Source organism: Anomaloglossus baeobatrachus, unplaced genomic scaffold (genome assembly GCF_048569485.1).
Source record: "Anomaloglossus baeobatrachus isolate aAnoBae1 unplaced genomic scaffold, aAnoBae1.hap1 Scaffold_317, whole genome shotgun sequence".
NCBI classification, from domain to species: Eukaryota; Metazoa; Chordata; class Amphibia; order Anura; family Aromobatidae; genus Anomaloglossus; species Anomaloglossus baeobatrachus.
The window spans coordinates 186,735-330,913 of NW_027442570.1; the positions used below are offsets into that span (position 1 = coordinate 186,735).

At 49.1% G+C, this 144,179-nt stretch overlaps 2 long non-coding RNA genes across 4 annotated transcripts; both read right to left on the reverse strand.

Moving 5' to 3' along the window:
- Window positions 1-21,243: 21,243 nt before the first annotated feature.
- On the reverse strand, window positions 21,244-35,440 carry LOC142269290 (uncharacterized). Its single transcript, XR_012734807.1, has 3 exons — window positions 35,364-35,440; window positions 21,712-21,794; window positions 21,244-21,613 (listed from the first exon to the last, which is right to left on the reverse strand). It is a non-coding gene; the product is annotated as an uncharacterized LOC142269290 (long non-coding RNA).
- A 42-nt stretch (window positions 35,441-35,482) lies between these two features.
- Window positions 35,483-102,658, reverse strand: LOC142269289 (uncharacterized). Of its 3 annotated transcripts, XR_012734804.1 has the most exons (4): window positions 102,587-102,658; window positions 84,662-85,372; window positions 36,608-36,692; window positions 35,483-36,332 (listed from the first exon to the last, which is right to left on the reverse strand). It is a non-coding gene; the product is annotated as an uncharacterized LOC142269289 (long non-coding RNA). The 3 variants fall into 3 exon arrangements; XR_012734805.1 differs by lacking the exons at window positions 35,483-36,332; window positions 36,608-36,692 and adding an exon at window positions 78,160-79,395; XR_012734806.1 differs by lacking the exons at window positions 35,483-36,332; window positions 36,608-36,692 and adding an exon at window positions 78,160-79,408.
- Window positions 102,659-144,179: the final 41,521 nt, after the last annotated feature.

Below are 144,179 nucleotides of genomic sequence, written 5' to 3' on the forward strand. Positions count from 1 at the left end.
ATGGTGTCAGAGAGGGGTCTCCCATCTACTGAGGCAATCACGAGGGGTTTGTCGAGTGGAGTAACAGGCACCTGGTACTTGTCCACCGTGGCCTGCTGGATGAAATTGCCTGCTGCCCCAGAATCGAGGTACGCCTCGGCCGTGAACCGCGTCTCTCCCGTTGTCACTTGAACAGTCCACGTAACCGGGTCTGAGAGAGTCCCAGCACCTAGGGTGGCCTCTCCTACCAGCCCTAGGCTTTGGAGTTTCCCGGCCTCTCTGGACAGGAGCGTAGAAGGTGTGTGCCCTCTCCGCAGTAGAAGCAGAGACCCTTGGCGAGACGTTCTGCTCAGCGTTGTTCGGACTGCCGCAAACGGTCGATCTGCATGGGCTCGTGGACGGAGACACCAGACGACGTTGACTGAAGTACGGCGGGCTTCTGCGGAGGAGAGGAATGCCGAATCGGACGTCTCTCACGGGACACCTCTTTGGATCGTTCCTGAAAGCGAAGATCCACTCGAGTCGCTAGGGCAATCAGGGCATCCAGGGTGGACGGCACGTCACGACCAGCCAGCTCATCTTTAATACGACCCGAAAGACCTTCCCAGAAGGCGGCGGTTAGAGCCTCATTGTTCCACCCGAGTTCCGAAGCCAAGGTGCGAAAACGGATGGCATATTGGCCCACCGTCAGAGTCCCCTGACGTAGCCGGAGGAGAGATGAGGCAGACGCGGAGGCGCGTCCGGGCTCGTCAAAGGTACCACGAAATGCCTGCAGGAACTCCTGGATGTTGGTGGTCACCGGATCCTCCTTCTCCCACAAGGGGTTCATCCAGGCCAGTGCCTCACCCTCTAGATGGGACATCATGAACGCGACCTTGGCTTGGTCGGAGGCAAACAAGTGCGGCAGCTGCTTGAAATGAAGGGAGCACTGATTGATGAATCCCCTGCAGGTCTTGGGATTTCTGGCGTACCGGGGTGGTGAGGCCAAACGAAGTCTGGAAGCATCCGAGGAGGCTGCCACGGGAGCTGTGGCCGTGGATTGTACAGTGGAAGCTCGAGATGCCGAAGACGTGACCGACGCTTGTAGCGTGTTCAGGCGGGCGTCCACAGAAGACATGAAGTTCAGCATGCGGGTCTGGGTTTCACGCTGGCGTGTGAGTTCCTCCTGCAAGGCCGCTAGTGCTTCGGCGGGATCCATGGCCTGTTCTTACTGTTAGGGCCAGGTGGAAGTGCCACTGGGCCGAACACCTTACTGAAGGCAAGGGGTCCGGTAGCCGGAGCACTACAGGTAGCAGGACAGTCCGTTCAAAAGAGTGGAATGGAGAAGTCCCTGGGACCACGGAGTCACTGATGGTAGTCCGGGTGACGGAGCTCAGGTTCGGAGGCCGAGATGTTGTCGGGCAGAGTCCGGAACCGATGGAGCGAGAGGACGGATCACCACAGGGATCAGAGATGGTACGGACTGACGGGATGGCAGATAGTCAGCGTTCGGGGTTCGGGAATCGGCAGGACCGGATGGCGAGGCAGGAGCGGCTCTAGAAGAGAGATAGGTAAGTATCACAGACACAAGGAGACCTGACTCCTAGCTTAGGAAACACGAAGAACAGGCCCCGCCCACTTGGACATTAAACCCCTTTATACCCTGTACCTGTGTGTTCAATATCCTGTCAGTGGACGCTGGCCCTTTAAGAGAGGGTCAATGACCGCGCGCGCGCCCTAATGCGCATGCGCGAGGCCCGGGTGCCAGAAGCCAGGGCAGGGAGCGGTGGATAGGAAGCAGGGGAGCCGGCCTGGAGCAAAGCTGCCGACGGGCGCCGGGAGCGGGGACCGGGCCGCCTGGGGACCGCAGGTGATGGGGGCTGGAGGCTGTGGAGCGGAGGACGCCTAGCAGAGGAGCCGGGGAGCGAAGCAGGGAAGCCGGGGAGTGTGGCAAGTGAGCCGGGGAGCAGGGCAGGGGACCCGGGGAGCGTGACACCACAGCGACGTCGCAGGGAAGGTAAGTCCGTGTGACGGGTACGAGCGATGTTGTGCGCCACGGGCAGCGATTTGCCCGTGACGAAAAACTGACGGGGGCGGGTGCTATCACCAGCGACATCGCTAGCGAGATCGCAGCGTGTAAAGCCCGCTTAAGGAGGAGTAAACTTACATAAGCAGAATATTAGTAGTCAATGGCCTGAACTTACTGAGATTGTATGTAAACGCTGGAAAATGCTACCCACTGACTTTGTTCTGAAGAATATACTACGAGAAAGACCCAGTATTACTGCCAGAAGTTTTCACCACACAGTGTTTTGTATTTAGCAAAAAAATATTCCAGATTGGTCTTATCTGAGTAGAGCTCCTTCTTCCACATGCCACGTAGGGCACACAACCAGCGAGTGGATAAGTTCACGGGGCGTCAATCTGAGGGATTTAAGGGTGCTCTACACGCTGCAACATCGCTACTAGAGATGAGCGATGTTTGAGGTTCGCCAATTTCATGTTCGAGTGATTTTGGGGGGGGTGTTCTAGTCGTTCGACGAACTTGAACGATTTGCTAAAAGTTCGGCAGTTCGTGTTACGTTCGAGAACGGTTCGATCACCAAAACCATGGCTTTTTACAGCTAAGTGTGCAGAGAGCCATCACTGGCAGCCTGCGGTAAGATGGTAACCAGGGTAAATATCGAGTATCCAAGTAAAGCGTTTTGCTTAGTAACCTGATGTTTACCCTGGCTACGTGTGCAAAAATCCCCAAAAGCCACACAGAAGCACTTCCGTGTGATTTCCGTCGGATGCCGCTGCAGTCTGTGTCCCGCTCCAGCCTCAGCCCCAGCACCGCGGCTGCCCGCTCAGCGGTGTCCACAGGTCATTGAACTCAGTGACAGCTCTGCTATCAGGAGTGCAGCGATCACCGCAGGTAATGTACCTCGCTAACCTCCTGACAGCAGCGCTCGTCATGCCCTGCAGTTACCTTGGCTGACCTATTGATGGTAGCTCAAGTCACTGCATTACTGTCCCAGCCAATGGGGAACATTCTGTTCTTCATTGACTGGGACAGTGACTATGGTATGGATCGTCATGGGACCCCCTTGGATTACACCAGACCTGGATTTGTTTTTCTTTATATTAAATTGGTGAAAAAGGGAATGTTTTGGGGAGTGTTTTTCAAATAAAAATGTGTTTGTCATCTATTTTTTTTATTACTGACTGGGTTGGTGATGTCGGGTATCTGATAGACGCCTGACATCACAAACCCCAGGGCTTGATGCCAGGTGACATTACACATCTGGTATTAACCCCATATATTACCCCGTTTGGCACCGCACCAGGGCAACGGGATGAGCTGGAGCGAAGCACCAGGATTGGCACATTCAATGGATGCGCCACTTCTGGGGCGGCTGCGGCCTGCTATTTTTAGGCTGTGAAGTGCCAATAACTATGGACCTTCAAACCCTGAGAATACCAGACTACAGCTGTCCGCTTTACCTTGGCTGGTGATCCAATTTGGGGGGGACCCTACTTTTTTTTTGTAATTATTAATATTTATTAAATAATTATAAAAAAAGAGCCTGGGGTAACCTCCACATTGGATCCCCAACCACGGTAAAGCTGCCAGCTGTGGTTTTCAGGCTACAGCCGTCTGCTTTACCCTAGCTGGCTATCAAAAATGGGGGGACTCCACGTCATTTTTTTTAAACTATTTTTTTAAATAAAAAAAATTAATGGGCTTCCCTGTATTTTGATTGCCAGCCAAGGTAACGCCAGGCAGATGGGGGTGGCAACCCATAGCTGTCTGCTTTCTCTACGCTGAGAATCAAAAATACCGCGGAGCGCTACGTCATTTTTTTTAATGATTTATTTTCACAGCACTGTGATGTCCAGCAATCAAAATACAGGGAAGCCCTTTTTTTTTTAGTTATTTAAATAAATAATTAAAAAAACATATATATGGGCTCCCACTGCATTTTATGTATTGCTAGCTAAGGGTAATCCGAGCAGCTACTGGCTGCAAACCCCCACTGCTTGGTGTTACCTTCACTGGCAATGGAAAATCCAGGGAAGCATTTTTTATTTCTTTTGCCAAAAAACTAAAAAAAAAAAATGACGTGCGCTTCGCCATTTTTTGTATGCTAGCCAGGTACAGCAGGCAGGTACGGGCTGCCCCCAACCCCCGGCTGCCTATTTGTACCCGGCTGGGAACTAAAAATATAGGGAAGCCCTTTTTTTAATTATTTCATGAATTTCATGAAATAATTAAAAAAAAACCAAAACGACGTGGTCTTCGCCCCATTTTTGTGTCCAGCCGGGTACAACTAGGCAGCTGGGGATTGGAATCCGAAGCACAGGTTAGCCCAAGGTTTCTGGGCCCCTCTGCTGCGAATTGTAGTTCGCAGACGCCCCAGAAGCTGCATGCTGAGAGCGGTGACGTCACCGCTGACAGACGGGTTACCATAGCAACGGTGCTCCGATCACGTGTTTCCCGATGCTGCTATTTACCGGCTGTGACAGCTAGTACCTGCATGTGGGCTGACTCTGTAAAGAGCGCCCATATGCAGGAATGGGGAGTCGACCATGTGCCAGAGCATTTCGCCGGCACATGGAGATGCTTGAACGATCACCGCGTACTGGAGAGATGCACTGACAGGACCTAGCAATGACGTCTAGCCATGTGACCAGTCTGTAGCCAATGAGATAATAGACACGTGACTGGTCACATGCTATTTTGACGTCACGATAGGTCCTGCATCACTGCTGGTTACCGGGAGGACGCAGCGATTATCGGAAGGAAAAGCGGCGGGAGACAGAGTCTGCAGGACGCATCGCGGGCACCGGTAAGTGTTATGGCAAAGTTTATTAAATGTATGTGTACATTTATAATGTGTTTTTATGCGTTTGTGTTTGCCTCCCATTGTTTTCAATGGGGTTCGAGTGGTTCGTCGAACGTTTGTCGAATGGAGCCTCCTCTGTTGGGCGAACTGAGCCAAACTCGAATGCTAGGGGGGTGGCTCATCTCTAATCGCTACATCGTCGGGGTCACGTCGTTAGTGGCGCACATTCGACGCCGATAGCGACATCGCAGCGTGTGACACCAAGGAGCGACAATCAATGATCGCAAAATCGTTCAAAAACGGTAATCATTGACATGTCGCTCCTTTCCTTAATATCGCTGCTGCCACAGGTACGATGTTGTTGCCCATTCCTGCGGCAGCACTATTGGCCGGCTGCTTAAGCCTGCTTTACATGTTGCAATTTTGCATACGATATCGTATGCGATTTGCAACACCCCCATCGTATGTGCGGCACGTTCAATTTGTTGAATGTGTCGCACAAACGATTAACCCCCGTCACACATACTTACCCGTCCACACGACCTCGATGTGGGCGGCGAACGTCCACTTCCTGGAGTAGGAGGGACGTTCGCCGTCACATCGACGTCACGCGGCAGGCGGCCAATAGATGTGGAGGGGCGGAGCTGAGCGGGACGTAAACATCCCGCCCACCCTCTTCCTTCCGCATTGTGGGCCGGGAGCCGCAGGACGCTGGTAAGATCTTTTCATCGTTCCCGGGGTGTCACACACTGCGATGTGCGCTACCCCGGGTACGATGAACAATCTGACGTTCACTTCATGAGGAATGAACGTCGTGCGTGCGATGAACGTTTTACCGTTCAATCGCAAGCGCATGTAGCTGTTACACACTGCAATGTACTTACGATGCCGGATGTGCGTCACTTACGTCGTGACCCCGCCGACACATCGTAAGATACATTGCAGCGTGTAAAGCCAACTTAAGTGACGCCGCAGTGATGTCACTATGACGCCAAACGCCCCTCCCCCTTGAGGGAGGGATTGTTCGGCGGTCACAGCGACGTCGCTGACAAGGTATGTGTGTCTGATGCTGTCGTAACGATAAAGTTCGCTACGGCAGCGAGCACCAAATGTCAGGTGCTATCGTGCTCGACATCGCCAGAAAACGCTAACGATGTCGCAGCGTGTAAAGCACCCTTAACTCATAAAAAGTTATTACCAACATGAGTATAAAACTGCCTCGGTTTCTAATATCCATGGAGTTTTACCCCTGCGGATCATGTAAAGACCGCTCCAATATGTCAAAATGGAAGGAATTTACCAAGTGGGATAATTCTCGAACGTTCAAAATACTCCACTATCTCACTTGCTCTTGGAAAGGGATCATATATCATGCCACCTGCCATTTTGGGAACATTTATATTGGCACATATTGCATATTGGAACACATAGAGATATCATTAAAGCTAAAATAGCCAAAGCGAAAGAGAAACTGAAAACCCTCGCAAGACACTCAACAAATGCACAACTGTGATCCCAGCCAACGGGCACGGAAGGCAATGGATGCAGCCACCTCGGGAGCCGGGCGCGGTGACCTCGGCAAGGTCTGTCCCAGTTATCAATGCATTGGCAGGCTTAATATGTAGTCACCAAGAGGCTGAAGGGAAATTTGGGGTTTTCATCATTTTTGCAGGTATAAAAATCACATAATCTAGCTAGCAGTATTTTGGACTTATTTTATTGTGTGTGTGTGTGGGGGGGCATAATAATAATAATAATAATAATAATAATACAAAAATATATTACATTTTTAATGTTGTTATTGATTGTTTGATGTATATTATATTAATTTGTCTTTTTTCTGTGACTTCTGTGATTGCTTGATCTGGTGTCCTCCGAATTTTCCTTCGGAATAAGCTGCAGAATTTTGTGTCTTTGTACCTCCTGAACTGATGATGATATTTGAGAAAATATACATGTCATATATATTTATATATGCTTATGTTTATTTTTCACTTTTATCCCAATTTATTTACACTGATATTAATGTTATATGTATATTTATATAATCTTTAGTGATGAGTGAGCATGCTTGTAACTACTCGGTACTCGCACGAGTATCACTGTACTCGGGCTGCTCGGCGGGGACCGAGTAATCTCGCGATACTCGTGCTGTACTCGTGGTCTTCATTTCTGCATGTTGGCGCTCTTTTGAGAGCCAGCCCTCATGCAGGGATTGGCTGGCAGACCACTGCAATGCCACAGCCCTGTTAGTTGTGGAATTGCAGTGATTGGCCGGCCTGCACAGCGTGACCGAGCCTTTATATCGGCGGGCGCGCTGTGCTCTGCTCACAGCTATCCAGACTGTCAGTGCAGGGAGAGTGTCGCTGATTCAGGGAAAGCTTTGCGGCCCTTTATAGCTTTTTCAGTTGCAGGGCTGCAAACAGTGTGACCAAAAGTCCTTCTCAGGACTATTCTAGTTGTATACAGGCAGGCAGGGTATAGCCAGGTCGGAGTACAGTAGCAGAGTCCTTCTCAGGACTATTGTTGCTATATACAGGCAGGGTATAGCCAGGTCTGAATACAGGCTAGTGACCAAAAGAGTCCTTGTCAGGACTATTGTACCAGTATACAGGCAGGCAGGCAGGGTAGTGGTGACCGTATACCAGCCTTCATCATATCTGGGGCTGGTGTACACAGTGTAAAACAGTCCAGATAGTGTCTGACTTGTCTGTAATTGTCGCTCCCCAAAAAAACCTGTTAGGTTCTTATTGCGTCCGTGCTTGGTTTTTAAAACCGCACGTGTGTGCCTGTTGGTGGCAGCGTACAGGTGCACTTGTGTGCAATTTCCAGAAACTTTGATATAACGCACAAGTAGTGAATATACACGTCAGCAGTGCACAGCATTGCAAAATGCGCAAGGGCATTGGCAAGGAACAAGGAAGTGGACGTGATGGTGGTGCAGGCAGAGGCCGAGGTCGTGGGCAAGCTCTAATTTCGCCACAACAAAGGGCCACATCTAGTCGCTCGCACGTCCTGTCCCAAATTCTTGGGGACCGCAGCAGTACACCGCTCTTGAACCAAGACCAGTGTCAACAGGTTGTTAGTTGGATAGCAGATAATGCTTCCAGTCAGATTGGCACCACCACAAACACTCTGTCTTCCACACGGTCAAGTGTCAGTAGCCGTGATACTGCACCGCACATTTCTGAACCTGATCCTCCTTCCTACCACCAGGCTGAGTACACGCCCTCCTCGGACATTAATGATCCCACACTTGGACACTCGGAAGAGCTGTTCACGTTTCCATTCACACATTCTGGCCTCTCGCCAGCTCATATTGAAGTGGGTCATGAGGAGATCGTCTGTACAGATGGCCAAATATTTGAGCAGCCACGTTCTCACGAAGTTGGCAACGTGTCTCAACAAGTGGTGGACGATGATGAGACACAATTGTCAGGAAGTCAGGAGGAGGAGCAGGGTGCGGAAGAGGAAGACGACGTGGTGGATGATCCAGTAACTGACCCAACCTGGCAGGAGGATATGCAGAGCGAGGACAGCAGTGCACAGGGGGAGGGAGGCGTAGCATCACAACAGGCAGTAAGAAGCAGGGTGGTGGCCCCAGGCAGAAGTCAGGCAACCGTTCCCAGGAACAACACGACGACACAAGGTGCCTGTACAAATGTTAGGTCTTCCCGAGTCTGGCAGTTTTTTAAGTTGGATCCAGATGATTCAAAAAAGGCCATTTGCAACACCTGCCGTGCCAGCATCAGCAGGGGTACCAAAACTAGCAGCCTGACCACCACCAGCATGATCAGGCACATGTCAGCCAAGCACCCGACTTTGTGGGAAGTACAACAGAGTCGAGGAGCAGTGCTTGCTGATGTCACTGCTACGTCTTCGCTGGTTGTGCATGCGAGCCAATCCCCTGTCCATGCTGCCTGCGAACAAGCCTCCTCCACTCCTGCACCTGCAGTTGCCTACGCAGAAAGAACACCATCATCAAGCACGTCCTTGTCCCAGCGCAGCGTTCAGTTATCCATTCAGCAAACCTTTGAACGCAGGCGCAAATACACTGCCAACACCCCACATGCCACAGTTCTAAATGCTAACATTTCGCGACTGCTTGCGCTGGAAATGTTGCCTTTTAGGCTGGTGGAGACAGAAGCATTCCGTGACCTGATGGCGGCAGCTGTCCCACGTTACTCGGTCCCCAGCCGCCACTATTTCTCCCGGTGTGCCGTCCCCGCGTTGCATAACCACGTGTCACAAAACATCACACGTGACCTGAACAACGCTGTTTCACCCAAGGTCCACCTAACCACAGACACGTGGACAAGTGCTTGTGGGCAAGGCCGCTACATCTCGTTGACGGCACACTGGGTTAATATTGTGGAAGCTGGGACCCAGTCTGAGCGAGGGACGGAACACGTCCTTCCCACACCAAGGTTTGCAGGCCCTACCTCAGTCAGTGTTTCACCCACACTCTACAGCTCCGGAATGTCATGCTCTTCAGCCTCCTCCGCCTCCTGCGCATCCTCATCCACTGTACCCTCCACACCAGTCCCAAGCTGGAAGCACTGCAGCACTGCCTCGGCGAAGCGGCAACAGGCTGTGCTGAAGCTAATCTGCATAGGTGACAAACCCCACAATGCAGAAGAGGTGTGGACAGCTCTGAAACAGCAGGCAGATCACTGGCTCACACCTCTGAACCTAAAGCCAGGAAAGGTCGTGTGTGACAATGGCCGGAACCTGGTGGCGGCTTTGAGGCGAGGCCAGCTGACACATGTTCCATGCGTGGCCCATGTGCTCAACCTCGTGGTTCAGCGGTTTCTAAAGTCATACCCAGAGCTGTCTGATCTGCTGGTAAAAGTTCGCCGCCTGTCTGCACATTTTCAAAAGTCACCTACTGCTTCAGCCGGCCTTGCCGGCTTTCAGCGCCGTTTGCATCTTCCGGCTCACAGACTGGTGTGTGATGTCCCCACGCGTTGGAATTCAACTCTGCACATGTTGGTCAGGATATGTGAGCAGAAGAGGGCAGTTGTTGAGTACCTGCATCACCTAAGCCGTCGGGAAATGGGTCAAACTCCACACATAACACCTGAGGAGTGGAGATGGATGTCAGACCTATGTACCATCCTCCAAAACTTTGAGGACTCCACCAAGATGGTGAGTGGTGATGACGCCATTATTAGCGTCACCATACCGCTACTCTGCCTTCTAAAACGGTCTCTGCTGAAAAACAAACATGATGCATTGCAGGCGGAGCGCGATGAGTTGCAGCAAGAAACAGTAGTGGGTGTGGGTGATAACGCACAGCCCAGCCTCGTCTCATCACAACGTGCAGTGGAGGACTATGACGAGGAGGAGGATGAAGACATGGAGCAACTCTCCGGCCAAATTGAGGATATGACATGCACACCAGTCATATCCTCGGTTCAGCGTGGCTGGCCAGAGGACAGGGTAGATGAGGAGGAGGAGGAGGAGGAGGAGGAGGAGGACAGCATGTTCAGTCATCTTGTTGGTCAGGCTACTGAAGTCCTGGCTGTTAAGAGTCTGGCGCACATGGCTGACTTTATGGTAAGCTGCCTGTCTCGTGACCCTCGCGTTAAGAACATCTTGGCCGACAATCATTACTGGTTGGTAACACTGTTAGACCCACGCTACAAGGAGAACTTTTTGTCTCTTATTCCCGTGGAGGAGAGGTCAACCAAAATGCAGCAGTTCCGGAAGGCCATAGTCACGGAAGTAGGCAAAGCATTCCCCTCACAAAACGCTAGCGGCATAGGTCAGGAATCAGTGGACAACCGAGGCGTACAGCCGAGAGAGGCACAAGTCCAATCCGCCAGAGGTAGGGGAACAGTCTTTAAGATGTGGGACAGTTTTCTCAGCCCCTCACGTACCACAGCCCCTGAGGTGCGGGGTAGTGCCACAAGAAATCCTAAGTTTGCCCAGATGCTGAAGGAGTACCTTGCAGATCGAACAACTGTACTCCGACATTCCTCTGTGCCTTACAATTATTGGGTATCCAAGCTGGACACGTGGCATGAATTGGCTCTCTACGCCTTGGAAGTCCTGGCCTGCCCTGCTGCTAGCGTTTTGTCAGAGCGTGTTTTTAGTGCCGCAGGTGGAATCATTACAGATAAACGCACCCGCCTGTCAACTGAAAATGCTGACAGGCTGACTCTGATCAAGATGAACAAGGGTTGGATTGGGCCAGACTTCACCACACCACCAGCAAATGAGAGCGGAATTTAAAGTTTGCCATGTACCTCCACTCACCCATGGGTACACACTTCTGGACTTTGGATAATCGCTGGACTGCTCCTCCTTCTCCTCATGCGCCACCATGATGATGACCGTTACAAATTGCAATACTTAGGCCTTTGTTTCAGGTATACCCCCAGTGGTAAATTTTTTCGCCCATTCTTTGCAGAATGGACATTACAACGACAGGAGACCCGCTCCTTTGCAATGGGAACAATGTTTTGAGGCCCTCATGCACGTCTCTACCCAGGGACAACGTGGAGCCTCCCAATTTTTGGCTGCCCTGCCTAAGGGCTATACTATAATACACCCACTTCCTGACAATGGACACTTAATGTTTTGAGGCCCTCATGCACGTCTCTACCCAGGGACAACGTGGAGCCTCCCAATTTTTGGCTGCCCTGCCTAAGGGCTATACTATAATACACCCACTTCCTGACAATGGACACTTAATGTTTTGAGGCCCTCATGCACGTCTCTACCCAGGGACAACGTGGAGCCTCCCAATTTTTGGCTGCCCTGCCTAAGGGCTATACTATAATACACCCACTTCCTGACAATGGACACTTAATGTTTTGAGGCCCTCATGCACGTCTCTACCCAGGGACAACGTGGAGCCTCCCAATTTTTGGCTGCCCTGCCTAAGGGCTATACTATAATACACCCACTTCCTGACAATGGACACTTAATGTTTTGAGGCCCTCATGCACGTCTCTACCCAGGGACAACGTGGAGCCTCCCAATTTTTGGCTGCCCTGCCTAAGGGCTATACTACAATAGACCCACTTCCTTACAATGGGCACTTCAGGTTTACAGGCCATCATGCACGTCTCTATCCAGGGACAACGTGGAGCCTCCCAATTTTTGGCTGCCCTGGCAAAGGGCTATACTAAAATAGACCCACTTCCTTACAATGGGCACTTCAGGTTTACAGGCCATCATGCACGTCTCTATCCAGGGACAACGTGGAGCCTCCCAATTTTTGGCTGCCCTGGCAAAGGGCTATACTAAAATAGACCCACTTCCTTACAATGGGCACTTCAGGTTTACAGGCCATCATGCACGTCTCTATCCAGGGACAATGTGGAGCCTCCCAATTTTTGGCTGCCCTGCCTAAGGGCTATACTAAAATAGACCCACTTCCTTACAATGGGCACTTCAGGTTTACAGGCCATCATGCACGTCTCTATCCAGGGACAACGTGGAGCCTCCCAATTTTTGGCTGCCCTGCCTAAGGGCTATACTACAATAGACCCACTTCCTTACAATGGGCACTTCAGGTTTACAGGCCATCATGCACGTCTCTATCCAGGGACAACGTGGAGCCTCCCAATTTTTGGCTGCCCTGGCAAAGGGCTATACTAAAATAGACCCACTTCCTTACAATGGGCACTTCAGGTTTACAGGCCATCATGCACGTCTCTATCCAGGGACAATGTGGAGCCTCCCAATTTTTGGCTGCCCTGCCTAAGGGCTATACTAAAATAGACCCACTTCCTTACAATGGGCACTTCAGGTTTACAGGCCATCATGCACGTCTCTATCCAGGGACAATGTGGAGCCTCCCAATTTTTGGCTGCCCTGCCTAAGGGCTATACTACAATAGACCCACTTCCTTACAATGGGCACTTCAGGTTTACAGGCCATCATGCACGTCTATATCCAGGGACAACGTGGAGCCTCCCAATTTTTGGCTGCCCTGGCAAAGGGCTATACTAAAATAGACCCACTTCCTTACAATGGGCACTTCAGGTTTACAGGCCATCATGCACGTCTCTATCCAGGGACAATGTGGAGCCTCCCAATTTTTGGCTGCCCTGCCTAAGGGCTATACTAAAATAGACCCACTTCCTTACAATGGGCACTTCAGGTTTACAGGCCATCATGCACGTCTCTATCCAGGGACAACGTGGAGCCTCCCAATTTTTGGCTGCCCTGGCAAAGGGCTATACTAAAATAGACCCACTTCCTTACAATGGGCACTTCAGGTTTACAGGCCATCATGCACGTCTCTATCCAGGGACAATGTGGAGCCTCCCAATTTTTGGCTGCCCTGGCAAAGGGCTATACTAAAATAGACCCACTTCCTTACAATGGGCACTTCAGGTTTACAGGCCATCATGCACGTCTCTATCCAGGGACAATGTGGAGCCTCCCAATTTTTGGCTGCCCTGCTTAAGGGCTATACTACAATAGACCCACTTCCTTACAATGGGCACTTCAGGTTTACAGGCCATCATGCACGTCTCTATCCAGGGACAATGTGGAGCCTCCCAATTTTTGGCTGCCCTGCCTAAGGGCTATACTAAAATAGACCCACTTCCTTACAATGGGCACTTCAGGTTTACAGGCCCTCATGCACGTCTGTATGCAGGGGCATTGGTGAACCTCACAATTTTGGACTGCCCTGGCAAAGGAAAATACTACAAAGACTCACTTCCTCAAAATGGGCACATTAGACTCAAGAGGCCTTCATGTACGTCTCTTCTCAGGGACATCGGAGTGCCACACAATGTTTTCACGTAAAATCTTTCATGTATTAATCTCAAAAAGTAACATACACCAGCTCTATCTCACTATTGCGTATGTGGCCTTAACATTTCTGCCATGAAAAATCATTTTGGGGTCATTTTGGAAGGTTTTCTGGTGAGTCCGTAAAAATGGCGTGAAACGCGGACAAAATTGTTCACAGCTGTGACTTTTCAGTGATAAATGCTTCAAGGGGTCTTCCCCATGCTGTTGCCATGTCATTTGAGCACTCTTCTGAGACTTTTGTGACATTTTTAGGGTTTCTCCATGCTGCCGGGGGGTCATTTCACAAAAATACTCGGGTCTCCCATAGGATAACATTGGGCTCGTTGCTCGGGCCGAGTACACGAGTATCTTGGGAGGCTCGGCCCGAGCTTCGAGCACCCGAGCTTTTTAGTACTCGCTCATCACTAATAATCTTATGTTTTAGTTTATTATGCATAGTCATTTCATACACCGTGTGCAGAATTATTAGGCAAGTTGTATTTTAGAGGATTTTTTTTATTATTGATCAACAACTATGTTCTCAATCATCATCAGAGCTTAATATTTTGGCAGTTGGAGGGGTTTTTAGATTTGGCTTCTTAGGAGGATCTGTTTGTGCAGGAAACTATTACTGTGCAGAATTATTAGGCAACTTCATAAAAACCAAATCTATTCACAGCTCACTTGTTTATTGTCACCAGGTAAACCAATTTTGCACAACATTTAGAAATAAACATTTCTTACATGCAAAAACAAAACCCAAAAAAATGAGTGCCCAATATCGCCCCCTTTCTTTCTGATGACACTCAGCAGCCACCATCCATAGATTCTGTCATTGCTTGATCTGTTTACCATCAACATTGCGTGCAGCAGCCACCGCAGCCTCCAGACACCACAGCCTCCAGCCACCCCAGCCTCCAGACTCCACAGCCTCCACAGCCTCCAGCCACTGCTCCCAGAGGTGGACTGTTCTCCCTCCCTGTAGATCTCACATTTTATGAGGGGCCACAGGTTCTCTATGGGGTTCAGATCAGGTGAACAAGGGGGCCAGGTCATTATTTTTCATCTTTTAGATCTTTACTGGCCAGCCACGCTGTGGAGTAGAGTTGAGCGATGTTCGAGTCAAATGGTTCGCCAATTTCAAGTTTGATTTTGGGGGTGTTCGAGTCGTTCGACAAACTCAAACGATTTGCTGAAAGCTCGGCAGTTCGAGTTACCGTTCGAGAACGGTTCGATCACCAAAAGCGTGGCTTTTCACAGTAAGTATGTGCACACGTTGCGTATCTGCATGCGTCCTGCGTAGAGTTGAGCGATGTTCGAGGCTCGAGGTTCGCCAATTTCATGTTCGAGTGATTTTGGGGGGTGTTCGAGAGGATCGCCGAACTCGAGCTTTTTGCTAAAAGCTCGACAGTTCGAGTTACATTCGAGAACGGTTCGAGCACCAAAAAGCCAAGCTAGTTACTAGCTGGCTTTTCCCTGTAATAGTGTGAGTCACTGTGAATCACGCTATTATCAAAATTCAGCGTATAGTGTGCGGGGGGGGGCGGGGTTTAGATCAGTGCTGCTGAGTGCTGAAAGAATGCCGATCGCCATTTTTTTTTTCCCTAACTGCGCGTCCAGTGAGGCGGGCCAGGCTGTCAGCAAATCACAGACACACACAGCTAAGTGGATTTTTGCCAGAAAAGCAAGGGCATGTGTCATAGGCTGTGCATGTCACATGCCTTTGCCTTATAAGACACGGCCATTTTCCCCATCGCCACCATTATATCTCTGCTGCATGTGGGTGACAGTCACCTCTCCCGCTGCTACTGCTGCTGTGTGCGCTATAGAGATACAGTGCAATCTACACAGCGCTTTAGGGATTAGGGACCACTAGTTATTTCAGCCCTTTTCAGGGCTGATTTACCGGCGTTCATAGCCATAGCTGCTAGGCAGGTCCGTGCAAACGCTGTGCTGGGCTTTGCTGTCCTGCTACCTACAGCACCCGTGCATTCTATCCACCTGGCCATTTTTTGCCACGCTATTTTATTACCCCAAAGAGCTGACACTTTTTGTGGCATCCTAAAAGTGTCTGGAATACTAAGTTAGTGTTCCTTTGCTGTTCACTGACCCACAGCACCTGTGCATGCTACACACCTGTCTATTTTTGCTACGCAATTCTAATTGCAAACTGTGCTGCCACTGTTAGGGGCATACTAAAATTGACTGGGATACTCAGTGTTGGTTCTTCAGCTGTCAATAAAGCTAGACCACCTCTGCTATCTACACCGCCTCTCCATTTTTGCTACCACATTTTAAGCGGCCAACCTTGTTGCTAACAAAAAAATGAGTGGCAAAATGACAGATGCTGGTGGAAAGGGGAAGAGGCGTGTTGGAAAAGGAAAAAAGTTTGTGTCTGTGGGGAAGGTGGCAAAGCTACATTAACATCTGCTGAAAATAGGCCATCTTCCAGCAAAAGTAAGATGTCTACTACTTTCCGTGGACAATCCGATGTGCTCCTTTTTTTACCGAACTGAACAATTGTAAAAAAGGTAGATGATGCACCAAAAAAAGAACATGCTTGAATGGATCTCAAGTGGTCCAACAAGTGCCCTCTCCTCCACCTCAACTTCAACATCCAAAAAACAACAGTCCTCTGAGTTGTCACCCCACTCGCACTTGCTTTCTACCAGCTCTCAAGTCTCCACCCGCCCTGCATAGTATGGTGGAACAGAGATGGCTGAGTCTGCAGAGCTGTTCAGTCACACTATAGCCTGGGAATTAGAGGTCTGCTCCCAAGCTACAGTGAGTACAGACCAGGAAATGGTCTGTAGTGATGCCCAGAACCTTTGTGACTGAGATTCAGGCTGTGATGACCAAGTTTCTGAGCATAATGTTGACCCTTACTCACAAACTGTAACACCTGTTGGTGGAGACAATGAGGAACATACTGACGACGATGAGACGCAGATACCAGATTGGGATGACAACTTAAATATTCGGTCAGGGCAGGAAGAGGCTAGGTCTGAGGGTGAGGGGAGTGCAAACACAACGCTTGATGATGAAGTTCTAGATCCCACTTACTGTCAACCCACATTCACGCACTCGAGGAGGTCAGCAGATGCGGTGGAGGAGGATGTGTGGCGCCCCAGGACCTGGTCGCCACAACAGCATTGCCCTTCCAAAGGGTTAATGCTGAGCCTGGAGGTAATGGGGAGGTCCATTGGCCAGCAAGTTTAACATCCACCGCAGTTCTCCCTCCGGCCAGCAGGGGGAGCTCTGAACCTAGAATTCCAGGGAGCCTTCCTCAAGTCTGACCTGAGGGAGGAAGTAGAGTCAGTCTGTAGAGAGGAGTGACAGTGAGCAGACGCAGAGTGTGCTGTCCTGTGGATCTGGGGCCTAGAGCTGGAGTAACTTGGCCCAGGGAAGCAGGAGTAGCAGAGAGGCAGCGAAGAGACTCGGACATCGGAGTCTGTGGCCACCAGGGCTTAAAATACTCCCTGGTAGCCGAATCCGAAGGGCAGGAGAGCTGCAAGCACCTGGCCCATAAACAGCCCGAAGGTACAGCTGCAGCATCAGGGCCCGGTGTGGACTCCAGCAGAGAAGCACCAGAGAGGGCCTGCGCAACCTACTATAGAGGGAAAGGGACGTACCATCAGTCCCAGCAGCAAAGAGGGCCATTGCTGGATTCAGAGAAGCAGGGTCCTATCATAACAAAGAAAAGCACAGGAGTAGGCCTCATACTCAGCTGGCCAGAAAGATCACCCCAAGTACTTCCAGGCCGACCGGATCCCCATCACCACCTGTAACGGTCTCCCAGGACTGGACTGTTCCCAAAGTAAAAGAGGAAAAGGTAAAGAGACTGTTGTTTGTGCCTGGTTCTTTCATTGCCTGTCGGCCCTGCACCGTGTTAGCCACACAACACCATAGACTTTCACAAGCACTAACAGAGTTCCCGGGGTTCCGCTCCACCTGTGGGGAGCAGTACCACCATTGCTGCCATAACATCACCCCGGAGGCCTCACACAGCAGCGGCGGCTTAATAGCCGCAGACCACAGGTGGCGTCACGAACACAAACTTTAATTCAAGCCACATATTTTACTGACACCCACCAGGGCCACGGAGCCGGGCCCAGCCACCACTGACTACCACCGGACTAGTCCGGCCCGACACCGGGTGTCCCACAGCCCTAGGGTGGGCGAGTCAGATGCGACTGACGACGAAGTTACCTTGCGCCTTCCTGGACGGAGTTGGTGTACTGGAAGCACATCAACAACTGCATCCTCAGCCACAACTCTGCCTCTGAGCACAAGTCGGGGTGGCTCTGCAGGTCGCATGGGCTCTAAGTCTTGCCTAGCCTGGTCCTTTTTTGACCTCGCAAAGGATCTCCCAAATCATGTGATATGTAAGATTTGTCGCCAATCTATAAGTAGAGGCCAAAAGCTCACTAGTTTGACAACTTCTTCCATGAATCGTCACATGAATAACAAGCATAAGTCCCAGTGGGAAGTTCACTGTGCTACAATGCGGCCTAGCGGAGCGGGTCAAACACCGTCTGCCCCTTCCAGTGCATCCGCGCGCTCTTCATCTTCTAGGACTGTGGGGACAGCTGTCACACATGCTTTTCCACGGACACCTTCCACCTCTTTAACAGCAACAGGCAGTTTGCTTGGTAGGTCGTCAGTTGTTTTTGAAGGGGAAACAAGTGCGTGTGTACAGCTCTCTCAGACATCAAGAGCGCCAACTTTGGATGAAGGCAATATCATGTCTCCGCCTGCACTTTCCTCACAGACTTGCATTTTTCCAGGGACACCCTACTCACCACCGTCTACACACAGCAGCCAGATCTCTGTCCCTCAGATGTGGACAAATAAAAGGCTATTTCCTCCGAGCCATGACAAAGCTAAGAGGTTGACTTTCACCATCTGTAAGCTCATGGCTACCGAAATGCTGCCTTTCCGCCTGGTGGACACACAGGATTTTAGAGACCTTATGTCAGTCGCAGTGCCCCAGTACCAGATGCCCAGTCGCCACTACTTCTCTAAGAAAGGTGTGCCCGCGCTACACCAGCATGTCGCACACAACATCACCGCTTCCTTGAGAAACTTTGTGTGTGACAGGGTGCATTTCTCCACCGATACTTGGACCAGTAAGCATGGACAGGGACGTTACATGTCGCTGACTGGGCACTGGGTAACTATGTTGAGAGATGGAGAAGGGTCTGCTGAACAAGTCTTGCCGTCCCCAACGACTTGTGTGTCAATCCTCTGTCTGTCCAAGTTCCTCCACTGCTTCTGCCTCCTCCACCTCGTCTGGCTCCTCCACCTCCGCCCCAAGCCTGCCTGGTCAGGCAACCCGCGTTGTAACTGCGCGGAAGGAATCACGCACGCCTCCTTACTATGCTGGCAGCAGAGCGCAACGGCATCAGGCGGTCTTTACGTTAAAATATCTGGGAAATAAGAGTCACACAGCTGAGGAGTTGTGGTCAGCTCTGCGGTCGGAGTTTCGGAAATGGTTGTCTCCACTCAACCTGCAGCCAGGTAAGGCCGTGTGCGAAAATGCTGCAAACCTGGGTGCGGTCCTTCGCCTGGGCAAGGTGAGACACGTGCCTTGTATGGTTCACGTGTTAAACCTTGTTGTCCAGCAATTTTTAACACACTATCCTGGCCTAGATGGCCTTCTGACCAGGGCACGAAAACTGTCTGCTCACTTCCGCCGTTCAACCATCGCAGCTGAGCGACTTGCATCGCTCCAGAAGTCTTTCGGCCTGCCGGTTCATCGCCTGAAATGCGATGTGGCGACACGCTGGAATTCAACTCTCCACATGTTACAGCGACTGTGGCAGCACCGCCGAGCCCTGGTGCAATACGTCATGACGTATAGCCTGGGCCAACGAGATGCAGAGGTGGGGCAGATCACCCTGATGGAGTGGTCTCAGATCAAGGACCTATGCACCCTTCTGCACAGTTTCTATGAGGAATGGAGGCTTTTCTTGATAGTAACAGTATAGAAGGATATGAATAATATTACAGGTAGATAGGTGACCCAGATTAGGAGGCGGGAAATCATTTTTTTCCCTATGAAGAAAATTGTCTTGTACTCTGTGGGTTTTACCTTCCCCTGGTTCAACCCTGCAGAACAGCGGCACTAAAAATAGGCTGAACTAGATGGACATAAGGTCTTCCTTCCGCCTTATAAACTATGGTACTATGTTACTATATTACTAGAAGCAGTAGTCATGGGCGAGGGTTCAAGTCCTCAGTCTACCCTGGGATGCTACAGACACGGGGGGCAGAGACCCCAAAATGTGTTTCCAAATGTTGTGGAGAGGTTACTGCCAGTGTTATTGGAAACAGAGGCCTACATCTGCCACTGGCCCACTAATGTATGTCTTGATTTAAAAAATAAATAAATAATCGGCCTCAGCCTATGTGTTTGGTGGATCGTAACTCCCTGGTGGGGAGGGGGCAATTGATGCTGCTATACTGATCTGCTGTCTGCCTGAAACGTTGTATCTCGAGGCGCCAAGATGAGTGTCTAAGTTGGGTCTTGTCTGCAGTGTCATTGGTATGGGAGCACCAGCCCTACTCCTGTCTGTCATCCACCTCAATATTACCTTCTGTATCTGCCAACACTGTGAAAAACAACTCAGTAGAGTCACAAATTCAATAAATGTTACTACTACACGGCTGAACCGGCACATGTGCAAACAACATGCACTACTGTGGTAATGTGACTGCATTAAAATGCAGACTACCACGCCAACCCAACCACCGGCCACCAAGTCAACCGCGTCTGCTGCTTCTTCCTCCTCCTGTGATCAACACCTCAGCCCAATAGTTGGGTGTCCCTCTCAAAGTTGTCATTAATGAGGTTTCGCCAAGAATTTAGGACTACCAAGAAGCTGTCCTCTTTACACAGCATTCTTCATTAGTGGACAATAGTGGAATGCATTGTGTCTTCACTGTTTTACGAAAAGCAAAACCCCCACAGCCTGGGTTGCATGGACCATAACTCCTTGGTGTTTTCAAACCCTATGGGGAGGGGGTAATTCATGAGCTGCTGTTTATAAAGGCAGAATACACTAGAAAATGGGTCTCCAAGTGTTGTGGAGAGGTCACTGCCAGTGTTCATCTGCCACAGGCCCAATAATGCATGTCTTGATTTAAAATAAAAAAACAAACCACAGCCTATGTGTTTAGTGGACCGTAACTCCCTGGTGTTTTAAAGCCATATGGGGAGGGGGGAGTTGATGATTTTAAACAGTTTTTTGTTTGGGAAGGCAGAGAGTAAAGATGGCGGAGCCTGACAATGATTGTTGCTTTGTTCAGCAATACCCTGCAGGTTATGTGACAGAAAACACAGCTTGTTCCTCAGCTGTGGCATACCCACGTCTCCCCCCACAGGGATCTGCTGCCCATAGGTGGCAGCCATTGTTCTACCATAGCCTTCTCCCTTTCCACATCTACAATAGACTGAAGGTCATCTGGTATGTCCCGCGGCTCCTCTCTGATAAATGTAATTGAGGTAGACCTGGCTCACTCAACGTGGGGGTGCTCTGGAATAATAAGTCCAGTAATACAAAAAATATATCCGGCACACCACAATGTAATAGAGGAATCTTTGGTTTGGTTTGAAAAAAAATGTTGATTTATTGTGTATATACAGACAAGTCCGTCCAACGTTTCGATCCAGAAGGATCTTTTACAGGGACAATTGGACTAGTGAAAAACAAAAAAAGAAAAGACATACATAAAGTTAAAAACAGTATCAGTGATACACTGTTGTGATTACATGATCAGATAAATCATAATTATACAGAAAATGGCAGAAACTGCGCAAGCAGAAGCAACAAGAACACTTAAATCCATTAATTTCATAGGCACCAATGGATGAAGTATGGAAATCTCCATTAAGATATAAGTTAACAGATAAGACAATCTGTTGAGACATGAAAGAGACCATTAGAGGAGTGACCATACATGATAATAAGACACGTACCTAGAAGCATAAAAAGGATTGTCAAATCGTATCGGTACGGGTAATGATGTTCATCAAAAGTATATCAGAAGAATGCGTCAGCAGTCTATGAAAAGGTAAACAAGGAGATCAAGTTATACTTGAAAAAAAGAAGAGCAAAAAAAGGGTCTGGTTACACAGGTCAAAAGGAAAAGGGGGACATACCTACGAATTATACTCAATGATATAGTGCTAAGGGAGTGTCCATCAAGGACGTGTTGTGATGTCGTGCACAACAGGGAGGAGTCCTAAAGGGAATAAAACGAGGAAGAAAAGAGAGATGAAGGATAGTACTATGTCCCTAATTTGTATGAGACACCAAATGTCAATATTATAGAGTATAAAAGGAACAAAAAAGGAACCTGTATGTGTCAACCTACCGGGTCAGTGGTACCGTATAATGTTTAAGTAGCACAATATCGGGTGGGAGACCCAAGTATGTCGTAGAGAAGTGACTCTAATGCAGTTCTCGATGTAGCGTGATCTGTACAGGTAATGAAATGTAGAATGTAAGTAATGGAAAGATAGAGAAGGGAGAAATGAAAGTAAGTAGGTGAACATAGCAGAGAAGGAGGAATCTCACTAGTAGAAAGCATTAATTATTAGACGTAGGGTGAGTCTCTGAGGGTCACTAAGATTTAGAGAAAAAAAGGGGCAAGATATGAAACATGACTATGTACGCCAACAAAAATTACAAGTGAGAACCATCAGGGGTAGGTAATTCCATATGTACCTGTTTTATACGTATTGTTGAGTGTATGTCTATAGATTAGGGTTTTTTTGGAAAAAAGTATAGGTGCTCCCTGCAGAGAAGAGGTCCAGTTTGTCTAAGAGAAATTCCCCTATAGCGAACAGTGCAGGGTTTCTAGATTAAAGAAAAACGAACTATAATCACTATACACATGCCGCACATGGTACATATAGGTCTGTCACATAGCAGGGTCACATAAAAGAGGAATATATAGATGAGGGATATGTAATAGTGTACCTTCCAGGGAGGAGAAATGGCCGTGCTGCCAGCTGAGGTTAGGTAAAAGGAAGCCTGCAACTAGAGGTAATTGTAAATCATTCACATGGCAGCAAAAGGGTATAGAATAGTATGAATGGATTATAAGGTACCATTCATGTCATGCCTGCGTTGGTGGGATTGTGGGTCTCCAATAATGGCGTCAGCACGGTGTGTGTATCGCCGGGGACTCTTTATATGCGCCTCTGATAAATGCTGCGTCCACTTCCTGTATCGGAGTGGAACGCAGTGAGATGAGTGGAGCGCACGCCAGCGCATGCGCATAGGTCTCACAACCCGCGCATGCGCAGAGCGGGTATGGAGCTGTGTTTATTTCTGAATGTAGGAAGTGTAGCGTTAGAGAGGTGTGATTGGTGCACGTGATCGGCTGACAGGAAGAGTGAATGCAAGTGAAGGACAACAGGGGCTGTGTGGACAGTATAACGTGTGTGTGTGTGAGGCAAGGATCGTGACAACCAGATAATATAAAACATGAAAGTACAATGGGAGAGTAACGTTAGGTTAATGCAGGGATACATGAAGTGGCAGGCCACCTAGTGTTATAGTATAACGGTAGTGTGAATATGAGAAAAATATGAAAGAAAAAAATAGAAAAAAAGGGAAGGAAAAAGGAGGGAAAAAAGGAGAAGAACGCGATGTGCATAACAGAAAGATATCCAGGGAAATTATGCGATTGTGTAGTATGTGTAAAACAATATACTAATAGCTGTGCAGTGGTGGTGTATAGTGGCTATATGTGAGGGAAGAAACATGGTGGAACATATATGATAAGGAGTAGAATAAATGAAAAATACATAAAATACATATGGAAAGGTGAATAGCTCAATTGAATGAACAAAAGGGAAAAAAAGAGGGGAAAAAAAACCTAAAAAAAGGAAAATAAAAAAATATAAAAATAAAAATAAAAAATATATATAAAATATATAAAAAATATAAAAATGATAATAAAAAGTGGATACCTAATACAAACCTATTGTTACGGGGGGCTGTCTGATAATAACCGAAAGGAGTATCAGACAGTCAGGGTCCACCGTGCAAAGACTTTGCTGCAGACTATGGCAGAGTGCAATACCTCTGTTAACTCACAGAAGGATATAATAAGAAAGTAAAGCAATTCCTCCCTTACTTGGAGGGTGTGTGGAATGATCTCTGTTAATAATCACAGAGACAAAGGCAATGTGTGCGAAATGGCACCTACCTAGGTCCGCTCTTCTAGTGGTGCAAAAGAGACGAACAGCAGCGTAAGCCGCACAAAGCTCCTACCTGCGTTCGCTCCACTAGTGTGCGAGGACACGAACCACTAGATATGGCACCTGCCTAGGTCCCCTCTTCTAGTGGTGCAAAAGAGACGAACAGCAGCGTAAGCCGCACAAAGCTCCTACCTCTGTTCGCTCCCCTAGTGTGCGAGGATACGAACAACTGCCAGACGCAGTATAAGGAACGTTACCCTAGCGGCAACGTCCACCTACGAGTACAATCACAAGGCCCAGCCAGACCATGTGCCTCAGGCACCTGCCTATGTCCGCTCCCCTAAGAGGTAAGGATACGGACAGCAGCCGAAGCTGTAAGGTATAAGAACGCTACCCTGCCGGTAGCGCTCACCTAGCATAGACAGAGGAATGCCTAGAGGAACGCGCACAGAGCGTCTACTCATATGCATGAACCAAGAGGACTGAGCACCATGCGGCGTGTGTCAGGGTCTTATATAGACTCTGTGCCTCATCCTTAGATGGAGGACACCAGAGCCAATCCGCTTCCAGAACGACAGGAGTGACGTCATGCTGGCCTATCACCGAGCAAGACGTCACAAGCACATGACCAGCGACCAATCGGCATAGAAGGTGTCAGAGACATGTGACCTCGTGTCAGCGATGATGTCACCCGCACATGTGCAATGGCTCCAAGATTGGACTTAGTCTCTGGCGCTCGCACATGTGCAGTAGCAAGAAATCTGGACTTAGTCTCCAGCGCTCGCACATGTGCAGTAGCAAGAAATCTGGACTTAGTCTCCAGCGCTCGCACATGTGCAGTAGCAAGAAATCTGGACTTAGTCTCCAGCGCTCGCACATGTGCAGTAGCAAGAAATCTGGACATAGTCTCCAGTGCTCGCAGCAACCGTAACACCTATATAGTGCTGACAGGTGAAAGTGAGGTACGTGACTACTATGGTGAAAAGTGAGTCATAATGAAGTGCATTAGGGAGTTCACGTGGCTAAGGGAACCTGGAAGGTAAAAAACACAATTAGACAAGGCAACCAGACTACAAGAATTTAAAATTAAGAAAAATGAAAAATAAAAATAAAAAATAAAAAATAAAAATACAATATAAAATATAAAAGATGAAAAAGGGGGCAAAAAGGGGGGTAAAGAAACAGGACTCCTTGCATATTGAGGAGACGTAAAATGCACTCATGAGGTACAGGAGTCAAGCCTGCACCTCGTATTCCCGATTAAGGCCCTTTGGTTCTAATGTACCCAGAGTGTAAATCCAAAAAGACTCCCTTTCCTTAAGTTTCTTTATTCTGTCGCCACCTCTACGTATTGGTGGAACATGTTCAATGACTTGGAATCTGAGTTGAGCCACTGTATGGTTGTGTGTCACAAAATGATGTGGAACAGGTAATAAGGTTTGTTGACACCGTATGGTGGACTTATGTTTACTAATGCGGTCTCGGATATGTTGGGTAGTCTCCCCAACATATCCGAGACCGCAAGGACATTTAATAAGGTAGACAACATAAGACGAGTCGCATGTGAAGAAACCTCTGATGGGATAATTTCTACCTGTATGTGGATGTGTGAACATGTTACCACGAGTGAGGTTGTTGCATTGAAAACAATGTAAACATGGAAAATTTCCATCTTTTGGAGTCCCAAGGAAGGTCTGCCGTGATTCGGCTTGTGCAGACCCTATGTCGGCTCTAACGAGGTTGTCCCTCAGATTCTTAGGTCTTTTGTGACAGAATAAAGGTAAGGCTGAAAATTCAGAAATGGAGGGGTAAGCTGTTTGAAGGAGGGACCAATGTTTGGAGATTATGCCTTTAAAAAGAGGTGAGAAAGGATGATATGTTTGGACACAGGTGATACGTGGGTTATTGTCCTGACTGGATCATGGTTTCTGTACAAGATTGTGGGCAATTCTACTTGGGTAACCTCTTGATGTAAACTTGTCTCCCATTTCTTGCAGTCGGGTTTGGCGCTGCAAGGGATCGGAGACAATGCGTTCGATTCTCTTAAATTGGGAGAATGGCAATGCTTTCTTTGTATGAGAAGGGTGGCAGCTTGAAAAATGCAGAAGACTGTTCCTATCTGTCAGCTTCACGAAAAGATCTGTGCTAATTATACCATCTGGAGATAGAAGGACCATGGTATCTAAGAAATTAATTTCTTTTGAATCACTGTGGATCGTGAACGTAAGCCCTGGTCTATACGAATTGATGTCCTGGTAGAATTCATTCAGGGAGTCTAGGTTACCATGCCATACGACAAATATGTCGTCTATATATCTTTTCCACATTAAAGTGTGCTGTACCCACTGAGGATGATCATAGATGTATAGCGCCTCGAAATGCGCCATGTAAATATTGGCGTACGGTGGCGCCATATTTGATCCCATGGCTGTACCCCTTTGTTGTAAACAGAATTGATCTTCAAACAAAAAGTAATTATGGCCCAGGACCAGATGTAACAAGTCCATGCAGAAAGATTGCTGTGATTGTGTTAGTGTCTTATGTAAATCGAGAAACCAGTCCACGGCACGGATACCGTCACTGTGCTCGATACTCGTGTATAAACTGTTTACATCAAAAGTGACGAGTAGACAATCAGATGGAAGCGTGCCCAATTGTGTCACTTGCGTCAGAAAGTCAGAAGTGTCCTTTAGGTATGACGGAATTCTGGGTATAAGCGGCGTTAGAATCTTATCAATGGTAATTGCAAGTGGAGAGAGTATTGACTCTGTGGAAGCTACTATAGGTCGCCCTGGGGGAGATTGGAGATTCTTGTGAATTTTTGGTAGGATATAGAAGACCGGTGTGACGGGGTTTGGTTTAACAAGAAATTCTGCCAATTTAGTGTCAATAGTGCCAAGATGTAAATGGTAATCGACTTTGTCCTTAATTAAATTTTGGATCTGAGGTGTGGGGTCCCGGGAAATGGGTAAGTATGTGGATCTATCTCCCAATTGTCTGTGTATCTCAGCCAAATAGTAAGTCTTGTCAAGTACTACGATGGAACCTCCTTTGTCGGCCGGTTTGATTACAATTTTTTTATTATTTTTGAGATCATGAATGGCCCTGTTTTCCTCAGCTGTCGTATTGTGTTTAATTTTATATTCACCACTCTCGATACTTCTAAGTGTCTTATTAATATCATGAGTGACCAGTGAAATATAAGTTTCAACCGGGTGGTAGGTCTTAGGAGGATTGAAAGTGCTGGATAGCCTTAGATTAAGGTCACGCAAGGTAAATCCGGAGATATGACGATAAATCATGACATTCAAGTCATGTCAGGAAGCCCTCTCCTGGTGTCACTACCCCCTTCCCTTCACACAACTGGTTTAGCAACAAATCCATGGCCATGTCCTGTGATATGGAAATTAGGTGGCTTTGGGACAATGGACACAGGATGGCTCCCTGCCGTCACCCTGTAGTAGGAGCTGCTATCTAATTAGCAAGGCTCTGGAAATAGCCAGACAGAACGACTCCAGTAAAAAATGGTTCATATCTCGCAAGCCATATTTCCGATAAATATGGCAACCATAAAAATGGTGTCTCCGCATGTGGACGATGCCGGCACCCCCTTTTTATGGGAACAGGACATTGGGAAATGCCCCAGGCGTGATATCAGCCAATGGGGAACTGGCAGACAGGTCATGAGTCCCCTCGTTCTGTAGCTAAATTCATAACTGTCACAATGAGAGCATTGGCGTCTGCCTACGACGCTCCCAGGCAAAGTTATAGCCAAAATCCCCTTTGCTGGATAATTCTGATCCATGCAGGGGGAGTGGCAGTGCTTCCCTGTGAGGTCACTAAGGTAGGAGGGGACCTGGATCTGCCCAGGTTGATAACCCTACTTCGGCCATTTTCCAGCGTTCTTCTCGCTGGGGGCACGTGTAGGAAACATCTGTGGGAGTTCCTGGAAACCTGGTCTACAGCGCCCCCCTGTGGCCAGACGCAACAAGGTAACTGATTGAACTGTGTATGCCTGTTTGTAACCCATGCTTTGATTGTAACTGTACTCTGACATATGTATATTCTGTAGATTCCCTATTGTATATATTGTAGTTTCTAGTGTGCTTTAGGCGATTAAATTATATAATTAATCTTGGGCTGTTCTGTTATCTCGATCTTGAATCCCACGTCTGTGTGTTCGGCTAATAGTTACCGTGAAGCGGTTGGTGGCAGCGAGTTGTGCCAAGGATTATTGTGGGGAGGCCAGTGAGATTCGGGAAGATATTATATATTCCGCCCGCGGAGGTCGGGGGAATATATACCTTACTCTCACCGGGGACCCTTCAATAATCGGCATAAGTAGTATAGCGGCCTCCTTGCTTATTGTCGGGCAATTCCATAATTGGCCTGACTATAAGAGGGGCGCTAGAGAGCGCGTCACGTGCTCTGTCTGTCGGTCGGGAGGTATAAAGTAGGGGTGACCCCCACTTGTTACCCCCCGATTGTGACGTACTGGTAGCCAGCGCGGGGGATTTCTGAGTGACCCCCCCGGTGGTTTGTGACATATTGGTGGCAAGCGGTGGGATCGAGATAATAGTGTGTGTGAGTGTGAGACCCATACTCCCAGACACTAAAGACTGCCTGCAGCAGCTGTGGCTGCTGGGGTCTTCAGACTAGCTCAACACTAGAGTGTCAGAGTGCAGATACTGTAAGGTGTGTGGAGGCATCAGGTGTCAGTTCTGTGTCAGTGACCAAAGTCTGCAACAATGGCTGATAGCACCAGGAGCAAAGCCAAAGGAATGGCCGATGCTCAGGCCAGAGACGATGAGGAGGTTGTCCACGAGTCCTCCAGGAGCCCGACGCCAGAGAACAGCTCTGCAGAGGACATCGCACAACCTTGCACTGCTGGACAAGATGAGGAGGAGCTCGCCCAAGGTTCCTCAACGAGCCAGATGCCAGCCCTCCGCTCTGCAATGGACAGTGAAGCACCAGGCTCCGCAGCGGGCCGCAGATCACCACGTGCCATTCCACCGAGCCTGGGAGGCTCGGATAGCCTTCTTCAAATGGCTATGGCCCTTCTCCAGGCTGGAGACCGGGATACCTACGAGATACTCATGGCAGAGCGCAGGGCAGAGCGGCAGGCAGCGCGTGAAGAGCGCCAGGCAGAGCGTGACTACCAGCTGCAGCTAGCTCAGCTCCGGCCCTCATCAGCCACACGTGACCTTCAAGACACCAAACTTCCAAAGGTCCGTGTTGAGGACTTCCCAGTGCTGGAGAAGGATGGAGACTTGGACTCTTTCTTGACTGCTTTTGAGCGGACTTGCTTGCAGCACCATCTGAACAAGGACCAGTGGGCCAAATACCTGACCCCCCGTTTAAGGGGTAAGGCCCTGGATATCCTTGGGGACTTGCCTGCTGAGGCAGATCAGGGCTACGACACCATCAAGCGGGCCCTGATCCAACAGTACAACCTCACCCCGGAGTCCTACCGCAAGAAGTTCCGGACGCTGCAGAAGGGACCAAAGGACTCCTGGGCTGACCACCGGCGGGCACTTGCCCGAGCTGCCGACCACTGGACCCAAGGCCTGCAGCTTTCCACCGGACCGGAGATCCTGGACTTGTTCATCACGGAGCAACTCTTGTGGAACTGCCCTGAGGATCTCCGCCAGTTCATCCGAGACCAGAAGCCAAAGGGGTCCACGGCTACAGCTGCCCTTGCCGATGACTACACCAACAACCGGGCCCCTGAGGCCAGGAGAGCGGCCACCAGCAGCACCTGGAGAGGGGGTAAGATGAATTCTGCGACTGCCCCACCTGCCCCTAGACTGCAGGGGGTGTCCCCCTCAACTCCCCTCTCCAGGCCCGTGGCAGAACCAAGACGGTGCCACCAGTGCAACCTACCTGGACACTTCAAGGCCATGTGCCCTCAGCGTCCCAAGGCCCCGGCTCCGTCCCCGTCCCAAGGGCCGCCCAAGGTGTATTGTGTGGGTGGGGGTGGTGGTAGGTCCCTGGACAGCTTCCAACCTGTCACCGTCGGCCAGTCTGTGACCATAGGACTGCGAGACAGCGCCTCGGAGGTGACTCTGGTGCGGCCTGAGATGGTGTCCCCCCAAGACTTGATCCCTGGAAAAACCCTCGCTGTCTCCGGGATTGGAGGCATTGACCCGGCGCTGCCTGTTGCTGACATTTATGTGGACTGGGGCGCAGGGCGAGGGGTGAGGGAGGTGGGGGTAACTGATCGGATCCCTGCAAACGTGCTACTTGGGACAGATTTGGGGCAAATAACCTCCCAGTTTGGCCCCGCCCCAAAGGCTGAACCTTCAGCCAGTGCTGACGTGCCTCCGGACAATGTTAATGTGTTATCTATGAATGATGTAAGGGAGGAGGGAGTGAACTCTGATATTTCTGCTTGCACAGACACCATAGACACACACGCAGCTGCAGCTGTGACAGGGGAGGGGGTCAGAGAAAGGTGTGACAATGCCTCTACAAGTAACCAGCCTGTGAGCTGGGATCTGCTGCCCTCTGCAGGGATAAGCAGAGAGCAGGGTGCTGCAGGGGGAGGACCAGTGTGTGGGGTGGGGGCTACCACAGCAAATGTGGGGTCCCCAGAGATTTCACAGCGGGGTTCTGTTGCTGCAGGAGGGGAACAGGCAGGTGAGATTGGGGCCGGTCCAGGAGCGGAAGTGCTCCCAGGTAAGATCTCGGTGCATGGTTCCCCCACAACCGGGGTGTCAGGAAGCCAGGTAGGTCTGCCTGAACCGGCGACTTGGTCAGGAACGGAGGAGGAGCAGGCACGACCCACGGTCGCAGCGGCTGTGGCCGCTGTCACCCGCAGTGGGAGTGCTGGAAGCCAAGGGGCCTCCCGGAGGTCCGATAGCTCTTCCCCTTCTGACCAAGTGGCAGCCGAGTCAGGTGGAGGCCAGGACACAGGTCCCGGGGTACTGACTGAGGATGTGACAGTCTCGTCGATTCTGGCCACATCTAGTCAGGAGTTTCAGGCAGCGTTAGAAGCTGACGACAGCCTGAAAGCTCTAAAGGAGCAGGCGGCACAGCCTCCCTCGGACTCGGACCCGGAGCGAGTGGTCTGGGACCAAGGACGGCTGTACCGGGCCACGGTCCAGCAGGGTTCACCGGAGGCGTGGCCCAGGGACCGACAGTTGGTGGTACCCTATCCGTTCCGGACGGAGTTGTTGCGGATCGCACATGAGATTCCGATGGCCGGACACCTAGGGATCGCTAAGACCAAGGCCAGGTTAAACCAGCATTTCTACTGGCCCAAAATGGGGGCCGATGTGGCTGCCTACTGCCGTTCGTGTGAAACCTGTCAGAGAGTGGGGAAGGCGGGGCCACGCCCCAAAGCCCCACTAGTATCTCTGCCAATCATCGATGAGCCTTTCAGGAGGGTGGCTGTGGATCTGGTCGGCCCGCTGGCCATCCCCAGCAGCTCCGGGAAACGCTTCATACTGACGGTAGTGGACTATGCCACCCGGTACCCAGAAGCAGTGGCCTTGTCGTCCATTCGGGCTGACAAGGTGGCCACCGCATTGCTGGAGATTTTCTCCCGAGTGGGTTTTCCCCAGGAAATGCTCACTGACCGGGGGACCCAATTCATGTCCCAGCTGATGGAGACCCTCTGTAAGCAAGTCCAGGTGCGACATCTGGTGGCCAGCCCGTACCATCCACAGACTAATGGCCTGTGCGAGCGGTTCAATGGCACCTTAAAGCAGATGCTTAAGATGTTGGTCGACTCCCATGGGCGTGACTGGGAGCGGTATCTCCCACACCTGTTATTTGCTTACCGGGAGGTTCCACAGGCCTCAACAGGATTCTCACCGTTTGAGCTCCTGTACGGGCGACGTGTGCGGGGCCCCCTGGCTCTGGTGAAAGAGGCTTGGGAAGGGGATTTGGCCACCCCTGGAGTGTCGGTTATCGAGTATGTCATGCGCTTCCGGGACAAAATGCAGGCCTTGACGCAACTGGTACACGACAATATGGCTCAAGCCCAGGCTGATCAGAAGCGTTGGTACGACCAGAACGCTTGTGAGAGGACCTACCAAGTGGGTCAAAAGGTGTGGGTACTGGTCCCCGTACCACAGGACAAGCTTCAGGCAGCCTGGGAAGGCCCATACCTCGTGTACCAGCAGCTCAACCCTGTGACGTACCTGGTCACCCTGGACCCTGCCCGTGGAAGGCGGAAGCCCTTCCATGTGAACATGATGAAGGCACATCATGAGCGGGAGGCATGTGCGCTCCCCGTGTGCAACCTGCCCGAGGAGGGAGAAGCGGAAACCCTCTTGGATATGCTAGCCCAGGTTAGGGCAGGCGGATCCATTGAGGATGTGGAGGTTGGCCACCAGCTCTTGGAGGACCAACGGTCCCAGCTGTGGGCCACCCTACACCCCTTCCGGGGGTTGTTTACCAACCAGCCCGGAAGGACTGACTTGGCTGTCCATCACGTGGACACTGGGGATCATCCCCCGATCCGGCGTTCAGCATATCGGGTCTCCCTGGAGGTGCAGCAACACATGCGCCAGGAGATTGACGAGATGCTGGAGCTGGGGGTGATCCAGGCATCCAACAGCGCTTGGGCCTCGCCTGTAGTCCTCGTCCCTAAGAAGGACCGAACCACTCGGTTCTGCGTGGACTACAGGGGGCTCAATGCTGTCACGGTCGCCGATGCGTACCCAATGCCACGCATCGATGACCTGCTCGATCAGTTGGCCGGGGCTCAGTACCTGACCATCATGGACCTGAGCCGGGGATATTGGCAGATCCCCCTGACTCGCAAGGCCAGGGAACGCTCTGCCTTTATTACCCCATTTGGACTGTACGAGTCCACGGTGATGCCATTCGGGATGAGGAATGCCCCTGCCACTTTCCAGCGGATGGTCAACACCCTGCTCAAGGGACTTGAAGGGTACGCGGCCGCGTACCTGGATGACATTGCCGTCTTCAGTCCCACCTGGGAGGACCACCTAGAGCATCTAGCACAGGTGCTCAGGCGGATCCACCGGGCAGGTTTGACCATCAAGCCGGGAAAGTGTCAGCTGGCCATGAGCGAGGTCCAGTACCTCGGTCACCGGGTAGGTGGGGGAACGCTGAAGCCCGAGCCTGAGAAAGTGGAGGCCATCGCATCCTGGCCCACCCCCAGGACCAAGAAGCAGGTAATGTCCTTCTTGGGGACCGCTGGGTACTATAGGAGGTTTGTTCCATGCTATAGTAGCCTGGCAAAGCCCTTGACGGACCTCACCAAGAAGAAGCTGCCCTCTGCAGTCGATTGGACAATGGACTGCGAGACAGCCTTCCGGGCCCTAAAGGACGCCCTGTCCAGCCCGCCCGTGCTACAGGCAGCCGACTTCACGCGGCCGTTTGTAGTACAGACCGACGCCAGTGACTTCGGCCTCGGTGCGGTGCTCAGCCAGGTGGACTCTGCGAGCCAAGAGCACCCAGTCTTGTACCTGAGCAGGAAGCTGTTACCAAGGGAAGTTGCCTATTCCACGATGGAGAAGGAGTGCCTGGCCATAGTGTGGGCCCTGCAGCGTCTGCAACCCTATCTATACGGGCGCCACTTCATCGTGGAGACGGACCACAATCCCCTCAGCTGGTTGCACACCGTCTCTGGGACGAATGGGCGATTGTTGCGATGGAGCCTTGCGCTCCAGCAATACAACTTCACCATTCGCCACAAAAGGGGCCGTGACCACGGTAACGCAGACGGGCTGTCCCGACAAGGAGAGGTCGCGGACGGGCGCACGGGGGAACACCGGAGTGTGCTGCCCCCTAGCGCCCTCAAAAGGGGGGAGGTGTGAGGTAAATCCGGAGATATGACGATAAATCATGACATTCAAGTCATGTCAGGAAGCCCTCTCCTGGTGTCACTACCCCCTTCCCTTCACACAACTGGTTTAGCAACAAATCCATGGCCATGTCCTGTGATATGGAAATTAGGTGGCTTTGGGACAATGGACACAGGATGGCTCCCTGCCGTCACCCTGTAGTAGGAGCTGCTATCTAATTAGCAAGGCTCTGGAAATAGCCAGACAGAACGACTCCAGTAAAAAATGGTTCATATCTCGCAAGCCATATTTCCGATAAATATGGCAACCATAAAAATGGTGTCTCCGCATGTGGACGATGCCGGCACCCCCTTTTTATGGGAACAGGACATTGGGAAATGCCCCAGGCGTGATATCAGCCAATGGGGAACTGGCAGACAGGTCATGAGTCCCCTCGTTCTGTAGCTAAATTCATAACTGTCACAATGAGAGCATTGGCGTCTGCCTACGACGCTCCCAGGCAAAGTTATAGCCAAAATCCCCTTTGCTGGATAATTCTGATCCATGCAGGGGGAGTGGCAGTGCTTCCCTGTGAGGTCACTAAGGTAGGAGGGGACCTGGATCTGCCCAGGTTGATAACCCTACTTCGGCCATTTTCCAGCGTTCTTCTCGCTGGGGGCACGTGTAGGAAACATCTGTGGGAGTTCCTGGAAACCTGGTCTACAGCGCCCCCCTGTGGCCAGACGCAACAAGGTAACTGATTGAACTGTGTATGCCTGTTTGTAACCCATGCTTTGATTGTAACTGTACTCTGACATATGTATATTCTGTAGATTCCCTATTGTATATATTGTAGTTTCTAGTGTGCTTTAGGCGATTAAATTATATAATTAATCTTGGGCTGTTCTGTTATCTCGATCTTGAATCCCACGTCTGTGTGTTCGGCTAATAGTTACCGTGAAGCGGTTGGTGGCAGCGAGTTGTGCCAAGGATTATTGTGGGGAGGCCAGTGAGATTCGGGAAGATATTATATATTCCGCCCGCGGAGGTCGGGGGAATATATACCTTACTCTCACCGGGGACCCTTCAACAATCGGCATAAGTAGTATAGCGGCCTCCTTGCTTATTGTCGGGCAATTCCATAATTGGCCTGACTATAAGAGGGGCGCTAGAGAGCGCGTCACGTGCTCTGTCTGTCGGTCGGGAGGTATAAAGTAGGGGTGACCCCCACTTGTTACCCCCCGATTGTGACGTACTGGTAGCCAGCGCGGGGGATTTCTGAGTGACCCCCCCGGTGGTTTGTGACAGGTAAGTATGTGGATCTATCTCCCAATTGTCTGTGTATCTCAGCCAAATAGTAAGTCTTGTCAAGTACTACGATGGAACCTCCTTTGTCGGCCGGTTTGATTACAATTTTTTTATTATTTTTGAGATCATGAATGGCCCTGTTTTCCTCAGCTGTCGTATTGTGTTTAATTTTATATTCACCACTCTCGATACTTCTAAGTGTCTTATTAATATCATGAGTGACCAGTGAAATATAAGTTTCAACCGGGTGGTAGGTCTTAGGAGGATTGAAAGTGCTGGATAGCCTTAGATTAAGGTCACGCAAGGATAGGGTGCCAGAGTTGTCATCCTCTCTGGTGCGTGAGCTAGAGTCATCCTGGGCTGAGAAATGGGCCTTGAGTCTCAATGTTCTGAAAAAACGTCTCATCTCTTGATCTAACTGAAATGGGTTAAAGGCTGGAGTAGGACAGAACGACAAGCCTTTCTGTAGAATTTGGGATTCTAAGTGTGTCAAATTGTGGGACGAAATATTATAAACTAAATTGGTCCTACCTGGGATCTCGTTTGTATGCGATAGGATGGGTTGGGCCTTCCTCTTACTCCTCCTTGTCTTCCGCCTGGATGTTGCCGTGTATCTAAAAAACGAGAAGAGTTGGAAGAATAGGACTCGCTATCAGAGCTAGATGAAGCTGAATATCTGTTGTAATTGGGGCGACGCGTGGAATTAAAGTCCATAAAGCGCCAGCGGTAAACTCGATGTCTGGCGTAGTCTTCTTGATCTCTTATAAACTTCAGTCTTTTCCTGTCCTGCAGAGTCTTCTGGAATCCTGCAATTGTTTCCTTCGTCTTCAATTTCAGCTTATCCCATTCTGTGGTAGACAGGGTATTGGAAAGTTGATCTTCTATGGAGTGAATTTTGGGTGTCAGCTCGGTGATTTCTTTTTGAAGATATTCAATGGTGAGAACAATAATGTCCATTGAACATTTATTTAAAATACTTTCGTATTTTGTGCAGTACTCTGGGTTATCTGAAAAAACCGTAGGGCGTAATTGAACTCGTAGGCCTCTGGGAATTCTTTGGGCTTTGTGGTATTCTGCAAGGGTTCCGCAATGTAGCTCTAGGGCTGTTTGTTTTCTCAGCTCTTTTTCATAGTCCCGACTGCGCAATTCCTCTGATGGTACTGTTAAAAAGGAGACTGGTACTGTTACCCTGGAGAGGATGTTGGTCACTTGATCTTGATCATAGGAGAAGGTCGGGAGAGACATTCGTACAAAAAGTTATATATGGAGTACAGGAGCTCAGGAAAAAAATAATCAATGTAATTGAGGTAGACCTGGCTCACTCAACGTGGGGGTGCTCTGGAATAATAAGTCCAGTAATACAAAAAATATATCCGGCACACCACAATGTAATAGAGGAATCTTTGGTTTGGTTTGAAAAAAATGTTGATTTATTGTGTATATACAGACAAGTCCGTCCAACGTTTCGATCCAGAAGGATCTTTTACAGGGACAATTGGACTAGTGAAAAACAAAAAAAGAAAAGACATACATAAAGTTAAAAACAGTATCAGTGATACACTGTTGTGATTACATGATCAAATAAATCATAATTATACAGAAAATGGCAGAAACTGCGCAAGCAGAAGCAACAAGAACACTTAAATCCATTAATTTCATAGGCACCAATGGATGAAGTATGGAAATCTCCATTAAGATATAAGTTAAATGACAATCTGTTGAGACATGAAAGAGACCATTAGAGGAGTGACCATACATGATAATAAGACACGTACCTAGAAGCATAAAAAGGATTGTCAAATCGTATCGGTACGGGTAATGATGTTCATCAAAAGTATATCAGAAGAATGCGTCAGCAGTCTATGAAAAGGTAAACAAGGAGATCAAGTTAGTATCACTGATACTGTTTTTAACTTTATGTATGTCTTTTCTTTTTTTGTTTTTCACTAGTCCAATTGTCCCTGTAAAACATCCTTCTGGATCGAAACGTTGGACGGACTTGTCTGTATATACACAATAAATCAACATTTTTTTCAAACCAAACCAAAGATTCCTCTCCTACATTGTGGTATGCCTCTCTGATAAATGGCCGGCTCCACTCAACAAGGAGCTGGAGAAGGCCATGACCGAGGGTGGAAACCTAGTGGTGGCACCACGGCTGGGCAACATGTCTGTGCAACATGACAGATGCACTGCATGGATCCACCTGGCTGTCCAGCAATTTCTAGAGCAGGATTATGTGCTAGATGCGCTACTGCAGAAGGCATGGGGGGTATGGGATCGGTTTTTAAAATTAAAATGCCGGCCCCCAGCCCTTGCATGGACCATAACTCCCTGCTGTTTTAAAACCCTCTGGGGACAACTGATGTTACTATACCGCTATGTCTGTGGCAGGATTATGAATGTCCAGACTACTACATAGGTCTCTGGGTTGTGTCTTGTCTGTTCTGGCTGGGGTATGGGAGCAGCAGCCCTACGCCTGTCACTCATCCACCTCTATATTTCTTCTGTCTATAGCTTAGGATTAGAAGCTAATGGCGAGGCCAAAACAGTGGAGCTGCACTATAAAATGTATTGTTTTGGAAGCCTTTCAACCCCTTAAAGGTGTTTTCTGCACCTTATGTTTGTGATAATAGCTGGGTAATATTAAAATATGCACTGTTTTCATAATGAATTCTGGCCCAGACCAATCTAAAGAGACATTTTTCTCACTTATTGAGACTCCGAAAAATATTTTTTCTCCTTGTGTATTCCCACTTATTTCGGGGTTTTCTTCTGTCAGTAGATTACATGGCAAAAAATACCTTTAAGCATTATTTTTGGGTCCAATGCTACTTGCTCCTGCTACAAAGCGGCAATATTCTACTACTTGGCTGCTGATTATCCTGATTGTAGCGTTACTGCGCTTTTGTCATTTTATATGTTATTTCAGGGTTAACTCTATGACTAATAATTGATCACTGAATGCCACGTCTTGTGATCTGTGATCAGTATTGATAGGTATTTGCTCCATTCACACTGGGGTCTCACTATCACACTCACACTGGGGTCTCACTATCACACACTGGGGTCTCACTATCACACTCACACTGGAGTCTCACTATCACACTCACACTGGAGTCTCACTATCACAATCACACTGGGGTCTCACTATCACAATCACACTGGGGTCTCACTATCACAATCACACTGGGGTCTCACTATCACACACTGGGGTCTCACTATCACACTCACACTGGAGTCTCACTATCACACTCACACTGGGGTCTCACTATCACACTCACAATGGGGTCTCACTATCACACTCACACTGGGGTCTCACTATCACACTCACACTGGGGTCTCACTATCACACTCACACTGGGGTCTCACTATCACACTCACACTGGGGTCTCACTATCACAATCACACTGGAGTCTCACTATCACACTCAAACTGGGGTCTCACTATCACAATCACACTGGGATCTCAGTATCACACTCACACTGGGGTCTCACTATCACAGTCACACTGGGGTCTCACTATCACACTCACACTGGAGTCTCACTATCACACTCACACTGGGGTCTCACTATCACACTCACAATGGGGTCTCACTATCACACTCACACTGGGGTCTCACTATCACACTCACACTGGGGTCTCACTATCACACTAACACTGGGGTCTCACTATCACAATCACACTGGAGTCTCACTATCACACTCAAACTGGGGTCTCACTATCACAATCACACTGGGATCTCAGTATCACACTCACACTGGGGTCTCACTATCACAATCACACTGGGGTCTCACTATCACACTCAAACTGGGGTCTCACTATCACAATCACACTGGGGTCTCAGTATCACAATCACACTGGGGTCTCACTATCACAATCACACTGGGGTCTCACTATCACAATCACACTGGGGTCTCACTATCACAATCACACTGGGGTCTCACTATCACAATCACACTGGAGTCTCACTATCACACTCAAACTGGGGTCTCACTATCACAATCACACTGGGATCTCAGTATCACACTCACACTGGGGTCTCACTATCACAATCACACTGGGGTCTCACTATCACACTCAAACTGGGGTCTCACTATCACATTCACACTGGGGTCTCACTATTGCAATCACACTGGGGTCTCACTATCACAATCACACTGGGGTCTCACTATCACAATCACACTGGGGTCTCACTATCGCAATCACACTGGGGTCTCACTATCACAATCACACTGGGGTCTCACTATCACAATCACACTGGGGTCTCACTATAACAATCACACTAGATTCTCAGTATCACAATCACACTGGGGTCTCACTATCACAATCACACTGGGGTCTCACTATCACAATCACACTGGGGTCTCACTATCACAATCACACTGGGGTCTCACTATCACAATCACACTGGGGTCTCACTATCACAATCACACTGGGGTCTCACTATCACAATCACACTGGGGTCTCACTATCACACTGGGGTCTCACTATCACACTGGGGTCTCACTATCACACTGGGGTCTCACTATCACACTGGGGTCTCACTATCACACTCACACTGGGGTCTCACTATCACACTCACACTGGGGTCTCACTATCACACTCACACTGGGGTCTCAGTATCACAATCACACTGGGGTCTCAGTATCACTATCACACTGGGGTCTCACTATCACTATCACACTGGGGTCTCACTATCACACTGGGGTCTCACTATCACACTCACACTGGGGTCTCACTATCACACTCACACTGGGGTCTCACTATCACACTCACACTGGGGTCTCACTATCACACTCACACTGGGGTCTCAGTATCACAATCACACTGGGGTCTCAGTATCACAATCACACTGGGGTCTCAGTATCACAATCACACTGGGGTCTCAGTATCACAATCACACTGGGGTCTCACTATCACACTCACAATGGGGTCTCACTATCACACTCACACTGGGGTCTCACTATCACACTCACACTGGGGTCTCACTATCACACTCACACTGGGGTCTCACTATCACACTCACACTGGGGTCTCACTATCACAATCACACTGGGGTCTCACTATCACAATCACACTGGAGTCTCACTATCACACTCAAACTGGGGTCTCACTATCACAATCACACTGGGATCTCAGTATCACACTCACACTGGGGTCTCACTATCACAATCACACTGGGGTCTCACTATCACACTCACACTGGAGTCTCACTATCACACTCACACTGGGGTCTCACTATCACACTCACAATGGGGTCTCACTATCACACTCACAATGGGGTCTCACTATCACACTCACACTGGGGTCTCACTATCACACTCACACTGGGGTCTCACTATCACACTCACACTGGGGTCTCACTATCACACTCACACTGGGGTCTCACTATCACAATCACACTGGAGTCTCACTATCACACTCAAACTGGGGTCTCACTATCACAATCACACTGGGATCTCAGTATCACACTCACACTGGGGTCTCACTATCACAATCACACTGGGGTCTCACTATCACACTCAAACTGGGGTCTCACTATCACAATCACACTGGGGTCTCACTATCACAATCACACTGGGGTCTCACTATCACAATCACACTGGGGTCTCACTATCACAATCACACTGGGGTCTCAGTATCACAATCACACTGGGGTCTCAGTATCACAATCACACTGGGGTCTCACTATCACAATCACACTGGGGTCTCACTATCACAATCACACTGGGGTCTCACTATCACAATCACACTGGGGTCTCACTATCACAATCAAACTGGGGTCTCACTATCACATTCACACTGGGGTCTCACTATCACATTCACACTGGGGTCTCACTATTGCAATCACACTGGGGTCTCACTATCACAATCACACTGGGGTCTCACTATCGCAATCACACTGGGGTCTCACTATTGCAATCACACTGGGGTCTCACTATCACAATCACACTGGGGTCTCAATATCACAATCACACTGGGGTCTCACTATAACAATCACACTAGATTCTCAGTATCACAATCACACTGGGGTCTCACTATCACAATCACACTGGGGTCTCACTATCACAATCACACTGGGGTCTCACTATCACAATCACACTGGGGTCTCACTATCACAATCACACTGGGGTCTCACTATCACACTGGGGTATCACTATCACACTGGGGTCTCACTATCACACTCACACTGGGGTCTCACTATCACACTCACACTGGGGTCTCACTATCACACTCAAACTGGGGTCTCACTATCACATTCACACTGGGGTCTCACTATTGCAATCACACTGGGGTCTCACTATCACAATCACACTGGGGTCTCACTATCACACTCACACTGGGGTCTCGCTATCACAATCACACTGGGGTCTCGCTATCACAATCACACTGGGGTCTCACTATCACACTGGGGTCTCGCTATCACATTCACACTGGGGTCACGCTATCACAATCACACTGGAGTCTCGCTATCACATTCACACTGGAGTCTCACTATCACATTCACACTGGAGTCTCGCTATCACAATCACACTGGGGTCTCACTATCACACTGGGGTCTCACTATCACAATCACACTGGGGTCTCACTATCACAATCACACTGGGGTCTCACTATCACACTGGGGTCTCACTATCACAATCTCACTGGGGTCTCACTATCACATTCACACTGGAGTCTCACTATCACATTCACACTGGAGTCTCACTATCACACTGGGGTCTCACTATCACAATCTCACTGGGGTCTCACTATCACACTCACACTGGAGTCTCACTATCACATTCACACTGGAGTCTCGCTATCACAATCACACTGGGGTCTCGCTATCACACTGGGGTCTCACTATCACAATCACACTGGGGTCTCACTATCACAATCACACTGGGGTCTCACTATCACACTGGGGTCTCACTATCACAATCTCACTGGGGTCTCACTATCACAATCTCACTGGGGTCTCACTATCACAATCACACTGGGGTCTCACTATCACAATCACACTGGGGTCTCACTATCACATTCACACTGAGGTGTCACTATCGCATTCACACTGGGGTCTCACTATCACAATCACACTGGGGTCTCACTATCACAATCACACTGGGGTCTCACTATCACAATCACACTGGAGTCTCACTATCACACTCAAACTGGGGTCTCACTATCACAATCACACTGGGATCTCAGTATCACACTCACACTGGGGTCTCACTATCACAATCACACTGGGGTCTCACTATCACACTCACACTGGAGTCTCACTATCACACTCACACTGGGGTCTCACTATCACACTCACAATGGGGTCTCACTATCACACTCACAATGGGGTCTCACTATCACACTCACACTGGGGTCTCACTATCACACTCACACTGGGGTCTCACTATCACACTCACACTGGGGTCTCACTATCACACTCACACTGGGGTCTCACTATCACACTCACACTGGAGTCTCACTATCACACTCAAACTGGGGTCTCACTATCACAATCACACTGGGATCTCAGTATCACACTCACACTGGGGTCTCACTATCACAATCACACTGGGGTCTCACTATCACACTCAAACTGGGGTCTCACTATCACAATCACACTGGGGTCTCACTATCACAATCACACTGGGGTCTCACTATCACAATCACACTGGGGTCTCACTATCACAATCACACTGGGGTCTCAGTATCACAATCACACTGGGGTCTCAGTATCACAATCACACTGGGGTCTCACTATCACAATCACACTGGGGTCTCACTATCACAATCACACTGGGGTCTCACTATCACAATCACACTGGGGTCTCACTATCACAATCAAACTGGGGTCTCACTATCACATTCACACTGGGGTCTCACTATCACATTCACACTGGGGTCTCACTATTGCAATCACACTGGGGTCTCACTATCACAATCACACTGGGGTCTCACTATCGCAATCACACTGGGGTCTCACTATTGCAATCACACTGGGGTCTCACTATCACAATCACACTGGGGTCTCAATATCACAATCACACTGGGGTCTCACTATAACAATCACACTAGATTCTCAGTATCACAATCACACTGGGGTCTCACTATCACAATCACACTGGGGTCTCACTATCACAATCACACTGGGGTCTCACTATCACAATCACACTGGGGTCTCACTATCACAATCACACTGGGGTCTCACTATCACACTGGGGTATCACTATCACACTGGGGTCTCACTATCACACTCACACTGGGGTCTCACTATCACACTCACACTGGGGTCTCACTATCACACTCAAACTGGGGTCTCACTATCACATTCACACTGGGGTCTCACTATTGCAATCACACTGGGGTCTCACTATCACAATCACACTGGGGTCTCACTATCACACTCACACTGGGGTCTCGCTATCACAATCACACTGGGGTCTCGCTATCACAATCACACTGGGGTCTCACTATCACACTGGGGTCTCGCTATCACATTCACACTGGGGTCACGCTATCACAATCACACTGGAGTCTCGCTATCACATTCACACTGGAGTCTCACTATCACATTCACACTGGAGTCTCGCTATCACAATCACACTGGGGTCTCACTATCACACTGGGGTCTCACTATCACAATCACACTGGGGTCTCACTATCACAATCACACTGGGGTCTCACTATCACACTGGGGTCTCACTATCACAATCTCACTGGGGTCTCACTATCACATTCACACTGGAGTCTCACTATCACATTCACACTGGAGTCTCACTATCACACTGGGGTCTCACTATCACAATCTCACTGGGGTCTCACTATCACACTCACACTGGAGTCTCACTATCACATTCACACTGGAGTCTCGCTATCACAATCACACTGGGGTCTCGCTATCACACTGGGGTCTCACTATCACAATCACACTGGGGTCTCACTATCACAATCACACTGGGGTCTCACTATCACACTGGGGTCTCACTATCACAATCTCACTGGGGTCTCACTATCACAATCTCACTGGGGTCTCACTATCACAATCACACTGGGGTCTCACTATCACAATCACACTGGGGTCTCACTATCACATTCACACTGAGGTGTCACTATCGCATTCACACTGGGGTCTCACTATCACAATCACACTGGGGTCTCACTATCACAATCACACTGGGGTCTCACTATCACATTCACACTGGGGTCTCACTATCACAATCACACTGGAGTCTCAGTATCACATTCACACTGGGGTCTCACTATCACAATCACACTGGGGTCTCACTATCACAATCACACTGGAGTCTCAGTATCACATTCACACTGGGGTCTCACTATCACAATCACACTGGGGTCTCGCTATCACACTGGGGTCTCACTATCACAATCACACTGGGGTCTCACTATCACAATCACACTGGGGTCTCACTATCACACTGGGGTCTCACTATCACACTCACACTGGGGTCTCACTATCACACTCACACTGGGGTCTCACTATCACACTCACACTGGGGTCTCACTATCACACTCACACAGGGGTCTCACTATCACACTCACACTGGGGTCTCACTATCACACTCACACTGGGGTCTCACTATCACACTCACACTGGGGTCTCACTATCACACTCACACTGGGGTCTCACTATCACACTCACACTGGGGTCTCACTATCACATTCACACTGGGGTCTCACTATCACATTCACACTGGGGTCTCACTATCACATTCACACTGGGGTCTCACTATCACAATCACACTGGGGTCTCACTATCACAATCACACTGGGGTCTCACTATCACAATCACACTGGGGTCTCACTATCACAATCACACTGGGGTCTCACTATCACAATCACACTGGGGTCTCACTATCACAATCACACTGGGGTCTCACTATCACATTCACACTGGGGTCTCACTATCACATTCACACTGGGGTCTCACTATCACAATCACACTGGGGTCTCACTATCACAATCACACTGGGGTCTCTGTTACGAGGGGGACCCGGGGAAGCGTGCCAAGATGGGAAATGGACAGCTTCCGCTGGTCAAGGTCCACTTTGCGATGTAAGGGACCGCTGCTATGGTCAGGAAAGAGTGAGCGGGTTGCTACTAGTGATCATCTGGAATGTCACAGACGATCTATGTACACCGGTCCGCCCTAACCCTTGAAGGTTGTATGGCTCGGGGCTTCTCGATCGGTGTACCTGTTGCACGGGGACGCACAGAGGTGCCTACGCACGTGTGCCAGCGGGAGTCACAGGATATGGCACGAGGGTAGCACAGAGGTGCCCACGCACATGTGCTTTCAATAACCAGGTGAGTCCGGTGGAGACTCGAGGAGCTCACCTGGGACAGGAACACGGCCTGTTGAAGGAGATACTGCCGGAGCAGCAAGGGCAAAGCCCACAAAAGTCAATGACATCTGTACAGTGGCATGGCAGCACGCTGCCAGACATCCAAACATAGAAGGACAGTCGCACACCGCCATGAAGGCAAGGGGAGCTTTTAAGGAGGCGTAGCTCCACCCAAGGGCGGGCGCGAGATGGGCGTGACCCAATCAGGATTCGTGACGTCTTGGCCCGGCCAGTCAGGATTCAGCATTTCACCAGCCTCGTTATCGGGCCGTGTGATATCTGTGAGCGAATCAGAAGACGTCACATGGGGCACATGCTCATCTTCCTGCCTCTGGGTCATAAAGGCGGGATCTTCGGTTTCACAATGTGCAGAGATAAGGGAAGTCTTGCTGCTTCCCTGACCATCAATCCTTTGCACACTGCGCAATCTCCCAGACCCTCCGCGATGCTGAGCAGGAGGGCTCGTGGCAGGCAAGGCATGGGAGACAGCTCCATTCCTTGCCAGAGGAGAACCACTAGGTGTCACCCTTCTGCTGCGTCTCTGAGGAGGCAACTCCTGCAGACTGCGCTGTCTCCCAGACCTTTGGTGCTGCTGAGCAGGAGGGCTCGTGGCAGACAAGGAATGGGGGACCACCTCATTCCTTGCAACAGGAGAGCCACGAGGTGTAACAGGTCTCACTATCACATTCACACTGGGGTCTCACTATCACAATCACACTGGGGTCTCACTATCACACTCACACTGGGGTCTCACTATCACACTCACACTGGGGTCTCAGTATCACAATAACAGTGGGGTCTCACTATCACATTCACACTGGGGTCTCACTATCACACTCACACTGGGGTCTCAGTATCACACTCACACTGGGGTCTCAGTATCACAATCACAGTGGGGTCTCACTATCACATTCACACTGGGGTCTCACTATCACAATCATACTGGGGTCTCACTATCACACTGGGGTCTCAGTATCACAATCACCCTGGGGTCTCAGTATCACAATCACCCTGGGGTCTCACTATCACAATCACACTGGGGTCTCAGTATCACAATCACACTGGGGTCTCACTATCACAATCACACTGGGGTCTGACTATCACAATCACACTGGGGTCTCACTATCACTTTCACACTGGGGTCTCACTATCACATTCACACTGGGGTCTCACTATCACACTCACACTGGGGTCTCACTATTACAATCACACTGGGGTCTCACTATCACTATCACACTGGGGTCTCACTATCACACTCACACTGGGGTCTCACTATCACAATCACACTGGGGTCTGACTATCACAATCACACTGGGGTCTCACTATCACACTCACACTGGGGTCTCACTATCACACTCACACTGCGGTCTCACTATCACAATCTCACTGGGGTCTCACTATCACATTCACACTGGAGTCTCACTATCACATTCACACTGGAGTCTCACTATCACACTGGGGTCTCACTATCACAATCTCACTGGGGTCTCACTATCACACTCACACTGGAGTCTCACTATCACATTCACACTGGAGTCTCGCTATCACAATCACACTGGGGTCTCGCTATCACACTGGGGTCATACTATCACAATCACACTGGGGTCTCACTATCACAATCACATTGGGGTCTCAGTATCACACTGGGGTCTCACTATCACAATCTCACTGGGGTCTCACTATCACAATCTCACTGGGGTCTCACTATCACAATCACACTGGGGTCTCACTATCACATTCACACTGAGGTCTCACTATCGCATTCACACTGGGGTCTCACTATCACAATCACACTGGAGTCTCAGTATCACATTCACACTGGGGTCTCACTATCACAATCACACTGGGGTCTCACTATCACAATCACACTGGAGTCTCAGTATCACATTCACACTGGGGTCTCACTATCACAATCACACTGGGGTCTCGCTATCACAATCACACTGGGGTCTCGCTATCACACTGGGGTCTCACTATCACAATCACACTGGGGTCTCACTATCACAATCACACTGGGGTCTCACTATCACACTGGGGTCTCACTATCACACTCACACTGGGGTCTCACTATCACACTCACACTGGGGTCTCACTATCACACTCACACTGGGGTCTCACTATCACACTCACACTGGGGTCTCACTATCACACTCACACTGGGGTCTCACTATCACACTCACACTGGGGTCTCACTATCACACTCACACTGGGGTCTCACTATCACACTCACACTGGGGTCTCACTATCACACTCACACTGGGGTCTCACTATCACACTCACACTGGGGTCTCACTATCACACTCACACTGGGGTCTCACTATCACATTCACACTGGGGTCTCACTATCACATTCACACTGGGGTCTCACTATCACAATCACACTGGGGTCTCACTATCACAATCACACTGGGGTCTCACTATCACAATCACACTGGGGTCTCACTATCACAATCACACTGGGGTCTCACTATCACAATCACACTGGGGTCTCACTATCACAATCACACTGGGGTCTCACTATCACAATCACACTGGGGTCTCACTATCACATTCACACTGGGGTCTCACTATCACAATCACACTGGGGTCTCACTATCACAATCACACTGGGGTCTCTGTTACGAGGGGGACCCGGGGAAGCGTGCCAAGATGGGAAATGGACAGCTTCCGCTGGTCAAGGTCCACTGTGCGGTGTAAGGGACCGCTGCTATGGTCAGGAAAGAGTGAGCGGGTTGCTACTAGTGATCATCTGGAATGTCACAGACGATCTATGTACACCGGTCCGCCCTAACCCTTGAAGGTTGTATGGCTCGGGGCTTCTCGATCGGTGTACCTGTTGCACGGGGACGCACAGAGGTGCCTACGCACGTGTGCCAGCGGGAGTCACAGGATATGGCACGAGGGTAGCACAGAGGTGCCCACGCACATGTGCTTTCAATAACCAGGTGAGTCCGGTGGAGACTCGAGGAGCTCACCTGGGACAGGAACACGGCCTGTAGAAGGAGATACTGCCGGAGCAGCAAGGGCAAAGCCCACAAAAGTCAATGACATCTGTACAGTGGCATGGCAGCACGCTGCCAGACATCCAAACATAGAAGGACAGTCGCACACCACCATGAAGGCAAGGGGAGCTTTTAAGGAGGCGTAGCTCCACCCAAGGGCGGGCGCGAGATGGGCGTGACCCAATCAGGATTCGTGACGTCTTGGCCCGGCCAGTCAGGATTCAGCATTTCACCAGCCTCGTTATCGGGCCGTGTGATATCTGTGAGCGAATCAGAAGACGTCACATGGGGCACATGCTCATCTTCCTGCCTCTGGGTCATAAAGGCGGGATCTTCGGTTTCACAATGTGCAGAGATAAGGGAAGTCTTGCTGCTTCCCTGACCATCAATCCTTTGCACACTGCGCAATCTCCCAGACCCTCCGCGATGCTGAGCAGGAGGGCTCGTGGCAGGCAAGGCATGGGAGACAGCTCCATTCCTTGCCAGAGGAGAACCACTAGGTGTCACCCTTCTGCTGCGTCTCTGAGGAGGCAACTCCTGCAGACTGCGCTGTCTCCCAGACCTTTGGTGCTGCTGAGCAGGAGGGCTCGTGGCAGACAAGGAATGGGGGACCACCTCATTCCTTGCAACAGGAGAGCCACGAGGTGTAACAGGTCTCACTATCACATTCACACTGGGGTCTCACTATCACAATCACACTGGGGTCTCACTATCACACTCACACTGGGGTCTCAGTATCACAATAACAGTGGGGTCTCACTATCACATTCACACTGGGGTCTCACTATCACACTCACACTGGGGTCTCACTATCACACTCACACTGGGGTCTCAGTATCAAAATCACAGTGGGGTCTCACATCACATTCACACTGGGGTCTCACTATCACAATCATACTGGGGTCTCACTATCACACTGGGGTCTCAGTATCACAATCACCCTGGGGTCTCACTATCACAATCACACTGGGGTCTCAGTATCACAATCATACTGGGGTCTCAGTATCACAATCACACTGGGGTCTCACTATCACTATCACACTGGGGTCTCACTATCACATTCACACTGGGGTCTCACTATCACACTCACACTGGGGTCTCACTATTACAATCACACTGGGGTCTCACTATCACTATCACACTGGGGTCTCACTATCACACTCACACTGGGGTCTCACTATCACAATCACACTGGGGTCTGACTATCACAATCACACTGGGGTCTCACTGTCACACTCACACTGGGGTCTCACTATCACACTCACACTGCGGTCTCACTATCACAATCACACTGGGGTCTCACTATCACACTCACACTGGAGTCTCACTATCACAATCACACTGGGGTCTCACTATCACAATCACACTGGGGTCTCACTATCACAATCACACTGGGGTCTCACTATCACACTCACACTGGGGTCTCACTATCACACTCACACTGGGGTCTCACTATCACACTCACACTGGGGTCTCACTATCACAATCACACTGGGGTCTCACTATCACAATCACACTGGGGTCTCAGTATCACAATCACACTGGGGTGTCACTATCACATTCACACTGGGGTCTCACTATCACTATCACACTGGGGTCTCACTATCACATTCACACTGGGGTCTCACTATCACACTCACACTGGGGTCTCACTATTACAATCACACTGGGGTCTCACTATCACTATCACACTGGGGTCTCACTATCACACTCACACTGGGGTCTCACTATCACAATCACACTGGGGTCTGACTATCACAATCACACTGGGGTCTCACTATCACACTCACACTGGGGTCTCACTATCACACTCACACTGCGGTCTCACTATCACAATCACACTGGGGTCTCACTATCACGCTCACACTGGAGTCTCACTATCACAATCACACTGGGGTCTCACTATCACAATCACACTGGGGTCTCACTATCACAATCACACTGGGGTCTCACTATCACACTCACACTGGGGTCTCAGTATCACAATCACACTGGGGTCTCAATATCACAATCACACTGGGGTCTCACTATCACAATCACACTGGGGTCTCAATATCACAATCACACTGGGGTCTCACTATCACAATCACACTGGGGTCTCAGTATCACAATCAGACTGGGGTGTCACTATCACATTCACACTGGGGTGTCACTATCACATTCACACTGGAGTCTCACTATCACAATCACACTGGGGTCTCACTATCACAATCACACTGGGGTCTCAGTATCACAATCACACTGGGGTCTCAGTATCACAATCAAACTGGGGTCTCACTATCACAATCACACTGGGGTCTCACTGTCACAATCACACTGGGGTCTGACTATCACAATCACACTGGGGTCTCACTATCACTATCACACTGGGTTCTCACTATCACATTCACACTGGGGTCTCACTATCACACTCACACTGGGGTCTCAGTATCACAATCACAGTGGGGTCTCACTATCACACTGGGGTCTCACTATCACAATCACACTGGGGTCTCACTATCACAATCACACTGGGGTCTCACTATCACAATCACACTGGGGTCTCACTATCACACTCACACTGGGGTCTCACTATCACAATCACACTGGGGTCTCACTATCACACTCACACTGGGGTCTCACTATCACAATCACACTGGGGTCTCACTATCACAGTCACACTGGGGTCTCAGTATCACAATCACACTGGGGTCTCAATATCACAATCACACTGGGGTCTCTCTATCACAATCACACTGGGGTCTCAATATCACAATCACACTGGGGTCTCACTATCACAATCACACTGGGCTCTCAGTATCACAATCACACTGGGGTGTCACTATCACATTCACACTGGAGTCTCACTATCACAATCACACTGGGGTCTCACTATCACAATCACACTGGGATCTCACTATCACAATCACACTGGGGTCTCACTATCACAATCACACTGGGGTCTCAGTATCACAATCACACGGGGGTCTCAGTATCACAATCAAACTGGGGTCTCACTATCACAATCACACTGGGGTCTCACTGTCACAATCACACTGGGGTCTGACTATCACAATCACACTGGGGTCTCACTATCACTATCACACTGGGTTCTCACTATCACATTCACACTGGGGTCTCACTATCACACTCACACTGGGGTCTCAGTATCACAATCACAGTGGGGTCTCAATATCACACTGGGGTCTCACTATCACAATCACACTGGGGTCTCACTATCACAATCACACTGGGGTCTCACTATCACAATCACACTGGGGTCTCACTATCACAATCACACTGGGGTCTCACTATCACAATCACACTGGGGTCTCACTATCACTATCACACTGGGGTCTCACTATCACAATCACACTGGGGTCTCAGTATCACAATCACACTGGGGTCTCAGTATCACAATCACACTGGGGTCTCACTATCACACTCACACTGGGGTCTCACTATCACATTCACACTGGGGTCTGACTATCACAATCACACTGGGGTCTGACTATCACTATCACACTGGGGTCTCACTATCACATTCACACTGGGGTCTCACTATCACACTCACACTGGGGTCTCACTATCACAATCACACTGGGGTCTCACTATCACATTCACACTGGAGTCTCACTATCACAATCACACTGGGATCTCACTATCACAATCACACTGGGGTCTCACTATCACACTCACACTGGGGTCTCACTATCACAATCACACTGGGGTCTCAGTATCACATTCACATTGGGGTCTCACTATCACACTCACACTGGGGTCTCACTATCACAATCACACTGGGGTCTCAGTATCACATTCACACTGGGGTCTCATATCACAATCACACTGGGGTCTCACTATCACAATCACACTGGGGTCTCACTATCACAATCACACTGGGGTCTCACTATCACACTCACACTGGGGTCTCACTATCACAATCACACTGGGGTCTCACTATCACACTCACACTGGGGTCTCAATATCACAATCACACTGGGGTCTCACTATCACATTCACACTGGGGTCTCACTATCACAATCACTCTGGGGTCTCACTATCACAATCACTCTGGGGTATCACTATCACACTGGGGTCTCACTATCACAATCACACTGGGGTCTCACTATCACAATCACACTGGGGTCTCACTATCACAATCACACTGGGGTCTCACTATCACAATCACACTGGGTTCTCACTATCACACTCACAGTGGGGTCTCACTATCACATTCACACTGGGGTCTCACTATCACAATCACACTGGGTTGTCACTATCACACTCACAGTGGGGTCTCACTATCACATTTACACTGGGGTCTCACTATCACACTGGGGTCTCACTATCACATTCACACTGGGGTCTCACTATCACATTCACAGTGGGGTCTCACTATCACAATCACACTGGGGTCTCACTATCACAATCACACTGGGGTCTCACTATCACAATCACACTGGGGTCTCACTATCACACTTATACTGGGGTCTCACTATCACAATCACACTGCGGTCTCACTATCACAATCACACTGGGGTCTCACTATCACAATCACACTGGGGTCTCACTATCACACTGGGGTCTCACTATCGCAATCACACTGGGGTCTCACTATCACAATCACACTGGGGTCTCACTATCACATTCACACTGGAGTCTCACTATCACAATCACACTGGGATCTCACTATCACAATCACACTGGGGTCTCACTATCACAATCACACTGGGGTCTCACTATCACAATCACACTGGGGTCTCACTATCACACTCACACTGGGGTCTCAGTATCACAATCACACTGGGGTCTCAATATCACAATCACACTGGGGTCTCACTATCACAATCACACTGGGGTCTCAATATCACAATCACACTGGGGTCTCACTATCACAATCACACTGGGGTCTCAGTATCACAATCAGACTGGGGTGTCACTATCACATTCACACTGGGGTGTCACTATCACATTCACACTGGAGTCTCACTATCACAATCACACTGGGGTCTCACTATCACAATCACACTGGGGTCTCAGTATCACAATCACACTGGGGTCTCAGTATCACAATCAAACTGGGGTCTCACTATCACAATCACACTGGGGTCTCACTGTCACAATCACACTGGGGTCTGACTATCACAATCACACTGGGGTCTCACTATCACTATCACAATGGGTTCTCACTATCACATTCACACTGGGGTCTCACTATCACACTCACACTGGGGTCTCAGTATCACAATCACAGTGGGGTCTCACTATCACACTGGGGTCTCACTATCACAATCACACTGGGGTCTCACTATCACAATCACACTGGGGTCTCACTATCACAATCACACTGGGGTCTCACTATCACACTCACACTGGGGTCTCACTATCACACTCACACTGGGGTCTCACTATCACTATCACACTGGGGTCTCACTATCACACTCACACTGGGGTCTCACTATCACAATCACACTGGGGTCTCACTATCACACTCACACTGGGGTCTCACTATCACAATCACACTGGGGTCTCACTATCACAGTCACACTGGGGTCTCAGTATCACAATCACACTGGGGTCTCAATATCACAATCACACTGGGGTCTCACTATCACAATCACACTGGGGTCTCAATATCACAATCACACTGGGGTCTCACTATCACAATCACATTGGGCTCTCAGTATCACAATCACACTGGGGTGTCACTATCACATTCACACTGGAGTCTCACTATCACAATCACACTGGGGTCTCACTATCACAATCACACTGGGATCTCACTATCACAATCACACTGGGGTCTCACTATCACAATCACACTGGGGTCTCAGTATCACAATCACACGGGGGTCTCAGTATCACAATCAAACTGGGGTCTCACTATCACAATCACACTGGGGTCTCACTGTCACAATCACACTGGGGTCTGACTATCACAATCACACTGGGGTCTCACTATCACTATCACACTGGGTTCTCACTATCACATTCACACTGGGGTCTCACTATCACACTCACACTGGGGTCTCAGTATCACAATCACAGTGGGGTCTCACTATCACACTGGGGTCTCACTATCACAATCACACTGGGGTCTCACTATCACAATCACACTGGGGTCTCACTATCACAATCACACTGGGGTCTCACTATCACAATCACACTGGGGTCTCACTATCACAATCACACTGGGGTCTCACTATCACTATCACACTGGGGTCTCACTATCACAATCACACTGGGGTCTCAGTATCACAATCACACTGGGGTCTCAGTATCACAATCACACTGGGGTCTCACTATCACACTCACACTGGGGTCTCACTATCACATTCACACTGGGGTCTGACTATCACAATCACACTGGGGTCTGACTATCACTATCACACTGGGGTCTCACTATCACATTCACACTGGGGTCTCACTATCACACTCACACTGGGGTCTCACTATCACAATCACACTGGGGTCTCACTATCACATTCACACTGGAGTCTCACTATCACAATCACACTGGGATCTCACTATCACAATCACACTGGGGTCTCACTATCACACTCACACTGGGGTCTCACTATCACAATCACACTGGGGTCTCAGTATCACATTCACATTGGGGTCTCACTATCACACTCACACTGGGGTCTCACTATCACAATCACACTGGGGTCTCAGTATCACATTCACACTGGGGTCTCAGTATCACAATCACACTGGGGTCTCACTATCACAATCACACTGGGGTCTCACTATCACAATCACACTGGGGTCTCACTATCACACTCACACTGGGGTCTCACTATCACAATCACACTGGGGTCTCACTATCACACTCACACTGGGGTCTCAATATCACAATCACACTGGGGTCTCACTATCACATTCACACTGGGGTCTCACTATCACAATCACTCTGGGGTCTCACTATCACAATCACTCTGGGGTATTACTATCACACTGGGGTCTCACTATCACAATCACACTGGGGTCTCACTATCACAATCACACTGGGGTCTCACTATCACAATCACACTGGGGTCTCACTATCACAATCACACTGGGTTCTCACTATCACACTCACAGTGGGGTCTCACTATCACATTCACACTGGGGTCTCACTATCACAATCACACTGGGTTCTCACTATCACACTCACAGTGGGGTCTCACTATCACATTTACACTGGGGTCTCACTATCACACTGGGGTCTCACTATCACATTCACACTGGGGTCTCACTATCACATTCACAGTGGGGTCTCACTATCACAATCACACTGGGGTCTCACTATCACAATCACACTGGGGTCTCACTATCACAATCACACTGGGGTCTCACTATCACACTTATACTGGGGTCTCACTATCACAATCACACTGCGGTCTCACTATCACAATCACACTGGGGTCTCACTATCACAATCACACTGGGGTCTCACTATCACACTGGGGTCTCACTATCGCAATCACACTGGGGTCTCACTATCACAATCACACTGGGGTCTCACTATCACATTCACACTGGAGTCTCACTATCACAATCACACTGGGATCTCACTATCACAATCACACTGGGGTCTCACTATCACAATCACACTGGGGTCTCACTATCACACTCACACTGGGGTCTCACTATCACAATCACACTGGGGTCTCACTATCACAATCACACTGGGGTCTCAGTATCACATTCACACTGGGGTCTCAGTATCATAATCACACTGGGGTCTCACTATCACAATCCCACTGGGGTCTCACTATCACACTCACACTGGGGTCTCACTATCACAATCACACTGGGGTCTCACTATCACACTCACACTGGGGTCTGACTATCACAATCACACTGGGGTCTCACTATCACTATCACACTGGGTTCTCACTATCACATTCACACTGGGGTCTCACTATCACACTCACACTGGGGTCTCAGTATCACAATCACTCTGGGGTCTCACTATCACAATCACTCTGGGGTATTACTATCACACTGGGGTCTCACTATCACAATCACACTGGGGTCTCACTATCACAATCACACTGGGGTCTCACTATCACAATCACACTGGGGTCTCACTATCACAATCACACTGGGTTCTCACTATCACACTCACAGTGGGGTCTCACTATCACATTCACACTGGGGTCTCACTATCACAATCACACTGGGTTCTCACTATCACACTCACAGTGGGGTCTCACTATCACATTTACACTGGGGTCTCACTATCACACTGGGGTCTCACTATCACATTCACACTGGGGTCTCACTATCACATTCACAGTGGGGTCTCACTATCACAATCACACTGGGGTCTCACTATCACAATCACACTGGGGTCTCACTATCACAATCACACTGGGGTCTCACTATCACACTTATACTGGGGTCTCACTATCACAATCACACTGCGGTCTCACTATCACAATCACACTGGGGTCTCACTATCACAATCACACTGGGGTCTCACTATCACACTGGGGTCTCACTATCGCAATCACACTGGGGTCTCACTATCACAATCACACTGGGGTCTCACTATCACATTCACACTGGAGTCTCACTATCACAATCACACTGGGATCTCACTATCACAATCACACTGGGGTCTCACTATCACAATCACACTGGGGTCTCACTATCACACTCACACTGGGGTCTCACTATCACAATCACACTGGGGTCTCACTATCACAATCACACTGGGGTCTCAGTATCACATTCACACTGGGGTCTCAGTATCATAATCACACTGGGGTCTCACTATCACAATCCCACTGGGGTCTCACTATCACACTCACACTGGGGTCTCACTATCACAATCACACTGGGGTCTCACTATCACACTCACACTGGGGTCTGACTATCACAATCACACTGGGGTCTCACTATCACTATCACACTGGGTTCTCACTATCACATTCACACTGGGGTCTCACTATCACACTCACACTGGGGTCTCAGTATCACAATCACAGTGGGGTCTCACTATCACACTGGGGTCTCACTATCACAATCACACTGGGGTCTCACTATCACAATCACACTGGGGTCTCACTATCACAATCACACTGGGGTCTCACTATCACAATCACACTGGGGTCTCACTATCACAATCACACTGGGGTCTCACTATCACTATCACACTGGGGTCTCACTATCACAATCACACTGGGGTCTCAGTATCACAATCACACTGGGGTCTCAGTATCACAATCACACTGGGGTCTCACTATCACACTCACACTGGGGTCTCACTATCACATTCACACTGGGGTCTGACTATCACAATCACACTGGGGTCTGACTATCACTATCACACTGGGGTCTCACTATCACATTCACACTGGGGTCTCACTATCACACTCACACTGGGGTCTCACTATCACAATCACACTGGGGTCTCACTATCACATTCACACTGGAGTCTCACTATCACAATCACACTGGGATCTCACTATCACAATCACACTGGGGTCTCACTATCACACTCACACTGGGGTCTCACTATCACAATCACACTGGGGTCTCAGTATCACATTCACATTGGGGTCTCACTATCACACTCACACTGGGGTCTCACTATCACAATCACACTGGGGTCTCAGTATCACATTCACACTGGGGTCTCAGTATCACAATCACACTGGGGTCTCACTATCACAATCACACTGGGGTCTCACTATCACAATCACACTGGGGTCTCACTATCACACTCACACTGGGGTCTCACTATCACAATCACACTGGGGTCTCACTATCACACTCACACTGGGGTCTCAATATCACAATCACACTGGGGTCTCACTATCACATTCACACTGGGGTCTCACTATCACAATCACTCTGGGGTCTCACTATCACAATCACTCTGGGGTATCACTATCACACTGGGGTCTCACTATCACAATCACACTGGGGTCTCACTATCACAATCACACTGGGGTCTCACTATCACAATCACACTGGGGTCTCACTATCACAATCACACTGGGTTCTCACTATCACACTCACAGTGGGGTCTCACTATCACATTCACACTGGGGTCTCACTATCACAATCACACTGGGTTCTCACTATCACACTCACAGTGGGGTCTCACTATCACATTTACACTGGGGTCTCACTATCACACTGGGGTCTCACTATCACATTCACACTGGGGTCTCACTATCACATTCACAGTGGGGTCTCACTATCACAATCACACTGGGGTCTCACTATCACAATCACACTGGGGTCTCACTATCACAATCACACTGGGGTCTCACTATCACACTTATACTGGGGTCTCACTATCACAATCACACTGCGGTCTCACTATCACAATCACACTGGGGTCTCACTATCACAATCACACTGGGGTCTCACTATCACACTGGGGTCTCACTATCGCAATCACACTGGGGTCTCACTATCACAATCACACTGGGGTCTCACTATCACATTCACACTGGAGTCTCACTATCACAATCACACTGGGATCTCACTATCACAATCACACTGGGGTCTCACTATCACAATCACACTGGGGTCTCACTATCACACTCACACTGGGGTCTCACTATCACAATCACACTGGGGTCTCACTATCACAATCACACTGGGGTCTCAGTATCACATTCACACTGGGGTCTCAGTATCATAATCACACTGGGGTCTCACTATCACAATCCCACTGGGGTCTCACTATCACACTCACACTGGGGTCTCACTATCACAATCACACTGGGGTCTCACTATCACACTCACACTGGGGTCTCAATATCACAATCACACTGGGGTCTCACTATCACATTCACACTGGGGTCTCACTATCACAATCACTCTGGGGTCTCACTATCACAATCACTCTGGGGTCTCACTATCACACTGGGGTCTCACTATCACAATCACACTGGGGTCTCACTATCACAATCACACTGGGGTCTCACTATCACAATCACACTGGGGTCTCACTATCACACTGGGGTCTCACTATCACAATCACACTGGGGTCTCACTATCACAATCACACTGGGGTCTCACTATCACAATCACACTGGGGTCTCACTATCACATTCCCACTGGATTCTCACTATCACACTCACACTGGGTTCTCACTATCACACTCACAGTGGGGTCTCACTATCACAATCACACTGGGTTCTCACTATCACACTCACAGTGGGGTCTCACTATCACACTGGGGTCTCACTATCACACTCACACTGGGGTCTCAATATCACAATCACACTGGGGTCTCACTATCACATTCACACTGGGGTCTCACTATCACAATCACTCTGGGGTCTCACTATCACAATCACTCTGGGGTCTCACTATCACACTGGGGTCTCACTATCACAATCACACTGGGGTCTCACTATCACAATCACACTGGGTTCTCACTATCACACTCACACTGGGGTCTCACTATCACACTGGGGTCTCACTATCACAATCACACTGGGGTCTCACTATCACAATCACACTGGGGTCTCACTATCACAATCACACTGGGGTCTCACTATCACAATCACACTTGGGTCTCACTATCACACTCACATTGGGTTCTCACTATCACACTCACAGTGGGATCTCACTATCACATTCACACTGGGGTCTCACTATCACAATCACACTGGGTTCTCACTATCACACTCACAGTGGGGTCTCACTATCACATTTACACTGGGGTCTCACTATCACAATAACAGTGGGGTCTCACTATCACAATCACACCGGGGTCTCACTATCACAATCACACTGGGGTCTCACTATCACCATCACACCGGGGTCTCACTATCACAATCACACTGGGGTCTCACTATCACATTCACACTGGGGTCTCACTATCACAATCACACTGGGGTCTCACTATCACATTCACACTGGGGTCTCACTATCACACTTACATTGGGGTCTCACTATCACAATCACACTGGGGTCTCACTATCACAATCACCCTGGGGTCTCACTATCACAATCACACTGGGGTCTCACTATCACAATCACACTGGGGTCTCAGTATCACAATCACACTGGGGTCTCAGTATCACAATCACACTGGGGTCTCACTATCACACTCACACTGGGGTCTCACTATCACATTCACACTGGGGTCTGACTATCACAATCACACTGGGGTCTGACTATCACTATCACACTGGGGTCTCACTATCACATTCACACTGGGGTCTCACTATCACACTCACACTGGGGTCTCACTATCACAATCACACTGGGGTCTCACTATCACATTCACACTGGAGTCTCACTATCACAATCACACTGGGATCTCACTATCACAATCACACTGGGGTCTCACTATCACACTCACACTGGGGTCTCACTATCACAATCACACTGGGGTCTCAGTATCACATTCACATTGGGGTCTCACTATCACACTCACACTGGGGTCTCACTATCACAATCACACTGGGGTCTCAGTATCACATTCACACTGGGGTCTCAGTATCACAATCACACTGGGGTCTCACTATCACAATCACACTGGGGTCTCACTATCACAATCACACTGGGGTCTCACTATCACACTCACACTGGGGTCTCACTATCACAATCACACTGGGGTCTCACTATCACACTCACACTGGGGTCTCAATATCACAATCACACTGGGGTCTCACTATCACATTCACACTGGGGTCTCACTATCACAATCACTCTGGGGTCTCACTATCACAATCACTCTGGGGTATTACTATCACACTGGGGTCTCACTATCACAATCACACTGGGGTCTCACTATCACAATCACACTGGGGTCTCACTATCACAATCACACTGGGGTCTCACTATCACAATCACACTGGGTTCTCACTATCACACTCACAGTGGGGTCTCACTATCACATTCACACTGGGGTCTCACTATCACAATCACACTGGGTTCTCACTATCACACTCACAGTGGGGTCTCACTATCACATTTACACTGGGGTCTCACTATCACACTGGGGTCTCACTATCACATTCACACTGGGGTCTCACTATCACATTCACAGTGGGGTCTCACTATCACAATCACACTGGGGTCTCACTATCACAATCACACTGGGGTCTCACTATCACAATCACACTGGGGTCTCACTATCACACTTATACTGGGGTCTCACTATCACAATCACACTGCGGTCTCACTATCACAATCACACTGGGGTCTCACTATCACAATCACACTGGGGTCTCACTATCACACTGGGGTCTCACTATCGCAATCACACTGGGGTCTCACTATCACAATCACACTGGGGTCTCACTATCACATTCACACTGGAGTCTCACTATCACAATCACACTGGGATCTCACTATCACAATCACACTGGGGTCTCACTATCACAATCACACTGGGGTCTCACTATCACACTCACACTGGGGTCTCACTATCACAATCACACTGGGGTCTCACTATCACAATCACACTGGGGTCTCAGTATCACATTCACACTGGGGTCTCAGTATCATAATCACACTGGGGTCTCACTATCACAATCCCACTGGGGTCTCACTATCACACTCACACTGGGGTCTCACTATCACAATCACACTGGGGTCTCACTATCACACTCACACTGGGGTCTGACTATCACAATCACACTGGGGTCTCACTATCACTATCACACTGGGTTCTCACTATCACATTCACACTGGGGTCTCACTATCACACTCACACTGGGGTCTCAGTATCACAATCACAGTGGGGTCTCACTATCACACTGGGGTCTCACTATCACAATCACACTGGGGTCTCACTATCACAATCACACTGGGGTCTCACTATCACAATCACACTGGGGTCTCACTATCACAATCACACTGGGGTCTCACTATCACAATCACACTGGGGTCTCACTATCACTATCACACTGGGGTCTCACTATCACAATCACACTGGGGTCTCAGTATCACAATCACACTGGGGTCTCAGTATCACAATCACACTGGGGTCTCACTATCACACTCACACTGGGGTCTCACTATCACATTCACACTGGGGTCTGACTATCACAATCACACTGGGGTCTGACTATCACTATCACACTGGGGTCTCACTATCACATTCACACTGGGGTCTCACTATCACACTCACACTGGGGTCTCACTATCACAATCACACTGGGGTCTCACTATCACATTCACACTGGAGTCTCACTATCACAATCACACTGGGATCTCACTATCACAATCACACTGGGGTCTCACTATCACACTCACACTGGGGTCTCACTATCACAATCACACTGGGGTCTCAGTATCACATTCACATTGGGGTCTCACTATCACACTCACACTGGGGTCTCACTATCACAATCACACTGGGGTCTCAGTATCACATTCACACTGGGGTCTCAGTATCACAATCACACTGGGGTCTCACTATCACAATCACACTGGGGTCTCACTATCACAATCACACTGGGGTCTCACTATCACACTCACACTGGGGTCTCACTATCACAATCACACTGGGGTCTCACTATCACACTCACACTGGGGTCTCAATATCACAATCACACTGGGGTCTCACTATCACATTCACACTGGGGTCTCACTATCACAATCACTCTGGGGTCTCACTATCACAATCACTCTGGGGTATCACTATCACACTGGGGTCTCACTATCACAATCACACTGGGGTCTCACTATCACAATCACACTGGGGTCTCACTATCACAATCACACTGGGGTCTCACTATCACAATCACACTGGGTTCTCACTATCACACTCACAGTGGGGTCTCACTATCACATTCACACTGGGGTCTCACTATCACAATCACACTGGGTTCTCACTATCACACTCACAGTGGGGTCTCACTATCACATTTACACTGGGGTCTCACTATCACACTGGGGTCTCACTATCACATTAACACTGGGGTCTCACTATCACATTCACAGTGGGGTCTCACTATCACAATCACACTGGGGTCTCACTATCACAATCACACTGGGGTCTCACTATCACAATCACACTGGGGTCTCACTATCACACTTATACTGGGGTCTCACTATCACAATCACACTGCGGTCTCACTATCACAATCACACTGGGGTCTCACTATCACAATCACACTGGGGTCTCACTATCACACTGGGGTCTCACTATCGCAATCACACTGGGGTCTCACTATCACAATCACACTGGGGTCTCACTATCACATTCACACTGGAGTCTCACTATCACAATCACACTGGGATCTCACTATCACAATCACACTGGGGTCTCACTATCACAATCACACTGGGGTCTCACTATCACACTCACACTGGGGTCTCACTATCACAATCACACTGGGGTCTCACTATCACAATCACACTGGGGTCTCAGTATCACATTCACACTGGGGTCTCAGTATCATAATCACACTGGGGTCTCACTATCACAATCCCACTGGGGTCTCACTATCACACTCACACTGGGGTCTCACTATCACAATCACACTGGGGTCTCACTATCACACTCACACTGGGGTCTCAATATCACAATCACACTGGGGTCTCACTATCACATTCACACTGGGGTCTCACTATCACAATCACTCTGGGGTCTCACTATCACAATCACTCTGGGGTCTCACTATCACACTGGGGTCTCACTATCACAATCACACTGGGGTCTCACTATCACAATCACACTGGGGTCTCACTATCACAATCACACTGGGGTCTCACTATCACACTGGGGTCTCACTATCACAATCACACTGGGGTCTCACTATCACAATCACACTGGGGTCTCACTATCACAATCACACTGGGGTCTCACTATCACATTCCCACTGGATTCTCACTATCACACTCACACTGGGTTCTCACTATCACACTCACAGTGGGGTCTCACTATCACAATCACACTGGGTTCTCACTATCACACTCACAGTGGGGTCTCACTATCACACTGGGGTCTCACTATCACACTCACACTGGGGTCTCAATATCACAATCACACTGGGGTCTCACTATCACATTCACACTGGGGTCTCACTATCACAATCACTCTGGGGTCTCACTATCACAATCACTCTGGGGTCTCACTATCACACTGGGGTCTCACTATCACAATCACACTGGGGTCTCACTATCACAATCACACTGGGTTCTCACTATCACACTCACACTGGGGTCTCACTATCACACTGGGGTCTCACTATCACAATCACACTGGGGTCTCACTATCACAATCACACTGGGGTCTCACTATCACAATCACACTGGGGTCTCACTATCACAATCACACTTGGGTCTCACTATCACACTCACATTGGGTTCTCACTATCACACTCACAGTGGGATCTCACTATCACATTCACACTGGGGTCTCACTATCACAATCACACTGGGTTCTCACTATCACACTCACAGTGGGGTCTCACTATCACATTTACACTGGGGTCTCACTATCACAATAACAGTGGGGTCTCACTATCACAATCACACCGGGGTCTCACTATCACAATCACACTGGGGTCTCACTATCACCATCACACCGGGGTCTCACTATCACAATCACACTGGGGTCTCACTATCACATTCACACTGGGGTCTCACTATCACAATCACACTGGGGTCTCACTATCACATTCACACTGGGGTCTCACTATCACACTTACATTGGGGTCTCACTATCACAATCACACTGGGGTCTCACTATCACAATCACCCTGGGGTCTCACTATCACAATCACACTGGGGTCTCACTATCACAATCACACTGGGGTCTCACTATCACAATCACACTGGGGTCTCACTATCACAATCACCCTGGGGTCTCACTATCACAATCACACTGGGGTCTCAGTATCACAATCACACTGGGGTCTCACTATCACTTTCACACTGGGGTCTCACTATCACAATCACTCTGGGGTCTCACTATCACAATCACACTGGGGTCTCACTATCACAATCACACTGGGGTCTCACTATCACTATCACACTGGGGTCTCACTATCACAATCACACTGGGGTCTCACTATCACAATCACACTGGGGTCTCACTATCACATTCACACTGGGGTCTCACTATCACATTCACACTGGGGTCTCACTATCACTATCACACGTGGGGTCCGTGGATTTCGGTCGCATTTTCTTGTGAATGTTTCCCGCATATGACATGTTAAAGCTTCACAATGTAATGGATTGATAATGGTCGGGGCTGGTATAGAACGAGAGGAGCACAACAAGTCACTCATTTGGTTTCTACCCGAGTTTTAGGATTAATATATATAGTTTAATGGGTTTTAACATATGTTTCACGGTATTATCTGTGGTGTTACATAGGACTGCAGGTGACATCTACTGCATTTTCTGTACTCAGAGATATCACTGTGTTATCTGTGGTGTTACGTAGGACTGCAGGTGACATCTACTACATTATCTGTACTCAGAGAGATATCACTGTGTTATCTGCGGTGTTACATAGGACTGCAGGTGACCTCTACTACATTATCTGTACTCAGAGATATCACTGTGTTATCTGTGGTGTTACATAGGACTGCAGGTGACATCTACTACATTATCTGTACTCAGAGATATCACTGTGTTATCTGTGGTGTTACATAGGACTGCAGGTGACATCTACTACATTATCTGTACTCAGAGAGATATCACTGTGTTATCTGTGGTGTTACATAGGACTGCAGGTGACATCCACTACATTATCTGTACTCAGAGATATCACTGTGTTATCTGTGGTGTTACATAGGACTGCAGGTGACATCTACTACATTATCTGTACTCAGAGATATCCCTGTGTTATCTGTGGTGTTACATAGGACTGCAGGTGACATCTACTACATTATCTGTACTCAGAGATATCCCTGTGTTATGTGTGGTGTTACATAGGACTGCAGGTGACATCTACTACATTATCTGTACTCAGATATATCACTGTGTTATCTGTGGTGTTACATAGGACTGCAGGTGATATCTACTACATTATCTGTACTCAGAGATATCACTGTGTTATCTGTGGTGTTACATAGGACTGCAGGTGACATCTACTACATTATCTGTACTCAGAGATATCCCTGTGTTATGTGTGGTGTTACATAGGACTGCAGGTGACATCTACTACATTATCTGTACTCAGAGATATCCCTGTGTTATCTGTGGTGTTACATAGGACTGCAGGTGACATCTACTACATTATCTGTACTCAGAGATATCACTGTGCTATCTGTGGTGTTACATAGGACTGCAGGTGACATCTACTACATTATCTGTACTCAGAGAGATATCACTGTGTTATCTGTGGTGTTACATAGGACTGCAGGTGACATCTACTACATTATCTGCACTCAGAGATATCACTGTGTTATCTGTGGTGTTACATAGGACTGCAGGTGACATCTACTACATTATCTGTACTCAGAGATATCACTGTGTTATCTGTGGTGTTACATGGGACTGCAGGTGACATCTACTACATTATCTGTACTCAGAGAGATATCACTGTGTTATCTGTGGTGTTACATAGGACTGCAGGGGACATCTACTACATTATCTGTACTCAGAGATATCACTGTGTTATCTGTGGTGTTACATAGGACTGCAGGTGACATCTACTACATTATCTGTACTCATAGAGATATCACTGTGTTATCTGTGGTGTTACATAGGACTGCAGGTGACATCTACTACATTATCTGTACTCAGAGAGATATCACTGTGTTATCTGTGGTGTTACATAGGACTGCAGGTGACATCTACTACATTATCTGTACTCAGAGAGATATCACTGTGTTATCTGTGGTGTTACATAGGACTGCAGGTGACATCTACTACATTATCTGTACTCAGAGAGATATCACTGTGTTATCTGTGGTGTTACATAGGACTGCAGGTGACATCTACTACATTATCTGTACTCAGAGAGATATCACTGTGTTATCTGTGGTGTTACATAGGACTGCAGGTGACATCTACTACATTATCTGTACTCAGAGAGATATCACTGTGTTATCTGTGGTGTTACATAGGACTGCAGGTGACATCTACTACATTATCTGTACTCAGAGATATCACTGTGTTATCTGTGGTGTTACATAGGACTGCAGGGGACATCTACTACATTATCTGTACTCAGAGAGATATCACTGTGTTATCTGTGGTGTTACATAGGACTGCAGGTGACATCTACTACATTATCTGTACTCAGAGAGATATCACTGTGTTATCTGTGGTGTTACATAGGACTGCAGGTGACATCTACTACATTATCTGTACTCAGAGAAATATCACTGTGTTATCTGTGGTGTTACATAGGACTGCAGGTGACATCTACTACATTATCTGTACTCAGAGATATCACTGTGTTATCTGTGGTGTTACATAGGACTGCAGGTGACATCTACTACATTATCTGTACTCAGATATCACTGTGTTATCTGTGGTGTTACATAGGACTGCAGGTGACATCTACTACATTATCTGTACTCAGAGAAATATCACTGTGTTATCTGTGGTGTTACATAGGACTGCAGGTGACATCTACTACATTATCTGTACTCAGAGATATCACTGTGTTATCTGTGGTGTTACATAGGACTGCAGGTGACATCTACTACATTATCTGTACTCAGAGATATCACTGTGTTATCTGTGGTGTTACATGGGACTGCAGGTGACATCTACTACATTATCTGTACTCAGAGAGATATCACTGTGTTATCTGTGGTGTTACATAGGACTGCAGGTGACATCTACTACATTATCTGTACTCAGAGATATCACTGTGTTATCTGTGGTGTTACATAGGACTGCAGGTGACATCTACTACATTATCTGTACTCAGAGATATCACTGTGTTATCTGTGGTGTTACATGGGACTGCAGGTGGCATCTACTACATTATCTGTACTCAGAGAGATATCACTGTGTTATCTGTGGCGTTACATAGGACTGCAGGTGACATCTACTACATTATCTGTACTCAGAGATATCACTGTGTTATCTGTGGTGTTACATAGGACTGCAGGTGACATCTACTACATTATCTGTACTCAGAGAGATATCACTGTGTTACCTGTGGTGTTACATAGGACTGCAGGTGACATCTACTACATTATCTGTACTCAGAGATATCACTGTGTTATCTGTGGTGTTACATAGGACTGCAGGTGACATCTACTACATTATCTGTACTCAGAGATATATCACTGTGTTATCTGTGGTGTTACATAGGACTGCAGGTGACATCTACTACATTATCTGTACTCAGAGATATCACTGTGTTATCTGTGCTGTTACATAGGACTGCAGGTGACATCTACTACATTATCTGTACTCAGAGATATCACTGTGTTATCTGTGGTGTTACATAGGACTGCAGGAGACATCTACTACATTATCTATACTCAGAGATATCACTGTGTTATCTGTGGTGTTACATAGGACTGCAGGTGACATCTACTACATTATCTGTACTCAGAGATATCACTGTGTTATCTGTGGTGTTACATAGGACTGCAGGTGACATCTACTACATTATCCGCACTCAGAGATATCACTGTGTTATCTGTGGTGTTACATAGGACTGCAGGTGACATCTACTACATTATCTGTACTCAGAGATATCACTGTGTTATCTGTGGTGTTACATAGGACTGCAGGTGACATCTACTACATTATCTGTACTCAGAGAGATATCACTGTGTTATCTGTGGCGTTACATAGGACTGCAGGTGACATCTACTACATTATCTGTACTCAGAGAGATATCACTGTGTTATCTGTGGTGTTACATAGGACTGCAGGTGACATCTACTACATTATCTGTACTCAGAGATATCACTGTGTTATCTGTGGTGTTACATAGGACTGCAGGTGACATCTACTACATTATCTGTACTCAGAGATATCACTGTGTTATCTGTGGTGTTACATAGGACTGCAGGTGACATCTACTACATTATCTGTACTCAGAGATATCACTGTGTTATCTGTGGTGTTACATAGGACTGCAGGTGACATCTACTACATTATCTGTACTCAGAGAGATATCACTGTGTTATCTGTGGTGTTACATAGGACTGCAGGTGACATCTACTACATTATCTGTACTCAGAGATATCACTGTGTTATCTGTGGTGTTACATAGGACTGCAGGGGACATCTACTACATTATCTGTACTCAGAGAGATATCACTGTGTTATCTGTGGTGTTACATAGGACTGCAGGTGACATCTACTACATTATCTGTACTCAGAGAGATATCACTGTGTTATCTGTGGTGTTACATAGGACTGCAGGGGACATCTACTACATTATCTATACTCAGAGAGATATCACTGTGTTATCTGTGGTGTTACATAGGACTGCAGGTGATATCTACTACATTATCTGTACTCAGATATCACTGTGTTATCTGTGGTGTTACATAGGACTGCAGGTGACATCTACTACATTATCTGTACTCAGAGAAATATCACTGTGTTATCTGTGGTGTTACATAGGACTGCAGGGGACATCTACTACATTATCTGTACTCAGAGATATCACTGTGTTATCTGTGGTGTTACATAGGACTGCAGGTGACATCTACTACATTATCTGTACTCAGAGAGATATCACTGTGTTATCTGTGGCGTTACATAGGACTGCAGGTGACATCTACTACATTATCTGTACTCAGAGATATCACTGTGTTATCTGTGGTGTTACATAGGACTGCAGGTGACATCTACTACATTATCTGTACTCAGAGATATCACTGTGTTATCTGTGGTGTTACATAGGACTGCAGGTGACATCTACTACATTATCTGTACTCAGAGAGATATCACTGTGTTACCTGTGGTGTTACATAGGACTGCAGGAGACATCTACTACATTATCTATACTCAGAGATATCACTGTGTTATCTGTGGTGTTACATAGGACTGCAGGTGACATCTACTACATTATCTGTACTCAGAGATATCACTGTGTTATCTGTGGTGTTACATAGGACTGTAGGTGACATCTACTACATTATCTGTACTCAGAGAGATATCACTGTGTTACCTGTGGTGTTACATAGGACTGCAGGAGACATCTACTACATTATCTATACTCAGAGATATCACTGTGTTATCTGTGGTGTTACATAGGACTGCAGGTGACATCTACTACATTATCTATACTCAGAGATATCACTGTGTTATCTGTGGTGTTACATAGGACTGCAGGTGACATCTACTACATTATCTGTACTCAGAGATATCACTGTGTTATCTGTGGTGTTACATAGGACTGCAGGTGATATCTACTACATTATCTGTACTCAGAGATATCACTGTGTTATCTGTGGTGTTACATAGGACTGCAGGTGATATCTACTACATTTTCTGTACTCAGAGATATCACTGTGTTTTCTGTGGTGTTACATAGGACTGCAGGTGACATCTACTACATTATCTGTACTCAGAGCTATCACTGTGTTATCTGTGGTGTTACATAGGACTGCAGGTGACATCTACTACATTATCTGTACTCAGAGAGATATCACTGTGTTATCTGTGGTGTTACATAGGACTGCAGGTGACATCTACTACATTATCTGTACTCAGAGAGATATCACTGTGTTATCTGTGGTGTTACATGGGACTGCAGGTGACATCTACTACATTATCTGTACTCAGAGAGATATCACTGTGTTATCTGTGGTGTTACATAGGACTGCAGGTGACATCTACTACATTATCTGTACTCAGAGATATCACTGTGTTATCTGCTGTGTTACATAGGACTGCAGGTGACATCTACTGCATTATCTGTACTCAGAGAGATATCACTGTGTTATCTGTGGTGTTACATAGGACTGCAGGTGACATCTACTACATTATCTGTACTCAGAGATATCACTGTGTTATCTGTGGTGTTACATAGGACTGCAGGTGACATCTGCTACATTATCTGTACTCAGAGAGATATCACTGTGTTATCTGTGGTGTTACATAGGACTGCAGGTCGGTGTGGGGGGTGTGTGGCGCCCTTGTCCTCTGGGTCCCGCAGTGTCTCGGGGCACAGTGTCTTTGGCTTTCCATTATCGGCGGCGCAGTGTTCTGCCGGGGATGAGCGGTGAAATCTCCAGGATGAATCCTCAGCTGCTGCAATCTCCGGGGGATTTAGGTGTTGGGGGGTGGATTGCCGGATCTCGGGGTGTTAGCCGAGCGCTCCATGTGTCATTACAAGGTGGATACAATAATTATTACATTTTAAAGTCTAAGGGTCATAGAAGCTTCGGAGAGGTCAGAGGTCACCGGCAGCGTGTGCGCTGTATCCGCGGAATAACTCCGCTTTATCCCTCTATATCAGGAGGATTAGGTGTAATGCCACCATATCCACGCCGTATATCCACGCCGCATCCAGTAACCCCTCAGTGCCCGCGACATCTGCACCTACTGTCACCATGTACATGCCTATGTCTTCTATGCAACCAGGGTCGGCATTGGGGGTGATGGGTTCCATTAGGCAGCGTTCCAGGGCCCCCAATCCATCAGGGGCCCCAGCTGGTGCAGGAGAGCGGCAGGCGGACATCAATGTCACGTGATCCTGATGTCACCAAAGGACCTAGATCCCATGGAAGTCTATAACCACTGAAGTAGCGGAGACCGTGTGTATGTATGTGCTCTGTGTATACATGTGTCTGTATGTGCTCTGTGTATACATGTGTCTGTATGTGCTCTGTGTATACATGTGTCTGTATGTGCTCTGTGTATACATGTGTCTGTATGTGCTCTGTGTATACATGTGTCTGTATGTATGTATGTGCTCTGTGTATACATGTGTCTGTATGTGCTCTGTGTATACATGTGTCTGTATGTATGTAGGTGCTCTGTGTATACATGTGTCTGTATGTATGTATGTGCTCTGTGTATACATGTGTCTGTATGTATGTATGTGCTCTGTGTATACATGTGTCTGTATGTGCTCTGTGTATACATGTGTCTGTATGTGCTCTGTGTATACATGTGTCTGTATGTAGGTGCTCTGTGTATACATGTGTCTGTATGTGCTCTGTGTATACATGTGTCTGTATGTGCTCTGTGTATACATGTGTCTGTATGTGCTCTGTGTATACATGTGTCTGTATGTGCTCTGTGTATACATGTGTCTGTATGTATGTATGTGCTCGGTGTATACATGTCTGTATGTAGGTGCTCTGTGTATACATGTGTCTGTATGTAGGTGCTCTGTGTATACATGTGTCTGTATGTATGTATGTGCTCGGTGTATACATGTGTCTGTATGTATGTATGTGCTCGGTGTATACATGTCTGTATGTAGGTGCTCTGTGTATACATGTGTCTGTATGTAGGTGCTCTGTGTATACATGTGTCTGTATGTATGTATGTGCTCGGTGTATACATGTCTATATGTAGGTGCTCGGTGTATACATGTGTCTGTATGTAGGTGTTCTGTGTATACATGTGTCTGTATGTAGGTGCTCTGTGTATACATGTGTCTGTATGTATGTATGTGCTCGGTGTATACATGTCTGTATGTAGGTGCTCGGTGTATACATGTCTGTATGTAGGTGCTCTGTGTATACATGTGTCTGTATGTATGTGCTCTGTGTATACATGTGTCTGTATGTAGGTGCTCTGTTTATACATGTGTCTGTATGTAGGTGTTCTGTGTATACATGTGTCTGTATGTAGGTGCTCTGTGTATACATGTGTCTGTATGTATGTGCTCTGTGTATACATGTGTCTGTATGTAGGTGTTCTGTGTATACATGTGTATGTATGTAGGTGTTCTGTGTATACATGTGTCTGTATGTAGGTGCTCTGTGTATGCATGTGTCTGTATGTATGTGCTCTGTGTATACATGTGTCTGTATGTAGGTGCTCTGTTTATACATGTGTCTGTATGTAGGTGTTCTGTGTATACATGTGTCTGTATGTAGGAGCTCTGTGTATACATGTGTCTCTATGTAGGTGTTCTGTGTATACATGTGTCTGTATGTAGGTGCTCTGTGTATACATGTGTCTGTCTGTATGTGCTCTGTGTATACATGTGTCTGTATGTAGGTGCTCTGTTTATACATGTGTCTGTATGTAGGTGTTCTGTGTATACATGTGTCTGTATGTAGGTGCTCTGTGTATACATGTGTCTGTATGTATGTGCTCTGTGTATACATGTGTCTGTATGTAGGTGTTCTGTGTATACATGTGTATGTATGTAGGTGCTCTGTGTATACATGTGTCTGTATGTAGGTGCTCTGTGTATACATGTGTCTGTATGTATGTGCTCTGTGTATACATGTGTCTGTATGTAGGTGCTCTGTGTATACATGTGTCTGTATGTATGTGCTCTGTGTATACATGTGTCTGTATGTAGGTGTTCTGTGTATACATGTGTATGTATGTAGGTGCTCTGTGTATACATGTGTCTGTATGTAGGTGCTCTGTGTATACATGTGTCTGTATGTAGGTGCTCTGTGTATACATGTGTCTGTATGTATGTGCTCTGTGTATACATGTGTCTGTATGTAGGTGTTCTGTGTATACATGTGTATGTATGTAGGTGTTCTGTGTATACATGTGTCTGTATGTAGGTGTTCTGTGTATACATGTGTCTGTATGTATGTGCTCTGTGTATACATGTGTCTGTATGTAGGTGTTCTGTGTATACATGTGTATGTATGTAGGTGTTCTGTGTATACATGTGTCTGTATGTAGGTGCTCTGTGTATACATGTGTCTGTATGTATGTGCTCTGTGTATACATGTGTCTGTATGTAGGTGTTCTGTGTATACATGTGTATGTATGTAGGTGCTCTGTGTATACATGTGTCTGTATGTAGGTGCTCTGTGTATACATGTGTCTGTATGTAGGTGTTCTGTGTATACATGTGTCTGTATGTATGTGCTCTGTGTATACATGTGTCTGTATGTAGGTGTTCTGTGTATACATGTGTATGTATGTAGGTGTTCTGTGTATACATGTGTCTGTATGTAGGTGCTCTGTGTATACATGTGTCTGTATGTATGTGCTCTGTGTATACATGTGTCTGTATGTAGGTGTTCTGTGTATACATGTGTCTGTATGTAGGTGTTCTGTGTATACATGTGTATGTATGTAGGTGCTCTGTGTATACATGTGTCTGTATGTAGGTGTTCTGTGTATACATGTGTCTGTATGTATGTGCTCTGTGTATACATGTGTCTGTATGTAGGTGTTCTGTGTATACATGTGTCTGTATGTAGGTGTTCTGTGTATACATGTGTATGTATGTAGGTGTTCTGTGTATACATGTGTCTGTATGTAGGTGTTCTGTGTATACATGTGTATGTATGTATGTGCTCTGTGTATATGTAATGCCTGCCTGGATCCACAGACTCAGATGGGCTGTAATAGACAGGCTAGAGGGAAGCCCCTCACCAAGCAGGACCCCCAGAACCCTGAAACCCTTTAACCCCTATACAGGGATGTGGAATTACACAGGGCCCTGGAGATCACTACCTGTGGAAGGCTGCAGTCCGGAGAGTAGTTGTCAGGCAGGGTCAAACCAGGAATAGCCGAACAGGGACAGAATCGGCAGGCAAGGACGTAAACAGAAAACGGAGCAGTGGTCAAATCCGGATCGGGCAGCGAGGTACAAAACAGCAGCAGGAGGGTGGTCAGGGAACAAGCGGTAATCAGCACACAGGAATCACTATACAAATAAGACAGGAACCAGGACTAGAACTATCTCTGGCAGTGGTCAGAGGACAGGAGGGGGAATAAGAAGGGTGTGGTGTCTTCCCATTGGCTGCAAGTGAATAATGGCAACTTCAGCTGGAAGACACACGCCACCCACAGTCAGCCAGTGGTACTGCAGGTTCCAGGGAAACCCAGCCTTGTGGATGAGCGGAGCCTGTGCTCAGCAGAGCCACAGGCACCGACTCCTCTCCCATCATCAGCACTATCCATGGCGGGAACACAGCATCGCCTGGTGATCGGAGCGGAAGTCGCAGGAGCGGACTCCGGTGGAGACATGACAGTATACATGTGTCTATATGTAGGTGCTCTGTGTATACATGTGTCTGTATGTAGGTGCTCTGTGTATACATGTGTCTGTATATATGTTGTCTGTGTACTCGTGTCTGTATGTATGTTGTCTGTGTACTTGTGTATGTATGTAGGTGCTCTGTGTATACATGTGTCTGTATGTAAGTGCTCTGTGTATTCATGTGCCTATATGTAGGTGCTCTGTGTATACATGTGTTTGTATGTAGGTGCTCTGCGTATACATGTGTCTGTATGTAAGTGCACTGTGTATTCATGTGCCTGTATATAGGTGTTCTGTGTATACATGTGTCTGTATGTAGGTGCTCTGTGTATACATGTGTCTCTATGTATGTAGGTGCTCTGTGTATACATGTGTCTGTATGTAAGTGCTGTGTATTTATGTGCCTGTATGTAGGTGCTCTGTGTATACATGTGTCTGTATGTAGGTGCTCTGCGTATACATGTGTCTGTATGTAAGTGCACTGTGTATTCATGTGCCTGTATATAGGTGTTCTGTGTATACATGTGTTTGTATGTAGGTGCTCTGTGTATACATGTGTCTCTATGTATGTAGGTGCTCTGTGTATACATGTGTCTGTATGTAAGTGCTGTGTATTTATGTGCCTGTATGTAGGTGCTCTGTGTATACATGTGTCTGTATGTAGGTGCTCTGCGTATACATGTGTCTGTATGTAGGTGCTCTGCGTATACATGTGTCTGTATGTAAGTGCACTGTGTATTCATGTGCCTGTATATAGGTGTTCTGTGTATACATGTGTTTGTATGTAGGTGCTCTGTGTATACATGTGTCTCTATGTATGTAGGTGCTCTGTGTATACATGTGTCTGTATGTAAGTGCTGTGTATTTATGTGCCTGTATGTAGGTGCTCTGTGTATACATGTGTCTGTATGTAGGTGTACATCTGTCTGTTGTAGGTGCTCTGCTTTAATCACATGTTGTGGGGAGGCCTATCACATCTGCACCCCTCCTACTTATGTTGGTGGAATCCTTCTACCCATGCAAGCTATAGTTTATTCTACGTTGGTCTGTGAGGTGTGGTGTCCCAGACACGACTCCGAATGGTGTACCCGTATAGGGAGTTCCAGCCCCTGTACACACTCAACAAAAACCCCTTGAGAAAGAGGTGACCAATTAATAGCAAAAATCCGTACCAGACTAGATAACTCCTTCACTTCCACCCCAGTAGATCGAGCAAACTGTTCATCAATTAGGTTTGCCCCTAAACCACTATCCCGAAAGACCGTAATAGGGACATGTAGACCCTTAACCTCAACACTTGCTTTTATTAAACATAGACACCACATGGGAGGAAATAAGTAGACCCAGGTTGGAATCCCCCAACCTACCTGCGTCTAAAAGTTTTCCAACTGCCATATTTCCTTGGGCAGAGAGGGACAGGTACTGACAAAATGTCCTCTGTTTGCCACAGAAAAAACAAACTCCTCCCCTTTTAGGAGCAGTGGAGTTTCTCTCCATGTGACGTCCCTTCAAGCTGCATGGGCTCGGGTGAGGCCTCCGGAGGTAATGTCAGTACAGTAACCTCCTCACATGGGACGTCCCTCCAAGCTGCATGGGCTCGGGTGAGGCCTCCGGAGGTAATGTCTGTACAGTAACCCCCCTCACATGGGACGTTCCTCCAAGCTGCATGGGCTGAGGTGAGACCTCCGGAGGTAATGTCTGTACAGTAACCTCCTCACATGGGACGTCCCTCCAAGCTGCATGGGCTCGGGTGAGGTCTCCGGAGGTAATGTCTGTACAGTAACCTCCTCACATGGGACATCCCTCCTAGCTGCATGGGCTCGGGTGAGGCCTCCGGAAGTAATGTCTGTACAGTAACCTCCTCACATGGGACATCCCTCCTAGCTGCATGGGCTCGGGTGAGACCTCCGGAGGTAATGTCTGTACAGTAACCTCCTCACATGGGACGTCCCTCCAAGCTGCATGGGCTCGGGTGAGGTCTCCGGAGGTAATGTCTGTACAGTAACCTCCTCACATGGGACGTCCCTCCAAGCTGCATGGGCTCGGGTGAGGCCTCCGGAGGTAATGTCAGTACAGTAACCTCCTCACATGGGACGTCCCTCCAAGCTGCATGGGCTCGGGTGAGGCCTCCGGAGGTAATGTCTGTACAGTAACCTCCTCACATGGGACATCCCTCCTAGCTGCATGGGCTCGGGTGAGGCCTCCGGAAGTAATGTCAGTACAGTAACCTCCTCACATGGGACGTTCCTCCAAGCTGCATGGGCTGAGGTGAGACCTCCGGAGGTAATGTCGGTACAGTAACCTCCTCACATGGGACGTCCCTCCAAGCTGCATGGGCTCAGGTGAGGCCTCCAGAGGTAATGTCTGTACAGTAACCTCCTCACATGGGATGTCCCTCCAAGCTGCATGGGCTCAGGTGAGGTCTCTGGAGATAATGTCTGTACAGTGACCTCCTCACATGGGACGTCCCTCCAAGCTGCATGGGCTCGGGTGAGGTCTCCGGAGGTAATGTCTGTACAGTAACCTCCTCACATGGGACGTCCCTCCAAGCTGCATGGGCTCAGGTGAGGTCTCCGGAGGTAATGTCAGTACAGTAACCTCCTCACATGGGACGTCCCTCCAAGCTGCATGGGCTCGGGTGAGGCCTCCGGAGGTAATGTCTGTACAGTGACCTCCTCACATGGGACGTCCCTCCAAGCTGCATGGGCTCGGGTGAGGCCTCCGGAGGTAATGTCTGTACAGTGACCTCCTCACATGGGACGTCCCTCCAAGCTGCATGGGCTCGGGTGAGGCCTCTGGTGGTAATGTCTGTACAGTAACCTTCTCACATGGGACGTCCCTCCAAGCTGCATGGGCTCAGGTGAGGTCTCTGGAGGTAATGTCTGTACAGTAACCCCCTCACATGGGACGTCCCTCTGTTAAAAATATACTCTTAAATATATTTTTCTTCAAATACGTGATGAGCGCATGAAAGAAAGAACTTAAAAAAAATGTAAAAATAAATGTATTTTATATCTGATAAAATTGGTTGCCAAATTATAAAGTTGCAGTTCAGTTACAGAAAGGAAAAATAATATTCTTCGTTAGCTTACGTAAAAAAGTTCAATTAGTCCATACTAATCAATAGAAATATTCATCCATCTTTCCTTGGTTCCTGAATAGACGCAAGGATGATATGCTGTAGGCCTGACAGGCATGTCTTGCTTCATAGAGGGATGGATCCGTTGAACAGGCTCTCAGTAGCCTGACATGTGCTTGTGTGTGCCAGCGCCCCTCCCTCCGTGTCATATTTATACAACTGTCCAAACCCATATAGGGTTATTCTGTTGAGCACAGTTACACATAATATAATCCTCCCCAAACTAAATTAATACATCATTAAAATAACAGATCTTCTTTCCTTTTTTGGCGATGGTGGATTTATGTCAATAATAATGAATAATAATAATAATAATAATCAATTTGCATTATTCATGTTTTATGTTCAACAATATAATAATGTGGATTCATGTTATGGTAGTCCGTGACTGTCAATCATATATAATACATAATTATACTTTCCTAAACCTAAAAAAATGCAAAACAGATCCGGTCACCATCTGATGTCCTCTGGGATGATATCTTCTTATCTCCGATGTAATCTGGCATAAACACAGTCTTTTGAAATAGATCATTTCTTAAAAGATGAATGGTTATCGATTTGATAAAGTCCCATATTGCATTTATCATTGTTAGATCCATAAACTTTATTCTTTTTGCAAAGTCCATATATTTAATCAAAGTCCATACTCAATGTTGATAACCCACAGTTCATATGTGTAGAAAAATAGCATAGGCCTCTGATATCTGTGCAGTGTAATTTACATTAGTCACCTTTATCCTCCATGCTGCCTGATGTCATTCTTGGAACAGGTGTTGAGACGTTCTTGGTCAGCACGACAGGGGTTAACTTTAACACTTTATTGCTCTCCTTGGTAACTGTGGTGAGGTCTTAATGCACAGAACATGTGTTGTAACATTGTCCATCCTGGCACCATAAGATCACCGTCTTTGCTGAGGTCCAGAAGTGGTAAGTGTTTTGTATTTAACAGTCTTATTTGAGACGTTACCTTTTGGACCTTTGAGTATCAGCTTTTACAACTTTTTTGTGGAATTCCTTTTTACTTTAGAAGAATTAATAAAAGTCTTTTATCTTTCTGTAATCTTGATTGAAGACTTCATTCCCTAATCTAGACACCAAATCTGGTAATAATACTACCACTAATAAATGTCACAGCGTATCATAACTCTAATACTATAATACCATGTCATTATTATTATCGTAGAAGTATTAATATAATTGATACTTAGAATGATAAAATAATATTGCATAATGGTATAGACGATAGTATTTCATGTAATAACCTTTTTTGTCATTGGTGTAATTACCTTTCCAACCCATAGGTGGCAATGTGTTTGAATGTAACCAAAATGTAATATAAAATAATATAATGTGTACCTATAACATGTACCATATTATAAATATGAAAGGCAACAATGTGGCTTATTTAGTTAGATCATTTGTAAAATGCTAAACCAAAGCAAATAACCTTTTAGAAAAGACTGGATGATTCCATCAAAACACAATATTACTCATTATAAATGATTATTATTGATTAAAAATATAATATATTATATATGAAGGTAAACCTAGATGTACCTCGATCTTCCATCTTTATTACTCTAATTTATTTGATTTTTCTATTATTTATTAAATAACCTACTATATAAGTAAATGTGTAACTAGGAAGTAAATAATTAAATATATTGATGAATGAAGTGTTCTTTTCTTCCAAAAATTGGAACTTTCCTTTTTAAATATTATTCGTATACAGAGATCAAATTATTAATTTATAAAATCTAACTATCATTTAACTAAATAAAAATATAACTTTATAATAATAGGCCAGACCGCATATCAAATATACAAGTTGGGGGTTACTTGGGGAATAGTGATCACAAAATAATAAGTTTTCATGTATTCTTTAGTAAGATGTATAGTAGAGGGGCTACAAGGACACTAAACTTCAGGAAAGCAAATTTTAAACGGTTGAGAGATGATCTTAGTGCAACAAACTGGGATGATGTACTAAGTAATAAAAGTACACAAAGCAAATGGGAGACTTTTATGAGTATCCTGAATAGGGCTTGTGCAGAAAATATACCCTATGGGAACAAACATGCTAGAAATAGGAGGAAACCCCTATGGCTAAATAGAGCTGTAAGGGAAGCAATAAAAGAAAAACAGAAAGCCTTAAAAGAGTTAAACAGGGTAGGTAGTGATGAGGCATTATATAATTATAGAAAATTAAATAAAATATGTAAAAAGCAAATTAAGTTGGCTAAGTTTGAGACAGAGAGACTCATTGCGAGAGAAAGTAAAAATAATCCTAAAATATTCTTTAAACAGTAAAAACTGAAAAGCGATAGTGTTGGCCCCCTTAAAAATAGTCTTGGTGAAATGGTGGAAGGGGATGAGGGTAAAGCCAACCTGCTGAATGACTTTTTTTCTACGGTTTTTATACAAGAAAATGCCATGGCAGATGACATGACCAGTGATACCATAAATTCACCCTTGAATATTACCTGCTTAACCCAGCAGGAAGTACGCCGCCGCCACGAAATCACTAAGGGTGACAAATCTCCGGGCCCGGATGGCTACACCCCAGAGTACTACAGGAATTGAGTTCTGTGATAGATAGACCATTATTTTTAATCTTCACAGATTCCTTAATAACAGGGTCGGTACCGCAGGACTGGCGCATAGCAAATGTGGTGCCAATATTCAAAAAGGGGACAAAAACTGAGCCGGGAAATTATAGGCCGGTAAGTTTAACCTCTACGGTTGGTAAAATCCTTGAGGGTTTCTTGAGAGATGCTATACTGGAGTATCTCAAGAAAAATAACCTTATGACAGAGATCAACATGGGTTTATGAGGGATCGATCCTGTCAAACTGATCAGCTTCTATGAAGAGGTAAGTTCAAGCCTGGACCAGGGAAATGCAGTGGATGTTGTGTATATGGACTTTTCAAAAGCTTTTGATACGGTGCCACACAAAAGGTTGGTACATAAAATGAGAATAATGGGGATAGGGGAAAATATGTGTAACTGGGTTAAAAACTGGCTCAGTGATAGGAAACAAAGGGTGGTTATTAATGGTACGTACTCGGACTGGGTCTCAGTTCATAGTGGGGTACCACAGGGGTCAGTATTGGGCCCGCTTCTATTCAACATATTTATAAATGACCTTGTTGGGGGCATGCGGAGTAGAATTTCAATATTTGCAGATGATACTAAACTCTGCAGGGTAATCAATACAGAGGAGGATAATTTTATATTACAGGGAGATTTATGTAAATTGGAGGATTGGGCTGAGAAGTGGCAATTGAAGTTTAATGTAGATAAATGTAAGGTCATGCACTTGGGTAGAGGAAATAACATTTATGATTATGTACTTAATTGTAGAACACTGGGTAAAACAGACACAGAAAAAGACTTGGGTGTATGGGGGGATGGTAAACTTCACTTTAGTGGCCAGTGTCAGGCAGCTGCTGCCAGGGCTAATAAAATAATGGGATGTATTAAAAGAGGTAGAAGTGTTCATGAAAAAAATATAGTTCTACCTCTGTACAAGTCACTAGTGCGACCGCACTTATATACTGTGTACAATTCTGGTCACCGATATATAAGAAGGACATAGCTGAACTGGAGGGTGCAGAGAAGACCACCAAGATTATTAGAGGAATGGGGGGGCTGCAATACCAAGACAGGAAAAACGAAGGCTTAGGGGGGATCTAATCACAATGTATAAATATATGAGGGGACAGTACAGAGACCTTTCCAAAGATCTTTTTACACCTAGGCCTGCGACTGGAACACGGGGGCATCAGCTACGTCTTGAGGAAAGAAGGTTTAATCATAATCACAGACGAGGATTCTTTACTGTACGAGCAGTGAGACTATGGAACTCTCTGCCGCATGATGTTGTAATGAGTGATTCACTACTAACATTTAAGCAGAGCCTGGATGCCTTTCCTGAAAAATGTAATATTACCAGTTATGTATATTAGATTTTATGACAGGGTATTGATCCAGGGAACTAGTCTGATTGCCGGATGTGGACGAAGGAAGGACATTTTTTCCCCATTGGAACTTGTTTGCCACATTGGGTTTTTTTTGCCTCCCTCTGGATCAACATGTTAGGCTACGGGTTGAACTAGATGGACTTAGGGGCACTTTGCACACTGCGACATCACAGGTGCGATGTCGGTGGGGTCAAATTGAAAATGACGCACTTCCGGCATCGCATGCGACATCGCAGTGTGTAAAGGCTGGATGATACGATTAACGAGCGCAAAAGCGTCGTAATCGTATCATCGGTGCAGCGTCGGCGTAATCCATGATTACGCTGACGCGACGGTCCGATGTTGTTCCTCGCTCCTGCGGCAGCACACATCGCTGTGTGTGAAGTCGCAGGAGCGAGGAACGTCTCCTACCGGCCTCACTGCGGCTTCCGTAGGATATGCGGAAGGAAGGAGGTGGGCAGGATGTTTACATCCTGCTCATCTCCGCCCCTCCGCTCTGATTGGCCGCCTGCCGTGTGACGTTGCAGTGACGCCGCACGACCCGCCCCCTTAACAAGGAGGCGGGTCGCCGGCCACAGGGACGTCGCACGGCAGGTGAGTGTGTGTGTGAAGCTGGCGTAGCGATAACTTTCGCTACGCCAGCTATCACCACATATCGCTGCTGCGACGGGGGCGGGCACTATCGCACTCGGCATCGCAGCATCGGCCTGCGATGTCGTAGTGTGCAAAGCCCGCCTTAGAGTCTCCCTTCAACCTTAAAAACTATGATACTATGATACTATGATACTATGATACTATGAACTTTGATTTACTATCACTACTTTTAAATATATATTATGCTAAATGAACATTATATATATATATATATATATATATATATATATATATATATATATATATATATATATATATATATATATATACGTAATGCATAGATTCACTGTATATAAATAATTATGAATATCAAATACGAATCACCATATTTTATTAATTCAGAAATCCCCTTCTACCCAAACTGAAGACCAACCTAAGTTTTTCTTCCAGGATCCGATCTATTATAGTCATTTTCCAACCATTTGAATCTCTGAAATTATTTTGCAACTCCGCTAATTCATGAGACGAAATATCTTTTTCAGGAGAGTTCATCACCTGTTTCTGTCTGTCAGGGATTTTAAAAATAACTTGTCTAAGATCATCAGTATCAGATCGATTGTATGATTTCTAATTTACATGCAATTTCCTACGAATTTCATACATTTTGTCACAGGAATATTTGGATCTGGGAGACACTGTTGGTTTTTCACAGAATTTTTCCTTTTTTAGTTTCATAGAATTAATTTCTGTTTTAATTGAGTTTGATGATTTCTAACAAAATCAATATATTGGGTACTTTCGAATAGATTCCGTTTCTTTAAAGCGATAGCACGGGTTTTAGTATCAAAAATTTTATTACATTTCTTGACAAACAAATGTACCATTTCATTCGGTCTGACATTTGGAATGACCGTCCTATATAAACGTTCAAAAACTGACATAAATGAGAACGTACTTTCATTCTGTTCAATTTGTAATTCCTTCAACATCTCATAATTTGGATTAGATTAATTCCTTTCACAGAAGATGAGATTTCTCAGCCTTGTGATTTCGTCATCATTTGAACAATCAAATGTCTCATTGTCAGAAGACTTTTTTAATGCGAGCTGTCTGAAAAATGTTGGGGTATCCACATTTGGAATACCTGAGTCTTCTCACCATCGGTTAAATTTAATTTTTCAACAAAGCTTTCAAATATTTCTGAATTTTTACATACATGTATTTTGGGATTATACACAGCAATTAATTTGCATAAATCCAAAAGATTTTTCCGAAGTTTAATTCCTAATTTAGCCTGTTCTATTTTTAGAAACTGATCTCCGCCATTTCCACCTCTCTGCACATGTCCTTCACTAACAACTTTTTGCACGTCTCCTACTCTGGCTCCTCCCCCTTCTGGCTTCTCTATGCCATTTCCTGCTTCTTTTCTGGTGTCCTGAAGGTCACCTTCAATAGACAGCACATGTCTGTGGCCATCTTCATTAGCAACATTACAGTCAGAATTCACAATATCACTTACTGACATTTCAGGTTGTCCATTTCCACCATTTTTACATTTTTCTAACACTAACTTGTGAAATTCATAGACTAAATGACAGACTTTCTTGATTTTCTGTTTCTCTCTATTAAAAGACATTGCACATTCTACACGTGAATTCTCAAGTTCACATTCCCCATAAAGGCTTACCCAGAGCGTCTCTACATTAGAAATATCTGAATATGTGAACTGTATTTACTTTGTTTAGAATAAGAAGAGATAAAATCCATTTTCTTACCTGGAATTATAATCAGCACTTGTAGACCTTCTTATGGACTGACTTATTCTTTTTCCTCCCAAGACACGTCAAAGGATTATCATCTGTGGCTTTGTAAACTCTTTAAAGTTCATTTAAAAAAAGATTCATGCGACTTGACTTATCTGTATTTCCTAGGTCCCGCGTGATTTTTATAAATTGTCGATTCCTGACACTTTGCAAGAGGTGTTCATTACTTCTGTCCCCCGTTGTGCAAAGTGAAGGAATAAGTAAATAAAACACATAGCTGGCTCACCAAATCTTAAAAATATACTCTTAAATATATTTTTCTTCAAATACCTGATAAGTGCATGAAAGAAAGAACTTCAAAAAATGTAAAAATAAATGTATTTTATGTCTGAAAAAATGGTTGCCAAATTATAAAGTTGCAGTTCAAAAAATAATATTCTTCGTTAGCTTACGTAAAAGAGTACGTTCAATTAGTCCATACTAATCAATAGAAATATTCATCCATCTTTCCTTGGTTCCTGAATAGACGCAAGGATGATATGCTGTAGGCCTGACAGGCATGTCTTGCTTCGTGGAGGGCTGGATCCATTGAACAGGCTTTCAGTAGCCTGACATGTGCTTGTGTGTGCCAGCGCCACTCCCTCCGTGTCATATTTATACAACTGTCCAAACCCATATAGGGTTATTCTGTTGAGCACAGTTACACATGATGTAATCCTCTATCTGGAAAAATCCAAATAGAATATGTATACCATACTATGTCAGCATTTATTTATGTTCAATACAGATATCTTAATATTTATTCCTTATAAGAACTGTTATCAATAAGCTATGCCCTCCAATATAGACAGAATTGTGAACATTATAATATGTCCTATTATAAAATGTTTGATAACTAGATGTATTAATTTTAATGTTTTTACACCCTCCAAGCTGCATGGGCTCGGGTGAGGCCTCCGGAGGTAATGTCAGTACAGTAACCTCCTCACATGGGACGTCCCTCCAAGCTGCATGGGCTCGGGTGAGGCCTCCGGAGGTAATGTCAGTACAGTAACCTCCTCACATGGGACATCCCTCAAAGCTGCATGGGCTCAGGTGTGGCCTCGGGAGGTGATGTATTCAGCCCAATAATCCTCTGCTGGCCGGTTCCCCTTGTGCATGGAATGGATTTTAGACTCGGCTAAAGATACTTTGTCTGGATCATCATAGATGAGATTGAGTGCTGAGAAAAACCCGTCCACCAACAAAACAAAGTGACTCGAGGCTAAGAATAAGCCAATGCTTGTGGGCCTCCGCTCGAGAGCGAGACCACAATACCCACCCGCTGGGCCTTACTACCAGAGGAGGGGGGGATGTAAACGAAAGCATAAAGTACATACTTCTCTAAGGATAAAAGCTGGCTGATCTCCCCTGAAAATCTCTCCAGGAGGGGCAGTTTGGGTTCCGATGCTCCAGCAACCAGAAGCTGGTGTGGTGGAGTGAGCTTATTTTTTGTACCACCCCCTTTAAATACGCCACCTAGAGAGACAATGTATGCAATTTCCTCAATAACACAGCAACCGGGTCCATGCTGGAATATAAACTATGGCCAGCTATAATGTAACAATCACTATGGGATTGCGGGGAACCATGGCTTCTAATCCGTCCCTGTAGCCAGGGGAGTCCTATGCTATCTCTAATCTTAGGGATGTTCCTAATGGTAGAGAGGCCTGAGTCTCCTTCCTGGCCCTGCTCCTGACTAGAGATGAGCGAACCGGTCGTGGTTCGGCTCGAGTTCGGTGCGTCGAACGGAGGTCCCGTTCGAGTTCGAGTTCGACGAACCGAACTCGAACCGCATAGGAAACAATGGCAGGCATTCACAAACACATAAAAACACCTAGAAAACACCCTCGAAGGTGTCCAAAAGGTGACAAACAACTCACAACACAACACAAACACATGGGAAAGTGACAAGGACATATACTCATGCGAAAACAAAAGAGCTGGACAAGGAAAAAGAGGAGGAGACACAGATATAGGCATGGCACGCCCTTCTAAAATCATGTAAAACACCGCAAGATGACTCCAAGCGGAGTCTCCCTTTTTTCCAAAAATTGGGGCCCACACACACCCACCCCTTCAGTGGCAGCACTTGTGCCCCAGTTGTACACTTCACAGCTAGATTTTGCATCAAGCACATTCAAAAATACCCCATCCTTAACCGTCCCCAGGATGACACCGGGGTAGGTAGCAAAGTCTTTCCTGATCCCAGCTCTGTTCATCTTGGCTACTTTTAAAAACACAGCAAGCAAGGGTTACTCCAAGCGGAGTCTCCCTTTTTTCCAAAACTTGGGCCCCACACACACCCACCCCTTCAGTGGCAGCAGTTGTGCCCCAGTTGTACACTTCACAGCTAGATTTGCATCAAGCACATTCAAAAATACGCCATACTTAACCATCCCCAGGATGACACCGGGGTAGGTAGCAAAGTCTTTGCTGAACCATGACTTGTTCATCTTGGCTCCTTTTAAAAAACACTGTAAGCAAGGGTTACTCCAAGCGGAGTCTCCCTTTTTTCCAAAAATTGGGCCCCACACACACCCACCCCTTCAGTGGCAACAGTTGTGCCCCAGTTGTACACTTCACAGCTAGATTTGCATCAAGCACATTCAAAAATACGCCATTCTTAACCGTCCCCAGGATGACACCGGGGTAGGTAGATAAAGTCTTTGCTGAACCATGACTTGTTCATCTTGGCTCCTTTTAAAAAACACAGCAAGCAAGGGTTACTCCAAGCGGACTCTCCCTTTTTTTAAAAAAATTGGGCCATACAGACACCTACCCCATCAGTGGCAGCACTTGTGCCCTAGTTGCAAACAGGATGTTTTGATTTGCATCAAGCACATTCCAAATCTACAAGCATTTACTCTCCCCAGGATGACACAGGGGTAGTAAATTCCTTCTGGATCCATGACTTGTCACTGGACAGACGCGTGCGCTTATCTGTCAGCACACACCCAGCAGCACTGAAGACACGTTCAGAGACAACGCTGGCAGCTGGACACGACAAGATCTCCAAGGCGTAAGTGGAGAGCTCTGGCCATTTTTCAAGATTTGAAGCCCAACATGAGCAAGGCTCCATTTGCAAAGTCATGGCATCGATGTTCATTTGGAGATACTCCTGTATCATCCTCTCCAGCCGTTGACTATGTGTCAGACTTGTTGTCTCTGGTGGCCTTGCAAAGGATGGTCTAAAAAAATTATGAAAGATTCCATAAAATTGGTGTTACCAGCACCAGATACGGTGCTACTGGTACGGGTAGACTGTTGAAGATGATGAGACCGTCCCATGTTTGTCAAGTTACAACTGGGAGATTCACTCCCTGCACCTGCACGGTTGTTTGGTGGAAAAGCCGAGCTAAGATCGAGTAACAGCTTCTGCTGATACTCCTGCATACGTGCGTCCCTTTCTATGGCTGGAATTATGTCACAAAATTTGGACTTGTACCGGGGATGTAATAGTGTGGCAATCCAGTAGTCATCATCACTTCTAATTTTGACAATACGAGGGTCATGTTGGAGGTAGTGCAGCAAGAAGGCACTCATGTGTCTTGCGCAGCCATGCGGACCAAGTCCACGCTGTGTTTGTGGCATAGAGGTGCTAACTGTTCCTTCTTCCTCTGACATCTCCCCCCAACCTCTTTCAACTGAAATTTGACCAAGGTCTCCCTCATCCGCTGAGTCTTCCATGTCCATAGACAGTTCGTCCTCCATTTCTTCATGTTCTCCTGCACCTTCCTCAACATTTCGCCTGCTACCATGCGCCCTTGTTGATCCCTGTCCCCCATGGTCCCATGACTGCCGCGTTGGTGATGATGAACGTCTGGACCTTGGTGATGTTGTTGTGTCTTGCGCATATGAATCCTCCTGTAGTTCCTCCCCTTCCTGTTGTCCCACCCCCTGACTCCGAATAGTGTTGAGCGTGTGCTCCAGCATGTAAATGACTGGAATTGTCATGCTGATAATGGCATTGTCAGCGCTAAACATATTCGTCGCCATGTCGAAACTGTGCAGAAGGGTGCATAGGTTCTTGATCTGAGACCACCTCTGCATCTCGTTGGCCCAGGCTATACGTCATGACGTATTGCAACAGGGCTCGGCGGTGCTGCCACAGTCGCTGTAACATGTGGAGAGTCGAATTCCAGCGTGTCGCCACATCGCATTTCAGGCGATGAACCGGCAGGCCGAAAGACTTCTGGAGTGATGCAAGTCGGTCAGCTGCGGCGGTTGAACGGCGGAAGTGAGCAGACAGTTTTCGTGCCCTGGTCAGAAGGCCATCTAGGACGGGATAGTGTGTTAAAAATTGCTGGACAACAAGGTTCAACACGTGAGCCATACAAGGCACGTGTGTCACCTTGCCCAGGTGAAGGGCCGCACCCAGGTTTGCAGCATTGTCGCACACGGCCTTACCAGGCTGCAGGTTGAGTGGAGACAACCATTTACCAAACTCAGTCTCCAGAGCTGCCCACAACTCAGCCGCTGTGTGACTCTTATTCCCAAGACATGTCAAGCTAAAGACCGCCTGATGCCGTTGCGCTCTGCTGCCAGCATAGTAATGAGGGGTGCGTGATTCCTTCTGCGCAGTGAGAACGCTGGTGGCCTGACCAGGCAGGCTTGGGGCGGAGGTGGAGGACCCAGATGAGGTGGAGGAGGCAGAAGCAGTGGCGGAACTTGGACAGACAGAGGATTGACACACAAGTCGTGGGGACGGCAAGACTTGTGCAGCAGACCCTTCACCATCTATCACCATAGTTACCTAGTGTCCAGTCAGCGACATGTAACGTCCCTGTCCATGCTTACTGGTCCAAGTATCGGTGGTGAAATGCACCTGTTGACACACAGAGTTTCTCAAGGAAGCGGTGATGTTGTGTGCGACATGCTGGTGTAGCGCGGGCACACCTTTCTTAGAGAAGTAGTGGCGACTGGGCATCTGGTACTGGGGCACAGCGACAGACATAAGGTCTCTAAAATCCTGTGTGTCCACCAGGCGGAAAGGCAGCATTTCGGTAGCCAAGAGCTTACAGAGGGATAAAGTCAAGCTCTTAGCTTTGTCATGGGTCGCAGGAAATGGCCTTTTATTTGTCCACATCTGAGGGACAGAGATCTGGCTGCTGTGTGTAGACGGTGGTGAGTAGGGTGTCCCTGGAAAAATGCAGCTTTGTGAGGAAAGTGCTGGCATAGACATGATGTTGCCTTCATCCAACGTTGGTGCTATCGATGTCTGAGAGAGCTGTACACACTCACTTGTTTCCCCTTCCAAACCAACTGAAGACCTACCAAGCAAACTGCCTGTTGCGGTTACAGTGGTGGAAGTTGTGCGTGGAAAACCAGGTGTGACAGCTGACCCCACAGTCCTAGAAGATAAAGAGCGCACGGATGCACTGGAAGGGGCAGGCGGTGGATGGTCCGCTCCGCTAGGCCGCATTGCAGCACGGTGAGCTTCCCACCGGGACATATGATATTTATTCATGTGACGATTCATGGAAGAAGTTGTCAAACTGCTGAGGTTTTGCCCTCTACTAACAGAATCATGACAAATTTTACAGATAACATAATTTGGGCGATCTTTTGCTATGTCAAAAAAGGACCAGGCTAGGCAAGGCTTAGAGGGCATGCGACCTGTTGATCCACCCCGACTAGTGCTCAGAGGCAGAGTGGTGGCTGAGGATGCAGTTGTAGACGTGCTACCAGTACTCCGACTCTGTCCATGAAGGCGCAAGGTAACTTCGTCATCAGTTGCATCCTCCTCCACCGCCTCTGTTGACCTCCTCGAGTGCCTGACTGTGGGTTGACAGTAGGTGGGATCTAGAACTTCCTCATCAATTGTTGTGTTTGCACTCCCCTCACCCTCAGACCGAGCCTCTTCTTGCCCTGACCGAATATTTAAGTTGTCATCCCAATCTGGTATCTGCGTCTCATCATCATCAGTATGTTCCTCATTGTCTATAACAACAGGTGTTACAGTTGGTGAAAAAAGGGTCAACATTATGCTCAGAAACTTGGTCCTCACGGCCTGAATCAGAGTCACAAAGGTTCTGGGCATCACTGCAGACCATTTCCTGGTCTGTACTCACTGTAGCTTGGGAGCAGACCTCTGATTCCCAGGCTATAGTGTGACTGAGCAGCTCTGCAGACTCAGCCATCTGAGTTCCACCATACTGTGCAGGGCGGATGGAGACTTCAGAGCTGGGAGAAAGCAAGTTTGATTGGGATGACAACTCAGAGGACTGGTGTTTTTTGGATGCGGTAGTTGAGGTGGCGGAGAGGGCACTTGTTGGACCACTTGAGATCCATTCAAGCATTTTCCTTTTTTGGCCATCATCTACCTTTGTTCCAGTTGTCCGTGTCCGTAAAAAAGGGAGCACATCGGATTGTCCACGGTAAGTAGTAGACATCTTACTTTTGCTGGTAGATGGTCTATCTTCAGCAGATGATAATGGAGCTTTGCCACCTTCCCCACGGACAAACCCTTTTTTTTCCTTTTCCAACACGCCTCTTCCCCTTTCCACTAGCATCTGTCATTTTGCCACTCATTTTGACTGCGACAAGATTGTGCACTGAAAATGTGGTAGTAAAAATTGAGAGGTGGTGTAGATTGCAGCGGTGGTCTAGCTTGATTAACAGCAGAATAAACAACAATAACTATCCCTGACAATGCAACTACGGCCCTTAAACTGGCAGCACAGTTTGCTAGTATAATGGCTTAGTAACAATGAGTTTGAGTGTGCAATGCAGGCAGAGGTGCTGCAAATGTCTGTGCACTAGTGGGACTATACAGAAGTCCAACAGCCACGTTTAGGATGACACTAGGTACACTCAGTGTTTGCTAGTATAATGGCTTAGTTATAATGAGTTGGAGTGTGCAATGCAGGCAGACGTGCTGCAAATATCTTTGCACTTGTGGGACGATACAGAAGTCCAACAGCCACGTTTAGGATGCCACTAAGTTCACTCAGTGTTTGCTAGTATAATGGCTTAGTAACAATGAGTTTGAGCGTGCAAAGGGCAGGAGGGTACAGTGGCAGGGTTGTGGGTCTGGGTAGAGGAAAGGAAGCCTCGCTTTCTATTCACTCCTAATAGGGAAATGCAGCGAGGAAATCCCTGACCTTAGCTACACAGACGCTGTCATCTTGTGTAGCTGTTAAACTCTGTTTTCAGGACCTGTCACCTATGGCTCTCTGACCCTGCCGGTACGAGCCCTTAAAAGGACTGATAGAAAGTGCTATCCCTAAGCTGTCCAGCGCTGTGTATGGAGCGTACACAGCAGTATCGGAGATAGGAACTGTGCCAGTGATGTCTGACACCAAGGACGCAGAAGGCAGATAATGGCGTCCTGGAGGAAAATGTCCGGTTTTATAATGCAGGGACATGTGACATGGACATCCTATCACACATGCCGTTGCTTCTCTGGCTAAAAGTCCACTTAGCTGTGTGTGTGTCTGGGATTGGCTGACATGCTGGCCCGCCCCACTAGACGCGCGCGCTTAGGGAAGGAAGACAAGGGAAAAAAAAAAAATGGCGATCGCCATTATCCAAACAGCAGTGATCTGAAGGCGCTGTTCCCGCACACTATACACTGAAATTTCATAATAGTGTGAGTCACAGAGTGACTTACACTATTACAGCGGAAAGCCAGCTAGGAATTAGCTGGGTTTTTTGCTGCTAGAACCGTTCTCGAACGTATCTAGAACTATCAAGCTTTAGCAAAAAGCTCGAGTTCTAGTTCGATCTAGAACAACCCCCAAAATCACTCGAGCCTAGAACTGGAGAACCTCGAACCGCGAACCGCGCTCAACTCTACTCCTGACCACTACTAATCTGATTCCCCCTCTCTTTCCCCCCAGGGAGGGACGGGACATGAGTGTGATGAAAATCACAGATAAAGACAAACAAGGAAAAAGCAAAACTTCGTCACACAGCACACACAGGATAAGACAGTTAGATATGTAGGAGGAATGAAACAGCAGGAAGGAACTAACAACAGGGGTAACCTCCACAACCGCACCAAGCAAATAAGCACAATTTTCACCAGTTTGGGACACCAGACCTTGCAGACCAACATAGAACAAACAATAGTTGACATGGGTGGAAGGATTCAACCAGCATCAATCGGAGGGAAGCAGATGTGATGGGCCTTCCCACAACATGTGATCAAAGGAGCAAGCAGACTAGCAGAGATTAACTCTTGCTATCCAAGCTTATGAATCAGTACACAGCAGGTCGACACCTCCGTCTGCCTGTGTTCATCCCACACACCAGAGAAACCATCGGACAGAGTATTGGAGTATCAGAATCTGCAATGTGAATGGAGTCTGACATAGCCTTGACAGTTGGCAAAGTTCTGCAAACCTTTGTTACAATGTGCTCTGTGTCAACATATATGTCTGTATGTATGTGCTCAACGTCTGCATGTATGTTTGTATGTGGCGCCCCTGAGGCTTCAGTCGCCACAGAATATTGCATTTGTCTTAAGATGTAATGCTGATCCCGGGAAGAAGGAGGTTAACCTCTGGTTTTCACTTACACAATACACTTACATAAACACCTAGTTAGCCAGCCAGCACTTACATTACTCAGGAAGCCAGGCTGGAGAATTCCCGAGCAGGATGAGTCATCCCAAGGGTGGGGGCTGCCTGGGAAATGAGCGAACACCCTTAATTTCACTTTAGGCCCTATGCGCACTGGAAAATGGAATTTTCTCAAGAAAATTCCACAGGTATTCAAAGATTACCGCACCCGCGGTAAAAAACCGCGGCAAACCGCACCCGAAAACCGCATGCGGTTTGCTGCAGTTTTACCGCGGTATTGTTCGCGGTATTGCCGCGGTTTTGCCGCGTACGGGTTGGTATGTGCTTTATTGCATTCAATGCAATAAAGCACATTGAAGAAAAAAAAAAAAGTCATTTCATTCTGAGATAGAGAAATAGACAGAAGAATAGATAGAAGAATAGATAGATAGACAGACAGAGGGATAGCTAGATAGAGGGATAGATAGATAGATAGATAGAGGGATAGATAGATAGAGGGATAGATAGATAGATGGCTAGATAGATGGATAGAGGGATAGATAGATAGATAGATAGATAGAGGGATAGATAGATAGATGGCTAGATAGATGGATAGAGGGATAGATAGAGGGATAGATAGAGTCCCTGTGAGCACACTCTGCATTTCTCACGGTCGGCAGTGAGTTCACATTACCGGCCGTGGGAAATGAACTATGGTTACCTTTGCTGTCTCGCTGCGAGGCTGCATTCAGCAGTGTCTGTGTCAGTCGCGGCTGGATGCAAGCATCGCAGGACGCCGGAGCTGTGGATTACGTCGGAGCTTTGTTTCGGGAGGGGTTAATAAAAGGGTGAACGAGGCTTATTTGTGTTTTATTTAAAATAAAGGATTTTTCGGTGTGTGTGTTTTTCACTTTACTTACGGGTTGATCATGTCAGCTGTCACATAGACGCTGCCATGATCAAGCCTGGAGTTAATGGCGGTGATCCGCCGCCATTAACTCCTTACATTACCTTGATTGCCACTGCATCACGGCAACAAGAAGAGCCGGGGACACGCCGGTGCTGCCACATAATGGATGCGACAGTCCCGGGGCAGCTGCGGCTGATATTCTCGGCTGCGGGAGGTGGGAGGGAGGCAGGGGACATTAACCCTCTCTCTCCCCAGCCTGAGAATACCGGGCCGCCGCTGTGTGCTTACCTCGGCTGGAAGGTAAATATGCAGCGGAGCCCACGTTCTTTGTTTTCTATATTTCCGTTTGCTTTCTATGTGTGTTCTATATGTCTGTGTCTGTGTTCTATGTGTCTGTGTCTGTGATGTCTATCTGTGTCTGTGATGTGTGTGTTTACTCTCTGCACGGTTTCCTCTTCCTGTAATGACATCACTTCCCTGCAAAACCGCAGACAAGTGATGCACATTACCGGAGGTAAACCGCGAAATACCGCAGGGAATAACGCAGGAAAACGCAGTGAACCGCACAGAATTTGCTGCCTGCGTATTCCCTGCAGGATTTCACGATTACATTGGAGTCAATGGAGTGAAAACCCGCAGCGACGTGCGGAAATGAATTGACATGCAATTGTTTTTGCTGCGGGAATCCCACAGCAAAACATGCAGCTGTTAAAATCCGCCTAGTGCGCACAGGATTTTTTTTTCCCATAGGTTTTGCTGGTGATTCACTGCAGAGATGTTATGAACATTTTCTGCAGCGAAATATGCAGCAAATCCGCAGAAAATCCGCGGCAAAATCCGGTAAGTGCGCACAGGGCCTTAGAAGGGTTTTACGTCAGAGCGGTTTTGGCACCAGAAGAGAGCAGAGAGCCTTAGGAGAACAGCGTTTAACAGACTGGTCGGGAGACTGGTAGAATTAGTCCCAGGAACAGGGGCCATGATACTGCACTGAGTTTGCACAGGACGGACTGGGAGAAGCAGGATATCTCCCTTTTTATGTCCTTTTATACCTCTAGGGCAGGGGTGGGCAATTAATTTTCCCATGGGGCCGCATGAGAAATTGGGATTGGTTTAGAGGGCCGGACTAATATAATTACCTCAGTTCTACCCAATATACTACATCACTACACCCCCTCCATATACTACACCTGTAATAAACTACACCACTACACCCCTATATACTACACCTGTATTATACTACACCCCCCATATACACCTGTATTATACTACACTCCCTCCATATACCTGTAATACACTACACCCCCATATACACCTGTATTATACTACACCACTACATAATACACCTCCGATATACTACATCATTACACCCCTATATACTACACCTGTAATATACTACATCACTACACCCCATATACTACACCTGTAATATAGTACACCCCCATATAGTACACCTGTAATATACTACACCTCCATATAGCACACCTGTAATATACTACATCATTACACCCTATATACACCTGTAATATAGTACACCTCCATATAGCACACCTGTAATATACTACATCACTACACCCCTATATACACCTGTAATATACTACATCACTACACCCCATATACTACACTTGTAATATACTACACCTCCATATAGCACACCTGTAATATACTACACCTCCATATAGCACACCTGTAATATACTACATCACTACACCCCTATATACACCTGTAATATACTACATCACTACACCCCTATATACACCTGTAATATACACCTCCATATAGCACACCTGTAACATACTACACCTCCATATAGTACACCTGTAATATACTACACCTCCAGATAGCACACCTGTAATATACTACACCTCCATATAGTACACCTGTAATATACTACATCACTACACCCCCTATATAGCACACCTGTATTATACTACACCCCCATATGTCACACACCCTGCTCCCCATACAGCCTGCACCCCCATATCACACACACTACACCCCCATATGTCACACACCCTGCCCACATATTTCACCCTGCCTGTACCCCAACTTACCCCTCTCAAACATTCTGCACCCCTTCACATCCTTCTGTCAGTCTGCAGCCCTCATATGCCACTCACCCTGCAACTCCATCTTCCCACATATGCACTCACCCTGCAGCTCCATCTTCCCACATATGCACTCACCCTGCAGCTCCATCTTCCCTCATATGCACTCACCCTGCAGCTCCATCTTCCCACATATTCACTCACCCTGCAGCTCCATCTTCCCACATATTCACTCACCCTGCAGCTCCATCTTCCCACATATGCACTCACCCTGCAGCTCCATGTTCCCACATATGCCACTCACCCTGCAGCTCCATCTTCCCACATATGCACTCACCCTGCAACTCCATGTTCCCACATATGCACTCACCCTGCAGCTCCATCTTCCCACATATGCACTCACCCTGCAGCTCCATGTTCCCACATATGCACTCACCCTGCAGCTCCATCTTCCCACATATTCACTCACCCTGCAGCTCCATCTTCCCACATATGCACTCACCCTGCAGCTCCATGTTCCCACATATGCACTCACCCTGCAGCTCCATCTTCCCACATATGCACTCACCCTGCAACTCCATGTTCCCACATATGCCACTCACTCTGCAGCTCCATGTTCCCACATATGCACTCACCCTGCAGCTCCATCTTCCCACATATTCACTCACCCTGCAGCTCCATCTTCCCACATATGCACTCACCCTGCAGCTCCATCTTCCCACATATGCCACTCACCCTGCAGCTCCATGTTCCCACATATGCACTCACCCTGCAGCTCCATGTTCCCACATATGCCACTCACCCTGCAGCTCCATCTTCCCACATATGCACTCACCCTGCAGCTCCATCTTCCCACATATGCACTCACCCTGCAGCTCCATGTTCCCACATATGCACTCACCCTGCAGCTCCATCTTCCCACATATGCCACTCACCCTGCAGCTCCATGTTCCCACATATGCCACTCACCCTGCAGCTCCATGTTCCCACATATGCCACTCACCCTGCAGCTCCATCTTCCCACATATGCACTCACCCTGCAGCTCCATCTTCCCACATATGCACTCACCCTGCAGCTCCATCTTCCCACATATGCACTCACCCTGCAGCTCCATCTTCCCACATATGCACTCACCCTGCAGCTCCATGTTCCCACATATGCACTCACCCTGCAACTCCATGTTCCCACATATGCCACTCACCCTGCAGCTCCATGTTCCCACATATGCCACTCACCCTGCAGCTCCATGTTCCCACATATGCCACTCACCCTGCAGCTCCATGTTCCCACATATGCACTCACCCTGCAGCTCCATCTTCCCACATATGCCACTCACCCTGCAGCTCCATGTTCCCACATATGCACTCACCCTGCAGCTCCATGTTCCCACATATGCCACTCACCCTGCAGCTCCATGTTCCCACATATGCACTCACCCTGCAGCTCCATGTTCCCACATATGCACTCACCTTGCAGCTCCATGTTCCCACATATGCACTCACCCTGCAGCTCCATGTTCCCACATATGCACTCACCCTGCAGCTCCATGTTCCCACATATGCCACTCACCCTGCAGCTCCATGTTCCCACATATGCCACTCACCCTGCAGCTCCATGTTCCCACATATGCACTCACCCTGCAGCTCCATGTTCCCACATATGCACTCACCCTGCAGCTCCATCTTCCCACATGTGCACTCACCCTGCAGCTCCATGTTCCCACATATGCACTCACCCTGCAGCTCCATCTTCCCACATATGCACTCACCCTGCAGCTCCATGTTCCCACATATGCACTCACCCTGCAACTCCATGTTCCCACATATGCACTCACCCTGCAGCTCCATCTTCCCACATATGCCACTCACCCTGCAACTCCATCTTCCCACATATGCACTCACCCTGCAACTCCATGTTCCCACATATGCACTCACCCTGCAACTCCATCTTCCCACATATGCACTCACCCTGCAACTCCATGTTCCCACATATGCACTCACCCTGCAACTCCATCTTCCCACATATGCACTCACCCTGCAACTCCATGTTCCCACATATGCACTCACCCTGCAGCTCCATCTTCCCACATATGCACTCACCCTGCAACTCCATGTTCCCACATATGCACTCACCCTGCAGCTCCATCTTCCCACATATGCCACTCACCCTGCAACTCCATCTTCCCACATATGCACTCACCCTGCAGCTCCATGTTCCCACATATGCACTCACCCTGCAACTCCATGTTCCCACATATGCACTCACCCTGCAGCTCCATCTTCCCACATATGCACTCACCCTGCAACTCCATGTTCCCACATATGCACTCACCCTGCAGCTCCATCTTCCCACATATGCCACTCACCCTGCAACTCCATCTTCCCACATATGCACTCACCCTGCAACTCCATCTTCCCACATATGCACTCACCCTGCAACTCCATCTTCCCACATATGCCACTCACCCTGCAACTCCATCTTCCCACATATGCACTCACCCTGCAGCTCCATCTTCCCACATATGCACTCACCCTGCAACTCCATGTTCCCACATATGCACTCACCCTGCAACTCCATCTTCCCACATATGCCACTCACCCTGCAACTCCATCTTCCCTCATATGCCACTCACCCTGCAACTCCATCTTCCCACATATGCACTCACCCTGCAACTCCATATTCCCACATGTGCACTCACCCTGCAACTCCATCTTCCCACATGTGCACTCACCCTGCAACTCCATCTTCCCACATATGCACTCACCCTGCAACTCCATCTTCCCACATATGCACTCACCCTGCAGCTCCATCTTCCCACATATGCACTCACCCTGCAACTCCATGTTCCCACATATGCCACTCACCCTGCAACTCCATCTTCCCTCATATGCCACTCACCCTGCAGCTCCATCTTCCCACATATGCACTCACCCTGCAACTCCATCTTCCCACATATGCACTCACCCTGCAGCTCCATCTTCCCACATATGCACTCACCCTGCAGCTCCATGTTCCCACATATGCCACTCACCCTGCAGCTCCATGTTCCCTCATATGCACTCACCCTGCAACTCCATCTTCCCACATATGCACTCACCCTGCAGCTCCATGTTCCCTCATATGCCACTCACCCTGCAACTCCATCTTCCCACATATGCACTCACCCTGCAGCTCCATGTTCCCACATGTCACTCACCCTGCAGCTCCATGTTCCCACATATGCACTCACCCTGCAGCTCCATGTTCCCACATATGCACTCACCCTGCAACTCCATGTTCCCACATATGCACTCACCCTGCAGCTCCATCTTCCCACATATGCACTCACCCTGCAACTCCATGTTCCCACATATGCACTCACCCTGCAGCTCCATCTTCCCACATATGCCACTCACCCTGCAACTCCATCTTCCCACATATGCACTCACCCTGCAACTCCATCTTCCCACATATGCACTCACCCTGCAACTCCATCTTCCCACATATGCCACTCACCCTGCAACTCCATCTTCCCACATATGCCACTCACCCTGCAACTCCATCTTCCCACATATGCACTCACCCTGCAGCTCCATCTTCCCACATATGCACTCACCCTGCAACTCCATGTTCCCACATATGCACTCACCCTGCAACTCCATCTTCCCACATATGCCACTCACCCTGCAACTCCATCTTCCCTCATATGCCACTCACCCTGCAACTCCATCTTCCCACATATGCACTCACCCTGCAACTCCATATTCCCACATGTGCACTCACCCTGCAACTCCATCTTCCCACATATGCACTCACCCTGCAACTCCATCTTCCCACATATGCACTCACCCTGCAACTCCATCTTCCCACATATGCCACTCACCCTGCAACTCCATCTTCCCACATATGCACTCACCCTGCAGCTCCATCTTCCCACATATGCACTCACCCTGCAACTCCATCTTCCCACATATGCCACTCACCCTGCAACTCCATCTTCCCTCATATGCACTCACCCTGCAACTCCATCTTCCCTCATATGCCACTCACCCTGCAACTCCATCTTCCCTCATATGCCACTCACCCTGCAGCTCCATCTTCCCACATATGCACTCACCCTGCAGCTCCATCTTCCCACATATGCACTCACCCTGCAGCTCCATGTTCCCACATATGCACTCACCCTGCAGCTCCATCTTCCCACATATGCACTCACCCTGCAGCTCCATGTTCCCACATATGCCACTCACCCTGCAGCTCCATGTTCCCTCATATGCACTCACCCTGCAACTCCATCTTCCCACATATGCACTCACCCTGCAACTCCATCTTCCCACATATGCACTCACCCTGCAACTCCATCTTCCCTCATATGCACTCACCCTGCAGCTCCATGTTCCCTCATATGCCACTCACCCTGCAGCTCCATCTTCCCTCATATGCACTCACCCTGCAACTCCATCTTCCCACATATGCCACTCACCCTGCAACTCCATCTTCCCACATATGCACTCACCCTGCAGCTCCATCTTCCCACATATGCACTCACCCTGCAACTCCATCTTCCCACATATGCCACTCACCCTGCAGCTCCATCTTCCCACATATGCACTCACCCTGCAGCTCCATCTTCCCACATATGCACTCACCCTGCAGCTCCATCTTCCCACATATGCCACTCACCCTGCAGCTCCATCTTCCCACATATTCACTCACCCTGCAGCTCCATCTTCCCACATATGCACTCACCCTGCAGCTCCATCTTCCCACATATTCACTCACCCTGCAGCTCCATCTTCCCACATATGCCACTCACCCTGCAGCTCCATGTTCCCACATATGCACTCACCCTGCAACTCCATCTTCCCACATATGCCACTCACCCTGCAACTCCATCTTCCCACATATGCACTCACCCTGCAGCTCCATGTTCCCACATATGCACTCACCCTGCAGCTCCATCTTCCCTCATATGCACTCACCCTGCAACTCCATCTTCCCACATATGCCACTCACCCTGCAGCTCCATGTTCCCACATATGCACTCACCCTGCAGCTCCATGTTCCCACATATGCCACTCACCCTGCAGCTCCATGTTCCCTCATATGCACTCACCCTGCAACTCCATCTTCCCACATATGCACTCACCCTGCAACTCCATCTTCCCACATATGCACTCACCCTGCAACTCCATCTTCCCTCATATGCACTCACCCTGCAGCTCCATGTTCCCTCATATGCCACTCACCCTGCAGCTCCATCTTCCCTCATATGCACTCACCCTGCAACTCCATCTTCCCACATATGCCACTCACCCTGCAACTCCATCTTCCCACATATGCACTCACCCTGCAACTCCATCTTCCCACATATGCACTCACCCTGCAACTCCATCTTCCCTCATATGCACTCACCCTGCAGCTCCATGTTCCCTCATATGCCACTCACCCTGCAGCTCCATCTTCCCTCATATGCACTCACCCTGCAACTCCATCTTCCCACATATGCCACTCACCCTGCAGCTCCATCTTCCCACATATGCACTCACCCTGCAGCTCCATCTTCCCACATATGCACTCACCCTGCAGCTCCATCTTCCCACATATGCCACTCACCCTGCAGCTCCATCTTCCCACATATTCACTCACCCTGCAGCTCCATCTTCCCACATATGCACTCACCCTGCAGCTCCATCTTCCCACATATTCACTCACCCTGCAGCTCCATCTTCCCACATATGCACTCACCCTGCAGCTCCATGTTCCCACATATGCACTCACCCTGCAACTCCATCTTCCCACATATGCCACTCACCCTGCAACTCCATCTTCCCACATATGCACTCACCCTGCAGCTCCATCTTCCCACATATGCACTCACCCTGCAGCTCCATCTTCCCACATATGCACTCACCCTGCAACTCCATCTTCCCACATATGCACTCACCCTGCAGCTCCATCTTCCCACATATGCACTCACCCTGCAACTCCATCTTCCCACATATGCACTCACCCTGCAGCTCCATGTTCCCACATATGCACTCACCCTGCAGCTCCATGTTCCCACATATGCACTCACCCTGCAGCTCCATCTTCCCACATATGCACTCACCCTGCAACTCCATCTTCCCACATATGCCACTCACCCTGCAGCTCCATCTTCCCACATATGCACTCACCCTGCAGCTCCATCTTCCCTCATATGCACTCACCCTGCAGCTCCATCTTCCCACATATGCCACTCACCCTGCAGCTCCATGTTCCCACATATGCCACTCACCCTGCAGCTCCATGTTCCCACATATGCCACTCACCCTGCAGCTCCATGTTCCCACATATGCACTCACCCTGCAGCTCCATCTTCCCACATATGCACTCACCCTGCAGCTCCATGTTCCCTCATATGCACTCACCCTGCAGCCCCCCTCCCCCTCATGGCCCCTCTTTTCTTATTACCAGTCATCATGTGTCCATATCTCCTTCAGGATTCAGTATCTTGCTTTCTGCCCGGCCTCCTGTGTCTCCTCCCACACAGTCACATGGGCGTGACATCATCGCAGGTCCTACAATGCAGGATGAATTATTCCGTCTGCTGTGCTGCTTCTTCTCCTGCCCGGCGGGAACTTTTGAAATGACACACGCAGCGCAGTACTGACAACGTCAGAGCGCGCGTGTGTGTCACTGACAATTAGTGCCGGCAGGGAACAGAGGAAAGACTCCTGTGTTCCGCTGCCTGCACTGACTGTGCGGACCTGCACAGGATCTCTCCGTGCTCGGCATGCTGCAGCCCGGCTCCACTGCACCGGCTGAAGACGGGCGGGCCGGTCACAGAGAGCAGGCGGGCCGGATGTGGCCCGCGGGCCGCCCCTTGCCCAGGTCTGCTCTAGGGAGACACGGTATGGGGGCTGATGGACAGGTGGATGACTAGCTAGGTGGCTAGCAATTTCTATCCTGGGACATCCATGAAGGTCATCAGGTAGGGCCAGAACACCTCCCCCAGCGGGGACCTCTGGTCCATGGATGGCTGCGGGTTGAATTCCACATCCTCAGTAGACCCTCCGTCCACGGCCGATGCGAGCAAGTCCACCAAGATTTCACTTTTGTCTTCCTTGGGAAGGCTTAACACAGGAAGGATGAAGGCTTCCTGGTCATGGTGAGCTTTTATCATGTTGACATGGAAGACCTTTTTGCCTCTTCCTGGTCTGGTCAATGGTGACCACGTAGTTTACGTCATTGAGGCGCTGATGCACAAGGTATGGACCCTCCCAGACCGCCTGAAGCTTGTTCTGGGTCTTTGGGACTAAAAGGGGGCTTTACACGCTACGATATCGTTAATGTTTTATCGTCGGGGTCACGTTGTTAGTGACGCACATCCGGCGTCATTAACGATATCGCAGCGTGTGACACTGACCAGCGACCTTAAGCGACCTCAAAAATGGTGAAAATCGTTCACCATGGAGAGGTCGAGCCAAAACCAAAAATCGGTAATGGTTAATTATCGAAGTTGTTCCTCGTTCCTGCGGCAGCACACATCGCTGTGTATGACACCGCAGGAGCGAGGAACGTCTCCTTACCTGCCGCCGGCGCAATGCGGAAGGGAGGAGGTGGGCGGGATGTTATGTCCCACTCATCTCCGTCCCTCCGCTTTGATTGGCCGGCCACTTAGTGACGTCACAGTGACGTCGCTGTGCTGCCAAACATCCCTCCCCCTTGAGGGAGGGATTGTTCGGCAGTCACAGCGACGCTGCCGACCAGGTAAGTGCGTGTGATGCTGCCGTAGCGATAATGTTCGCTGCGGCAGTGATCACACAATATCGCACACACGAAGGGGGTGGGTGCTTACACGCTCGATATCGCTAGCAATTGCTAGCGATATCGTAGCGTGTAAAGCCCGCTTAAGACCTTCTGACCCACTTCGTACACCCGCTCACGAGTGTGTTGGTCGTACCACAGCTTCTCGCTGGCCTTGTCCTGCACCATATTCTCATGAACCAGCCGCGTCATTGACTGCATTTTGTCACAGAGTCGCATGACATACTCCACAACGGACACTTTTGGGGAGTTTTAGTTCCTCTTCCCAGGATTCCCTTACTAGACTAACAGGCCTCAGGACTCATCTGCCATACAGGAGGTCGAAGGGGGAGAACCTCGTTGAGGCCTATGGCACCTCTCTGTAAGCAAAGAGCAGATGTGGGAAGTACCAGTCCCTGTCCCGTTCATGTGACTCAACCAGCATCTTAAGCATCTGCTTAAGGGTACCAATAAATCACTCACACAGACAATTGGTCTGTGGGCGATAGGAGCTTGATCCATAATTCCTATACGATAGGAGCTTGATACCAGATGCTGCACCTGCATTAAACGAGACATGAACTGAGTCTCTTGGTCGGTAAGCATCTCCCTCGGAAATCCTACTCGGGAGAATATGGTCAAGATTGTATCTGCCCCCTTATCGGCCCTAATTGAGGACAGCCAATCACAGACACCCATTCCCATGACAGCGTCTTTGAATGGCTGTTGGGTCCCTCACACATATAGTAGTGTAGAAAAAATAAATAATTAAAAAAATGACGTAGCGCTCCGCGGTATTTTTTATTCTCAGCGCAGATAAAGCGGGCAGCTACGGGTTGCACCCCCATCTGCCTGGTTTTCCTTGACTGGCAATGAAAATACAGGGAAGCTCATTAATTTTTTTTTTAGGCTCACGTCGTATTTGGATCACCAGCCATCTCCATTGTGGTTGGATAGGAAGGGCCTCATCATCCAGGGCAGCAGCTCCATCCAAGGTGCATGACGTGCGCTCTCTGACCCACTCCCGTATTTCTGAGGGACACTTGTACAGAAATTGTTCTATAAGAAATACCTGTATAACATCTCCACAGTGAAGGCGTCTTCCTCTTCCAGCCATCTCCGACATGCCTGGGACATCTTATGGGCATACATCCTAAACGATCCCCCCGTAGTGCATGGGAGGTCTCGGAACTGTGCCCTATGTGAGTCTGGGGTGATGGCATGGTAATCCAGGATAGTCCCCTTTACAATGGTGTAATCCCGGTTCTGCTGTGAGGCAATGGTGGGATAAGCCTCTGCCAGGCTCCGTTCAGGAATCCCACTAACAAACGCACCCAGCCAGAGTGGGGAACCCCCATCACCGCACACTGCTGCTCAAAGTCCTTGAAGAACCCTTCCACATCTCCGGAAGCCTCATCAAATGGCTTGAAGTCCACCCGGGTGATCCGTACAGGCTCCCGGATCACTGGGCTTACACTCCAACTCACATTACTCCCTCTGTCTGACTCCATTGCTTCTTGTCTCCTCTGTGCTTGGCAAGCAGCCGCCTCCTTATAGTGCTGAGATACACTAGGGCCCAGAACCGCCATCTCTTCTTCATACCACACCAACCACTGGCTTTTTGGGGCAGGGATCCCCGTCTCCAGTGATTGTCCATTAGACATCTGCGAGGAGGTGATCTGGTTCGCACCCACCAGTAGATCAATTAAGGCCTCTTTACTCAGTCCCTGGTAGCTCAGGGCCAGATCTCTGGCTCTCTCCTGTAGACTGGATGTGGTCCAGTTTCTGTACTTTGTGGGTGGATCTCCATTGGGTTGTGCTCTGTTGATACCCACCGCTGCCGCCAATTGTGACAGGGTCCTTGTCCAATATCACACAAACAGAGCGAGAGATGGATGAACAATCCAAAGAATATTTATTCCAAGCAAATCAAACGGTCCATAACATAGTCCAACATACAGAGGATAAAAATAGTCCAGAAACACGAATATAGTCCAGTAAGCGATAAATGTCCAGGTCTCTCTGAGAAGCCGCAGCTTCTGCCCCAGAGGATCAATCTTAGTCCTTCTCTCTAGAAGTTCTCAAACAAACTCTCCAATCTCCATGTAAAACAGAGAGTTTAGGTAGATTCCAGGCCCCCCTCCCCCAGACTTAGGGACAGAGACACTACAGGGGGGATTACCTACAGACAATACAATGTACACACAAGGAATACACAGAATGGACAGTGAACCACGCCTAAAATACGAACCAACACAACATGATACACAACCCCCCATATTCCACCATCACACACAGAGTAATGGCTTTCTATTTAAACAGTCCGGGCACTTTATTAAGACACAACATAAACCGCTTTCCATGCACTAAGCATGACCTTTCCTTCAGCTTTATGTAACATACAGTCCGTTTCATCTGCAGGTATGGCCGCACAGCTTCGCATACAATCCCCCGCAGCAGTATCCCAGTGGTGGTATTGCACTGTCCACTCATTGACCTCTGTCAGTACACAACCACTTGTGTGAGGTTACCTTTCTGGAGCTTGAGCTGGGCTCCAACAGACACTTAGGAAAATGGCCTCACTGGGATCACCAACCACGATCTGTGACTTGCTCTCAGACACTGTTTTGCATATTTTCCCAGGGGGCCTTGTTCTAGTGTCACTGCGTTGAGAAACACGTGATGGTGTCTCCGCGGTGTTGGATGTTGATCTCCCCGAGGTCAACCATCCTTACCTATGTAGTCTTCTACTAGGCATTGCTCCCACTAGCCAGTTTCCTACTCCACACTGATGAGGGGCAAATACCCCGAAACAGCTGTCTGTGGATGGATACCATGTTTTGGTTTCCTTAACTGGAGACTGCCCTTCCTGTGGTTTTTCCTTCCCGGTGAAAGACCTGGCTAGTTTCCTGCCAGCGTTGAGAAACATGTGATGGTGTCTCCGCAGCTTTCTTATTTTGCATATTTTCCCAGGGGGCCTTGTTCTAATGTCACTGGGTTGAGAAACAGGTAATGGTGTCTCCGCGGTGTTGGATGTTGATCTCCCCGAGGTCAACCATCCTTATCTATGTTGCTCTCAGACACTGACTTCTGTCAGTCTAGATCCCCAGGAGGACTCCAGCTTCCCAAGTGTAGAGCAACCACAGGATCCATACACTTCACCCCCTAACCATTGTCTCTTCGGGGGAAACCTGCAGTCGTCTCTCACCCACATGGTCTGCACACCGGGGGCCGCCAGGAAGTAAATGGCTTCCAAGCACACAGAGACCATGTGACCAAATAACCAGTCTCATATATCACACTAGACACACCCAAGGGTGCAGGTATGTGAATAGCCAGAGCCGCCCAGCACTCTGACAATTCGTATACCTGGCCCATAATACATTTAAGAAGACTTGTGGAACCACAAGTCCCATAGTAAACATTTCAGGTTTTATATTGCAGATGACCTCCTCCACTGAGATACACAGTGGCCATTTCCAATATAGGTGGTCGCTACCTCCCACCACACTCAGTTAATGCTGGTTCTATTTCTTCTCCCGTTCCTGGCTATAGGTTGCACAAGTTCTGTTGAGCATTCTGGAAGGATATTATCCCACGCTCTTCACAATCTTCCCCATATCTTGCAGATGGACGCTTTGTAAGACGCACTCGGTGAGGCAGTGAGATCCCACCACACCTTACCCTCATCTTCATGTCTCAGTAACACGCCCGTCTATATTATCCGGATTGGAGGAACACGCTGCGGCTTTATTACTCTGTCTCTATATTTCACTAAATAGTCATTGTCCTTAAAGGACATTTCTTTGCTCATCATTATGATCCTGTATATAAATAGTCTATTAATGTAATAAACAACTATCTGTGGACCAAATAACATTATTCAAAAAAAATACTAACACTCCTTTCAACTGGATCCCGACATCCAGATATCCGTGCCCTGCTCAAAGTTCATTACCCTCAGACCTTCTACCTTGGATCAGGGTGGGCTGAAACAACCATTTTCCTTCCCCCCTTCTGGACAGTCTTCCCACCACAGGCTACCATGCTCACCCTCCTCACTTCCGACTCTGTCGCTCTTTCTGCTCCCCAAACTAAACAACACCCCTGCATAAACCAACACAAATCAAACTGCAGGGTGGTTGGACTACTCCAAGTCCACACAGACCAAAGAGGAGCAATATCTCAAAGTCACAATGTAAATCAATCATTTGCAGGAGCTGACCCCTACATGACTCCCCACTTAATGGTGGCCATCTTCGGACTTGCTATATTGTTATGATCCGGTAACCATGGAAGATTACAAAAAACACTCATTGGTAAAAAAAACACCAAGAAACAGGAGTAGTTGGAAACTGGACTGACCGCAATCCCCTGACTATCAGACAACACTAAAAGTAGCCGTGGAGCGTTCCTAGAAACCTAGACACCACGTCACAGCCTGAGAAACTAGCAACGCCTCACAGAATGAAATGAGGAAATCTATCTTGCCTCAGAGTAGTCCCCAAAGGAATAGGTAGCCCCCACATATAAAGATTACAGTGAACAGCACAACACTCAGATAGGAAAAATAGAATTAGCAAAGGCGAGGCCCAACTAACTTGATACAAAGCATAGGAAAGGAACTGATTGTGGTCAGTGCAAAATCCCTATAGAAAAATGCCAAACTCCTGAGAGTAAAAATGACCATGGAGGTCATACGACCTCACCCCCTCTATATCAGGTACTCCTGTAAATAATGGGAGAGACAAAATACCAAAAAAGAACACAAAATACAGAAGAGCAAATAATCAAATCAGACAGGGATAAAAATCCTTTTTCCTGCAGGAAAGCCAGCACAGGGCAAAACAAACCCCCATGCTTACAGCACAATTGAAACAAAGCTTCACCTGCAAGAAAACAGATACACAGCAAAACAAGGAAAAACAACACCCTAAGGTGTAACCAAGAAAGCAAGGCAAAACTGAAACTTATCTGCAGAAGTCTTGCTCAGGGATACAGGGAAGGACAAATCTCCAGGCCAGGAACAGAGACAGGTAATATACAATTACAACCGGCATCAGCCGGGCAGAAAGTGCTCTCCTATATAGGCCAGACTTGTCTGCAATAGGACTTCCCCAATTCCCAATTACCACCGACACCTGTCTGAGTCAATGGCTCAGATTTAGCGCCACTACCATTTCTGGCCACCGGAGGGAGTTTCAGAACAGCACCCACACAGACGACGTTCACAACACTATATAGTCCATGGGGGACGATAAAAGACCCGACAGAACCACTTACAGTGCAACATTGTTCACAATACATACAGGTGGATCAAATAATCTGATCAGCAGCCTACCTGTTTAGTGGAACCCCTACAGTAGACCCACTGGATCTTTGGAGGTCTTGACTGTCTGTTAAGCATAGCTATCTTTAATAGAAGTAGCTACTGTAGGGCTATCATATAAAGCAGAAAGTTCGGGTAGGTCCTGGTGTATCTCCCCCTTGCGATCTGGCCACACTTCTATGTCGGTAACTTCAGCATTGACAGAATGGGGACCTTCCGCAGAGTCAGGAACGGTCCACCAGTTTTTGCTCCAGTCACAATAGTAGGTGAATAGTAGGTATGGATGAAGGAACAGGAGGAGCCACCTTCAGGGAACATGTAGGATCTTCAGACCGGCATGGCCATAACATATTCCTGAATAGGGTACTTGGGGCACACTCCTCATTTTTAACTTGCACTTCATAGACCAGGCCATTGGAGTACACTGTATTATTCTGTATATATACACACAACACAGTAACACTTCTCCTGTCCAGTATACTGGGTGTAATCCTCAGTATCTGTATTATTCTGTATATATACACTGCACAGTAACACTTCTCCTGTCCTGTATACTGGGTGTAATCCTCAGTATCTGTATTATTCTGTATATATACACTGCACAGTACCACTTCTCCTGTCCTGTATACTGGGTGTAATCCTCAGTATCTGTATTATTGTGTATATATACACTGCACAGTACCACTTCTCCTGTCCTGTGTACTGGGTGTAATCCCCAGTATCTGTATTATTCTGTATATACACACAGCACAGTAACACTTCTCCTGTCCTGTATACTGGGTGTAATCCTCAGTATCTGTATTATTCTGTATATACACACAGAACAGTACCACTTCTCCTGTCCTGTATACTGGGTGTAATCCTCAGTATCTGTATTATTCTGTATATATACACTGCACAGTACCACTTCTCCTGTCCTGTATACTGGGTGTAATCCTCAGTACCTGTATTATTCTGTATATATACACTGCACAGTACCACTTCTCCTGTCCTGTATACTAGGTGTAATCCTCAGTATCTGTATTATTCTGTATATATACACTGCACAGTACCTCTTCTCCTGTCCTGTATACTGGGTGTAATCCTCAGTATCTGTATTATTCTGTATATATACACTGCACAGTACCACTTCTCCTGTCCTGTATACTGGGTGTAATCCTCAGTATCTGTATTATTCTATATATATACACTGCACAGTACCACTTCTCCTGTCCTGTATACTGGGTGTAATCCTCAGTATCTGTATTATTCTGTATATATACACTGCACAGTACCACTTCTCCTGTCCTGTATACTGGGTGTAATCCTCAGTATCTGTATTATTCTGTATATATACACTGCACAGTACCTCTTCTCCTGTCCTGTATACTGGGTGTAATCCTCAGTATCTGTATTATTCTGTATATATACACTGCACAGTGCCACTTCTCCTGTCCTGTATACTGGGTGTAATCCTCAGTATCTGTATTATTCTGTATATATACACTGCACAGAACCACTTCTCCTGTCCTGTATACTGGGTGTAATCCTCAGTATCTGTATTATTCTGTATATATACACTGCACAGTACCACTTCTCCTGTCCTGTATACTGGGTGTAATCCTCAGTATCTGTATTATTCTGTATATATACACTGCACAGTACCACTTCTCCTGTCCTGTATACTGGGTATAATCCTCAGTATCTGTATTATTCTGTATATATACACTGCACAGTACCACTTCTCCTGTCCTGTATACTGGGTGTAATCCTCAGTATCTGTATTATTCTGTATATATACACTGCACAGTACCACTTCTCCTGTCCTGTATACTGGGTGTAATCCTCAGTATCTGTATTATTCTGTATATATACACTGCACAGTACCACTCCTCCTGTATACTGGGTGTAGTCCTCAGTATCTATATTATTCTGTATATATACACTGCACAGTACCACTTCTCCTGTCCTGTATACTGGGTGTAGTCCTCAGTATCTGTATTATTCTGTATATATACACTGCACAGTCACTTCTCCTGTCCTGTATACTGGGTGTAATCCTCAGTAGCTGTATAATTCTGTATATATACACTGCACAGTACCACTTCTCCTGTCCTGTATACTGGGTGTAATCCTCAGTATCTATATTATTCTGTATATATACACTGCACAGTACCACTTCTCCTGTCCTGTATACTGGGTGTAATCCTCAGTATCTGTATTATTCTGTATATATACACTGCACAGTACCACTTCTCCTGTCCTGTATACTGGGTGTAATCCTCAGTATCTGTATTATTCTGTATATATACACTGCACAGTACCACTTCTCCTGTCCTGTATACTGGGTGTAATCCTCAGTACCTGTATTATTCTGTATATATACACTGCACAGTACCACTCCTCCTGTCCTGTATACTGGGTGTAATCCTCAGTATTTGTATTATTCTGTATATATACACTGCACAGTACCACTTCTCCTGTCCTGTATACTGGGTGTAATCCTCAGTATCTGTATTATTCTGTATATATACACTGCACAGTACCACTTCTCCTGTCCTGTATACTGGGTATAATCCTCAGTATCTGTATTATTCTGTATATATACACTGCACAGTACCACTTCTCCTGTCCTGTATACTGGGTGTAATCCTCAGTATCTGTATTATTCTGTATATATACACTGCACAGTACCACTTCTCCTGTCCTGTATACTGGGTGTAATCCTCAGTATCTGTATTATTCTGTATATATACACTGCACAGTACCACTCCTCCTGTATACTGGGTGTAGTCCTCAGTATCTATATTATTCTGTATATATACACTGCACAGTACCACTTCTCCTGTCCTGTATACTGGGTGTAGTCCTCAGTATCTGTATTATTCTGTATATATACACTGCACAGTCACTTCTCCTGTCCTGTATACTGGGTGTAATCCTCAGTAGCTGTATAATTCTGTATATATACACTGCACAGTACCACTTCTCCTGTCCTGTATACTGGGTGTAATCCTCAGTATCTATATTATTCTGTATATATACACTGCACAGTACCACTTCTCCTGTCCTGTATACTGGGTGTAATCCTCAGTAGCTGTATAATTCTGTATATATACACTGCACAGTACCACTTCTCCTGTCCTGTATACTGGGTGTAATCCTCAGTACCTGTATTATTCTGTATATATACACTGCACAGTACCACTTCTCCTGTCCTGTATACTGGGTGTAATCCTCAGTGTCTGTGTTATTCTGTATATATACACTGCACAGTACCACTTCTCCTGTCCTGTATACTGGGTGTAATCCTCAGTATCTGTATTATTCTGTATATATACACTGCACAGTACCACTTCTCCTGTCCTGTATACTGGGTGTAATCCTCAGTATCTGTATTATTCTGTATATATACACTGCACAGTACCACTTCTCCTGTCCTGTATACTGGGTGTAATCCTCAGTATCTGTATTATTCTGTATATATACACTGCACAGTACCACTCCTCCTGTCCTGTATACTGGGTGTAATCCTCAGTAGCTGTATAATTCTGTATATATACACTGCACAGTACCACTCCTCCTGTCCTGTATACTGGGTGTAATCCTCAGTATCTGTATTATTCTGTATATATACACTGCACAGTACCACTCCTCCTGTATACTGGGTGTAGTCCTCAGTATCTATATTATTCTGTATATATACACTGCACAGTACCACTTCTCCTGTCCTGTATACTGGGTGTAGTCCTCAGTATCTGTATTATTCTGTATATATACACTGCACAGTCACTTCTCCTGTCCTGTATACTGGGTGTAATCCTCAGTAGCTGTATAATTCTGTATATATACACTGCACAGTACCACTTCTCCTGTCCTGTATACTGGGTGTAATCCTCAGTATCTATATTATTCTGTATATATACACTGCACAGTACCACTTCTCCTGTCCTGTATACTGGGTGTAATCCTCAGTGTCTGTATTATTCTGTAGATATACACTGCACAGTACCACTTCTCCTGTCCTGTATACTGGGTGTAATCCTCAGTATCTGTATTATTCTGTATATATACACTGCACAGTACCACTTCTCCTGTCCTATATACTCGGTGTATTCCTCAGTATCTATATTATTCTGTATATATACACTGCACAGTACCACTTCTCCTGACCTGTATACTGGGTGTAGTCCTCAGTATCTGTATTATTCTGTATATATACACTGCACAGTCACTTCTCCTGTCCTGTATACTGGGTGTAATCCTCAGTATCTGTATTATTCTGTATATATACACTGCACAGTACCACTTCTCCTGACCTGTATACTGGGTGTAGTCCTCAGTATCTGTATTATTCTGTATATATACACTGCACAGTCACTTCTCCTGTCCTGTATACTGGGTGTAATCCTCAGTACCTGTATTATTCTGTATATATACACTGCACAGTACCACTTCTCCTGTCCTGTATACTGGGTGTAATCCTCAGTATCTATATTATTCTGTATATATACACTGCACAGTACCACTTCTCCTGTCCTGTATACTGGGTGTATTCCTCAGTATCTATATTATTCTGTATATATACACTGCACAGTACCACTTCTCCTGTCCTGTATACTGGGTGTAGTCCTCAGTAACTGTATTATTCTGTATATATACACTGCACAGTACCACTTCTCCTGACCTGTATACTGGGTGTAGTCCTCAGTATCTGTATTATTCTGTATATATACACTGCACAGTACCACTTCTCCTGACCTGTATACTGGGTGTAGTCCTCAGTATCTGTATTATTCTGTAAATACACACTGCACAGTACCACTTCTCCTGTCCTGTATACTGGGTGTAATCCTCAGTATCTGTATTATTCTGTATATATACACTGCACAGTACCACTTCTCCTGTCCTGTATACTGGGTGTAATCCTCAGTATCTGTATTATTCTGTATATATACACTGCACAGTACCACTTCTCCTGTCCTGTATACTGGGTGTAGTCCTCAGTATCTGTATTATTCTGTATATACACACTGCACAGTCACTTCTCCTGTCCTGTATACTGGGTGTAATCCTCAGTATCTGTATTATTCTGTATATATACACTGCACAGTATCACTTCTCCTGTCCTGTATACTGGGTGTAATCCTCAGTATCTGTATTATTCTGTATATATACACTGCACAGTATCACTTCTCCTGTCCTGTATACTGGGTGTAATCCTCAGTATCTGTATTATTCTGTATATATACACTGCACAGTACCACTTCTCCTGTCCTGTATACTGGGTGTAGTCCTCAGTATCTGTATTATTCTGTATATATACACTGCACAGTCACTTCTCCTGTCCTGTATACTGGGTGTAATCCTCAGTGTCTGTATTATTCTGTATATATACACTGCACAGTACCACTTCTCCTGTCCTGTATACTGGGTGTAATCCTCAGTATCTGTATTATTCTGTATATATACACTGCACAGTACCACTTCTCCTGTCCTGTATACTGGGTGTAATCCTCAGTATCTGTATTATTCTGTATATATACACTGCACAGTATCACTTCTCCTGTCCTGTATACTGGGTGTAATCCTCAGTATCTGTATTATTCTGTATATATACACTGCACAGTACCACTTCTCCTGTCCTGTATACTAGGTGTAATCCTCAGTATCTGTATTATTCTGTATATATACACTGCACAGTCACTTCTCCTGTCCTGTATACTGGGTGTAATCCTCAGTATCTGTATTATTCTGTATATATACACTGCACAGTACCACTTCTCCTGTCCTGTATACTGGGTGTAATCCTCAGTATCTGTATTATTCTGTATATATACACTGCACAGTACCACTTCTCCTGTCCTGTATACTGGGTGTAATCCTCAGTACCTGTATTATTCTGTATATACTGTGACGGGGTATGCGGCAGAGCAGTAAGGGACACCAGGCCGATGAGCAATCCAACAAGATTTAATGAGGCAGGGAGCATAAACCATCCAATATCCAACTGGTTCTTTAGAGTCCACACAAAGGAAGCAGATCTGGGGCAATCCGACGCCAAGGAACACGTAACAGTCCTTAGATGCGTTCCCTAAATCCAGCAGCGTGGCAGCTGATCCTCAATGTCCAATCGTCCGTGTACGGGCAGAAAGGAGCTGGCCTCAGCACAGATCCTCGCCCTTCACCCAACAAAGCATAAAACTAACTAAAAAAGATGTGTCTGAATCTCCCACCTCTCCTTAGATCCACCCCCAGGATGGGCAGAAGTGCTCACACCCACCCCTTTAACATGTGCTACTTGTAGCTCCTAGTTAGAAAGAAGTTCCTAGACACAGTCTCCAGAGATTGTGTATTAGGGAAGCCCCCTGCAGAGGAGAACAATATATATGAAATCCCCACCGGATCCAGGAAAATAGCTACTGCTGAAGCCTGATTACAATATGGTACAGGCTGGGGGGATGTTACAACCCCTTCCCCCCTCAATTTGTGCACGGACTAGTGACCTCAACAGGTCGCTTGTCAAGTGCACGTAAACATGCCAACCCTGACTCAGGGCTCTTCTTGCCTGGACAGTCCATCTGCATTTTGGTGTTGGCTGCCCCTTCTATATTGTATGGTAAAGTTATAGGGCTGCAGAGCCAGGCTCCATCGTAACAAGCGTCCATTGTCCCCAGAGACTCTGTTCAGCCAGGTGAGGGGATTGTGATCAGTAACCACAGTGAATTCCCGTCCATACAGATACGGCCGTAGTTTCCTAAGGGCCCACACTACAGCCAGACATTCCTTCTCAACAGTTGCATAGGCCACTTCTCGGTCCAGCAGTTTCCTGCTGAGGTAGGTAATGGGGTGCTCCTCCTCGGCTGCATTCACCTGGCTGAGGACAGCTCCCAGTCCATAAGCAGAGGCATCCGTCTGCACAATAAATCTCCTCATAGTCTGGAGCAGCCAGGACAGGGTCGCAGACCAAGGCGTCCTTCAGCCGGTTAAAAGCCTCATCACAGGCTGGAGTCCAGATCACCAGCTGGGGCATTGTTTTCTTCGTGAGGTCTGTAAGAGGCTTGGCCACAGAGCTGAAATGAGAAATACATTTTCAGTAATAACCGGCGGTGCCCAAGAAAGCCATAACTTGTTCCTTAGTTTGGGGTACAGGCCAGTCTCTAATAGCCTGGATTTTGGCAGGTTCAGGACGTAACTTCCCTCCTCCTACTCGATGCCCTAGGTATTGGACTTCACCCATCCCCAATTGGCATTTATCAGGTCGAATGGTTAGGCCTGCTGCGAGAATCCGGTCAAGAACAACAGCTACTTGATTCAGATGTTCCTCCCATGTGTGGCTGAAGATGGCGATATCATCCAGGTAGGGACGAGTGAAGTCACCACATCCCCGGAGGATCTGATCCACCATTCTCTGAAAGGTTGCAGGGGCGTTTTTCATTCTGAAAGACATGTTTAGAAATTCATACAGACCAAAGGGGGTTATAAAAGCCGACCTTTCTCTACCTTCCTCCGTCAGGGGAATTTGCCAGTATCCCTTACTGAGATCCACGGTGGTGACGTATCGTGCCCCAGCTAGCTGGTCTAGAAGTTCATCAATGCGGGGCTTTGGGTAAGCATCACTGATGGTATGGTCATTTAGTCGTCTGTAGTCCACACAAAATTGAGTACTGCCATCTTTCTTGGGTACTAACACAACAGGAGAGGCCCAAGGACTATGGGAGGCCTGTATCACCCCCAGCTGTAACATCTCCTCAAGCTCATGCTGCATGGTGTTTCTAACTGATTCTGGTACCCGGTAGGGAGCCTCTTGTATGGGACGGAAGCCCTGAGTGTCCACATAATGTTGGGTTACTGTGGATCGACCTGGTCGGGATGAGAAAGCAGCCTGTCTCTGATGGAGCACTCCCAGCATTTGTTTTTTCTGTAAGGAATCTAAGTGATCTCTCAGAGGAACCTGTTCCACAGTGGATGGGGCTCTGGCTGCTTCAACAAGATCAGGTAATGGGTCCTCATCCCCCTGACCATCTTCTGAAGCCAGCCGATAGCTTGCTATCATACAGTTAGGTCCAGAAATCTTTGGACAGTGGCACAATTTTCGCGAGTTGGGCTCTGCATGCCACCACATTGGATTTGAAATGAAACCTCTACAACAGAATTCAAGTGCAGATTGTAACGTTTAATTTGAAGGTTTGAACAAAAATATCTGATAGAAATTGTAGGAATTGTCACATTTCTTTACAAACACTCCACATTTTAGGAGGTCAAAAGTAATTGGACAAATAAATCAAACCCAAACAAAATATTTTTATTTTCAATATTTTGTTGCGAATCCTTTGGAGGCAATCACTGCCTTAAGTCTGGAACCCATGGACATCACCAAACGCTGGGTTTCCTCCTTCTTAATGCTTTGCCAGGCCTTTACAGCCGCAGCCTTCAGGTCTTGCTTGTTTGTGGATCTTTCCGTCTTAAGTCTGGATTTGAGCAAGTGAAATGCATGCTCAATTGGGTTAAGATCTGGTGATTGACTTGGCCATTGCAGAATGTTCCACTTTTTTGCACTCATGAACTCCTGGGTAGCTTTGGCTGTATGCTTGGGGTCATTGTCCATCTGTACTATGAAGCGCCGTCCGATCAACTTTGCGGCATTTGGCTGAATCTGGGCTGAAAGTATATCCCGGTACACTTCAGAATTCATCCGGCTACTCTTGTCTGCTGTTATGTCATCAATAAACACAAGTGACCCAGTGCCATTGAAAGCCATGCATGCCCATGCCATCACGTTGCCTCCACCATGTTTTACAGAGGGTGTGGTGTGCCTTGGATCATGTGCCGTTCCCTTTCTTCTCCACACTTTTTTCTTCCCATCATTCTGGTACAGGTTGATCTTTGTCTCATCTGTCCATAGAATACTTTTCCAGAACTGAGCTGGCTTCATGAGGTGTTTTTCAGCAAATTTAACTCTGGCCTGTCTATTTTTGGAATTGATGAATGGTTTGCATCTAGATGTGAACCCTTTGTATTTACTTTCATGGAGTCTTCTCTTTACTGTTGACTTAGAGACAGATACACCTACTTCACTGAGAGTGTTCTGGACTTCAGTTGATGTTGTGAACGGGTTCTTCTTCACCAAAGAAAGTATGCGGCGATCATCCACCACTGTTGTCATCCGTGGACGCCCAGGCCTTTTTGAGTTCCCAAGCTCACCAGTCAATTCCTATTTTCTCAGAATGTACCCGACTGTTGATTTTGCTACTCCAAGCATGTCTGCTATCTCTCTGATGGATGTTTTCTTTTTTTTCAGCCTCAGGATGTTCTGCTTCACCTCAATTGAGAGTTCCTTAGACCGCATGTTGTCTGGTCACAGCAACAACTTCCAAATCTAAAACCACACACCTGTAATCAACCCCAGACCTTTTAACTACTTCATTGATTACAGGTTAACGAGGGAGACGCCTTCAGAGTTAATTGCAGCCCTTAGAGTCCCTTGTCCAATTACTTTTGGTCCCTTGAAAAAGAGGAGGCTATGCATTACAGAGCTATGATTCCTAAACACTTTCTCCTATTGGGATGTGAAAACTCTCATATTGCAGCTGGGAGTGTGCACTTTCAGCCCATATTATATATAGAATTGTATTTCTGAACATGTTTTTGTAAACAGCTAAAATAACAAAACTTGTGTCACTGTCCAAATATTTCTGGACCTAACTGTAGGTAATGTCCGGTCATGGTACTCCTTAATCATATTCACATGGACAGTCCTTTGTCTTAGACCCTGATCATCTAAAGCAAGAAGGTAATTGGTGTCGTTTAGTTTTCTGAGAACCCGGAAAGGACCCTCCCATGTTGTCTGGAGTTTATTTTGCCGATGGGGAACAATCATTAAGACTTGTTGTCCCTCTACAAAATTCTCGATAGCGTGCTTTGCGGTCATACCATGTCTTCTGTCTGGTTTGAGCCATCCGCACATGATCCTGAGCCAAACTATCAAGTTGAGCCAGGGTTTCCCGAAGCTTGAGGAAGATACAGGAACCCCTGTTGTTCCATATGTCAACTTGCCCCTCCCAATATTCCTTTAGCTGAGTTAAGGGTCCTCTGACCTTTCTTCCATAGAGTAGTTCAACGGGGGAAAACCCAGTGGACTCCTGGTCAACTTCCCGATAGGCAAACAAGAGATGGGGTAGGTACTTCTCCCAGTCGGAATCCCAGTCAGTGAAGGCCCTTAGCATATTTTTCAGTGTTTGATTAAACCGTTCACAAAGTCCATTGGTTTGAGGATGGTATGCTGTAGTTCGAATTGCTTGTACTCCACAGGTGCGCCACAGACACTGCACCAACTCTGACATGAACTGGGAACCTTGGTCCGATAAGATCTCACTTTTGAATCCTACTCGGGGGAAAATGGTAACAAGGGTCTTGGCCACCTTGGCTGCAGAAATACTTGACAAGGCCACGGCTTCTGGTGGGTGTCGTAGTCCACAACAGTGAGAATGTACTGCTTTCCAGATTTACTTGGTTTAGCCAGTAGTCCAATGATATCGACAGCTACTCTTTGAAAGTGTTCTTCTATTATAGGGAGCGGTTGCAGAGGTGTCTTTGGGTGATCTCCGGGTCGCCCTCTACGCTGACATATGTCGCAGGTTTGGCAGAAATGCGCCACTGCTTGAGAAATCCCCGGCCAATAGAAAATTTGAGTCAATCATCTCTCGGTGCGGGTTTTGCCTTGATGGCCGGCAGTAGGAATGTCATGAGCAGGGTGTAATAGGGAAATTCTGTATTTCTGAAGAACAATCAGCTGTTTGCTATAAGTCCGGGGCTTATCTAAGGAGTCAGCGTTGGTAACCCGATATAGAAGTCCATTTTCTCTGATAATTTTTTCCCCATTTTCTCCTAACTGCCCTACTTCAGCCCGAGCTCTAAAGCTAGCAAGGGTGGGGTCAGTCTCTACCTCTTGTCTAAACTGAACTTTATCCCAAGTGACATTCATCTGATTCCCACAAGAAGGATCACTCACCGGCTGTGACGGCAGTTCAGGTGGCCTCATTTCCATTGATGGGTTGAACACGTCCACATATTTGCTTTGCTTGACTTCTGGTTATCGCACCGACAAAGTGGTATTGAAGATTCCCCACATCATTCCCTAGAAGAATGTCTGCAGGGAGGCTGCTCATCACACCAATCATGCATCGATTGCCCCAAAGCCATAATCCAGGGTTACACTCGCTCTTGGAATATATCTCTGGGTACCTCCAGCCAATTAAATAGCAATTCCTGGTCCCTTTTGCACTGCTTCTGGTTGAATTACTTGGGGATCTGCTATGGTGAGAAAAGCCCCAGTGTCACGAAAGCCAACAACTTTTTGGCCATCCAGCACGACCTCCTGTAGATGTTTATGCTGAAGATCAGAAGAACGGGCGGCTGTGGCTCGCACCCCATAGACTCCTGGTAGGGAAGTCAACATATCAGAGTCTTTTGTCGAATCATCAGGGAGTGAATCCAGCTCTTCTCCTGTTGAGGGTGTCTGTAGATAATGGACAGGCAAAGGGGGTCTGTAACTGTTTTGCCTCCGAACACCTGGACAGCGAGCTTGCAGATGACCCAGCTGCCCACATCCATAACATCTACGTTCTATGATTCTTTCTCCACGTCATACTCCCAAAGAGGAGGCAGGAGTAATAGGATGCACATTCACACAGGGTCCGCCATGTGTTGGTAGTCTAGTGGGATGGTAAACATTGGAGGCCAAAGGACAAGGGACCACTGGTGTTGGGGAGCTGTTAGCTTTTTTTCTCACTGACTAGTAGCCTTTTCCATTGAGGTTTGATGGTGAGCACCTCATCAGCTAGAGCAGCAGCTTCCTCCACTGTCGCTGGCTTTCTCTCACGCACCAATTCCATGATTTCAGTAGGGCACCTGGCATAGAACTGCTCTTTCAGGATGACCTGGAGGAAGGTCTCCCAAGTTAAGGCCCCCTCTCCCTCCAGCCAGCGATGGCATACTTGTTTCAGTCTGTGGGCATACATCTTGAAAGACACTTCCCCATCACAGGCTAACGTATGGAACTGAGTCCTATAAGTATCTGGGGTCACGGCATACTGTTCCAGAATGGTCTGTTTTATCTCCCCATACTCACAATTCCACTAAGGGTCCATAGCTCTATAGGCGTCGGCAGCTCCACCCTCCAAGAGGCCCACCAGGTGTCTGACTCGCTCTCTTTCTGGGACTTCCATTAATCGGAACTGATGCTCAAAGTCCTGGAAGAAGCCCTCAATGTCGCCTGCAGCTTCATTAAATGGCTTAAAGTCCTTGCGGGACACTCTGGAGAATTCCCTCATAGTTGGTGCTGTGGTTACAGTTTGTCTGGAGCCTCTAGCTGCTTCCTCAGCAAACCTCCTCTCCAGCAATGCTTCCCTCTCTTGAGCTCTGCGAATGGCATCCCACTTATCTTCTATGGTGGCCTCATCTCCAAGCAGTGCCATCTCCTCCTCATACCACACAACCCATTGACTTTTTTGGGTATTTACCTCCAGCTCCCGTCTTTCCTCCTCTTGCTGTGGAAATTGTTCCTCGGTGCCATCTTGCAGGCAAGCGTTTTCCAAAGCCTCAATTAATTGCTCCTTGGAGAGTCCTTTGTAGCCAACTCCTAATTCATGGGCCTTTGTTTTGAGGTTCGACATAGTCCAGTTCCTGTATCCTGAGGTTCTGGTTTACTGGTATCCTCAGTATCTGTATTATTCTGTATATACACTGCACAGTACCATTTCTCCTGTCCTGTATATTGGGTGTAATCCTCAGTACCTGTGTTATTCTGTATATATGTGGCGCCCTGGACTAGCCAGGTCGTCACAGATAACACTCACACACCCCCACCCGCATTAGACAGTGACACCAGTCAAACACAAAACCCTTGTTGCCTCCCTCCAGTGTCTGATGTTCACACCAGGTGGGGCGGAGCCAAGCGGTTGGCCCCAACCACCGAGGAGTTCACAGGCCTGGAGGCGGGAAAAAGAACAGTTTAGTCCAGGAGGTGGAAGGGAGAGAAGTAAACACTTGAGTGTCTGGGTTTGTGGCCCAGGCACGGACAGCAAGGTTGGCAGATGGTGGTGGCCGTCTGCAGGAGCGGTGAAGCAACGCGGAACCATAGGACTGGGGTCGGGCGTTGGCCCGCCGGTACCGACCGGGGAGTGAAGTGAAGCCAGCACACACAGGCAGGGCCATCGGACCGCGACCAGGCTTGGAGCCGCCGACAATAGTCAAATCCGAATGTGACCGGAACCCCAGGGGTTTCCTAACAACCAAAGACCTGATAGAAGGCAACCGCCCACACCGTGAGGGTATACAGTTACCGCCTAAGCCTAGAGACCCAAGGGCCAGCGCCTGCGGGCAAACGGGCTCCTCCAGCATCCATCCACCGGGGAGCGGACTACCGTTGGGGATCTATAGTAGTCACTCAAGTACATCAAGGTGCAGGGAAAGACAGCCGCCATCACCTGTCCGGGGAGAGACACTGCAGCCGGCTGCGGGACCCGTCCATCCAGCCGTTTGGTTTACCGAGGACTTTGTGCATCTCTTACTGAGTGAGTACCACAGTGCCATCTGGCACCGCGCCGCGCTGTCCCTGCAACCCTGCACCTCACCAACACAGCCTCCCCGTCACACCACCGGGCCCCGGGACCACCGACCCCTACCCACGGAGGGGGAAAACAACATCCCAGCTGCTCCTTACCATCGCTCCCGGGATCCCCGTCACCAGCAGCGGTGGTGCCCATCTTCACCACGACCCATGGGTGGCGTCACGGACTAAATCCCCCAAACCAACCACCCTTTTCACTCACGGGCGAGGAGCGCCGCTCGAGTCCCCGGATCCGGCCCACCGCTCGAGCCACCAAGCAGCAGCAGCACCGGACCCGAGCGTTAGCGAGCGCGCAGCGGCGGCGGTGTCCTCCCCGCCCGCGACAACTTGGCGTCATGAACAGGATTGAACCCATCTACTTATCAGTAGAAGTGCGCCTTGTGATCTCCGCCGGCGGTGTCCGGCCGAAAAAGCGTCGCCATCTTGGCGCGAAAATCTCCCGCTCGAGAGTCTTCTCCGAGCAGGGAAGGCGCGAAAGCGAAGCCCCGCCTCCAACAAACGGAAGTGCTGAAGAGAACCAAGGGGGGACGGGAAAAAGATGTCTGCGCCCGACGGAGCTGTTGGAGGAGTGGCGGTTGCAGCTCCCACCGCACCCGTAGCTGAAAACGGGATAGCCCCTGCTCCGGTCGCAGGAGCGGGGGGGGGGGGGGGCGCTGGCCCAGCGGTCGTCCAGGTGATGCCGTTCTCCCTGCCCTATGTGCCTGGTGCTACCTGGCTACCGCAGTAGGATGGGAAGCCTGATGCTCTGCAGGTGTTCAGGAAAAAGATTAGCCCAGTCCTCGATTTATATCCCTTGGCTGATAGACAACGGGCAGTGGTAGTGCTAGGGCAGCTAACAGGCGCGGCTGAGCAGGAGGCGGAGACCTGGACTGACGCGGACCGGGCCTCGGTGACTACCATTTTCGAAAAACTACAAATCGCTTTTGAGACCCGCTCCGAGGCGGAGCTGAGGATGCAGTTTTATCAGTGCCGACAACGGCCTGCGGACAATGTAAGAGACTATAGCCCGCTACACACGCTTCAATATATCTCACAATCCGTCGTTGGGGTCAAGTTGTAAGTGACGCACATCCGGCATCGTTTGTGAGGTATCTGCGTGTGACAGCTACATGCGATCAGGATTGAACGCAAAACCGTTGATCGCAAACACATCGTATCATTCTCTAGAATTGAGCATTTTGTTGCACGAACCTAGTCAATTGTAACGTGTGACATCCCTCATACGATTTTGATGTCTGAGGCTATGTGCGCAGGTGTGCGCTCTGCACCGCAGCTTAAAAAAGGTCCGCTTCAGAGCGCAGCTGAAAAGCTGAAGCGCCTCACAATGTCTGTCATGCACTAATCTCTGTCAGTCCGTCACTATCTCTGTCCCTCTCTCTCTGTCCATGTCAGTCTATCCCCCTCTCTCATATACTCACCAATCCCCGATCCCCGGCGCTGCACAGCATTCACACTGCTCCGGCGGCTTTTACTGTTTTGAAAAAGCCGGCCGCCCATTAATCAATCTCGTATTCCCTGCTTTCCCCGCCCACCAGCGCCTATGATTGGTTACAGTGAGACACGCCCCCACTCTGAGTGACAGGTGTCACACTGCACCCAATCACAGCAGCCGGTGGGCGTGTCTATACTGTGTAGTGAAATAAATAATTAAATAATTAAAAAAAACGGCGTGCGGTTCCCCCCTATTTTAAAACCAGCCAGATAAAGCCATACGGCTGAAGGCTGGTATTCTCAGGATGGGGAGCTCCACGTTATGGGGAGCCCCCCACCCTAACAATATCAGCCAGCAGCCGCCCAGAATTGCCGCATACATTAGATGCGACAGTTCTGGGACTGTACCCGGCTCTTCCCGATTTACCCTGGTGCGTTGGCAAATCGGGGTAATAAGGAGTTATTGGCAGCCCATAGCTGCCAATAAGTCCTAGATTAATCATGTCAGGCGTCTATGAGACACCCTCCATGATTAATCTGTAAGTTACAGTAAATAAACACACACGCCCGAAAAATCCTTTATTAGAAATAAAAACACACACATATACCCTGGTTCACCACTTTAATCAGCCCCAAAAAGCCCTCCTTGTCCGGCATAATCCAGGATGATCCAGCGTCGCATCCAGCGCTGCTGCATGGAGGTGACCGGAGCCGCAGCAGACACAGCCTCTCCTGTCACCTCCACGCAGCAAATGAGGTGAGTAGCGCGATCAGCTGAGCTGTCACTGAGGTTACCCGCGGCCACCGCTGCATCCACCAGTGACAGCGGGTAACCTCACTGACAGCAGCTGATCGCGCGGCTGTCTTCATTTGCTGTGTGGAGGTGACCGGAGCGGCTGTGTGTGCTGCAGCTCCGGTCACCTCCATGCAGCTGCGCTGGATGCGACGCTGGATCATCCTGGATTACGCCGGACAAGGAGGGCTTTTTGGGGCTGATTAAAGTGGTGAACCAGGGTATATGTGTGTGTTTTTATTTCTAATAAAGGATTTTTTCGGGTGTGTGTTTATTTATTGTAACTTACAGATTAATCATGGAGGGTGTCTCATAGACGCCTGACATGATTAATCTAGGATTTATTGGCAGCTATGGGCTGCCAATAACTCCTTATTACCCCGATTTGCCAACGCACCAGGGTAAATCGGGAAGAGCCGGGTACAGTCCCAGAACTGTCGCATCTAATGTATGCGGCAATTCTGGGCGGCTGCTGGCTGATATTGTTAGGCTGGGGGGCTCCCCATAACGTGGAGCTCCCCATCCTGAGAATACCAGCCTTCAGCCGTATGGCTTTATCTGGCTGGTTTTAAAAATGGGGGGAACCGCACGCCGTTTTTTTTAATTATTTAATTATTTATTTCACTACACAGTATAGACCCGCCCACCGGCTGCTGTGATTGGGTGCAGTGTGACACCTGTCACTCAGAGTGGGGGCGTGTCTCACTGTAACCAATCATAGGCGCTGGTGGGCGGGGAAAGCAGGGAATACGAAATTGTTTAATGGACGGCCGGCTTTTTCAAAACAGTAAAAGCCGCCGGAGCAGTGTGAATGCCGTGCAGCGCCGGGGATCGGGGATTGGTGAGTATGAGAGAGGGCTGCTAACTTCAGTTACTCAGGAGATTAGCGGTCACCGGTGAGTCTTCACTGGTGACCGCTAATCAGGGCGCGACACAGACAGAGCCGCAGCATGACCATGAAGTCGGGTGAAGTTCACCCGAGTTCATTCTGACAGTGCGGCTCTGTCTGTGTCTGCTGTCATCTGCCATTCACCTCTGCTACATGGCTGTCTGTGTCTGCTGTCATCTGCCATTCACCGCTGCTACATGGCTGTCTGTGTCTGCTGTCATCTGCCATTCACCGCTGCTACATGGCTGTCTGTGTCTGCTGTCATCTGCCATTCACCGCTGCTACATGGCTGTCTGTGTCTGCTGTCATCTGCCATTCACCGCTGCTACATGGCTGTCTGTGTCTGCTGTCATCTGCCATTCACCTCTGCTACATGGCTGTCTGTGTCTGCTGTCATCTGCCATTCACCGCTGCTACATGGCTGTCTGTGTCTGCTGTCATCTGCCATTCACCGCTGCTACATGGCTGTCTGTGTCTGCTGTCATCTGCCATTCACCGCTGCTACATGGCTGTCTGTGTCTGCTGTCATCTGCCATTCACCGCTGCTACATGGCTGTCTGTGTCTGCTGTCAGCGGCCATGTAGCAGAGCTGAACGGCAGATGACATAGTAAAAACGCATCCCCACACATTACACACGCTTGTCAAGTCAATAAATAAAAAAAAAAAAGGTGCTCAATGCATACGTCACAGAGCACATGATCTAAAGGATCGCACATAACATTGATCAATTTAACATAGACTACTAACGCTCGTGTGACAGCAAATGAACGACCAACGTGAAATCTCATAGATCCCGTATGCAACCTGGGCGTGTCACATCGCAAATGCGATTGTACAACTAATTGCAACGTGTAAAGTGGGCTTATGCCCTGCGCCTGCAAACGGCCCTCTGTACACTGAAGCGGGTGGATACTAATAATGATGTGGACAGTAATAAGATGCTAGTGGAACAATTCCTGCAAGGGCTGGGGTCTGCGGAAAACCGCAAGCAGCTACGGCTGTGGGCACTAGAACACCCCAATCTGGACTTTGCAGTACTAAAAGAGCGGGCCATCAAGGCCCTGCAGGCCCCAGCGCCAGACGCTCCTGAGGCAGCCCCGTGCCGGCTGAGACCGCTCCTATCACGGTGGCGCCTCCACCCCCGGCTCTACCGGCTCCTGCAGCACCCATCGGGATGATGGAGGAACTAGCAGCTCAGGTCCGCCGCATGGATGGAGACCTAGCCAAGATCCTCGCCGCACTCCAGCTCCCGACGAGAGTCAAACCCCCAGGAGGGATCCAGGTCGCCGACAGCCCGGAGGATGTCCCCTGGATGCAGCGGAGAAGCACCAATGACTCATGGTATGGGCCTCCTATCTGTTACAGGTGCAGCAAGCCTGGCCACTACTCTAGGCGGTGCCCGTTAAACGAGCAACTCCTGGGGCCAAGGGCCAATCCTCAGGAGTAGACACCAACGGCCCCCCTGATTGGTGAGACCGATACGTCAGAGCTCGCCCCATCATTCCCTCGGCAGTGGACGGCGTCCCGCTCATGGCCCTCTTGGACACAGGATCACAGGTAACCACTATACCATATACACTGTACCAGCAGTATTGGGGCACTGACGAACTTGCCCCCTCTGATGATAGCCTGACCCTGATCGCAGCCAATGGACTCCAGCTAACCCAGGTGGGCTACAAGCAAGTGACCCTGACTGCGGGGCGTGCGGAGTTAAAGAATCAAGGGATGATTGTGGTAATGAATGAACCCAGTGATCACACCCTGAAAGTAATCTTGGGGACCAACGTGATGGAGCATTGTATGAGTGAGGTGCTGAGTCTGTTGCAGCAGTTGGCCGCCACAGCAGGAGGAGGCCGGCAGAGGGCTGTGCAGCGTGAGATCCGGGCCCTGCTGTATCGGCAGCAAGTGAGCTCGACTGGCGGAGAGATTGGTGGAGTAAGGGTGATGGATGTGGCCCCCTTGGTAGTGCCACCCCGAAGTGAAATGATGATCTGCTGCAGGGCAGCAGTAGGCCCCCAGGGGTGCGACTACCCGGCGATGGTGGAACCCACGCCTTCCGAACACTGGCCCACGGTGATGGCAGCCAGAGGGGTGGTTGACGTTAAAAAGGGGAGAGTGCCTGTAAGAGTGCTGAATTGTGGAAAGGAGGAAGTCAGGCTCCCCAGGTATGCTACCCTCGCCAAGTTGCTCACCTTAGACCCTCACACCATTCACGATGCTGTCCCTCCTACCTCGGTATCCCCTGCCAGTAACCATACACCCTCTGCACAGTTAGAAGGGTGGTGCCAGGAACTACACGTAGGTACTGAAACCACACCCACGCATCACAAAGAGGGAGTATACAGGGTAGTGCAAGAGTATGAACAGGTTTTCAGCAAGCACCCATTAGATTTCGGGAGGATTAAGGGGGTTCAACACCATATCCCTACAGGCCTACACCCACCCATCAAGGAGAAGTATAGGCCCATTCCGCCAGCACACTATCAAAGCGCTAAAGGCATGTTGAGGAACATGAAGGAGGCGGGGGTCATTCGGGATAGTTGTAGTCCCTGGGCAGCCCCACTGGTGCTGGTAAAGAAGGACGGCACCATGAGAATGTGTGTGGATTACCGGACGATCAACCAGATCACGCATAAAGATGCCTATCCTCTCCCTCTCCCTCGTATCGAAGAGTCCCTAGCTGCACTGAGAACTGCTAACTTCTTCTCTACCCTTGACCTCACTAGCGGGTACTGGCAGGTAGCGGTCGCGCCAGAGGACTGTGAGAAGACAGCATTCGCCACTCCCATGGGACTCTGAGTTTAACAGTATGCCGTTCGGCTGTGCAATGCCCCTGGAACCTTCCAACGGCTCATGGAGTGCTGCTTGGGACATCTCAACTTCGAAACGGTCCTACTGTACCTGGACGACGTGATCGTGTACTCCCAGACGTACGAGGCCCATCTGGAACATCTGGCTGAAGTGTTCGCATCCCTAGCCAAATATGAGATGAAATTGAAGCCCTCTAAGTGCCTCCTACTGAAACCCAGGGTGCAGTACCTCGGACATGTGGTGGGCGCAGAAGGCGTCGCCCCAGATCCCGAGAAGATCACTGCCATTCAGGACTGGCCAAGACCGACCACGGTGAAGGAGGTGAGACAGTTCCTGGGCCTGGTGGGCTACTATCGTCGCTTCATTAAGGGGTATACGAAGATGGCCACCCCCATGCAAGACCTCCTCGTGGGACAGACCAAGGGTGGCAGGCCCTCTGGAACCCCGTTGGAATGGGAGGCGAAGCACGAAGAGTCCTTCCGCCAGCTGAAGATAGACTTGACAGGGGAAGAAATCCTGGCGTATCCCGACTATAATCTCCCATTCATCCTTTACACCGATGCCAGTAATGTAGGCTTGGGAGCCGTCCTGTCCCAGGTCCAGAACGGAAAGGAAAAAGTGATCGCCTATGCCAGCAGAAAACTCTGGCCCACGGAGAGGAACCCTGAGAATTACAGCTCCTTCAAGCTTGAGTTCCTAGCCCTGGTGTGGGCCATTACTGAGCGATTCCGCCATCACCTCGCAGCCGCTAAGTTCACCGCCTATACGGACAATAATCCGTTAACCCATTTGGACACGGCCAAGCTGGGCGCATTGGAGCAGCGGTGGGTGGCTAGGCTGTCTAATTATGACTTCACGTTCAAGTACCGAGCCGGCCGCAAGAACACCAATGCGGACGCGCTATCCCGGATGCCCCACCTATCGGATGAGGGGCCGGAGGGCGATGATCTCGAAGAAATCGAGCTGTCTGCATTTCACCGACCACCACCAGGACCGGTGGCCATGCTCTGGGGGTCAGGGGTCCCCCAGGGACGTGGGGTCCCCTGAAGTGACAGCGGGGTGCGAGTAACCGTACCCGTTCCCGCTCGGGCAGCCTGAACCTGGACTGGGGTCAAGGGGTGCTGCCCACTTCCTAGGGGCAGCATCAGGGCTAGGTTGCTTGGGTGGGAGAGCGGAAGACATCCGTTCGTCCGTCCGTTATTATTAAAAATGTGTTTTATATGTGCAACGTTTAAGTGTCCTCACAAAAATGCTTATATGTTTAAAATGTTTACATGTTATTTATGTTGTTTTTACAGTTTTGAAAAAAGAAAATAAAACCGGTGATGGACGGGCAGCCCGCGGACGGTCTACATTTCACCAAGGGGGAATGTGGCGCCCTGGACTAGCCAGGTCGTCACAGATAACACTCACACACCCCCACCCCCATCAGACAGTGACACCAGCCAAACACAAAACCCTTGTTGCCTCCCTCCAGTGTCTGATGTTCACACCAGGTGGGGCGGAGCCAAGCGGTTGGCCCCACCCACCGAGGAGTTCACAGGCCTCGAGGCGGGAAAAAGAACAGTTTAGTCCAGGAGGTGGAAGGCAGAGGAGTAAACACTTGAGTGTCTGGGTTTGTGGCCCAGGCACGGACAACAAGGTTGGCAGACGGTGGTGGCCGTCTGCAGGAGTGGCGAAGCAACGCGGAACCATAGGACCGGGGTCGGGCGTTGGCCCACTGGTACCGACCAGGGAGCGAAGTGAAGCCAGCACACACAGGCAGGGCCATCGGACCCCGACCAGGCTTGGAGCCGCCGACAATAGTCAAATCTGAATGTGACCGGAACCCCAGGGGTTTCCTAACAACCAAAGACCCGATAGAAGGCAACCGCCCACACCGTGAGGGTATACAGCTACCGCCTAAGGCTAGAGACCCAAGGGCCAGCGCCTGCGGGCAAACGGGTTCCTCCGGCATCCATCCACCGGGGAGCGGACTACCGTTGGGGATCCATAGTAGTCAATCAAGTACATCAAGATGCAGGGAAAGACAGCCGCCATCACCTGTCCGGGGAGAGACACTGCAGCCGGCTGCGGGACCCGTCCATCCAGCCGTTTGGTTTACCGAGGACTTTGTGCATCTCTTACTGAGTGAGTACACCCGTGCCATCCGTCACCGCGCCGCGCTGTCCCTGCAACCCTGCACCTCACCAACCCAGCCTCCCCGTCACACCACCGGGCCCCGGGACCACCGACCCCTACCCATGGCGGGGGAAAACAACATCCCAGCTGCTCCCTACCATCGCTCCCGGGATCCCCGTCACCAGCAGCGATGGTGCCCATCTTCACCACGACCCGTGGGTGGCGTCACGGACTAAATCCCCCAAACCAACCACCCCTTTCACTCACGGGCAAGGAGCGCCGCTCGAGTCCCCGGATCCGGCCCACCGATCGAGCCACCGAGCAGCGCCGGACCCAGCGTTAGCGAGCGCTCAGCGGCGGCCTCCCCGCCCGCGACATATACACTGCACAGTACCACTCCTCCTGTGCTGTATACTGATTGGTGGGCTCACTCCCAGCACAGCTGACACAGAGGAACGGAGCTCCTGCTGTGAGCAGACCTGGGTCAGCTTCATTTTCTGGCAGTTTAGGTTTTGGTATTTGGGGGGGTTTCAGTTCTATATCAGGGGCCGTGCCCCGTACAATATCTATGACATGACATAGCCGACATATGACGGCTGCTCCGCTGTTCTCTGTTGTCAGCCAGGTCTGGAATTCTCTGCAGTCGTCCTCTCTTTGTTCGCTTTCAATGTCCCAGACAGTCTGAAGAGAAAGTGGTGGCTGATCCCACCTGAAAGGAGCACAAGCCTAATCTGCAGCTCAGCCCCTCAGCGTGGACCCCCTGCGCCCCCCGCGTGTATTCAGGACGCCCCCAGCAGCCGGCTAAGAGGATTCCAGGAAAGATCTGATACGGAGCAATCGGTGACAAAACACCGCGGCCATGCGGGGGCCACACTAATGAGCAAGAGCCCCCCGTAATACAGCAAGAAAGGCTGGCGGCACGATCACAGCAGCCGCAGGGGGCAAACAACAAAGCCCCCACTACAAAGAGCTGGACCGGTGCCCGCCGCTACAAAGAGCCGGACTGGGGCCCCCGCTACAAAGAGCCGGACCGGGGCCCCCACTACAAAGAGCCGGACCGGACTCTCCCCCCCTACAAAGAGCCGGACCGGGGCCCCCACTACAAAGAGCCGGACCGGACTCTCCCCCCCACTTAGGTGAGCCGGACCGGGGCCCCCACTACAAAAAGCCGGACCGGACTCTTCCCCCCCCCCACTACAAAGAGCTGGACCGGGGCCGCCCGCTACAAAGAGCTGGACCGGGGCCCCCCGCTACAAAGAGCCGGACCGGGGCCACCCGCTACAAAGAGCCGGATTGGGGCCCCCCGCTACAAAGAGCCGGACCGGGGCCCCCCGCTACAAAGAGCCGGACCGGGGCCCCCCGCTACAAAGAGCCGGACCGGGGCCCCCACTACAGAGAGCCGGACCGGGGCCCCCCGCTACAGAGAGCCGGACCGGGACCCCCCGCTACAAAGAGCCGGACCGGGGCCCCCACTACAAAGTGCCGGACCGGGGCCCCTACTACAAAGAGCGGGACCGGGGCCCCCCGCTACAAAGAGCCGGACCGGGGCCCCCACTACAAAGAGCCGGACCGGGGCCCCCACTACAGAGAACCGGACCGGGGCCCCCACTACAGAGAGCCGGACCGGACTATCCCCTCCCCCAGTACAAAGAGCTGGACCGGGGCCCCCACTACAGAGAGCCAAACCGGGACCCCCACTACAAAGAGCCGGACCGGACTCCCCTCCCCACTACAAAGAGCTGGACCGGGGCCTCCACTACAGAGAGCCGGACCGAGGCCCCCACTACAGAGAGCCGGACCGGGGCCCCCACTACAGAGAGCCGGACCGGGGCCCCCACTACAAAGAGCCGGACCGGACTATCCCCCCCAGTACAAAGAGCTGGACCGGGGCCCCCACTACAGAGAGCCGAACCGGGGCCCCCACTACAAAGAGCCGGACCGGACTCCCCTCTCCACTACAAAGAGCCGGACCGGGTCCCCCGCTACAAAGAGCCGGACCGGGGCCTCCACTACAGAGAGCCGGACCGGAGCCCCCACTACAGAGAGCCGGACCGGAGCCCCCACTACAGAGAGCCGGACCGGGGCCCCACTACAGAGAGCCGGACCGGGGCCCCCACTACAGAGAGCCGGACCGGGGCCCCCACTACAGAGAGCCGGACCGGAGCCCCCACTACAGAGAGCCGGACCGGGGCCCCCACTACAGAGAGCTGGACCGGGGCCCCCATTACAGAGAGCCGGACCGGAGCTCCCACTACAGAGAGCCGGACCGGAGCCCCCACTACAGAGAGCCGGACCGGAGCCCCCACTACAGAGAGCCGGACCGGAGCCCCCACTACAGAGAGCCGGACCGGGGCCCCCACTACAGAGAGCCGGACCGGGGCCCCCACTACAGAGAGCCGGACCGGGGCCCCCCAGTACAGAGAGCCGGACCGGGGCCCCCACTACAGAGAGCCAGACCGGGGCCCCCACTACAGAGAGCCAGACCGGGGCCCCCATTACAGAGAGCCGGACCGGACTCCCCCACCCCCGAGCCAGACCGGACTCCCCCCCTCCCCCCACTACAAAGAGCTGGACCGGGGCCCCCACTACAGAGAGCCGGACCGGGGCCCCCACTACAAAGAGGCGGACCGGACTCCCCCACCCCCGAGCGAGACCGGACTCCCCCCCCTCCCCCCACTACAAAGAGCTGGACCGGGGCCCCCACTACAAAGAGCCGGACCGGACTACCCCACCCCCACCCCCCCCACCCCCGAGCCAGACCGGACTCCCCCCCTCCCCCCGCTACAAAGAGCCGGACTGGGGCCTCCACTACAGAGAGCCGGACCGGAGCCCCCACTACAGAGAGCCGGACCGGGGCCCCCACTACAGAGAGCCGGACCGGGGCCCCCACTACAGAGAGCCGGACCGGGGCCCCCACTACAGAGAGCCGGACCGGGGCCCCCACTACAGAGAGCCGGACCGGGGCCCCCCGCTACAGAGAGCTGGACCGGAGCCCCCACTACAGAGAACCGGACCGGAGCCCCCACTACAGAGAGCCGGACCGGGGCCCCCACTACAGAGAGCCGGACCGGGGCCCCCATTACAGAGAGCCGGACCGGACTCCCCCACCCCCACCCCCGAGCCAGACCGGACTCCCCCCCTCCCCCCATTACAAAGAGCTGGACCGGGGACCCCACTACAGAGAGCCGGACCGGGGCCCCCACTACAAAGAGTCGGACCGGACTTCCCCACCCCCGAGCCAGAGCGGACTCCCCCCTCCCCCCACTACAAAGAGCCGGACCGGGGCCACCCGCTACAAAGAGCCGGATCGGGGCCCCCCGCTACAAAGAGCTGGACCGGGGCCCCCCGCTACAAAGAGCCGGACCGGGGCCCCCACTACAGAGAGCCGGACCGGAGCTTCCACTACAAAGAGCCGGACCGGGGCCCCCCGCTACAGAGAGCTGGATTGGGGCCCCCTGCTACAGAGAGCCGCACCGGGGCCCCCCGCTACAGAGAGCCGGACTGGGGCCCCCCGCTACAGAGAGCCGGACTGGGGCCCCCCGCTACAGAGAGCCGGACCGGGGCCCCCCGCTACAGAGAGCCGGACCGGGGCCCCCCGCTACAGAGAGCTGGACCGGGGCCCCCCACTACAGAGAGCTGGACCGGGGCCCCCCGCTACAGAGAGCCGGACCGGGGCCCCCACTACAAAGTGCCGGACCGGGGCCCCTACTACAAAGAGCGGGACCGGGGCCCCCCGCTACAAAGAGCCGGACCGGGGCCCCCACTACAAAGAGCCGGACTGGGGCCCCCACTACAGAGAGCCGGACCAAGGCCCCCACTACAGAGAGCCGGACCGGACTATCCCCCCCCAGTACAAAGAGCTGGACCGGGGCCCCCACTACAGAGAGCCGGACCGGAGCCCCCACTACAGAGAGCCGGACCGGAGCCCCCACTACAGAGAGCCGGACCAGGGCCCCCATTACAGAGAGCCGGACCGGACTCCCCCACCCCCGAGCCAGACCGGACTCCCCCCCTCCCCCCACTACAAAGAGCTGGACCGGGGCCCCCACTACAGAGAGCCGGACCGTGGCCCCCACTACAGAGAGCCGGACCGGGGCCCCCACTACAGAGAGCCGGACCGGGGCCCCCACTACAGAGAGCCGGACCGGGGCCCCCACTACAGAGAGCCGGGCTGGACGGTCGTATCTGGCCGGAGTCACTCTTGTGAATGACTCGCAGAAATCTGGCTTTACCTCACAACAATAATCAACGCGGACGTTGCGAGTATCGTGCCAGACTCTCCAATGCAAGGCTATGCGTGCGAGAAGAAAAGGACGGCACGCTGATGAAAAATGAGAAAAAAATCGTCCTACCCTCTGGCATGAAAATCTGACTGATTTTTCAATCACAAGTGTGACACCAACCTAATCCTCTCCTGTGTGATACTGTCTGCTGAGCCGTGTATCTAATCCTTTCCTGTGTGATACTGTCTGCTGAGCTGTGTATCTAATCCTCTCCTGTGTGATACTGTCTGCTGAGCTGTGTATCTAATCCTCTCCTGTGTGATACTGTCTGCTGAGCTGTGTATCTAATCCTCTCCTGTGTGATACTGTCTGCTGAGCCATGTATCTAATCCTCTCCTGTGTGATACCGTCTGCTGAGCTGTGTATCTAATCCTCTCCTGTGTGATACTGTCTGCTGAGCTGTATATCTAATCCTCTCCTGTGTGATACTATCTGCTGAGACGTGTATCTAATCCTTTCCTGTGTGATACTGTCTGCTGAGCTGTGTATCTAATCCTCTCCTGTGTGATACTGTCTGCTGAGCTGTGTATCTAATCCTCTCCTGTGTGATACTGTCTGCTGAGCTGTGTATCTAATCCTCTCCTGTGTGATACTGTCTGCTGAGCCATGTATCTAATCCTCTCCTGTGTGATACCGTCTGCTGAGCTGTGTATCTAATCCTCTCCTGTGTGATACTGTCTGCTGAGCTGTATATCTAATCCTCTCCTGTGTGATACTGTCTGCTGAGCTGTGTATCTAATCCTCTCCTGTGTGATACTGTCTGCTGAGCTGTGTATCTAATCCTCTCCTGTGTGATACTGTGTGCTGAGCTGTGTATCTAATCCTCTCCTGTGTGATACTGTCTGCTGAGCTGTGTATCTAATCCTCTCCTGTGTTATACTGTCGGCTGAGCTGTGTATCTAATCCTCTCCTGTGCGATACTGTCTGCTAAGCTGTGTATCTAATCCTTTCCTGTGTGATACTGTCTGCTGAGCTGTGTATCTAATCCTATCCTGTGTGATACTGTCTGCTGAGCCGTATATCTAATCCTATCCTGTGTGATGCTGTCTGCTGAGCTGTATATCTAATCCTATCCTGTGTGATACTGTCTGCTGAGCTGTGTATCTAATCCTCTCCTATGTGATACTGTCTACTGAGCTGTGTATCTAATGCTCTCCTGTGTGATACTGTCTACTGAGCTGTGTATCTAATCCTTTCCTGTGTGATACTGTCTGCTGAGCTGTGTATCTAATCCTCTCCTGTGTGATACTGTCTGCTGAGCCGTGTATCTAATCCTCTCCTGTGTGATACTGTCTGCTGAGCTGTGTATGTAATCCTCTCCTGTGTGATACTGTCTGCTGAGCTGTGTATCTAATCCTCTCCTGTGTGATACTGTCTGCTGAGCCGTGTATCTAATCCTCTCCTGTGTGATACTGTCTGCTGAGCCGTGTATCTAATCCTATCCTGTGTGATACTGTCTGCTGAGCTGTGTATCTAATCCTCTCCTGTGTGATACTGTCTGCTGAGCTGTGTATCTAATCCTCTCCTGTGTGATACTGTCTGCTGAGCTGTGTATCTAATCCTCTCCTGTGTGATACTGTCTGCTGAGCTGTGTATCTAATCCTCTCCTGTGTGATACTGTCTGCTGAGCTGTGTATCTAATCCTCTCCTGTGTGATACTGTCTGCTGAGCTGTGTATCTAATCCTCTCCTGTGTGATACTGTCTGCTGAGCTGTGTATCTAATCCTCTCCTGTGTGATACTGTCTGCTGAGCTGTGTATCTAATCCTCTCCTGTGTGATACTGTCTGCTGAGCTGTGTATCTAATCCTCTCCTGTGTGATACTGTCTGCTGAGCTGTGTATCTAATCCTCTCCTGTGTGATACTGTCTGCTGAGCTGTGTATCTAATCCTCTCCTGTGTGATACTGTCTGCTGAGCTGTGTATCTAATCCTCTCCTGTGTGATATTGTCTGCTGAGCTGTGTATCTAATCCTCTCCTGTGTGATACTGTCTGCTGAGCTGTGTATCTAATCCTATCCTGTGTGATACTGTCTGCTGAGCTGTGTATCTAATCCTCTCCTGTGTGATATTGTCTGCTGAGCTGTGTATCTAATCCTCTCCTGTGTGATACTGTCTGCTGAGCTGTGTATCTAATCCTCTCCTGTGTGATACTGTCTGCTGAGCTGTGTATCTAATCCTCTCCTGTGTGATACTGTCTGCTGAGCTGTGTATCTAATCCTCTCCTGTGTGATACTGTCTGCTGAGCTGTGTATCTAATCCTCTCCTGTGTGATACTGTCTGCTGATCTGTGTATCTAATCCTCTCCTGTGTGATACTGTCTGCTGAGCTGTGTATCTAATCCTCTCCTGTGTGATACTGTCTGCTGATCTGTGTATCTAATCCTCTCCTGTGTGATACTGTCTGCTGAGCTGTGTATCTAATCCTCTCCTGTGTGATACTGTCTGGTGAGCCGTGTATCTAATCCTCTCCTGTGTGATACTGTATGCTGAGCTGTGAATCTAATCCTCTCCTGTGTGAGCCTGCTGCGATTTCACCGAGAGCACGAGTCGTATCATATAAAATTAAACAAGAGGACACGGCCTCATAGCTTAACATTGGTGCGAGTGCGATCTGATTTCTTATCGGAACACACTCACACAGGAAAATCGGAAATGGACAAGAGCCCTGTGTGTGTGTCTCTCCCTTTCCCAGTCTGTCCTTTTCCAGGGCCGTCTCTTTGCCCGTCTGTCTGTCTCTATCTCTCTGTCTCTTTGCCTGTCTGTCTTTTTGCCCGTCTGTCTGTCTCTATCTCTCTGTCTCTTTGCCTGTCTGTCTCTTTCTCGGGCTGTCTCTTTCCCGGCTGTCACTTTGCGTGGCTGTCTCTTTCCCAGGCTGTCTCTTTCCCGGGCTGTCTCTTTCCAGGGCTGTCTCTTTGCCTGTCTGTCTCTTTCCAGGGCTGTCTCTTTCCCGGGCTGTCTCTTTCCAGGGCTGTCTTTTTGCCCAGCTGTCTCTTTCCCGGGCTGTCTCTTTCCAGGGCTGTCTCTTTCCCGGGCTGTCTCTTTCCCGGGCTGTCTCTTTCCCAGGCTGTCTCTTTCCCAGGCTGTCTCTTTCCCGGGCTGTCACTTTGCCCGGCTGTCTCTTTCCCGGGCTGTCTCTTTCCCGGGCTGTCACTTTGCCCGGCTGTCTCTTTCCCGGGCTGTCTCTTTCCCGGGCTGTCTCTTTCCCGGGCTGTCACTTTGCCAGGCTGTCTCTTTCCCAGCCGGTCTCTTTCCACGTCACTGTTTCTTTCACCGTTTGTCTTTGTCTGTCTCTGTCTCTTTGCCCAGCTGTCTCTTTCCCAGGCTGTCTCTTTCCCGGGCTGTCTCTTTCCCGGGCTGTCACTTTGCCCGGCTGTCACTTTGCCAGGCTGTCTCTTTCCCGGGCTGTCACTTTGCCCGGCTGTCACTTTGCCAGGCTGTCTCTTTCCCGGGCGGTCTCTTTGCCCAGCCGGTCTCTTTCCACGTCACTGTCTCTTTCACCGTTTGTCTTTGTCTGTCTCTGTCTCTTTCCCTGTCTGTCTCTTTCCCTGTCTGTCTCTTTCCCTGTCTGTCTCTTTCCCTGTCTGCCTCTTTCCCTGTCTGTCTCTTTCCCTGTCTGCCTCTGTCTGTAGGTAAAATAAAATGACCGGTCTTATGAGCGCTAATAATAGATCCTAATAGTCCACTCTGAGCAACCCAGCGGGAGGACGCAGAGCCGATCTGAGTTCCAGGAATCAAGGAGTCGGTGAACCAGGAGCCACCAGCGGTAAACTGCCGGATCCACCCAGCTAAACATCGGATAGTGTTAGCTAACGCAGTCCCTCATCCTCCAGAGGAATCACACACCCACCACCGAGGATGTGCGAGGGCGCACAACCTATACAGGGGAGCACTTTTATATTTTAATCTAAAGAAATGTATCCACGGGTGCTCCACATATTGCGCTATTATCTTTACAGTGTCTGCCTCTGTCTGTCTCTGACTGTGTCTCTTTCCCTATCTGTCTGTCCTCTCTTTCCCCGTCTGTCTCTTTCCCCGTCTGTCTTTTTCTGTCTCTCTCTATCCGTCTCTCCACTGACATCTTTTTACCTCACACATAAGCTTCTTTAACTAACAGTTTATTTTGTTCCTATAGCAACCACTGACAGTTGCTATTAATAGCCTGAAGCTCCCACCTCCATTCAGTTTAATGGAGGCAGGTTTTTTGGAGAGTAACTGTAAAGTGCGGGGTTAAATTTTCCCGTCAAAACATAGTCTATGATGTTCCCTGGGTCACATGAGGCGTCTGTGCAAAATTTCGTGATTGTAAATGCGATGGTGCAAATTCACATATACACACACACACACACACACACACACAGCTTTATATATTAGATGACTGATTCCCGCTCATGTACAGTCACTGGCAGCCCCACAATAATGGCCATCACTACTCCCCTCATCCTCCTCCCCGGGGCCCGCTCCACCTGTGGGGAGTGATACCACCCCAGGCTGATATACCATGGTGACAGCAGCGGTGGCTAATCCCTGGCCGCATACCACAGGTGTCATCACGCATTCATCCTATTACTCCCTCCTTATTGGTGTACACCTCGGGGCACGACACCAGGCAGACCACCGCAATATCCCGGACCACCACACTGGCCTAGTGACGAGTAACTCAGATACGAGACCCCCCCGTGCCTGATCCCCTGCCCCCTGAGTGCCACATCTCCCCGGGGTAAGAACACTTTCTCATCAGCCTTTCCCGTCCTCCCCTGATGCCTCAGGAGATGAGACTCTGCCAGGGCACTCGTGGAGCCGGGCTCCCGCCTCGCTGATACCGGGTCACCGTCCTATTCCAGAGGATGACGTGATATGACCGCACATCAGAGGCCACTCGTGGAGCCGGGCTCCCACCTCGCTGATGCCGGGTCACCGTCCTATTCCAGAGGGTGACGTGATGTCACCGCACATCAGAGGCCACTCGTGGAGCCGGGCTCCCGCCTCGCTGATGCCGGGTCACCGTCCTATTCCAGAGGATGACGTGATGTCACCGCACATCAGAGGCCACTCGTGGAGCCGGGCTCCCGCCTCGCTGATGCCGGGTCACCGTCCTATTCCAGAGGGTGACGTGATATCACCACACATCAGAGGCCACTCGTGGAGCCGGGCTCCCGCCTCGCTGATGCCGGGTCACCGTCCTATTCCAGTAATGACGTGATGTCACCGCACATCAGAGGCCACTCGTGGAGCCGGGCTCCCGCCTCGCTGATGCCGGGTCACCGTCCTATTCCAGAGGATGACGTGATGTCACCACACATCAGAGGCCACTCGTGGAGCCGGGCTCCTGCCTCGCTAATGCCGGGTCACCATCCTATTCCAAAGGATGACGTGATATGACCGCACATCAGAGGCCACTCGTGGAGCCGGGCTCCCGCCTCTCTGATGCCGGGTCACCGTCCTATTCCAGAGGGTGACGTGATGTCAACGCAGATCAGAGGCCACTCGTGGAGCCGGGCTCCCGCCTCGCTGATGCCGGGTCACTGTCCTATTCCAGAGGATGACGTGATGTCACCGCACATCAGAGGTCACTCGTGGAGCCGGGCTCCCGCCTCGCTGATGCCGGGTCACCGTCCTATTCCAGAGGATGACGTGATGTCAACGCAGATCAGAGGCCACTCGTGGAGCCGGGCTCCCGCCTCGCTGATGCCGGGTCACCGTCCTATTCCAGAGGGTGACGTGATGTCACCGCACATCAGAGGCCACTCGTGGAGCCGGGCTCCCGCCTCGCTGATGCCGGGTCACTGTCCTATTCCAGAGGATGACGTGATGTCACCGCACATCAGAGGTCACTCGTGGAGCCGGGCTCCCGCCTCGCTGATGCCGGGTCACCGTCCTATTCCAGAGGATGACGTGATGTCACCAAACATCAGAGGCCACTCATGGAGCCGGGCTCCTGCCTCGCTGATGCCGGGTCACCGTCCTATTCCAGAGGATGACATGATATCACCACACATCAGAGGTCACTCGTGGAGCCGGGCTCCCGCCTCGCTGATGCCGGGTCACTGTCCTATTCCAGAGGATGACGTGATGTCACCACACATCAGAGGCTACTCGTGGAGCCGGGCTCCCGCCTCGCTGATGCCGGGTCACCGTCCTATTCCAGAGGATGACGTGATATGACCGCACATCAGAGGCCACTCGTGGAGCCAGGCTCCTGCCTTGCTGATTCCGTGTCACCGTCCTATTCCAGAAAATGACATGATATCACCGCACATCAGAGGCCACTCGTGGAGCCGGGCTCCCGCCTCGCTGATGCCGGGTCGCCGTCCTATTCCAGTAATGACGTGATGTCAACGCAGATCAGAGGCCACTCATGGAGCCGGGCTCCCGCCTCGCTGATGCCGGGTCACCGTCCTATTCCAGAGGATGACGTGATGTCACCACACATCAGAGGCCACTCGTGGAGCCGGGCTCCCGCCTCGCTGATGCCGGGTCACCGTCCTATTCCAGAGGATGACGTGATGTCACCACACATCAGAGGCCACTTGTGGAGCCGGGCTCCCGCCTCGCTGATGCCGGGTCACCGTCCTATTCCGGAGGATGACGTGATATCACCACACATCAGAGGTCACTCGTGGAGCCTTGCTCCTGCCTCGCTGATGCCGGGTCACCATCCTATTCCAGAGGGTGACGTGATATCACCGCCCATCAGAGGCCACTCGTGGAGCCGGGCTCCCGCCTCGCTGATGCCGGGTCACCGTCCTATTCCAGAGGATGACGTGATATGACCGCACATCAGAGGTCACTCGTGGAGCCGGGCTCCCACCTCGCTGATGCCGAGTCACCGTCCTATTCCAGAGGGTGACGTGATATCACCGCACATCAGAGGCCACTCGTGGAGCCGGGCTCCTGCCTCGCTGATGCCGGGTCACCGTCCTATTCCAGAGGATGACGTGATGTCACCGCACATCAGAGGCCACTCGTGGAGCCGGGCTCCCGCCTCGCTGATGCCGGGTCACCGTCCTATTCCAGAGGATGACGTGATGTCACCGCACATCAGAGGCCACTCGTGGAGCCGGGCTCCTGCCTCGCTGATGCCGGGTCACCGTCCTATTCCAGAGGATGACATAATATCACCGCACACCAGAGGCCACTCGTGGAGCCGGGCTCCCGCCTCGCTGATGCCGGTTCACCGTCCTATTCCAGAGGATGACGTGATATGACCGCACATCAGAGGCCACTCGTGGAGCCGGGCTCCCGCCTCACTGATGCCGGGTCGCCGTCCTATTCCAGTAATGACGTGATGTCAACGCAGATCAGAGGCCACTCATGGAGCCGGGCTCCCGCCTCGCTGATGCCGGGTCACCGTCCTATTCCAGAGGATGACGTGATGTCACCACACATCAGAGGCCACTCGTGGAGCCGGGCTCCCGCCTTGCTGATGCCGGGTCACCGTCCTATTCCAGAGGATGACGTGATGTCACCACACATCAGAGGCCACTTGTGGAGCCGGGCTCCCGCCTCGCTGATGCCGGGTCACCGTCCTATTCCGGAGGATGACGTGATATGACCGCACATCAGAGGTCACTCGTGGAGCCGGGCTCCCGCCTCGCTGATGCCCGGTCACCGTCCTATTCCAGAGGATGACATGATGTCACCGCACATCAGAGGCCACTCGTGGAGCCGGGCTCCCGCCTCGCTGATGCCCGGTCACTTTCCTATTCCAGAGGATGACATGATATGACCGCACATCAGAGGCCACTCGTGGAGCCGGGCTCCCGCCTCGCTGATACCAGGTCACTGTCCTATTCCAGAGGGTGACGTGATATCACCGCACATCAGAGGTCACTCGTGGAGCCGGGCTCCCGCCTCGCTGATGCTGGGTCACCGTCCTATTCCAGAAGATGACGTGATATGACCGCACATCACAGGCCACTCCTCGAACCGGGCTCCCGCATCGCTGATGCCGGGTCACCGTCCTATTCCAGAGGATGACGTGATATGACCGCACATCAGAGGCCACTCGTGGAGCCTTGCTCCTGCCTCGCTGATGCCGGGTCACCATCCTATTCCAGAGGGTGACGTGATATCACCGCCCATCAGAGGCCACTCGTGGAGCCGGGCTCCCGCCTCGCTGATGCCGGGTCACCGTCCTATTCCAGAGGATGACGTGATATGACCGCACATCAGAGGTCACTCGTGGAGCCGGGCTCCCACCTCGCTGATGCCGGGTCACCGTCCTATTCCAGAGGATGACGTGATATGACCGCACATCAGAGGTCACTCGTGGAGCCGGGCTCCCACCTCGCTGATGCCGAGTCACCGTCCTATTACAGAGGGTGACGTGATGTCACCGCACATCAGAGGCCACTCGTGGAGCCGGGCTCCCGCCTCGCTGATACCGGGTCACCGTCCTATTCCAGAGGATGACAGGATATCACCACACATCAGAGGTCACTCGTGGAGCCGGGCTCCCACCTCGCTGATACCGGGTCACCGTCCTATTCCAGAAGATGACGTGATATGACCGCACATCACAGGCCACTCCTCGAACCGGGCTCCCGCCTAGTTGATGCCAGGTCACCGTCCTATTCCAGAGGATGACATGATATGACCGCACATCAGAGGCCACTCGTGGAGCCGGGCTCCTGCCTCGCTGATGCCGGGTCACTGTCCTATTCCAGAGGATGACGTGATATGACCGCACATCAGAGGCCACTCGTGGAGCCTTGCTCCTGCCTCGCTGATGCCGGGTCACCATCCTATTCCAGAGGGTGACGTGATATCACCGCCCATCAGAGGCCACTCGTGGAGCCGGGCTCCCGCCTCGCTGATGCCGGGTCACCGTCCTATTCCAGAGGATGACGTGATATGACCGCACATCAGAGGTCACTCGTGGAGCCGGGCTCCCACCTCGCTGATGCCGAGTCACCGTCCTATTACAGAGGGTGACGTGATGTCACCGCACATCAGAGGCCACTCGTGGAGCCGGGCTCCCGCCTCGCTGATA